Here is a 144179-nt window from a genome sequence, read left to right as displayed (position 1 = left end):
ACATACAGGAAGTCAGCTGACAGAAGGAAGTGGTCATGTGCTCCCTGTTGGACTCCCCAGCACTGGTATATAAGGGGCTCCCCAAGCAGGGAGGGTCATCACATCTGCCTCTCCTCTCCTGATTCCCTCTCCTCACTGCACCTGAGTCCTCTCTACTGACACCATGGGTTGCTGTGGCTGTGGAGGTTGTGGTGGCTGCGGCTGTGGCGGCTGCGGCTGTGGTGGTTGTGGCTGTGGCTGTGGAAGCTGTGGCTGTGGTGGCTGTGGCTGTGGCTGTGGTGGCTGCAGTTGTAGCAGCTGTGGCTGTGGTGGCTGCTGTGGCTGTGGTGGCTGCTGTTGCCGCCGCTGCTGCTGCAGCTCCTGTGGCTGTGGCTGTGGGAAGGGCTGTTGCCAGCAGAAGTGTGGCTGCTGCCAGCAGAAGTGCTGCTGCCAGAAGTGCTGCTGCAAGAAGTGCTGCTGCTAGGAAGACTGCTGGCTACTGGGTTTCTTTTTCAACTATCTCATAGAGGTGAGACTGTCTGTCTGTCTGTCGGTTGGTCTCTCTGTCTATTGGTCTAGCTGTCTAGTCACTTTGGGATTGTGAGTCAGCAGCTTGAACCGAGTTTATTGCCTTTACAAGCTAACTTTTCTGTAGTTGTTATCTCCCTGAGAACAATTGATAGTCACCAAGCAAGTGAATGAATCCAAGGTCTTCTCTGGCAGCTCTCATTCAACCATGACTCTGGCAGACACAATCTGGGTAGCTTATGCTATGAATTCCCACAATGCCTCTAATTCTATGCAAATGTATTGTTTCTCTGTTGCATTGACATATCTGTAATCACAAAGCTATTCTTGCTCAATAAACTTCAATAAATCAACCTCAAACAGTGACTTTGGTGTGTCTCATTTACTTTCCAGTCTCTAAATTATATTTTCATGCTGGGGGAGCAAAGAACAAGTTCCGTCTCACAGACACAATAATGGTGGTAGATGTGCAAAAGCAGCTGAGCCAGAAACAAGATAGGGTGACATACATAGACAGTGGTGATGTTGACCCAAGGGAGGGCTTCTCTTGTTGGCCCTTGCAACAAGTCATGGCCCCATCTCAGAATCCTCCTTTTCACTCCTCCTACTGGCGTTGATCAGGGCAGCCTTGGTCTTTCACAAGATCCCTGCCAGGACATGCTGCCTCTCCATGGCCTGAAGCAGCTCGGACAAAGCACTGTGAGTTTCTTCCCTGGGCCAGCTTCCCTGGGAGAGGAATATGGTAAATCCTAGATAAGTCTTTGTGGATGTTTGCAGCAGATTACCAGAAGCTGTGGGAGAAGAATTACAATAAATGTGAATGGGTGTTGGACAAAGGTCTAACAAAGATGAACAGATGATTGATACAAAGATAGATAGATAGATAGATAGATAGATAGATAGATAGATAGATAGATAGATAGATAGATAGATAGATAGGGCTGGGTGGCTGGGTGGATGAATGGATAGATAGATAGATAGATAGATAGATAGATAGATGGATGGATGGATGGATGGATGGATGGATGGATGGATACATACATACACACGTACAAAAAAGGATAGATAGATAGATAGATAGATAGATAGATAGATAGATAGATAGATAGATAGATAGGGTATATTAGTGCTACCTTTTCCTACCTCTGCTTTGTTGTGGGATACAAATGTCACATCGTGACTGTGACACATGTCTCTTCATCACCATCTTCTGCCAACATATTAGAATGAAACCATTGGCTCCATTTTCTGACTCTGGAATCAAGAGGAAAATCTGTCTTCAGATGGTCCCTGGAAGCTTTTTGTCATGTGACACTTGAATTAGCTAAGGTAACAAATGTGAACAAACATTTTTGAACCTTAGCCATAGTCAACCTTAGCTTCCTCTCTGTACCTAGAATGTCTTGGATTCTCCTGTTACAGGAATAGAAGGCTGGCTCACCCATACCTACCATGGGTATCCTCATGCACAAAACGATGCGTTCCCAAATCTTTGTCCTGTGCTAGTTTCCCACAGTCATTTCCCTGGTCATTTTGGTGTAGACTCCACATTACAGCACAGGTGTACTTCATTTAGCAGCAAAGAAGGCATTAAGGAGAACAGGCATCTAAGCAGTGGGCCAAGCTCCAGGAGTCCTCATGAAGAAAGGGAGGAGGGATTTTATGAGCCAGGGGAGTCAAGGACATGACAGGAAATTCCACGGAGAGAGGTGACCTGTGCTCATGAGGGCACATGGACTCTGAATCAACTGTTAGGGACCTTTCATGGGTCTGACCTAGTCCCTCTATATATGTGACAGTTGTATAGTTTGATCTGTTTGTAAAACTCTTAACAGCGAGATCAAGAGCTCTTTCTAGCATTTAGCTGGCTTTTGGGAACCTTTTCCCCATACTGGATTACCTTTTCCAGTTTCAGTGCAAGGGGAGGAGCTGTGGCCTACACCAACTTAATGTGCCATGCTTCATTCAAGCCGACAAGAGGCTTTCACCTTTCTGAATTGAGATGGAGGTAGAGTGAATGGGAAAGGAACTCGATGGAATTTGGGGGGCATAAGAGGAGAGGAGAGAGGGGAAATTATGTTTGGTGTGTATAATAAATAAAAAATGCTAAAAAAATATTTTTTATAAAAAAGGGCAAGTATCTCAGTTTCGAAATGAGTTTAGACCAGTGTATACCAGTTCCTTGAACATATCTGGGTAGAACAAACTTTTGTTGCCTTCCTGAGATTTTCCTTTGTCCTCTTGTGACCACATCTGACATCTCTTTTAAGAAAAACAATACAGGAAGATGGGGCAGAGCAGGGTAAGGTTATTCAAGGATAAGAGTGTAAATGGAAGCCCTAGGGAAATCTCCTAGCTTGTAAGCTAATCAACCAACCGATGAAGACGGGAATTGTAGTGGAGGTTTCTCCATTGGTGGACAACAGTGCTTTCATGAAACATCAATATTTTTAATATTCTTAGTACCAGGCACGGACTTACCTCCCTATTGGTCAGTGAGGTCCTGGGGAAACCAAAATAATGCAGATATTGCCATTGACCTTGTTTCCCCATCATAAACAAGTTCTGTGCCTTATTGCTGAAGATACCTTCATAACCAAAGTCAACACTATTTTCCTCAAGACACCACCCACTTGATTGTAGAGCATTGAGAAGCCAGTAGCAAGCTGAAACTCTCAAACCAGGAAATTCTTTCCTTACTTGCTAGTTTACGTAGTACTAGAAATTACTAAGCAATGGGATGGGGAGAAAAGAGGTTAACGATCTTGTCCTAAGATAGACAGACTGTACAAGCTTTGATGCCAACTTGACAGGAAAGCTGTGCCCACTAGTGGAATAGTGGCACAATGGTTAGGGAGATAACCAATCACATTCTGATGAATTTGATTTGTCATATTTTATTTATACTCATAGGAGACCTGCCCTTTCCTAGATAAAGATCTAAGAGGAGGGGTTTGGGTGGGGCGGAGTTAGGGAGAGAGCCTGGAAAAGGGGTTAGGGGCAAGACTGTGGTTGACCGTTCATCGCTACACAGACACATAGCCCTAAACTAAGTATCCCTAGGACTGACAGCGACAACAAGCCAGACCAGTACTGCAACCATCTAGCATGCACTGATTGGGTGGTAAAATTAACAAAAGCAGTATTCCAAACCCCTCTCATATGATGGTTGAGTTTCATAACAGGAGCAGAAGCCTGCAATACAGTGCCATGAGTAACACATATAACATGATTAACTGTTGAAAAGTACAAAGATAGTCTACTTGCTCCTGAACCAGAGACATTTGTTTGTTTAAGGTCAATATTCCCAATTGAATATGTCCATTTAGATCATTTTGAATGCCCAAAGCATTGCTGACTCTTTCAGGCAGCTGGTTAACAATCTCAGTCGTCTGCACAGTCTGGGAGAGAGCAATTCCGGCAGCACTTTCTGTGGTGGCAGAGATAGCAGGCAATCACAGCTGCGTGATTCCAAGGTCTCTTTTCTGCCTGTTCTGTCCCTAGAGGACAGGCCTTCGTACCCCCACTTGATGTGTTTTGCACTCTTGTGGTTAGTTGCAAACAGAAACAAAAACAGGAACAATCTGTTGTCTCCAGCAATGTTTCTAAGGATGTTTACCCCTAAGCCATTGAGTTACGGGTGATGAGCTTCCTGCTTTTGCTGGTTTGGCCTCCCCTGCTGAGAGCTATATATACTGTGTGAGAAAGTGGAATAAAGTCTTGTCTGCAGAACCTGAAGTTGTGTTGCGTGTTAATCCCGACGTCCCTCGCTCAGAAGAATGACAGTTGCCATGCTAGCGCAGCAAAGTGGAGGTTCCCACCAAGATCGGAGAAAGAAGGGATAGCAGACAGGGTCGTCCTAGGTCAGTAAGGACAGACTGGGGTAAAAAAAATGGAATCCCCAAGTAGTAAGAGTGACCTAATATATCAGATAGCTAAATTGTTAGAGAAATAAGGAATCGCGGTCAAAGAGAGAACTATAGAGAATTTTCTTAAGAATATAGCGGCAGCAAGCCCATGGATTTTAACAGGTGGAGGTTTGAACATCTCCGATTGGAAACAGGCAAAAACAGATTTGCAGAAACGGCTGCAAAAGGAGGGTGCTAATAGCCTCCCTATATCTACCTTTTCGCTATGGTGCCAGGTTCGCAATGCCCTACTTACTGATAAAGTGAAAGTGAGACTGGAGGTCATCACGGCTAAAGAAATACTTGAAGAAATACAGGAGAAGGAGACTTGCCAGTCCATAGGATCAGCAGAGTCGCATAGGGACCAAAAAGAAATGTCAGAGGTACCAGGGGGAACTTTGGAATCTGGCACAGGACTAAGGCTAACGCCAAAGTCTGCCCGCTTTCTGGTGCAAAATCAGACAGCAATAACCTCCGAGTCAGAAAATGGAAAAGACAGCCTCAGCTCTAGTGCACAGAATAGTTTATCTGATGAGGAAGCAAAGCTAACACAGGAAATTAAGGTACTTCAGAAAAGGCTGAAGCGCTGTAAGGCGAAGGATTCCTTATGCGTGCCGTCAGCCCCACCTGCTTTTAATGCAGATTGGGGAAGGAGGGAGTCCCTTTGGGGACTGACAGATGACAGGGAGGCTGAAGAGGGCTCTGGAAGAAGAGGAGGTGTCTGTTTTCGGCCCCAGCACACAGTTTCTCCGGTTATAGAGGTACCTGATCCTAGAAATCCAGAACAGATGCTGAGACAACATGTGGCCTTGAGCTTTAAGGAGATGAAGCAATGAAAGAGGCTGTGGTGGTATATGACTCTCAGGCCCCATTTACTCTTGCCATGGTAGAGTCTTTTGTGGCATTGAATCTTACACCTAGCGATTGGCAGCAGATATGCCTTGCGGTACTATCAGGAGGAGATTACTTATTGTGGAGGGGAGAATATCAAGAAAATTGTTTACAAATGGCTAGGTTCAATGCGCAAGTGGGACAGGCACAGCACAATCTAGACATGCTAACTGGAGCAGGAGCTTATGCTGACTTGGCCAATCAAATTGTGCTCGATCCTGTTGTATATTTCCAGATGGCAACTGCACTACCAAAGCTTGGAAAGCCCTGCCAAACAAGACCACGGGGGATCAGCTGTCAAAAGTTTTACAAGGGCCTTCAGAACCATTTCAGGACTATGTGAATAGGATATTGCAATTGGCAGGGAGATTATTTGGTGATGTGACCACAGCTATGCCCATAGTTAAGCAGCTGGCATTTGAGAACTCAAATAAACACTGTAAGGGATCCTTGTGGCCACATAAGGCAAAAAGCTTAAATGAATACATCCGGATCTGCCGGGATATTGACGAGCACTTCAATCAGGGCAAGGTGATTGCTGTTTTTGGGCCGTTCCCTAGAGGGACCTTGAGGCTTATCTTAGGAAGAAGCAGTACCATCTTGAGGGGAATTCAAATTCATCCTGGGGTAGTTGATGCAGATTATCAAGGAGAAATAAAAATTATGACATCGGTTACTCAAGGAGTTACAGTAATTCCTCAGGGGATTGTATTGCCCAATTGGTCTTGGTACCCTAAGTTAACATCTCCAACCCCGTGGCCAAGTCCAGTCGGGGTGCTAAGGGTTTTGGGTCATCTGGCACTGCAACCTTTTGGGTAGTTCATATGAAACAAAGGTCATGGTTGGAATTGATTATTGATGGGAAGTCATTTAATGAGATTTTAGACTCTGGAGCTGACGTCTCTGTCCTGTCCTTAAAATTCTGGCCTAAGAAGTGGCCATTAGAATGTAGTACTTCCACCCTACAAGGAATAGGTCAAGCAAGTCCCAAGAAGAGTGCAAAAATAATAAAATGGCAGGATAATGAAAGCCATGAGGGTTACTTTTAGTCATATGTCCTCCCAGGACTAGCTGTTAATTTCTGAGGAAGAGATGTCCTGAGTGAGATGGGAGCTGTCTCGACTACTCAGTCCATACCATCACCACCAGTGTCCCAAATTATGCAGCAACTGGGATGGAGACCAGGACAGGGGTTGGGGTAAAAATCTGCAGGGCCAGTTATAGCCAGTGACACCAGATAAGCAAATTACCAGACTGCTGTGAGACCGAAGAGGTCTAAGCCATTTTTAGTTTGGGTCATTGTTCCCAAGCCTGCCCCAATTCCTATAATTTGGAAATCTGACAACCCAGTTTGGGTGAAGCAGTGGCCCTTGATTCAAGAGAAATTGTAGGCTGCTCATGCCTTGGTCCAAGATCAGCTGCAGGCTGGGCACATTGTCCCCTTCTACTTCCCCTTTGAATACACCCATATTTATCATTAAAAAGAAATCTGCAAAATGGAGACTATTACAGGACCTCAGGGCTGTCAATGAGGTAATGCAGCCTATGGGTCCTCTTCAGCAGGGATTTCCCTTCCCTTCAGCCATACCCCAGGGCTGACATATAATTATAGTAGATTTAAAGGATTGCTTTTATACTATTCCTCTAGCCAAACAGGATTGCTCCCATTTTGCTTTTAGCCTCCCTTCAGTTAATTTTAAGGAACCAGCTCTGCGAGTGCATTGGATTATACTTTCACAGGACATGACAAATAGTCCTACCATATGTCAAACTTATGCCTTGGAGCCTGTAAGCTGTCAGTTTCCACAGTTATATATTGTTCATTATATGGATGATTTATTAATAGCAGAGCCTGATCAAGATCAACTGCTCAAGGCTTATTCTCAAATGCAACAGGATTTAGAGAAGGCGAGGCTGATCATAGCTCCTGAGAAGGTCCAAATGCAAGCCCCATATTCCTACCTTAGGTACCAATTGGTCATGGATGGAATTAAACCAAAAAAATTAACTGTTGATACCTCTCATCTTAAAACCTTACAGGATTGGCAGTAGTTACTGGGAGACATACAGTGGTTATGCCCCTCCCTAGCAATCAAATCAGGCAGGCCTTAAGGCTTCTTCTGGACAACAATGAAAGGGTCCATCTCCAGCAGATTAATTATGACCAATCATTAAATTTTTTAGTTCTTGCTTCCAATTTTGCCTCTACGGGAGTCTTTTGGCAGGATGAACCTATTTTATGGGTGCACATGCCTGCCTCTCCAGCAAGGGTAGTCACCCCATACTATTAAGCTATATTACAATGACTTTGGAAAGCTAAGAAGGTTGCTGCCCAGACATTTGGGAAGTACCCTGACAAGATTATAACATTTTATAGTAAAGACAAGGTAGTACATTTACAGTAGTACCATGATGAGTGGACCCTTTTTCTCACCTCCTTTTCTGGAAGTTTTGATTCTCATTATCCTCAGCATTCACTAATGGTCCTATTCAAAAATCATCCCATTATATTCTCCCGAGTGATTAGAGGATCTCCCATACCTTCAGTTCATGCTGTATTTACAGATGCTTCCCCTAAAGGTAATGCAGTAGTGGTTTATGGAGGAAAAGTATGGAAGCGTCCTGTGGGGGATGTATCAGCCCAAGCTGCAGAGATAACAGCCTGCCTCATTGCACTCCAGCTTTTCCCTGGGGAACCTGTAAATTTGTATACTGGTAGTGTGTATGTGGCCCACATCTTTAAGCCACTGAAGACACCTGCATATATATCACATACCTCTAAGGTCCATCATTTGCTCAGCTGCGTTCAGCATTTGATTTGGCAACAGACTGAGTCTTTGTCAGACATATCCGCAGTCATACTCAGCTGCTTGGGCCATTGTCAGCAAGTGATGATTTAGCTGATAAATATACACATGTTTGCTTTACTTCTGACCACACCCAAGAAATACATGATAATTTTCACCTTAATATTCACTCCCTTCAGCATCATACTTGATGCACACGAGAAGTAACACAAGCTATTACATCTTCTTGTCCTCAGTGTGCTCCTTTCCTAAGCAGCCCCAATTTAGGAGTTAACCCATGAGGGTTACGACCAAACCAATTATGACAGATGGATGTTACACACCTGCCTGCTGTAGGGAAACTTAAGTTTGTCCATGTATCAGTAGATACCTATTCAGGAGTAATTTTCACATCCTTACATTCAGGAGAACGAGCAAAAGATGCCCTTGCACACTGCCTATCTGCTTTTGCCTATATGGGAAAACCCATCATATATCAGCAAAATTTTTTTTAGCCTTTTGTTCATTCTATGAAATTTCCCATAAAACAGGCATCCCATATAACCCAATGGGTCAAGCAATCATGGAAAGAGCCAATTAGACCCTCAAGCAATATTTTCAAAAGATAAAAAGGGAGGAGTTCATATTCTCCCCAGCAACTTAATTATCCACCATTCACTTTATTTTAAATTTTTTGACTGTGAATGCTGAAGGGCACTTGACTATGGAGCGCCATACACAAGTTAGGGCTCAGAGCCTAGGATGGGTTTGTTGGAAAGATTAGCAAATAAGAAGATGGATGGAACCAACCTCCTTGTTGGCAAAGGTGAGGGGGCCTGTATGTGTTTTTCCTCCAAGAGTTGATAAACCAATTTGGGTGCCAGAGCGGTGCATAAGGCCAGTGACCCAGGATGAAGACCACGATGCTCCTTCTGCTTCAGATGATGACTCTGGTGACAACGAAAGAATTATGAGTGATGGGGAGTCTGGTGAGAAACCTCCCACTTCTAATGCCAGTTAGTATTGCATAATACCTATGATCCCAAACCTGCTCCTCGGTGTTGGGATGCTGATAGAGATTTTAATCTCCATCCCACAGTTATGTGGGGAAAATGTATCACTCAAGAGCCTGATTCGTTATACTGCTGGATGCAATATGACTATTAGATCCTCTGCTTGTGTTCCTGCCCCATTTTTCTTTGTATTGTGGAATGGCAATTTGGGATGCAATATTCTTAATTGTTCTTCCAGGATCTGCAAGCTGAGTAATTGCTGGTTCTGATGGAGCTTTGATTGTTCAGGTGCCTGCTGTGATTCCTCTGTCAGTGATGGTGTCTCAAGAACATCAGGAGATCATCCTTTATCAACAGTGGTTGAACAGCTGCAATTGTTGCTGCTATTGCTGTCGCTGCCACTGTGGCTACAGTTGCTGGAGTTGCCATTTCGCAGACAGCTGTGACTACAGAGACTGTGGATCAGCTGTCTGGAAGGGTTAGCGAGTCCCTGCAGACACGGAGTGCTCTGGACTCTCATATTGGACTTGGACTTTTAAATTTAAATCAACAAACTGTGCTTTTGCAAGAACAGGTAGATTCCCTTTGACTCCTGCAACAAGTGTCTTGTATGTTATACCTGCTAATGTTATAAATGCTTCTGATGTGGTTGAACAGTTGAATGCATGTTTGGATGGCCCTTGGAATTCCTTTTTGAATTTCACACTGCAGACAACTTATCATATTGTTAGTATTAATAGCACGTGGATCCCTGCTGTGTCTGGATCCAGTCAGCAGAATGGCATGGCCCAGCTTGGGAGCTGGATCCAGCGATTGTCTGGAATGCTCACTCGTACTGATATAGCTATTGGGGTTATCTGTTTTTGGATTCTCTGCCGCTCTAAGCGGCAATCCCACATACAGCACACTGTCACTCGACGAGTGTTGCTTGGGCTGTCTTCCAGTAATCAGGAAGTGCCTCAAGTCTGGCTGCAGATGTTGCAGAAGTCATGAGGGATCCCTACGACTGGCAACTGTCCTGGTATAGAGAGCTCACCTAAGACAGGGATTAAGGCCTCCCATAGACGGGTAAGAGCCTCTATCTGGGGGAGTCCTAAGACAAGGGCTCTCATGCTTTGAAAATAGAAAGGGGAGAATTGTTGGGTCCCTAGAGGACAGGCCTTCACACCCCCACTTGATCTGTTTTGCACTCTTGCGGTTGGTTGAAAACAGGAACAAAAACAGGAATAATCTGTTGTTTTCAGCAATGTTTCTAAGGATGTTTACCCCTAAGCCATTGAGTTACGGGTGATGAGCTTCCTGCTTTTGCTGTCTTGGCCTCCCCTGCCGAGGGCTATATATACTGTGTGAGAAAGTGGAATAAAGTCTTGTCTGCAGAACCTGAAGTTGTGTTGCGTGTTAATCCCGACATCCCTCGTTCAGAAGAACGACATTTGCCATGCTGGCACGGCACTGCCTATCTTCTATGGTCCAGCACTTGTTGCCATATTTGCTGATACTCCTGACACTGCTGTGGTGTCCCCCAGGCCAGGCACCGACTGGGCCAGGGCAACATGTCTTTCGCCTCAGCCACCTATCAAAGCTCTGCTCCAACTGCCTTCTGGCCCCAGATACACTCTGGGTCCAAACTGCTGCATGGAGTGGAACAGAACTCAGGGAAGCATGCTCACTGCTCCTGCTCCAGAACCATTGAAGGGGCCCCACTTTAATAATCTTTTAGGGAATTTGGGCATCGTCAACCTGTCTGTCTACTTCTTGCTGAGCGGAGGTGCTGCATTCTTGGGGGTATTTTACATCAACATTTCAGGGGGGTCTCGGTGATTCAAACCACATAAATTTGCAATGAATCCACAGGTTCTCATTCTCTGTGGAGACAAAAGCAGAACCTCTTTCAAAGCATCAAATCCTTAGGCCCATATTTGAAAGTCAAAATATCTTTCTTAGCAGTTCCCAGAATCAAATGTCTTTCTCCAGTTCAGAACATAAAAGACAACACAATCAACATAATAACACACATCTGTACATATTCTATCTTTTTGAGGCCCTCAATTCACCCTCCTACCTCCTCTTTATTACTTCTCTACCGGCCAGTCTTCCAGAGGGCATCCCTCGGAGCATCTCTGGGGATAAACGCATACTCCTATTAATCTGACTTGATTTGTTCCCAGTCTGGAACATTTAAACCCCCTCCCGTAATAAACCAGGGGCTAACTTGAGCTATTGTTTGTACAAAATCTTCAGCTGTCTTCTTTGTTACTTCCGTGCCTTGTTGGTTTAAGAGTTTCAGTTACTTTTTGAGGCCTTTCAATTCAGCCTCCGACCTCTTTATACTTGCTAATCTTTTGGAGGGTGTCCCTCAGAGTATCTCTGGGGATGAAAAATAAACACACATTACCTTCCCCAATACACTCCTCAGATGGAGTGACCCCATTCACAAATTCCCACTTTACAAATCACGATGGGAACTCCACTTGCCGCACCCAGCGCAGCCTGGATGCCAAGACTGGCGGAGAGGGGGGGGCAGGATTGAGACAAGGAGGCTTCTTTTCAGGTGAAAGAACAACAACCTTTATTTTGCCCTGAGTTAAAAGCCTTTTATACCTCTACTGCTTCTGTGGAAAACCCACCAGCCAGAAAGAACACAAACATCCTTGTCAATTACAGACCACAAGGAAGTTCCACTGTCTGTCAGAGGAAGTGAGGGCAGCTGGATCACAACAACCTTACATTTTCTCTCTGTCTCTCTGTCTCTGTCTCTGTCTCTGTCTCTCTCTCTCTCTCTCTCTCTCTGTGTGTGTGTGTGTGTGTGTGTGTGTGTGTGTGTGTGTGAATTTGTACTGGTGTGTGCCATGGAAATCATGTTTGTGTGGCGGGCACTTTACAGACTGAGCCAACTCCCCATCCCGCTTCTTTGTTCTTTTCTTCACACATCTGTGACAGCTGAGTGATGACACCAATCAGTCCCTTACAGTCCATGTCTTCTACTGCTATGGACCAAGAGCAAACTTATGTCCAGGGCATGAAACTACGAAAGCAAACACCTAGTAGAAGCTGGGTCTTAGGTCCTATGACAGGTTAGATGTCCCAGAGTCTTCTGTCCAGCAGTCATGATCAAGGGACGGGCACAAGGGTCCTGAGGGAGGAATAGATGAGGAGGTTAGAGCTGAACCCGAGTTCTTCCTCACTGCTCTGTATTCAGACAACAGGAACCACTGGGCTGTCCACTTCCAAATGTAGATATGGGAGGAGGGGATGAGATGAACAGGGAGTTCATGAATCCTAGAGGTTGACCTAAGGAAAGGGCTCTGGATAACCTAAGGCCATCAAAGGCTCAGGGATTCTGCAGAGGGACAAGGCTACATGACTACATGATGCAAAACTAGGTGAAAGGCAAGCTGACTTGACTACATCCCTACTGACGGCTTAGCGACACCACTCCTGTGGCTCATCTCTGGCGTCATAGTCTATGTGTTCTTAGCTGAACTGAACTCATATTTCCTATGGCCAAATCTTTCCAGTGTTTCAGCTATACCTGTTTGGGCTCTTCCTCTGTGACTCACTCTGCTCATGGTGACAAGGAAGCAAATATAATGGATCCAAGGTAGATACGTTCAAGGAACTGATATACATTGGCCCAAACTTATAGCCCAATTGGGATGCAGGCCCTCTTTTTAAAAAATATATTTTATTAACATTTTTTTCATTTATTTTACATACTGAGTAGAGTTTCCCCTCTCTCCTTTACTCCAGTTTCCACCCCACCCCTATATTCAATCTCGCCACATTTCCATCCATTCTTCCTCCATCCCCATTCAGAAAGGGGCAAACCTCCCAGGGGCTTGAATGAAGCATGGCAAATCAAGTTGAGGCAGGACAGAGCTCCTCCCCTTGCATCGAAACAGGACTAGGTACTCCAGCATGGGGAACGATTACCAAATGCCAACTAAATGGTAAGGTTAGGTCTTGCTAATGCTACTAGAAGTCTTACAAACAGATCAAACTATCCAACTGTCATATATATATGTAAAGGAACTAGGTCAGTCCCATGCAGGCTCCCTAACAGTTCATTCAGAGTCCATGTGCCCACACTAGCTCAGGTCAGCTATCTAGGTGGTTTCCCCTGTCATGACCTTGACTCCCCTGACTCATAAAATCCCTCCTCTCTTTCTTCAAAAGGGTTCCCAGAGCTCGCCCAGTGCTTGGATGCCTGCTCTGCTTAATGCCCCCTGTGCTGCTACATGAGGAACACCTATGTTATACTGTGGAGTCTACACCAAAATGACCAGGGAAATGACTGTGGGAAACTAGCAAAGGGCAAAGATTTGGGAACACACCGCTTTGTGCATGAGGATACCCGTGGTAGGTATGGGTGAGCCAGCCTTCCGTTCCTGTAACAGGAGAATCCAAGACATTCATACAGAGAAGGAGTGAAGGTTGATTATGGCTAATGTTCAGAAATCTTTGTTCACACTTGTTACCTTAGCTACTTTAAGTGCCACGTGACAAAGGAGCTTCCAAGGACAATCTGAAGACAGATTTTTTTCTTTTGACTCCTGAGTCAGAGAATGGAGCCAATGGTTTCATTCCAATATGTGGACAGAAGATGGTGATGAAGAGATATGTGTCACAGTCATGATGTGACATTTGTGTCCCACAACAAAGCAGAGGAAGAAATAAGTAGTGCTAAGATGCCTTATTTATCTATCTATCCGTCTATCTATCAATCTATTTATCTTTCTATCTATCTATCTATCTATCTATCTATCTATCTATCTATCCATCTATCTATCCATCTATCTGTTTATCTTTGTTCCATCTGGGTCCAAGTCTTATAGAATGGATCCACTCACATTTAGTGTGATTCTTCTCCCACAGCCCCAGCTAATCCTCTGCAAACATCCCCACAGACATATCCAGGGTTTACCACATCCCTCTCCCAGGCAAGCTGGCCCAGGGAATAATCATCACAGTGCTTTGATACAGCAGCTTCAGGCCATGGAGAGACATGTCCTGGCAAGGATCTTCTGACAGACTAAAGCTGCCCCGAGATGGCCAGTGGGTGGGGTGAAAAGGAGGATCATGAGCTGGGGCCATGACTCACTAAAAACGCCAACAACAGACCTCCTAGGGTCAGCATCACACCTTTCTATGTTCGGGACTCTATCTTGCATCTGACTCTGCTGCTTTTGAACATCTAGCATTTTTGTGACTGCTGAGATGGAACTTGTGCCCCACCCCCCACCATGAAAAGACAGTTTAGAGACTGGAAAAAAAATGAGACACACAAGAGTTGCCTATTGAGATGGATTTACTGAAGTTTATTGAACAAGAATAGCTTTGTGATTACAGATACGTCAATGCAATGGGGAAACAGGACATTGGTGAAGAGTTAGAGGAATTGTAGGAAATCATAGCATAACCTACCCAGACTGCATCTGCCACAGTCATGGTAGAATGGAAAATGACAGAGAAGGTATTGGATTCATTCATTTGCTTGGTGACTATCAAGTGTTCTCAGGGAAATAAGTACAGAAATGTTAGGTTGAAAGGCAATAAACTCAGTTCATGCTGTTGACTCACAATCCCAAAGGGAATAGACAGACAGGCAGACAGATAGACAGACAGACTCACCTCTATCAGGTAGCTGAAGCAAAAGCCCAGTAGCCAGCAGTCATTCTAGCAGCAGCATTTCTTGCAGCAGCACTTCTGGCAGCAGCATTTCTGCTGGCAGCAGCCACACTTCTGCTGGCAACAGCCCTTCCCACAGCCACAGCCACAGGAGCTGCAGCAGCAGCGGCGGCAGCAGCAGCCACCACAGCCACAGCACCCACAACTGCCACAGCCACCACAGCCACAGCCGCCACAACCGCAGCCGCCACAGCCACAGCTACCACAGCCACAGCCACCACAGCCGCAGCCACAGCCACCACAGCCACAGCCACCACAACCTCCACAGCCACAGCAACCCATGGTGTCAGTAGAGAGGACTCAGGTGCAGTGAGGAGAGAGACTCAGGAGAGGAGAGAGAGATATGATGACCCTCCCTGCTGGAGGAGCCCCTTATATACCAGTGCTGGGGAGTCCAGCAGGGAGCATGTGACCACCTCCTTCTGTCAGCTGACTTCCTGTATGTGTGAGAATCTCACTAGATCTTATTTATCTCTCTTCTCAGATATCCTTGACTTCTGCATATTTCTGTTACGTTTACTCTTCCTGAAATACAGTCCAGCATGAATCAAGAGTGCTGAATCTTCCTGAGAATGGAGGCATTTTCTAAATTGAGTTCCCACCATTCAGATGACCACAGTTTGTGTCAAGTTCAAGAAAATTATCCAGCACACTACTGTAGTGACTTAGTGTTGACTAACTGCCTTCAGTAGTTTCTGTAAAGATACTTTCTCCAGATAACACCTACTTCCTGTGGTCTTGGGAGTTATGTCTTCAGTATATGGATGAGTGGGTCCACTTCAGCCCCGTAGCAGAAGAGTAGAAAAATACAGACTACATGTCATCCTGTGTTCAGGTCACTTCCATGGTGTATAGTCTGATATGCCCTTTGCTTTTGCTCATTTTGTTTTTAGAGGCCATTACATATTTCTAATTAAATACTTTTTATCCAATAAAACCATATTCTGTAAGAGGACTCTGCACCATGTCTGATAATTCCCCATTCCGCCTCTAAACCCCTCCTCTTTGGTCTCCATATAGGAAAGTGCAGGTCTCCTATGAGTATCAGTATAATATGACAATCAAGCTGCAGGATGACTAAGCACCTCCCCAGGTATTACACTGTGTTACTTACCTTTTAAAATAAACTTTTATTTTTTTTTGACAATTTCATACATGTATACAAAATACTTTAGTATCATTCCCCACTGCTTCCCTGCAACTACCACAGGACCCATCAATCTGTCTCTATCTGATTCATACCCTCTTTTAAAATGATTATTAGTAATTGCCTCCTAAATTCAATGAGTGCTGACAATATGCAAATGAGTTTGCGGCCATCCATTGGGCAATCTACCATGAGGCCACATCCCCAAAGAAAGTGACTCCCCATCAAAAGTCATCAACAGCCTATAGGTCCTCACCAAGGGTGGGGGCTTAGTAACCCCTTCCCATGTACTGGAAGGATGGATTTTGTACAGGTCTTTTGCAGGCAAGCCTTGCTCCTGTGAGTTAATATGTGTATGAGCCAAGTCCTATCAAGAAGGTAGCATTTTACAGCTCTCCTCCTTATCCTCTGGCTCCTCCATCCTTTTTGCTGGCTCTTGTATGATATTTTCTGAATCTTGGATGGAGCACGGTACCATAGCTGATTGTCCACAGTCTATGATTCTCAGCAATTTGATTAGCTTTGAGTCTTTGCCTTAAACACGACCCACTTCAAAAAAGCTTTTCTCGTCAAGAATGAGAGCAGAATAAATATGTAAGTAGAGATGTAAATATTAAGAAGGTGATTTGACAATATGGCATTTTGTTGAATATCACCAGTGATTTCTACCCTATGGTATATGACTTCCTCTGTTATAAGATTTTTTTTATAAAGGTTTATAGCACCAGATATAAAATCATTCCTGCAAAATAGTCCTCATTTCAAGCAGAATGTGATTGGTTATCTCCTTAACCATTATGCCACTATTCCACTAGTGGGCACAGCTTTCCTGTCAAGTTGGTATTGTAGCATGCACAGTCTGTCTACCTTAGGACAAGATCATTAACGTCTTTTCTCCCCCATCCAATTACTTAGTACTTTCTAGTACTATGTAAACTAGCAACTAGGAAAAAATCTCCTGGTTTGGGAGTTTCAGTGTGCAACTGGCTTCTCAATGTTCTACAACTAAATGGTGAAGAAAATAGTGTTGAATTTGGTTATAAAGGTGTTTTCAGCAGAACGGCACTGAATTTATTTATGATAGTCAACCAATGACAATGGCAATAGTCTGTATCATCTTGGGTTCCCCAGGGGCTCTCTGATCAATAGGGAGGTAAGTTCATGACTAGTACTAAGAATTACTTAAAACAATCAATGTCTTCTGGAAGCACTGTTGTCACCAATGGAGAAACCTCCACTCCCACTCCCGTTTTCATCTGTAGGTTGATTAGCTCTAAGCTAGGAGATTTCCCTAAGGCTTCTATATTCACCCTTAGCTTTAGTTAACCTAGCCCTGCTCTGCCCCGTCTACCCATACTGGTTTATTCTTAAAATAGATGTCAGATGTGGTCACAAGAGGACAAAGGAAAATTTCATGGAAACAACAAAGGTTTGTTTTACCCAGAATTCTGGAGAGATGGAGTGCTTGTACACCTAGAAGACAGAGTGCATACCAGGAAGAGGGTGTGCACACCAGGAAGAGGCTTCCACACCAAGAAGATAGTGTGCACACCAGGAAGAGGGTCACAAGGTAGGGAACAACAGGAGGGAAAGCTCACCAGCCAGGCTGAAGAGAAGATCAAGAGAGTGTGAGGGTGCGGCTTACACACAAAAGGTGGAATCTGTGATTGTCTCTGAGAGCTAGTCTGCAGAGGTGGACAAGGAGAACTGATTTGGCCAATGCTAACTTAACAGAGGGGTATCTGACTACATTGAAGGAATGCTCAACATTTCCAAGTCAGTGTCGTACAGCCATTTAATAAACATGTATTTACCAGACATGGTGTGGGGTCCTCTTGTAGAATATCATTTTAGGGGGAAAAAGTATTTAAGTGTAAATATATAATGGCCTCTAGAAACAAAGTGAAAAAAGCAAAAGGCATGTCAGACTGTACACACATCACCATCAAAGTGACCTGAACACAGGATGACATGTAGTCTCTATTTTTCTACTCTTCTATTACGGGGCTGAACTGGGCCTGCTCAACTATATACTGAAGAAGTAACTCCCAAGACCACAGGAAGTAGGTGTTATCTGGAGAAAGCATCATTATAGGAACAACAAAAGGCAGTTAGTCAACACAAAGTCACTACAGTAGTGTGGTGGATAATCTTAAATGAACTTTCACAAGTTGAAGTCATCTGAGAGGCGGGAACCTCAATTGAGAAAATGCCTCCATTCTCAGAAATATTCAGCACTCTTGATTCATGCTGGACGGTAGTTTCAGGAAGAGTAAACGTAACAGAAATATGCAGAAGTCAAGGATACCTGAGAAGAGAGATAAATAAGATCTGGTGAGAGTCTCACACATACAGGAAGTCAGCTGACAGAAGGAAGAGGTCACATGCTCCCTGCTGGACCAAGCACTGGTATATAAGGGGCTCCTCCAGCAGGGTGGGTCATCACATCTGCCTCTCCTGTCCTGAGTCTTTCTCCTCACTGCACCTGAGTCCTATCTACTGACACCATGGGTTGCTGTGGCTGTGGAGGCTGTGGTGGCTGCGGCTGTGGCAGTTGTGGCTGCGGCTGTGGCAGCTGTGGCTGTGGTTGTGGCAGCTGTGGCTGTGGTGGCTGTGGCTGTGGTGGCTGCGGTTGTGGTGGCTGCGGCTGTTGTGGCTGTGGTGGCTGTGGTAGTTGTGGGTGCTGTGGCTGTGGTGGGTGCTGCTGCCGCCGCTGTTGCTGCAGCTCCTGTGGCTGTGGCTGTGGGAAGGGCTGTTGCCAGCAGAAGTGTGGCTGTTGCCAGCAGAAGTGCTGCTGCCAGAAGTGCTGCTGCAAGAAGTGCTGCTGCAAGAAGTGCTGCTTCTAGGATGACTGCTGGCTACTGAGCTTCTGCTTCAGCAACCTGATAGAGGTGAGTCTGTCTATCTGTCTGTCTGTCTGTCTGTCTGTCTACTCTTGTTGGAATTGTATTCACCAAGCAAATGAAGAATCCCATGCATTCTGTCAGTTGCCGTTCAACCGTGACTGTGGCAGATGCAGTTCGGGTAGGTTACACTATGACTTGCTACAAAGCCTCTAACTCTGCTCCAATGTCCTGTTTCCCCATTGCATTGACATATCTGTGATCATAAAGCTATTCTTCCTTAATAAACTTCAGTAAATCCATCTCAGAGAGCAACTCCTGTGTGTGTCTCATTTCTTTTCCAGTCTCCAAACTATCTCCCCATGGCAGGGAGCAGGGGACATGTTCCATCTCAGCAGACACTACAATTTAAGATGTGCAAAAGCAGCAGATCCAGAGACACGCTATGGTGACATGCATAGACAAGTGTAACGCTGACCCTAGGGAGGTCTTCGGTTGTTGGCCCTTGCAGCGAGTCATGGCCCCAGCTCATTATCCTCCTTTTCACCCCACCTACTGCTCACGATCTGTGCAGCTTGACTCTTTCATGAGACCCCTGCCAGGGCGTGTTGCCTTTCTATGTGTCTGAAGCTGACCGCTCAAAGCACTGTGATAGTTATTCCCTGGGTCAGCTTGCCTGCATTTAGATTGGCCTAGGAGAGAGATGGAGAAACTCTGGATGTGTCTATGGGGATGCTTGCAGAGGATTAGCAGGGGTTGAGGAAGAATCACGTTAAATATGAGTGGAACCATCCCATGGGCCCGGGTCCCAGATGGAATGAAAGGGAAAAAGGGAAAAGCATAGTGCTGCCGTTCTCCCTTCTCTACGTCCATCGTGTACCTGAGAGTGGCTGCTTAAATCAGAGGTGTTTATTTCTCATAATTTTTCATCTAGATGTGCAAGGTCTGGGTGTTAGCAGACCTGGATGCCTCTGTGTCTTCACTGGGTCTGCCTGGTGCTCACGTCTGCACACTCATTTCTTCCTTTGCCAAACACTTCAGTCGTGATGAATTTAAACCCACCTTTCTTAGCTGGGGCTATCACTGCTGTGGTGAAATACCACAGACAAACAGCTTGGGGAGGAGAAGTTATATTCAGTTTGTACTTCCACATCACTGTTCACCACTGAAGGAAGTCAGGACAGATACTCAAATACCACAGAAACCTGGAGTCAAGAGCTGATAAAGCGGCCATGTAGGAGCACTGCTTACTGCCTTCAACGTAACTTGCTGAGCCAGCTTTCTCCTAGCACCCAGGTACACCAGCTCAGGGAGGTCCCACCCGAAATAAGCTGTGCCCTCCCACATCAATTATTACTTAAGACAATACTCTGCATGCTTGCCTACAGCCGGATCTCATGGAGGCATTTTCTCAAAGGAGGTTCCCGCCTCTCAGATGACTCCAGCTTGTGCCAAGTTCAAGTAAAAATATCCAACACACTACCGTGGTGACTTTGTGTTGACTAACTGCCTTTTGTAGTTGCTGTAAAGATGTTTTCTCCAGATAACATCCACTTCCTGTGGCCTTGGGAGTTATGTCTTCAGTATATGGATGAGCGGGCCCAGTTCAGCCCCGTAGCAGAAGAGTAGCAAAATAGAGATTGCATGTCATCCTGTGTTCAGGGCACTTTGATGGTGATCTGTGTACAGTCTGATAAGCCCTCTGTTTTGTTCATTTGTGTTTCTAGAGACCATAATATATTCACACTTAAATACTTTTCTTTCTCAGTAAAATGTTATTCTGTAAGAGGACCTGGCACCATGTCCCATAAAGACATGTTCGTTAAATGGCTGTGCTACACTGTCTTGGAAATTTTGAGCATCCCTTCTAGGCAGTCAGATGACCCACTGTTAAGTTAGCATTGACCACACAGGTTCTCCTAGTTCAGCTCTGTGGAGTAGCTCTTAAGAGACACCCATCGATTCCACCTTTTGTGTGTAAGCTGCTCCCTCATACTCTGCCAGTCTCCTCTTCAACCTGTCTGGTGAGCTTCCTCTCCTGCTGTTCCCCACTTTGTGACCCTCTTCCTGGTGTGCAAGCTTTTTCTTGGTGTGCAAGCCTCTTTCTGGTGTGCATTCCATCTTCCTGGTGTGTACTCTGTCTTTCTGGTGTGGAAGCCTCTTCCCAGTGTGTAAGCACTCCTCTCCAGAATTCTGGGTAAAACAAGCTCTTGTTGTTTCCCTGAGCTTTTCCTTTGTCCTCTTGTGACCACATCTGACATCTATTTTAAGAATAAACCAGTATGTGTTCCACACCTTTATTAACCATTCTTCTATTGAGGGGCACCTAGGTTGTTTCCAGGTTCTGGCTATTACAAATAGTGCTGCTATGAACATAGTTGAACAAATGCTTTTGTAGTATGATAGGGCATCTCCTGGGTATATTCCCAAGAGTGGAATTGCTGGGTCCTGAGGTAGGTTGACTCCCAGTTTCCTGAAAAACCGCCACACTGATTTCCACAGTGGCTGCACAAGTTTGCATTCCCACCAACAATGGATGAGTGTTCCCCTCATTCCACATCCTCTCCAGCATAGGCTATCATTGGTGTTTTTGAGTTTGGCTATTCTGACAGGTGTAAGATGGTATCTCAAAGTAGTTTTGATTTGCATTTCCCTGATCGCTAAGGAGGTTGAGCATGACCTTAAGTGCCTTTTGGCCATTCGGAGTTCATCTGTTGTGAATTCTCTGTTCAGTTCAGTACCCCATTTTTTAATTGGGTTAATTAGAGTTTTAGTGTCTAGTTTCTTGAGTTCTTTGTATATTAGAGTTCTACTCAGCGGTAAAAAACAATGACATCTTGAATTTTGCATGCAAATGGATGGAAATAGAAAACGCTTTACTGAGTGAGGTAAGCCAGACCCAAAAAGAGGAATATGGTATGTATTCACTCATATGTAGATTCTAACCATAATTAAAGGTCTTTGAGCCTATTATTCGTGATCCTAGAGAAGCTAAATAAGAAGGTGAACCTGTTGAAAATCATGTAGCTATCTGTCTGGAGATTGGAAATAGACAAGAGTCCCAGGTAACCTCGGGTGCATGGGGGGGGGGGGGAGGGTTGTTGGAAGGGGAGAGGGTTAGAGAGAAGGGAGTAGGGGAGGAATGGGGAAAGCTAGGTGGACTGGGATGGGGGGAGGGAGGAAGGATGGATATGAGATCAGGGAAGAATATATTTCAACTAAGGGAGTCATTTTAGGGTTTACAGGAGACTTGATTATAAATGGGATCCCAGGTCCAAGGAGAGATCCCCAGACTGTTCTCTAGACAGAGGAGAGGGTGCCTGAACCGGCCTTGGCCTATAACCATACTGATGAAGATTTTGCTTATCACCATAGATCCTTCATCTGACGATGGATGGCGATACAGACGGAGACCCACATTGGAGCACCGGACTGAGCCCCCCATGGTCCAAATGAGGAGCAGAAGGAGGAAGAACATGAAAAAAACTCAGGACCGCGAGGGGTGCGATCACCCACTGATACAAGGGGACTGATCTAATGAGAGCTCACCAAGGCCAGTTGGACTGGGACTGAACGAGCATGTGATCCAACCAGATTATCTGAATGTGGCCGGATTCTCTGAATGTGGCTGGCCTGGAGCCTTTCTGAAAAGCCACTGACAATGACACTGGGACTTGTTTCCTCTGCATATACTGGATTTTTGGGATCCAGTCTGTTCGGATACTCACCTTCCGGGACGTGGAAGGAAGGGGGAGAAACTTGAACTTCCCACAGGGCTGGAAGCCCTAACTGCTCTTAGGGATGGAGAGGGAGGAGGAGGGGGAAGGGGGGAGTGGGAGGGTGTTGGGAGGAGGGGCGGAAATGGAAACTTTCATAATTTAATAAACTTTGAAAAAAAAAGAATAAACCAGTATGGGTAGATGGGGCAGGGAAAGGTAAGGTTAACCAAAGTTAAGGGTGAATATAGAATCCTTAGGGAAATCTCCTAGCTTGTAAGCTAATCAACCTACAGATGAAAATGGGAGTGGTAGTGGAGGTTTCTCCATTGGTGACAACAGTGCTTCCAGGAGACATTGATTTTTTTTTTCAAGTAATTCTTAGCACCAGGCATAGACTTACCTCCCTATTGGTCAGAGAGGCCCTGGAAAACCCGGAATAATACAGACTATTGCCATTGTCCTTGGTTGCCAATCATAACTAAATGGTAAGACCTTAATTCTGAAGATACCACCCACCTTGGTTACATACAGAACATTGAGAAGTCAGTTTCCAACTGACCAGGAAATGTTCTTCCTTTTGGCTAGTTTACATTGTGCTAGAAGGTACTAATCAAACTGAAGGAATGGGTGGGGGTGGCAAAGACAGCAATGGTCTTGCCCCGAGAATACTGTGATGTAAGCAGAGAGGTGTAGGGAAGCCCTCTGGACACCTGTGGGATTTATAGCCACCGTCCATGTTTCCATCTCTCATGATTAACACTTCCCTGACGTATTGCCCACCCTGCCTTAGTGTGTGATTCTTCTTAAGGCCTTAAACAGTTTACATGCCTCTTCAGCTCCAGCTTCTAAAACCAAGCCTTAATATTTCACACAAGACAAGGCTTACATAGAAACAAGCAGAAGGCACAAACAAGCTGGAACCATGGATGACCTGCTTTTTTTTTCTCAGATATTGTGATTTTTCTTGTCATGTCTGTCTTCATTTCCATCTCAGGTGTGTCCCCAAGAAGTTTCAGACTATAGCACTTGGGTATCAAGTGGGGAAAATGTAGTTTCTACAGCTACAGATATTAAGGAAGGGATGGGAAAAAAGAGGAAAAGAGAGAGGAAAGTGTGAATGATAAGGAAATATAATGTACATTGGCTATGAGTATGAGGGATAAGATAAAAAATAGAAATGGGAAAAAGACAGACATAAAAAATATGTTCTGGAAAGATACAAGCTCACACAAAACAAACAATTGAAGTTGAGTACAGATAATATGCAAAAAATAAATGCTAAACTGAAACTAGGAAATAGGAAGAAATGGAAGGTGTTTACAGCCGCAGTCAAATACCTCTTGCTCGGAGGGGTGGGGTGGGGCAGGGTGGGGTGGGCTCCTTGCACAGGGGACTGTGTGGTTGTGACCAGAGAACAACTTCAGGGTTTTAGGTCCTCCCACCATAGAGGTTCCGGGGCTTGAACTCAAGCTGACAGTTTTGGTGGACTCCATACTGCTGAGCCATCCTGCTGACCCAGTTCTTCTTATTTTTTATTATGTAATTTTTTTAATTTAAATATATGTCGATTATATTTTTCTCCTCCTCAAAGTCTTTCCAGATCTCCTCCTCCTCCCTAATGGCCCAACTTTAATTTTTTTTTCTCACAAAAAAACTCTAAAACAAATAAAAAAAAACCAACACAACAACAAAATACCCCAAAGAAAACAAAATAAAACCACTCCCTAAAAGACAAAACACAACACAACACCATCTATAATCAAATAAAAACATATACACAAAAAACTTTCAGAATTCATTATATTTTGGCCAGCTACTCCTGAACATGAAGCTTGTCCTGGAGTAGTTGATATACTCAATGTTACTCTATTGGAGAAAACTGATTTTTCTCCTCCCAGCAGGTATGAGTGACAATTTCATTGTTAACATTTACCCTAGTGGCTAGGTTTTCACTCATGCATTTAAGAAAAAAATATAAAATGTAATATATACAAGTACTGCCTTTTTAGATCCGTGAAGTATGTAAGCCTGTTACAGGTCAGTCCTGTGGGTAACTGTGCGCACTCAGGGATCATCACCGTTAGGAGACTTACGTTTCTTCATGGCTTGTTTCCATTACCTTCACTTGTTCTTCGAACTCATCAGAACTAGAATTTCCAAGTCACTGCTATTCTTGGGGAATTTCCCAACACAGCTTGTTCAGTTGCTAGTATTGATAGTCAATACTGTCAAATTGACGGATCTAGGGTCATTGAAGATGTAAGCCTCTTCGAGCATAATCTGTGATGGATTATCTCTATTGGGTTAGCTGAGGTGAGAAGACTCATCTTCAATGTGGGTAGCACCATCCCCCTGGCTGGGGTAGGATGCTGAATAGGAAATGATCTGGACACCAGGTTTCACTGTCTCAACTTCCCGATCGCAGATGCAATGAGTCCAGCAGCCACTTTCCCCTGCAGCCACGCCTTCTCTCCCATGAGGGAATGTACCTTCCAAAACTGTGAACCAAAACAAATTGAGTTCCTCCCTTAAGTTGCATTTTGTTAGGTATTTTCCTAGCATCCAGAAAGTAACTAATACAGCGGTGATGGCCTATCTGGAGTGCCTGCAACTAGCTGAGCACAGAGACATCTAGCCTGAGGCTGAGGTTTGGTTGTGATTTTTGAATCCTTACTGGCAGAGTTTCTGGGTGTGGCAAGGCACTTCTGGTTGCCCATCTCGAAATCCTTCCCTTTTGTGACTGGAGCTGATGCAACTGGGTTAGAACTTTGTTGACACATCTCTTGGCTCTTGTGGGTGTGGCTCATTGGGACTCTGAGTGGCGGCGGCAAGGCTCTCCACTTCCTTTCGGCACGTGGCTGAGTAGATAATGTATGTGCTTCTCATCAGGAAGACCGCAGCAATGACAGCAAAGTAACTTCCATAGACTAAAAACTGGAAGGAAACGATTAGCTATTTATAAAATCTGGCCGCTCATATCATTGGTAATATATAGCAACCTTCCTTGTTTGATTGAATTATGGGGTAACTGAGACCCAGAACTTAAAATGGGTTATTCTGACTGGACTCTTCTATCTCAAATGAACTAAGGTTAAGAGGGTAAGCATATGGAGCAGTGACTAACGGTCTGCCTTTGCAGCAGGCTGCTGCTTAGGTTCAATCCTAGCAACCTCAGCAGTGATGGAGGGAAACCCCAGCAGCTCCCGGGGTTCTGTCTATGTTCTGTGTCTGAAGGCTGATTCAGTATAATGACTTATAAAAGCTGAGGTTTCTTCTTACCTGCCTTCTTCAGGTAGCTATAAATCTAGTTGCTCTAAACTCAGTTGGTGTTATAATTAAGGGCTGTTAATTTTAAAATTTTCATAGCCAAAGAATTTTTAAAGCCTTCCATGTTGTGAATTTTATGATCTTGGAAGCAACCTAGCTGTTCTATATTCCTAGTTACTATGTCAAGAAGAACCAGGAGTCCTATGCTTACCTGAGTGGTGACTGGCAAGTGGAGCCCTCTTTGATCTGCCACAATCACAGTCATGATAGCCTGCATCACCAAGGCAATAAAAGTGTCTATGCCAAACACCAGGGCATAACATTCTATGCTCAGGTTAGCGGCAATCTGAAATCTGCCATTAAAGGTTGAGTTGGCATTTAGCAACCAAGGCCTAAATAAAATTCTTTTCTTTTTTTAAAAATTATTTTTACTTTTTAAAATTTTTATTTTATTAAAATTTTATTTTAAAAAAATTTATTTGCATTGGTATTTTGTCTGCATGCATGTCTGTATGAGAGTGTCAGATCTCCTGGAGCTGAAGTTATAGACAGTTGTGAGCTGCCATGTAGATGCTGGGAACCCTGGTCCTCTGGAAGAGCAGGTAGTGCTCCTAACCAGTGAGCCATCTCTTCAGCCCTAAATTGGTGTGGGAGAATTGTCTGTAATCTGTTAATCATATTTTAAATAAATGCTGATTGGCCAGGCAGGAAGTATAGTGGGAAAATCAGACAGAAAGTAGAGGTGATGCAATGAGAACAGGAGAATTCTGGGAAGCAGGAAGCTGCCTCTGCCACTCCTGCCCAGATCACTGAAGAAGCAACATGTGAGCTGACAGCTAGAAAAGGTACTGAGCCACATGGCTAACACAGACAAGAATTATGGGTTACTGTAAGATGTAAGAATTAGTTAATAAGAAGACTGAGCTAATGGGCCAATCAGTTTTATAATCTTTTGGAGTCTTGTGTATTATTTTCTTTGGGGTATGCCGGATGTGGGGTGCTGGGTGGGACAGATACCCCAACAAGCCAGCCCTTCATGTTAAACTAAATACATAAAATTTTTGTCTAAAGGATAGAAGCAGAAACTGGGCATGGTGAAGCATTCCTATAATTCTAGCATTCAAAAGGCTGGAAGAATCCAAGATTGTTCTTGCCACATAACAAATTCAAGGCCACTTCAGGGGTACTTAACCCCTGTGTCAAAACCAAACAAAAAAAAACAATAGAACAAAACAAGAGTTGAAAACAATGTTGTTAAGGCATGCCTTACCTAACTTCTCTGACTTTGGAGTCTAAAAGAAAATCTGTGTTCAGGTTGTCCCTGAAAGGTCCTTTGTCACATGACACTTAAAGTAGCTAAGGTAACAGGTGTGAACAAACATTTCTGAACCTTAGCCATAGTCATCCTTAGCTCCTTCTCTGTACCTAGAATATCTTGGATTCTCCTGTTACAGGAGTGGAAGGCTGGCTCACCCATATCTACCATGGGTACCCTCATGCACAAAGTGATGTATTCCTAAATCTTTTCCATTTGCTAGTTTTCCACTGTCATTTCCCTGGTCATTTTGGTGTAGACTCCACATTACAGCACAGGTGTGGCGCGAGAGATTTGTCTGTATTCTGTCAATCATGTTTTAAATAAACGCTGATTGGTCAGGCAGGAAGTATAGGCAGGAAAACCAGACAGGAAGTAGAGATGATGCAATGAGAACAGGAGAATTCTGGGAAAGAGGAAGCTGATTCCTCCCAGTCCTGCGCAGACCACTGAGGAAGCAGGATGTTACCTGCCAGCTGAAGAAGGTACTGAGACATATGGCAAAAATAGGTCAGAATAATGGGTTAATATAAGTTATAATAGCTAATAAGAAGTCTAAGATAATGGGCCAATCAGTTTTATAACTTATGGAGACCTCTGTGTGATTTTCTTTGGGGCTAAACAGCTGTGGGAACTGGGCAGGACAGAAAACCCCAACAAGCAGGCCCCTTCATGTTACATAGGTGTATTTCATTTAGTAGCACAGAGGGCATTAAGGGGAGCAGGGATCCAATCATTGGGCAGAACTCCTGGACTCCTCATGAAGGAAGGGAGGAGGGATTGCATGAGCCAGGGGAGTCAATGTCATAACGGGGAAGCCCACAAAGACAGCTGACCTAACCTAGTGGGGGCATGTAGGGCCCTGTCTTCCCTGTTCCTTGAGGCCAAAGCACAGGATGTTTATGCTAACCAGCTTAGCTTCCCCTGCTCATTCTGCCAGCTGGAGGGAATTAGTTCAAAGTCTTGTTTCTGTCTTTGCTATGATAATTTCACCTGCTAAGGAAGGTCCTCACAGGCGCCCTAAATCTCCTCCCATCTGTCTGTCAGGGTTCCCAGCTTGATACCCCCTACATGGAGGCTCCAGCTGCTGACGCCAAGCGGTCAACACTATGATCTCACTCCCAGGTGGGAGGGGGCTTTCGTCCTCTTGCCTCCCAGTATTTAAGCCGACATGTGCTGAATAAAGTTGTCATTTACCCTTTGGGCAAATGAATCTGGTCTCTCTGTGTGTCTGTTTTCAACTCCTAGGATATTAATCCAGACTCACAGTTCAATATGGGAAGCGTGCCCCGTACTGGAGAGTGAGGTTTCGCAGATAAGCGCGGGACAGGGGCACACAGACATTGAATCAACTATTAGCGGGTCTGCATGGGACTAACCTAGTCTCTCTATATATGTGACAGTTGTGTAATTTGGTCTGTTTGTAAGACTCCTAGCAGCAAGATCAATACCTATCCCTAGCATTTAACTGGAATTTGGGAACCTGTTCCCCATGCTAGATTACCTAGTCCAGTTTCAATACAAGGGGAGGAGCAATGGCCTGCCTCAACTTGATGTGCCATGCTTCATTCAAGCCCAAGGGAGGCTTGCCCCTTTCTAAATGGGGATGGAGGAAGCATGAATGGGAAAGTGGGTAGATGGGATATGAACGTGGGGGGAAATTGGAGGAGAGGAGGGAAGCAAAACTGTGCTCAGTATGTAAAATAAATGAAAAAATATTTTTAAAAAAATAAAGTATTTTTTAAAAGGGGGCAGGCTTCCCAGTTTAGCTATGAATTTGGGCCAGTGTATACCAGTTCCTTGAATATTTCTACCTTGGATCCACTATGCTTGTCTTCTTGTCATTGTGAACAGAGTGAGGCACAGAAGAAGAACCCAAGCAGGTATAGCTGAAATACGGGAAGGATTGAACAATAGGAAATAGGAGTTCAGTTCAGCTAAGAACACATCAACTATGACTCCAAAGATGAGCCAATGGCCAGTTTCCTTCCACTGGGCAGTCAGGAGTGGTGTTGATGGTGCGTGGATAAGACTTCAGAAGGGATGCAATCAAGTTGGTTTGCCTTTCACCAAGTTCTGTCTCTTGTAACTTTGTCCCTCTGCACGATCCCTGAGCCTTTGATGGCCTTAGGTCATCCAGAGACCTTTTGTTACTTCAGCCTCTAGGATTCATGGACCCCCTATTCATCTCATCCCTCTTCCCAATCTGCATTTGGAAGCTGACTCCCCAATGGTTCCCATTCTCTGAATACAGAGCAGTGAGGAAGAGCTCGGTTCATCTTTGACCTCCTCATCTATTTCTTCCTGAAGATCCTTGTGCCCACCCCTTGAGCATGACAGCTTGTCAGAAGACTCTGGGATATCTAGCCTGTCATAGGACCAAAGACTCAGCCTTTCTAGGTGTTAGCTCACCTGGTTTCATGCCCTGGAAATGAGTTTGCTCTTGGTCCATAGCAGTAGAAGACATGGACTGTAAGGGACTCATTGGTGTCATTATCACTCAGCTGACACAGATGTGTGAAGAAAAGAACAAAGAAGGGGGATGGAGAGTGGGCTCAGCCAGTAAAGAGTCCACCACACAAACATGAGATCCTGATTTCAGATCTCTAGCACCCACAGAAGCTTCAAAGCATGGAGCATGTCTTAGGTAGGGTTTCTATTGCTGTGGTAAAACACCATGACTAAAAGCAACTTGGGGAAATAAAGATTTATTTTATCTTCCAACTTGTAGTCTATCATACAGGGAATTGAGGGCAGGAACTCAAGGCAGGCACCTGGAGAAGGAGCTGATATGGAAGCCATGAAGGAACACTGCCTACTGACTTGCTTTTCATGGCTTGCACTGTCTGCTTTCTTATAGGAACTAGGACACCTACAATGGGGTGATCCCACCCGCACTGCACTGGGCCATCCCACATCAGTCAGGAATCAAAAGAATACCCTCTCCGACTTGCCCTCTGACAATCCTGTGGATGCATTATCTCAATTGTGGTTCTTTCTTTTCAGATAACGCTAGGGTATGGTCAAGTTGACATAAAACTCACCAATACAGAGAGTTGTCAAGATGGCCCAGTGTCTAGAGTGCTAGCTGTGTAAATCAAAGACCCAAGTTCAGGTTGCCACATGCCATGTAAAAGGCAGAATCATAATGTGAGTGTCTGTAATCCCAGCATGCCCCTCTGGTCAAAAGGCAGGAGGAGACAGAACAGCCAGAATCCTGCAGGCCAGACACACAGGTAAACACAGCTGTGTATAGGACCTTGCCTCAAACAGAGTGAAAGGCAAGCAATAATACCCAAAGTATTCCTCTCACTACCGTACTGCACCATGGCACACACCAGTACAATTACACACACACACACAGAGAGAGAGAGAGAGAGACAGAGACAGAGAGACAGAGAGAGACAGAGAGAGAAAGAGAGACAGAGACAGAGAGAAAACTTGATGTGGGACTCCCATCTGTGTGTTGTGATTACCATTAATGAATGAAGAAACTGCTTTGAGCCTATGGCAGGACAGTGAAGAACAGAACATTCATGAAAAGTTAGACTGTAGGAAGGCAGAGTCAGAGAGAAGCCATGGATCCTCCGCCTGAGACAGACACTGGGAACATTTCCTGGTAAGCCACTGACACGTGGCGAAACACAAATTAATAGAGATGGGTAAGTTTAGGATATGAAGTAGCCAGAAATATGCTTAAGTTATTGTCCAAACAGTATGGCAAATAATGCAATTTCTATGTGGTTATTTTGTGGCTAGGCAGTGGGAAACAACAAGCAGTGCTCTCCACCAACAGATGGATTTGCAGATTCATTGCCAAATCCATGGGTTCCAACTGCAATGAGAGACCTTGTTTCAAAATCTAGGGTACAGGAATCATGAAAAACACACTGCACTTCTACCACTGACCTTCATATGCATGTATACACAGCCACATGACTATGTACATACCCAGCATGCACACGTACACACATGCACACACAGAGAGAGAAAGAGAGAGCAGAGTGCATGCATTGTTTTACTTACATTTTTTCTTTAATATTTTTTTTATATTTCATCTATTTAATTTATATCCCACCACAATCTTGCCCCATCCTCTTTCCCAGGCTTTCACCCCCAATTCCCCCTCCCACTCCTAAACTGCTTTTCTTTGGTCTTTATCTGGGAAAGTGCAGGTCTCCTTTGAGTATCAATAAAACATGATATATCAAGAGCAGGAAGACTAAGTACCCCCCACATGTAATAAGACTGGGTGACTTAACTTTTAAAATAAACTTTTATTTTTTAGAAAATTTCATACATGTATACAATATACATTAGTATGATCCTCCCCTCATTGCTTCCCTGCAACTCCCCCAGTAGTTTTCTCCATCTGATTCATACCCTCTTTTAAAATGATTATTAGTAATTGCCTCCTGAATTCAATGTGTGCTGATGGGATACAATGGGTGTGGGGACATCCACTTGGGCAACCTACCAAGAGGCCACATACCCAAAGAAAGTGACTAGCCATCAGCAGTCACCAACAGTCCATAGGTCCTCACCAAGGTTGGAAACTTAGGAACCCCTTCCCATCTACTGGAAGGCTTGGTTTTGTACAGGTCTTTTGCAGGCAAGCCTTGCTACTGTGAGTTGATCTATGTGTGAGCCAAGTCCTATGGAGAAGCCAGCATTTTACAGCTCTCCTCCCTATCCCCTGGCTCTTCCATCCTTTCTGCTGGCTCTTGCAAGATGTTCCCTGAACCTTGGATGGGAGGCGGGGGGTTCCACAGTTTAACTACCACAGTATCAGACTCTGCAATTTGACTAGCTTTGAGTCTTTGCTTTAAACACTACCTACTGAAAAATAGCTTCTCTGACCAAGAATGAGAGCAGAATAAATATATGGGTAGAGATATAAATATTACGAAGGTGATTTGACAATATGGCATTTAGCTGAATATCACCAGTGATTTCTACCCTATGGTATATGATCTCCCCAGTTATGAGATATTTTTAACCAGGTTTATAGCACCAGGTATTAAATCTTCCTGTGAAGTAGTCCTCAAATTCAAGCAGAATGTGATTGGTTATCTCTTGAAACACTGTGTCAGTTTTACACTAGTGAGAACAGCTTTCCTGTCAAGCCGGTATTGTAGCATGCAGTCTGTCTATCTTAGAACAAGATCATTAACATCTTTTATCCCTTATACCATTGCTTAGTAATTTCTAGTACTATGTAAACTAGAAACTAAGGAAAGAATTTCTTGGTTTGAGAGTTTCAGTTTGCGACTGGCCCCTAAATGCTCTACAACAAAGTGGGTGGCATCTTCGGGAAAATAGTGTTGACTTTGGTTATGAAGGTATCTTCAGCACTAAGGCTCTGAACTTGTTTATTATGGGGAAACAAGGACAATGGCAATACCTGTATTATTTTGGGTTCCCCAGGGTCTCTCTGACCAATAGGAGGTAAGTCTATGCCTGGAACTAAGAATTAGTTAAGCCATTAATGTCTCTTGCAATCTCTGTTGTCCACCAATGGAGAAACCTCCACAACCACTCCGATTTTCATCTGTAGGTTGATTAGCTTACAAGCTAGAAGATTTCCCTAGGACTTCCATTACACCCTTAGATTTGGTAAACTAACACCTTACCCTGTTTTGCCACATCTATCTATATTATTTTATTTTTAAAATAGATGTCAGATGTGGCCACAAGAGGAAACAGGAAAAGCTCAGGGAAGCAACAAAGGTTTGTTTTACCCAGAATTCTGGAGAGATGGAGTGCTTGCAAACCAGGAAGAGGGGCACATGGTAGGAACAGCAGGAGAGAAAGCTCACCAGGCAGGATGAAGAGAAGATTGAGTGAGTCTGAGGGTGCAGCTTACACACAAATGGTGGATTCTATGGTTGTCTCTAAGAGCTAGTATGCAGAGGTTGACAAGGAAAACGTGTATGGCCAATGCTAACTTAACAGAGGGGCATCTGACCACCTGGAAGGATGCGCAAAATTTCCAAGACAGTGTCACACAGCTATTTAATGAACGTGTCTTTATCTGACATGGTGCAGGGTGCTCTTACATAATACCATTTTACTGGAAAAAAATGTATTTAACTGTAAGTGTATATTGGCAACTAGAAACAAAATAAACAAAAGAAAAGTGCATGTCAGACTATACACACGTCACCATCGAAGTGACTTGAATACAGATTGACATGTAGTCTCTATTTTGCTACTCTTCTCCTACGGAACTGAACTGGGCCCGCTCAACCATATACTGAAAACGTAACTCACAAAACACAGAAAATAGATGTTATTTGCAGAAAGAATCTTTACATGAACTACAAAAGGCAGCTAGTCAACACAAAGCCACTTTGGTGTTGTACTGGATAATTTTAAGTGAACTTGGCACAAGGTGGAGTCATCTGAGAGGCAGGAACCTCGATGGAGAAAATGCCTCCATCTCAGGAAGATTCAGCACTCTTGATTCATGCTGGAGTGTTGTTTCAGGAAGAGTAAATGTAACAGAAATATGCAGAAGTCAAGGATACCTGAGAAGAGAGAAAAATAAGCTCTGGTAAGATTCTCACACATACAGGAAGTCAGATGACAGAAGGAAGAGGTCACATGCTCCCTGCTGGACTCCCCAGCACTGGTATATAAGGGGCTCCTCCAGCAGGGTGGGTCATCACATCTCTTTCTCCTCTCCTGATTCCCTCTCCTCACTGCACCTGAGTCCTCTCTACTGACACCATGGGTTGCTGTGGCTGTGGAGGTTGTGGTGGCTGCGGCTGTGGTGGCTGTGGCTGCGGCTGTGGTAGCTGTGGCTGTGGCGGCTGTGGCTGTGGCAGCTGTGGCTGTGGCAGCTGTGGTTGTGGTGGCTGTGGTGGCTGCTGTGGCTGTGGTGGCTGCTGCTGCCGCCGCTGCTGCTGCAGCTCCTGTGGCTGTGGCTGTGGCTGTGGGAAGGGCTGTTGCCAGCAGAAGTGTGGCTGCTGTCAGCAGAAGTGCTGCTGCCAGAAGTGCTGCTGCAAGAAGTGCTGCTGCTAGGGTGACTGCTTTCCTCTGGGCTTTTGCTTCAGCTCCCTGATAGAGGTGAGACTGTCTGTCTGTCTGTTGGTTTGTCTCTCTGTCTGTCTGTCGGTCTTGCTGTCTAGTCACTTTTGGATTTTGAGTCAGCAGCATGAACCGAGTTTATTGCCTCTGCAACCTTTCTGTAGTTGTTATCTCCCTGAGAACACTTGATAGTCACCAAGGAAATGAATGAATCCAATACCTTCTCTGGCAGCTCTCATTCAACCATGACTGTGGCAGATGCATTCCAGGTAGGTTATGCTATGAATTCCCACAATGCCTCTAACTCTGTGCAAATGTATTGTTTCTCTGTTGCATTGACATATCTCTAATCACAAAGCTATTCTTGCTCAATAAACTTCAATAAATCCATCTAAAACAGCGACTTTTGTGTGTCTAATTTACTTTCCAGTCTCTAAGCTGTATTTTCATGTTGGTGGTGGGAAACAAGTTCCATCTCAGCAGTCACAACAATGCTAGATGTTCAAAAGCAGCAGAGCCAATGACAAGATATGGTGACATACATAGACAGTGGTGATGTTGACCCAAGGGAGGTCTTCTGTTGTTGGCCCTTTTAGCGAGTCATGGCCCCAGCTCAGAAACCTCTTTTCACTCCACCAACTGGCCGTTATAGGGCAACCTTGGTCTTTCAGAAGATCCCTGCCAGGACATGCTGCCTCATTATGGCCTGAAGCTGCTGGGTCAAAGCACTGTGATGATTATTCCCTGGGTCAGCTTGCCTGGGAGAGGGATATGGTAAACCCTGGATATGTCTGTGGGGATGTTTGTAGAGGATTAGCAGGGGCTGTGGGAGAGGAATCAAACTGAATGTGAGTGTGACCATCCTATGGGTGTTGGACCCAGATGAAACAAAGATAAATAGATGATAGATAGATAGATAGATAGATAGATAGATAGATAGATAGATAGATAGATAGATAGATAAGGCATCTTAGCGCTACCTTTTCCTTCCTCTGCTTTGTTGTGGGACACAAATGTTACATCATGACTGTGACACATGTCTCCTCAACACCATCTTCTGTCCACATATTGGAATGAAACCATTGACTCCATTCTCTGACTCTGGAATCAAGAGGAAAATCTGTCTTCAGGTTGTGTCTGGAAGCTCCTTTGTCAGGTGACACTTGAAGTAGCTAATGTAAAATGTGTGAACAAACATTTCTGAACCTTAGCCATAGTCAGCCTTAGCTCCTTCTCTGTACCTAGAATGTGTTGGATTCTCCTGTTACAGGAATGTGATGTGGGAGAATTGTCTGTATTCTGTCAATCATATTTTAATAAAACACTGATTGGCCAGACAGGCAATATAGATGGGAAAACCAGACAGAAAGTAGAGGTGATACAATGAAAACAGGAGAATTCTGGAAAACAAGGAGGTTCCTCTGCCATTCCTGCGCAGACCACCAAAGAGGCAACATGTAAGCTGACAGCTTAAAAAAAGGTACTGAGCCCGTGTGGCTAACATAGATCAGAATAATGGGTTAAGATAAGTCATAAAAACTAATAAGTAGCCTGACCAAATGGGCCAATCAGTTTATAACCTTATGGAGTCCTGTGTGTGATTTTCCCTGGGAGTTGCCGGATGTGGGGTACCGGACGGAACAAAAACCCCAACAAGCCGGCCGTCATGTTACAGGAATGGAAGGTTGGCTCACCCATACCTACCATGGGTATCCTCATGCAGAAACCAATGTGTTCCCAAATCTTTCCCCTTTATTAGTTTTCCAGTCATTTTTGATCATTTTGGTGTAGACTCCACATTACAGCACAGGTTACTTCATTTAGCAGCACAGAGGGCATTAAGGGATCCAAGCACTGGGCAGAGCTCCGGGAGTCCTCATGAACAAAGGGAGGAGGGATTGTATGAGCCAGGGGAGTCAAGGACATGACTGGGAAACCCACAGAGAGAGCTGACCTGATCTACTAGGGGCATATAGACTTTGAATTCACTATTAGGGAGTCTACATGGGACTGACCTAGTCCCTCTATATATGTGACAGTTGGGTAGTTTGATCTGTTTGCGAGAGTCCTAACAGCGATATCAAGACCTGCCCCTACCATTTAGTTGGCATTTAGGAACCTGTTCCCCATGCTGGATTACCTAGTTCTGTTTCGATGCAAGGAAAGGAGCTCTGGCCTATCTCAACTGAATGTGTTATGCTTTGTTCAAGCCCCTGGGAGGATTGCCCCTTTCTGAATGAGGATGAAGAAAGAGTGGATGGGAAGCTGGGTATATGAGATGTGGGGTGGGGTGGAAATTGTAAGAGAGGAGGGAGGGTAAACTGTCCTCGGTATGTAAAATAAATGAAAAAAATGTTAATAAAATATGTTTCAAAAAAGAGGGCAGGCATCTCAGTTGGGCTATGAGTTTGTGCCAGTGTAAACAGTTACTTGAACATATCTACCTTGGATCCATTCTGTTTGTCTTCCTTGTCACCATGAGCAGAGTGAGGCACAGAGGAAGAGCCCAAACAGGTATAGCTGAAACACTGGAAGGATATAGTCACAGGAAATATGAGTTCAGTTTAGCAAAGAACACATACACTATGACTCCAGAGATGAGCCAATGGCCGGTTTCCTTCCTCTGGGCAGTCAGGAATGGTGTTGATGGTGTGTGGATAAGCCTTCAGAAGGGGTGCAGTCAAGTTGGTTTGTCTATCCCCTAGTTATGTATATTGTAGCCTTGTCCCTCTGCAGGATTCCTGAGCCTTTGATGGCCTTAGGTCATTCAGAGCCCTTTCCTTATGTCAGCCTCTAGGATTCATGGACTCCTGTTCATCTCATCTCCTCTTCCCATATCTGCATTTGGAAACTGATTTCCCAGTGGTTCCTGTTGTCTGAATACAGAGGAATGAGGAAGAACTCAGGTTCAGCTCTGATCTCATCTATTCCTCCTTCAGGACCCGTGTGCCCGTCCCTTGATCATGACTGCAGGTCAGAAGACTCTGGGATATCTAGCCTGTCATAGGACCTAAGACCTAGCTTCTTCTAGTTTCTTGCTTTCATAGTTTCATGCCCTGGAAATGAGTTTGCTCTTGGTCCATAGCAGTAGAAGACATGGACTGTAAGGGACTCATTGGTGTCATCACTCAGCTGTCACAGATGTGTGAAGAAAAGAACAAAGAAGCAGGATGGGGAGTTGGCTCAGCCTGTAAAGAGCCCACCACACAAACATGAGATCCTGATTTCAGATCTCCAGCACCCACAGACGCTTCTAAGCATGGAGCGTGTCTTAGGTAGGGTTTCTATTGCTGTGGTAAAACACCATGACTAAAAGCAACTTGGGGAAATAAAGATTTATTTTATCTTCCAGCTTGTAGTCCATCATGCTTAGAATTCAGGGCAGGAATTCAAGGCAAGAAACTGGAGACAGGAGCTGATATGGAGGCCATAAAGGAACACTGCCTACTTCCTTGCTTTTTATGGCTTGTACAGTCTGCTTTCTTACAACAACCAGGACCACCTACCTAGGATGGCTCCACCCACAATGGGCTGGGCCTTCCCACATCAATCAGTAACCAAGACAAACCCTCTCAGACTGAGCAGTCCTATAGAGGCATTTTTCTCAATTGTGGTTTTTTCTTTTCATATAACTCTAGGGTGTGGTCAAGTTGACATAAATCTCAGCAGCACAGAGTGTTTGTGAAGATGGCCCAGTGGCTAAAGTGTTTGCTGTGTAACTCAAAGACCTAAGTTCAGATTGCCACATGCCATGTAAAAGGCAGAATCATAATGTGAGTGTCTGTAATCCCAGCATGCCCCTCTGGTCAAATGGCAGGAGGAGACAGAACAGCCAGAATCTTGCAGGCCAGACAAACAGCTGTGTGTAGGAACTAGTCTCACCAGAGTGGAAAGCAAGTGCCAATACCAAAGGTATTCCTCTGACTTCCATTGTGCACCATGGCACACACCAGTACAAATTACACATACACACACACACACACACACACACACACACACACACACACACACACGCTCGCGCGCACATACAGAGAGAGAGACAGAGAGACAGAGAGACAGAGACAGAGATAGAGGCAGAGAGAAAACTTGATGTGGAACTCCCATCTGTGTGCTGTGATTACCATTAATGAATGAAGAAACTGCTTTGAGCCTATGGCAGGGCAGTGAAGAACAGAACATTTAGGGAAAGTTAGACTGTAGAAAAGAGGAGTCAGAGAGAAGCCATGGATCCTCTGCCTGAGACAGACACTGGGAACATTTCCTGGTAAGCCACTACCACGTGGCAAAACACAAATTAATAGAGATGGGCAAGTTTAGGATATGAATTAGCCAGAAATATGCTTAAGTTATTGTCCAAACAGTATAGCAAATAATGCAATTTCTATGTGGTTATTTTGTGGCTAGGCAGTGGGAAACAACAAGCAGTGCCCTCCACCAACAGATGGATTTGCAGATTCATTGCCAAATCCATGGGTTCCAGCTGCAATGAGAGACCTTGTTTCAAAATTTATGGTAAATAAATCATCAAAAAACACACTGCACTTCTACCACTGACCTTCATATGCATGTATACACACCAACATGAATATGTATATACCAAGCACACACACACACACATACACTCATACACACACAGAAACATGCACACACACATATACACACAGCAGAATGCTTGCCTTGTTTTACTAAATTTTCTCTTTAAATTGTTTTTTTTTAATTTATCTATTTAATTTATATCCCAATCACAGTCTAGCCCCATCCTCTTTTTCCAGGATTTGGTTTTCAATTGTCCCTCCGAACCCTAAATACCTCTTCTTCAGTCTCCATTTTGGAAAGAGCAGGCCTCTGATGAGTATGAATAAAACATGACATATCAAACTACAGTAATACTAAGGACCTGCCTGTGTATTAAGACTGGGTTACTTACCTTTTAAAATAAACTATTATTTCCTAGAATACTTCATACATATATACAATATACGTTAGTATGATCCTCCACTGATTTCCCTGCAACTCCCCCAGGAGCCATCAATCTGTCTTCATCTGATTCATACCCTCTTTTAAAACGGTTATTAGTAATTGCCCCCTGAATCAATGTCTGCTGATGGTATGCAAAGTGGTGTGGGGCCATCCACTTGGGCAATCTAACAGGAGGCCACATCCCCAAAGAAAGTGACTCCCCATCAGCAGTCATCAATAGGTCAGCCAATAGGTCCTCACCAAGGGTGGGGGCGTAAGAGCCACTTCTCATGCACTGGAAGCCTTGGTTTTGTACACTTTTTTTGAGGACAAGCCTTGCTACTGTGAGTTGATCTATGTGTGAGCCAAGTCCTATGGAGAAGGCAGCATTTCACAGCTCTCCTCCCTATCCTCTGGCTCTTCCATCCTTTCTGCTCACTCTTGCATGATGTTCCCTGAACCTTGGATCGGGGAAGGTTCCACAGTTAAACTACCACAGTATCAGACTGCAATTTGATTAGCTTTGAATCTTAGATCTAAACAATACCCACTGCAAAAAAGCTTCTCTGACCAAGAATGCAAGCAGAATAAATATATGGGTAGAGAAGTAAATATTAAGAAGGTGATTTGACAATATGGCATTTAGCTGAATATCACCAGTGGTTTCTAACCTATGGTGTATGATCTCCCAGTTATAAGATATTTTTAACCAAGTTTATAGCACCAGATATTAAATCTTTCTGTGAAGTAGTCCTCAAATTCAAGCAGAATGTGATTGGTTATCTCCTTAACCATTGTGTCAATATTACACTAGTGAGCATAGCTTTCCTGTCAAGTTGGTATTGTAGCATGCACAGTCTTTCTATCTTAGGGCAAGATCATTAATGTCGTCTCCCCCATTCAATTGCTTAATACTTACTAGTACTATGTAAACTAGCAACTAAGGAAAGAATTTCTTGGTTTGAGAGTTTTAATTTGCGACTGCCTTCTCAATGTTTGACAACCGAGTGGGTGGTGTCTTCAGTAAAATAGTGCTGAATTTGGTTATGAAGGTATCCTAAGCACTAAGGCACTGATTGTGTTTTTGATGGTCAACCAAGGGCAATGTGAATGCCTGTGTTATTTTGTGTTCCCCAGGGCTTCTGTTACAAATAGGGATGCAAGTCCATTCCTGGTACTAAGAATTACTTAAAACAATCAATGTCTCCTGGAGTACTGTTGTCACCAATGGAGAAACCTCCACTACCTCTCCCGTTTTCATCTGTAGGTTGATAAGCTTACAAGCTAGGGGATTTCTTTAGGGCTTCCATATACACTCTTAGCTTTAGTTAACTAACACCTTACCCTGCTCTGCCCCAACTACCTATATTGTTTTATTCTTAAAATAGATGTCAGATGTGGTCACAAGAGGAAAAAGGAAAAGCTCAGGGAAACAACAAGAGTTTGTTTTACCCAGAATTCTGGAGAGATGGAGTGCTTGCACACCAAGAAGTGGCTTGCACACCAGGAAGAGACTTGCAACCAGGAATAGAGTCACAAGGTAGAAGCAGCAGGAGAGAAAGCTCACCAGGCAGGCTGAAGAGAAGACTGATTAACTGTATTGGTGCAGCTTACACACAAAAGGGGAATTCCATGGGTGTCTCTAAGAGCTACTCTGCAGAGGTGGACAAAGAGAACCTGTGTGGCCAATGCTAATTTAACAGAGGACCATCGGACTACCTGGAAGGGATGCTCAAAATTTCTGAGACAGTGTAGTATAGCCATTATACTAGATATACAAAAATATCAGATCCTCTCACAGAATACCATTTTACTGGAAAAAAAAAGTATTTACGTGTAAGTATATAATGACCTCTAGAAACAAAATGAACAAAAGCAAAGGGCATGTCAGACTGTGCACAGGTCACCATCAAACTGACCTGAACACAGGATGACTTGTAGTCTCTATTTTGCTACCCTGCTGCTACAGGGCTGAACTGGGTCTGCCCATCCATATACTAAAAAATACTAAAAATGTAACTCCCAAGACCACAGCAAGTAGATGTTATCTGGAGAAAGCATGTTTACAACAACTACAAAAGGCAGTTAGTCAACACAAAGTCACTACAGTAGTGTGTTGGATAATTTTACGTGAACTTGGCACAAGCTGGAGTCATCTGAGAGGCGGGAACCTCCATTGAGAAAATGCCTCCATGAGATCCGGCTGTAGGCAAGCATGCAGAGTATTGGTGTGGGACAATTGTCTATATTTTGTCAATTATGTTTTTAATAAATGCTGATTTGCCAGTAGCCAGGCTGGAAGTATAAGCGGCACAACCAGACAGGAAGTAGAGGTGGGTCAATGAGAACAGGAGAGTCCTGGGAAGGAAGAAGCCCATTGCTCCCCATTCCTGTCCCAACCATAGAAGAGGGAAGATGTAATTGCCCTGCTGAAACAGATACCGAGCCATGTGGCTAACACAGATAAGAATAATGGGTTAATATAAGTTATATGAGTTAATAAGAAGCCTGAGCTAATAGGCCAATCAGTTTATAATTAATGTAGACCTCTGTGTGATTTCTTTAAGGGCTTAATGACTGTGGGAACTGGGCAGGACAGAAATCCCGAAAACAGAGTATTGCCTTAAGTAATAATTGCTGTGGGACAGGACAGCTCATTTCAGGTGGGTCCACCCTGAGCTGTTCCTAGGTGCTAGGAGAAAGCTGGCTCAGCAAGTTATACTGAAGGCAGTAAGCAGTGCTCCTCCATGGTACTTGATGAACATATAGGAGGAAAAATGGTGGTACTCTGATTTTCTACTTTGTCCCTTTTGTTCCATCTGGGCCTCAGGCACATGGGATGGTTCTACTCACATTTACTGTGATTCTTATCCCACGACCCCTGCTAATCCTCTGCTAACATCCCTAAGACATATCCAGGGTTTTTCATATCTCTCTTTCAGGCCAGGCTAAATGCAGGCAAGCTGACCCAGGGCATAGCCATATCATCACTTTGCTCCAACAGCTTTAGGCCAGTGATGAGGTAGGGATCTCATGAAAGACCAAAGCTGCCAAAATCATGGCCAGTAGATGGGGGTGAGAGAGAATATTCTGAGTTGGGGATATGACTCGCTGCAAGGGCCAACAAGAAAAAACCTCCCTATGGTCAGCATCACACCTGTCTATGTATGTCACTCTATCTTGTCTCTGGCTCTGCTGCTTTTTCACATCTAGCATTGTTGTGTCTGTTGAGATGGAACTAGTTCCCCACCCCCCACCATGAAAATACAGTTTAGAGACTGGAAAGCAAATGAGACACACAAGAGTCGCTGTTTGAGATGAATTTATTAAAGTTTATTGAGCAAGAATAGCTTTGTGATTACAGATATGTCGATGCAATGGGGAAACAGGACATTGGTAGAGAGTTAGGCATTGTGGGAAGTCATAGCGTAACCTACCTGGACTGCATCTGCCACAGTCATGGTTGAAAAACAACTGACAGAAAGTCTGGAATTCATTCATTTGCTTAATGAATACAATTTCAACAGGAGTAGACAAACAGACAGACAGACAGACAGACAGACAGACAGACAGACAGACTCACCTCTATCAGGTAGCTGGAGCAGAAGAGCAGTCACCCTAGCAGCAGCACTTCTTGCAGCAGCACTTCTGGCAGCAGCCACACTTCTGCTGGCAACAGCCCTTCCCACAGCCACAGCCACAGGAGCTGCAGCAGCAGCGGCGGCAGCAGCAGCTACCACAGCCACCGCAGCCACAGCAGCCACAGCCACCACAGCTACAGCCGCCACAGCCACAGCTACCACAGCCACAGCCACCACAGCCACAGCTACCACAGCCACAGCCACCACAGCCGCAGCCGCCACAACCGCAGCCACCACAACCTCCACAGCCACAGCAACCCATGGTGTCAGTAGAGAGGACTCAGGTGCAGTGAGGAGAGAGACTCAGGAGAGGAGAGAGAGATGTGATGACCCTCCCAGCTGAGGGAGCACCTTATATACTAGTGCTGGGGAGTCCAGCAGGGAGCATGTGACCACTTCCTCCTGTCAGCTGACTTCCTGTATGTATGTGAATCTCACCAGTTCTTATTTATCACTCTTTTTAGATATTTGACTTCTGCATATTTCTGTTACGTTTACTCTTCCTGAAACAACACTCCAGCATAAATCAAGAGTGCTGAATATTTCTGAGAATGGAGGCATTTTCTCCATCGAGGTTCCCGCCTCTCAAATGACTCCCGCTTGTGCCAAGTTCACTTAAAATTATCCAGCACACTACCAAAGTGACTTTGTGTTGACTAACTGCCTTTTGTAGTTCCTGTAAAAATGTTTTCTCCAGATAACATCTACTTTCTGTGGTCTTGGGAGTTATGTCTTCAGTATATGGATGAGCAGGCCCAGTTCAGCCCTGTAGCAAAAGAATAGCAAAACAGAGACTACCTGTCATCCTGTGTTCAGGTCACTTTGATGGTGACCTGTGTTCAGTCTGATATGCCCTTTCTTTTGTTTATTTTTTTCTAGTAGCCTTTATAAATTTGCACTTAAATCTTTTTTTTCATTCAAAGCAAACTGATATTTTGCAAGAGGACCCAGCACCATGTCTGACAAAGATATATTTATTACATGGTCGTGCTACATTGTCTTGGAAATTTTTCACAGTCTTCCAGGTAGTCAGACATCCCTCTGTTAAGTTAGCTTTGGCCACACCAGTTCTCCTTGTTTACCTCTTTGGACTAGCTCTTAGAGACACCCATGGAATCCACCTTTTGTGTGTAAGCTGTACCTTCACACTCCCTCAGTATCCTCTTTAGCTTGACTGATGAGCTGTCTCTCCTGCTGTTCCCCACTTTGTGACCCTCTTCCTGGTGTGCAAGCTTTTTCTTGGTGTGCAAGCCTCTTCCTGGTGTGCACTCCATCTTCTTGGTGTGCAAGTCTCTTCCCAGTGTACAATCACTCCTTCTCTCCAGAATTCTGGGTAAAACAAACTCTTGTTGCTTCCCTGAGTTTTTCTTTTGTCCTCTTGTGATCACATCTGACATCTATTTTAAGAATAAAATAGTATAGGTAGATGGGGCAGTGCAGGGTAAGGGGTTAGTTAACTAAAGCTAAGGGTGAATATAGAAGCCTTAGAGAAATCTCCTAGCTTGTAAGCTAATCAACCTACAGATGAAAATGGGAGTGGTAGTGGAGGTTTCTACATTGGTGACAACAGTGCTTCTGGGAGACATCAATGTTTTTAAGTAATTCTTAGTACCAGGCATGGACTTACCTCCCTATTGGTCACAGAGGCCCTGGGGAACCCAAAATAATACAGGTATTACCATTGTCCTTGTTTCCCCTTCATAAACCAATTTGGAGAAGAGGATTTGCTTTTGTTTCCACAGAAAATGAGAGGTTTCGGATTCATTCTGAGATAAGAAAAAGCCAGTTTGATCCAGGAAGACCCCCTGAGAAATCTCCAGTAGGAACCGATGGCCCTGAGTGCTACATCCAGAACAGATTTAAGACTGCTGCCTGAGATGATCAAGACTCACAGAATCCTCCAGTCAGGACTTGATTATAACTCTAAATTTTCTTTAGGCTCCCCATGAGATCATCAGCGGCTATTGGCTAAAGGAGCAGAAGGAGCACTCACAGCACAGCATCACACCTGTCTTTGTTGACGGACGTTTCTGTCCCACTCGGCTCTCGTTCAGCACAGTTCCCACAGGCATTAAGTCCCAAAGAAATTACACAGAGGTCTACATGAGTTATAAACTGATAGACCTAGTTGCTCAGACTTCTTATTAACTCTTAGAACTTATATTAGCCCATCATTCTTGTCTATGTTAGCCACGTGGCTCGGTACCTTTTTCGGCAAGGCAGTCATATCTTGCTTGCTCCGTGTCTGGATTACGACTGCAGACTCCAGAATCCTCTTCCCAGAATTCTCCTGTTCTCATTGTCCCACCTCTACTTCCTGCCTGGTTGCCCTGCCTATACTTCTTGCCTGGCTACCAGCCTATCAGCATTTTATTAAACATGTATAAGAAACAAGTGCTTCCAAGCTAGAACCATTGTCCCAGAGCACTTCTTCCCCTTTTTTTTAAAGAACAAGATCTCTGAATCTAATATCCTTTGTTTAGCTTTTCTCCTGGACATTATCCATAACAACTTTGGGTTTTTTTGTTTTGTTTTGTTTCGTTTTTATTTTTGTTTTTTGTTTGTTTGTTTGGTGCGTGCCTTTAGTCCATAACATCTTCTAACCAACATTCTAAACAAGAAAAATATCCATAGTCCATTTTTGGGAAATGTGGGCATAATTTTCCAGGCTATTTGCTGCTTATTGGGGGTGCTGAGAAACTTATGAGGATCTAAAAAAAATTTAGAATTATGATCAAGTCATGACTGGAGTACCCTGTGAGGCTTGATCATCTCAGCCAGCAGTCTTGAGGCTGTTCTGGATGTAGAACTCAGACATCTGGGTCATCTGCTCCTATGGGAGATTTCTCAGGGGGTCTTCCCTGATTAAATCTGATTTTTCTTAGTCCAGAATAAACCCATACCCTCTCATTTCCTGTGGATACAAAAGCAAAACCTCTTTCCCAAAGTAATATATCTTCTGACTTCAGTTTTGAAATCAAGACATTTTGAAAACATTTATATTTTGTTAGTTCAGCAGCATTTATATTCAAATGTCTTTTAGCAGCTGTTACTCCTTCCTCAGTTGTCAAGCAATTCAAAGACAACATAAGTATATGCAGTATCCAGACTCTGTATATTTTCCATCTTTACATGGCTTTACTTTAAATTCTATTTCTTTTATTTTTACTTTCAACTTTTGAGACAGGGTTTCTCTGTGTAACCTTGGCTATCCTGGGATTCACTCTGTAGACCAGATTGACCTTGAATCCACAGAGATCTACCCACCACTGACTCCCAAGTGTTGGGATTAAAGGTGTGTGCCACCACACACAATTATTCTCTTTCTTTCTTTTTTATTTTAAGGACTTTAACCTTTTTTCTTTTCTCTCCCAAAGTCTACATATATTTTTAAACACACTGTAAATTGTTTAGAGGCTTTTTGCCTGAAACTATCTTTACTGTATCTCTCATTTTCTGTCACGTGAGTCTTTAATTTGCTAAGTTATATGCCTAGGATTAAAGCCATGGCTTTGATGGCTGGATCCAGCCCATTTTTTAGCTTTTTGAAATTCCAGCCTCATGGCAGAGGTACTGGCCAGAGCCATGATTATTGCCACAACTCTATGGCATTTCTAGGTCCATGCTACCACCAAGAAGCATGCTATAAGCTATTCATAAATACCATTTAAGTGTTTTGTGGCAGAGTATCTTAAAAGGGCTGCAAAGTTTTTGAGGCTAAAGCTGAGTCAGGAAGCCTCTCTTAAATGAGACACATTTGCTTGGCTCTAGCAAACAGAGCCCACCTGAGAAAGTGCTGCTATCAATAAGCCATATTTAACTCTATTATTTTATGGCTAGAATTACTTCCAAAGCTCTCTCGGGCTTTATGTGGATGTAGCTTGTCCACGTGGTCGCCATTCTGTCAACTGAGGTTTCTGTCCCACTCGGCTCTCGTTCAGCACAGTTCCCACAGGCATTAAGTCCCAAAGAAATTACACAGAGGTCTACATGAGTTATAAACTGATAGACCTAGTTGCTCAGACTTCTTATTAACTCTTACAACTTACATTAGTCCATCATTCTTGTCTATGTTAGCCACGTGGCTCAGTACCTTTTTCGGCAAGGCAGTCATATCTTGCTTGCTCTGTGTCTGGATTACGACTGCAGACTGCAGAATCCTCTTCCCAGAATTCTCCTGTTCTCATTGTCCCACCTCTACTTCCTGTCTGGTTGCTCTGCCTATACTTCCTGCCTGGCTACCAGTCAATCAGCATTTTATTAAACAAGTACAAGAATCAAGAACCATTGTCCCACAGCATATCTTCTCTCTGGCTCTGCTGCTTTTGCACATCTAGCATTGTTGTGTCTGCTGAGATGGAACTAGTTCCCCGCCCTCACCATGAAAAGAGAGTTTAGAGACTGGAAAGCAAATGAGACACACAAGAGTCACTGTTTGAGATGGATTTACTGAAGTTTATTGATCAATAACAGCTTTGTGATTACAGATAAGTCAATACAATGGGGAAACAGGACACTGGCACAGAGTTAGAGGCTTTGTAGGAAGTCATAGTGGAACCTACCCGGACTGCATCTGCCACAGTCATGGTTGAATGGCAACTGACCCAGGAGGCCTTTGCTTGGTGACTATCAAGTACTCTCAATGAGATAACAACTATAGAAATGGCAGGTTGTAAAGGCAACAAACTCGGTTCATGCTGTTGACTCCCAAGCGGAATAGACAGATAGACAGAAAGACAGACAGAGAGATAGACTCACCTCTATCAGTTAGCTAAAGCAGAAGCCCAGAAGACAGCAGTTGTCCTAGCAACAGCACTTCTTGCAGCAGCACTTCTGGCAGCAGCACTTCTGCTGACAACAGCCCTTCCCACAGCCACAGCCACATGAGCTGCAGCAGCAGCGGCGGCAGCAGCAGCCACCACAGCCACAGCCACCACAGCCGCCACAGCCGCAGCCACCACAGCCACCACAGCCACAGCTACCACAGCCACAACAGCCACAGCTGCCACAGCCACAACCACAGCTGCCACAGCCACAACCGCAGCCACCACAGCCACAGCCACAGCCACCACAGCCACAGCTACCACAGCTGCGGCCGCCACAGCCGCAGCCACCACAACCTCCACAGCCACAGCAACCCATGGTGTCAGCAAAGAGGACTCAGGTGCAGTGAGGAGAGAGACTCAGGAGAGGAGAAAGAGATGTGATGACCCTCCCTGCTGAGGAAGCCCCTTATATACCAGTGTTGGGGAGTCCAGTAGGGAGCACGTGACCTCTTCCTTCTGTCAGCTGACTTCCTGTATGTGTGAGAGTCTCACCAGATCTTATTTATCTCTCTTCTCAGATATCCTTGACTTCTGCATATTTCTGTTATGTTTACTCTTCCTGAAAATGTATCAAAAGGTCTAAGCATTCCTGGGAAGAATTCTGGACTCCAGGAACTGGAGAAGGCTGTCCAGGTGATGGATAACCTTCCATTTTCCCTCTCAGTGCTCAGATCACGTCCTTCTGTGAGCTGTGGGCAGGGCTTACAGACCACAGGCCTCCTCAGAAAACCCCTGGGCAGATGGTCTGTGGGCTTCTGAGATGTCCACAAGCCAAGATGAGGCATAGACTTTGCCTTCAGAGGGCTTGCCAAAGAAAGTCTGGGGAGTGGAAAGGAGAAAATGAGATCAAATTCAAAGGTCACTACCAAGTGCAAACACCACTGTCTTCCTTACAGCAATGGAACCGCTGTGCCTGCTATCAACCTCATGACCTCTGCCTATGAAGCATTGCAGTGTTATTTATCTATGGGGCACTCAGATTTAATGACAATTTTCATAACAAGGCCAAATCACTCTGTAATATGCATTTTGATGTCATAATGATTTATTTGGCTTGATTTGGGGAAGGAAGAAGTCTTTTTCCTGTGTTAGGATATTAAATATGTGTGAAAGACACCCTAGGATCCTTGCATGGACTCTTCTGCCATGGACCCTTCTCTTGCTTTTTGTCTCCTTAGAGACATTGAGAGTGGGCCACCAAGTAGGGTATCGTGCAAGGACAATAGGACCAGAGAAGAGCTGATGGAGGCCCGCATAGGAGTGCAAAGGTACTGACTGCTAAGGGGTGAGGGGCATTGCTGCAGACTGTAGTGGGGTTTGAGAGTTAGAACAAGCAAGGTGACCTTAAACATACATAAAAACCTCACAAAATGCAAGTGAATCCTTTTCTCCAGGGAATACGTGGAAGAAGCTATTCAGTGGACCCCTGAGAACTCATGAACAGCAGCAAGAATTAGTGGGGCCACCAAAGATCCTTCCCCTTCTAAGAGAGCATGGTTCACTGCCTACGGTTTGTTTCTTGAACCTGGTTAAGTTGTTCTGTGATGATCTGAACATGAACAGAGCTTGGAAGTCCAGGGGCTCATTGGCTCTGTTTGTTTGCGACGTGGCGTACTTTAGGGAGTTCCTAAAGGTTTGGACTGAGTAGAAGTATAGATGTGTGATCAGGTTTAAAGTTGGTGAAGAGCTCAGACAGCAGGAGCCAGTGGGAGAGTGGACCTGAACGGAAGAGAAAGGAAGATTTCACGCAGGGTTTTTAAGGATTGGCACTTAAGAAGTGTTCAAGTGTCCGGGTGGAGGGCTGGTAATTCGTAGGAACATTTGACTTAAGTGTAAGAGTGGGACCCTGAATATGCGTCAGAGGGCCAAGAAGATGGAGTCCAGAGCAGTAGCTTGATGGATTAGGTGCTGATGTGAGTGTGAACTGACTTACCGTAGAGGACCAACTCAGGAAAGTTCTGTGTGGAAGATAAATCCAGGCTAGAGAGGAGAGTTAGTTCAGCAGCAGAAGCAGGGAGAGAAGAGAAGATTATACCAGGACTTAACACGCAGTTTAATGAGTTAAGAAAAGGAGAATCATGTCAGTTCCTGTCGTCTCTCTCTTTCATAATTAAGTAGGGAGTGCACAAACTCACAAGCTACTAACTGGGCAGTTAATGGTGTGGAAGTCACAGTAATAAAGATGTAACCATTTTTCGGGGAAAAAAATCTATTTGGATGTTGCTAGTTTGCCTTTTCTTTTGAGAGTTCCTATTACAGCAGAGTAAGTTCAAACGGATGATGGAGAAAAGCATTGAGGAGGGATGGGGAAAGACCCGCTGACACCCGAGGGTCCACTGTCCTGCAAATCTGAAAGACACAGTGTGCTGCTGAGAATGAGCGCACCTCCCCCACATCAGCATCTCCTGACTTGCTTCTAACATGACTTTACCAAGGAAAAGTCACTGCTAGCAAGTGTGCTAGGTCATGGGAAGTAAATGGGACATAAACAAGGGAGAACCTTGGATGACCCTGCTGTGAAAACAGCAGTTGCTCCACAAGGAAGTGACCGCAGGTCGTGTCCTCCATTCTTCCCTTTCCTCTTTCTCAAGGTGGCACTTAGGGGCTCCCCTAGCAGAAGGAAGCATCACATCTCCCTTTCCTCTCCTGAGTCTCTCTCCTCACCACATCTGAGTCCTCTCTACTGATAACATGGGTTGCTGTGGCTGTGGTGGCTATGGCTGCTGTGGTCGCTGCTGTGGCTGCTGTGGTCGCTGCTGTGGCTGCTGTGCTGCTGCACCCCTGTGGTCTGCTGCTACTGCCACACCTGTTGCCGCTTCTGTGGCTGTGGCTGTGGGAAGGGCTGTTGCCAGCAGAAGTGTGGCTGCAAAGAGCAGTGTTGCTGCTAGGATGGCTGCTCCAAGCTTCCTGTTTCTGGAACATGGGTACCAGGAAGCCAGGCCCTTTCCTCAACCACACCAGTTTCCCTGTCCTCTGCCTGTCCTGGTATAGCTCCCTGACTGTGGCTTTGCTTCTGGATCCTAGGTTCCTTTCTTTTTTGCTTTCCTGTTTCTACCCTTCCTATCTGAGGTGTAACAAGCTGCCGACTCCTAAAGAAGTCGCCCCACTGCGTTCCATCAGAACATGGTGTCGAGTCCTTTTTGATGTGTACAGTTGTTTCTTTCCCATTCATTTTCTGTCTCTACACCTTTTCTTTATTCATCCTTATCCAGAACTCTGTTTTGTTTCCTAATGAAATACTAATAACCACTGAAAAGTTCTACTTCTTCTTCTTCTTTGGTGTGACCACATCCCCAGTCTCCAAAGTTCTCCAAATCCTTACAAAAGCCTTTGGGGGACATGAATGGTGGCAAAGTAGCAGACAACCTTGAGGCCAGCTTTCTTTCCTCTGTCCTCTGCACAGTCCATGGGTGTCAGTACATAGGCAGGACTCAAAAGTCTGCTTCTCTCTGCCATCAGAGTTCCATTTCCATGTGGTGTTGGTAACAAGTAGTGAATGATTCCATTAGCTTTCTGTCAACTTAAAGGAGGGAAGGTACATTTAAGCTCACGATTTCAGGGCTTTCAGATCCTGCTTGCCTGGTCCCTTCCCAGATGACTTGCACTCAGGTAAAACAGTATGGCAGGAAGTACATGATGGAACAAAGACACAGAGCTCAGGGCAGCTAGGTATAAAGAGGGAGAACAAGCTCTAGGGGACGTAGCTGGGAACAAGGACCCACTCTCTTCAACTGGATCCCACTCAAGTTTCCATTGCCTCTCCGTGGTCCATTAGAGGGTTAACCCATTGATGAAGTCAGAACCCTCAGGAAAAAGTGCATCTCTGAACACTGCTGCGTTGGGGCCTAAGCTTTCATGCACCACCTGAGTCCTTAGAAAACATCTCTGCCCCAGATTGTGAAAGTCAAGTTCCAAGAATACATCCAAAACTTTCTTTCACACACACACACACACACACACACACACACACACACACACATGCACGCACGCACACACGCAGCCACGTGCTCACACGTGCACATTTATGCACCACACAGAAACCATATTATTTTTCAGAGATATTGATTACTGAAATACAAATGATACAATTTTCTTTATTTCTATCTATCGAGAACGTTTGCCATTGACCCAGAGGATAGACAACAGGCTTGTCCTCTTTGGGTGGTTTTATTTCCCATAACTTCAGCTACGATGTGCATTTAAAATTTTGACATTGCTCATTTAGTTTCTCCACCTTTCTAACTACACATTAGCTTTCAAAATCCCCACTGGTAACGAGTGAGCATCAGTAGACCGGACTGACCTTGCTTTTGCCTAGCAGAAACTTTAGGGTCGAATGTCCTGTGGGGAAGAGGCTGGTGTTCTCTAATTATTGCTCAAAACCCTTCAGGGGCTTTTGTTGGTTTTGTTTCAGGTAATGCCTAATTCCAGTCAGAAAAGGGCACAAAAATGGTTTTAAATCAGCAACAGCTCAGCGTGTCATGGGGGTGATCTGGAGTCACCTTGGTTCATCGTAATAGCATTAGAATGCTGAGTTCTCTACTTCAAACCACAGTCTGCTATTTAAAATGATGCAATATATAAAGTATGACCTAACATTTCTGATGCAAGAGACTGTGCCCCAGAATTACAGGTGAGAACAAACCTCTTCAGTATGAAGAGTATGAACCCACCTATGTCTTCCCAGCAAAGCTTCATTGCCTTCTATCCTCGGGGAGGCCACCCTTGGGGATTTTCACCCTGCTCTCCCTTCTTGCTATAAATGAGCCCTCTTCCCCATTCTTTCACCGCTGGCCATGCCTACTGACTTTGCATTCATTCCTGTCTAAAAAACCCTGAAACCCCACTGCCTGTTTTCAGAGAGCTTGTGTTTGCCTTTCATCTACATTCTCACCATAATGAGAGCATTGTTAAGATTTCAAAATCATTTAAGAACTTCCTTAATGATCTGTGACGTGTGTGTGTGTGTGTGTGTGTGTGTGTGTGTGTGTGTGTTTCTCATTTCTTTCTATTGTTTTAGACTTACAAGCTCAAAGACTCCTTGAGGGGTTTGGGCAGTGCTCAAAGCTGTGTCCTGAGAGAAAAACTTCCATCTGGGTAGGCATTAGTCAGGGTTCTCTAGAGGACCAGAGGATGAACACTTACTACAAAGCAGACTTCTAAGACTGGCTTACATGATAGTGATAACAGATTGAATAGTCCAAGGTGGCTGCACACCCGAGAGGCTAGGAACATGGCAGCTTCATCTGAGTGGCCAGATGCCTCATCTATCCCAATGGGCTGCAAAGAGCCTGGAGGATGGAGGATTCCTGGGAAGCCGTTCATCTTCAGTCCATGTTAGAAAGCCAGAGAAGACGGGTTCTGATGTTGGCCAAGGATGGAGGCTACAGAATCAGCAATGGGATAGCTGCATCCTTCAGCAGGGAGTGAGAGCAGATGGACAGAAAGTGCCTGCTTTCTGCTCACACCACTTTAGAGCCGAGCTGCCACTAAAAGGTGCTGCCTCCCCTGGACAAGGCCCTGATCCTTCAGGTAATTCCTCTCAGAGACACGTTCACAGACCGTGAACAGACAGCAGGGACATGTTTCTTACTTAACCCCACATCAAACCAAGGTGACAACCAAGATCACCCAATGCAAGTCAGATCTATGGTCCTGCCACAAAGGAAAGGACCCCAGACTCAAGTCATTTCTAACAACCACAAGTCATTTCTCGTTGACAAACAGTCTTGCCCACACCACGCGTCTTTCGAAGTTTTGAGAACTGCTGAAACGGGTTTTTCTTTCCGTGCCTAAAAATCCAGTGAAAGACTCTCAGCTACGAAGGCAAGCTTAGTGGAGGGCTGGAGAGTAATTTTATTTCAGCCTGTGGTACAACCCCAATTTATGGTGAATCTCTCTACCACAGTTAACCTAATGTAGATAACCCTTATGCACCAGGGCTTGTTTCCCAGGCCTATCAAGTTAACAAACGGAATTAACCATCAAAGCTTCCCAGCCCAAAATCTTTGGCTTCATATACCATATAGCTTTGGCATTGTTTGATCTCCCTGTCACGTGCAGTACAGGTGGATCCGGGGTGCAGACAGAGAACAGAGAGAATCTGGTTGAGCACCAGGTGGAGGAGGCTCTGGCCTACAATGTGAACTCGGCGAACGATACCGTGTCACCCGCGTGTTCTCTCTGTGCTCACAGGTTCTTCCCACAATGCACGTCAGCACCTATTCAGCCACAGGACCAGGACCACCCCCCTCATGACCTCATTTTAACGGAACTACACCTTTAACTATCCCAGCCCAAATACTGCCCCTTCCTGAGGTGTTGGGAATGCTGCTTTCAGCAGACAAGTGGGAGGGCGCTCATTTCAACCCACAACAAAAGAGCAGCAAAACACAGAGACCTTACATGTGTCGCCCTCATTCAGGTCGCTTTGTTGGTATCCTGCACTCACTCAAACTTCGCTCTTGTCTGTTGTCTCACTGACCCCTAGTAACCATCACAGATTTGCATTTATCTTACTTTCCACAGCAAATGGCACCTATGGAGCAGAAAGAATTGTGTCTTGCTATCCCTCTGTCAGTATCATGCCTGAAGAGGATGTCTATCAAATGGCAGTGGTGACTGTCCCGGAAATTTTGAGCATCCCTGCTAGGTAATCAGCATAGTGATCACCCCACCATACTAAAGTTATTTCTGGTCACAAGTTCCTCTTTCTGTCTCCCCCTGGATGATACCTAGCAGCACTCAGAGGCACCAATGAAATCTGCTACAGCAGGTGTTTTAAACTCCTCTACAATAGCTAGGAATGAGTTCATAAGTCCTCCCTCTTTTCTGCTCCTCACGTGAGTGACTGACTTTTCTCCCTTGCTGCTCACTCCAAGGCGACCCCCTTCTCGGCATGGGTGGACTCGTCTCTCCAGGACCTCTGAATATAATAAGCTTTGATACCTGAGCTTTTGTTCTGCCTACTCCTGTGACCGTGACTGAGATATGTTTTAAGAATCAAATAGTCCATGCATTCTTCACAAATCTATACTAACACTGAATGCGGACACCCACCAGCCACTCACTGTACACATCGCCTACTGCCACGGACCAAGAGCAAACTCATTTTCAGGGAGTGGGACAAGAAGAGCAAACATCTAGAAGGAGTTGGGTCTTAGGTCCTAGGAAAGGGTGTGTGCCCCACAGTTCTCATCAGCAATACTGTACAGGTTCAAGGTCTTGTTCTTTAAAAAGATAATAGGTTGGGATGCCCCGGGCGGCCTGCGAGCCAGGCAGAGGCTGCTGCCAGAGCAGTGCAGGGTCTCCGGGCGAGCGGCAGAGTCAGGCGGCTGGATGCGGTGGATGGCAGAGTGAATGAACATAAGGCTATACATGAAGGTGAATATTTATTACTTAAAGAAGAGGGAGACATTTATTACTTAAAAGGAGGGAGACAGAGAGACATGGAGACAGACATAGAGAGAGAGACAGAGACATGTGTGCACATGCCAAGAGACAAAACAAAGAGAGAAGGGAAGATGGCGACAAGGGAGGTCAGAAGTGGCTGGAGAGTGGGCGGGCGTGGTTAGCTCTTAAAGGGACCAGAGCATAAGGAATAACACAAGGGTCCTGAGTGAGAAGCAGCTGCCCTTAGGTTAGAAGAATGAACCTGAATGCCTTCCTTACTCTTCCCTCTCAGAAGACAGCGAGACTGGTGAGAAAGAGAGAAATTGAAGAGTAGATATGGGAGGAGGGTAAGAGACAGACAGTGGAGCCAAGAATGCATCCCAAAGGCTGACAGTAATGAAAGGACTCTGGAAAACCTAAGGCAGTCGGAGGCCCAGGGATCCTGGAGTGCGGTAGTTTGGAAATGCCCAGGGTCTCAGTTCACTTCCTGTCACCTGCAGGTCAAGCTGTAGGTCAGGTCCTGCTCCAGCACCACATCTGTTGGCACGCCACCGTGCCACACCATGATGATAATGAACTAAACCTCTGAAAGTATAAGCCATCCCTCTTAAAAGTTTTCCCTTTATACAAGTTGTCATGGTCACTGTCTCTTCACAAGAAGAAGACATGTAGCTAGGTGGACAAAGCAACAGAGACAAACTCAAGTGAGACACAAATCAGCCTGTGAGCTTTGTCTCAGGAGGCTCATTCATACATCATCAACAACACCCCTACTCCCCCTGGAAATGGCAGCTGGCTTTCCAAGGCCTCTTCTGGAGTCTTATGGCAGGTGTTCATTGACGCATGGAACCCTTGTTTCCTGTTAACTCCATCTAGCGTATCTACCATGTAAGTTTCTGTTCTGTCCTGGGCTCTGCTGAGAAACACAAGGAGGCACTTTATGTGGACACTGAGAGGTGGCAAGAATGTCCTTCTGGGAAGTACACTGAAGCACCCAGCCTTCCTTGGCTCAGCCTGGCCACCCAGTGCTTGTTGGGATTTCCAAACAACTCTTCACTCTCACTCTACTGCTGTATCAACTCCCCCAAAAGCTAGACTCTGGAGTCGACAGAGACCAAGGGGCATGAGGAGAGGTTAGCTAAGGAGACACTTGAGGTCACATGGTATTGTGCTTGTGGACACTCTCTGACAGTGGTTTGAGGTTTGGGTTTTTGTTTTAGGGTTTTTGTTTGTTTGTTTGGTTGGTTTTTGTTTTTTTTTAATGTTGACTTCACATCACAACTGACATTGACCTGTGACTTGGAGAGGCAGCAAGGAGTTCCATGGTACCTGAACTAGCTATAGTCCAACATTATCATCCAGAGCTTGGATAGATGAGTCAGAGGGTGAGAAGGTCCATCAGGAGGATGAAAAGGACTACAGAGATAACGGGCAAGAAAGGCAATGAGACCCAAGGAGCCTTTGGAGTGAGCTCAGCAAGGATGCCATGAACACTGAGATGACACTCGGTAGGAAAGGATTCCAGAAGTAGACAGGGGAGCCTGTAAGATGAGGATCCTCAGAACCAATCAGGCTTCAGACATTCGGGACGTGATCTAAGGTTTTTGCATTAGACTTTGGTTGTCATTGCCTGAGCGGTTTGCAGTACATTCTAGCTGTCAACATGGAATTGCCAAGGTTAAGAGGGTGCCCCACTCCCACGCCCCTCCCTTCTTCAGTCCACAAAGGGCCAATTATCTATAAATCTCTATCTACAGCAAACCATCTATCTCGCGGTTAATTCTTGGCTTCCTACTTACACACTGACCTTATCTGCTGGGATAACACTTATTATCTCCGAGGCAGTTTAGAGAATGGAAAGACGGGAGAAAAAGAAGAGACGAATCTTTGAGGCTGGTTTAGTATAATTTATTAAGACAGGACTGGCTTTGTGTACACAGAGGAGCTTTGCAGAGGTTAAAAATGGACATTGTCAGAAGGTGCATTACTGTGTTGACAGCAGTCTCCCAACACAGCCGGGATAGAATGAGATTAGCGGAGACTGCTGCATGTTTATTCATTTCTATGATTGTTTGTAAATGACGACGAGGCACAAATCTACAAAGGGTGAGGTTCCCACAGGCTGGTGACCGATTGAGGTCACAGTTGTAACCTACAGACCAGCTGGAGCAGACAGACAAAACTCACCTATAATAGTTACCTGTAGGGGAGGTCCAGAGGATGGGTGGCCAGCCTAGCAGCAGCACTTCTGGCAGCAGCACTTCTGCTGACAGCAGCCACACTTCTGCTGGCAACAGCCCTTCCCACAGCCACAGCCACAGGAGCTGCAGCAGCAGCGGCGGCAGCAGCAGCCACCACAGCCACAGCAGCCACAGCCACAGCTGCCACAGCCACAGCCACCACAGCCACAGCCACAGCTGCCACAGCCACAGCCACCACAGCCACAGCCACCACAGCCACAGCCGCCACAGCCACCACAGCCACAGCCGCCACAGCCACAACCACCACAGCCACAGCCGCCACAGCCACAGCCACCACAGCCACAGCTGCCACAGCCACAGCCACCACAGCCGCAGCCACCACAACCTCCACAGCCACAGCAACCCATGGTGTCAGCAGAGAGGACTCAGGTGCAGTGAGGAGAGAGACTCAGGAGAGAAGGAGTAGATGTGATGCCTGCTCCTGCTGGGGAACCCCCTTATGTATCCATTCTGGGGAGGAAGTGAACCTGGAGTCAGTTCCACTTCCTGGTTTTTATGCAAACATCTCTAACAGAACCTCATGTGGACATTTGTGTGCTTCCTTCAAGGATTCTTCCAGCTTGAAAGAACTTGCTATGTTTAGCTTTTATTTTCTGTTTCGAGCTGTCATTAATATAAACCAATAAACAGCCCCCGATTCTCCTCTCTCTCCTCCCTCTCTTCCTCCAACCCCATACTCCCACTGTTGTGAAAGACAAGGTAGAACTGGATTCCTCTCAAGTATCTTTTTCTCCCTGCCATAGCTGTGCAGGGCACCATACACCGATGCCAGTCGATGGTCTGCTGTATTTCTATCCATTAGCTTATAGAACATTCTACTGCCAGGGAACCTTCTTGAAATCGAAAGGAGGAAGCTGTTTGTGGACAATATGATTGCACCCTGCTCAGCTGAGTTCTTGGGGTTTCATGTTCTTGTGATGCGACCCTGGAATCCAGAGGCCTCTGCTACAATCAGCCTGTACTCATGAGGACAACCCTGGAGGTATGACTCAGTTTCCTGAGCGCCTGGGTGATGGTTAACAAACAGATCCCTAATGCCCATGGGTAGATGCTGCGATAAACAGGGCTTGTCTGTGCTAGCTCTTTCTACTTGTTCTGCTATGTGAGAACATCTATTTTTGTCTCTTTCTAAGCTTTTGGTTTTCCACATGTGACGCAGAGGTGTGCCCAGATGCCAGCTGATGGTCTTGGACTTTTCAGAATCAAGGACTATGACTGACTAAATCTTTATTTTTTATTAGTTAGCCAATCTACGTCTCGGGTATTCTGGTATAGTAGCATAATGGACTAAGACAGGCCATCACCCGATCTATTAAGGACCTGAATAAAATAAAAAGACAACTAGCTAATTCTCCCTCTTTTTGAGGTGGGACACCCACCTTCTTCTGCCCTTTGTCACTGTCACAACTGATCCTTAGGTCTTTGAATGCTGGAATTCCTACCATTGGCTCCTTCGATTCTGATGCAGTTTTATTCCAATGCAACCACATCGCCATCTTCTCTGGTTCTCCAGCTTGCAGAAGACAACCACAGTACATGATGGCCTCTACACAATGTTACTCAATTCCCGTAATGAATCTCCCTTTGCATATTACATCCTGTTGGTTCTGTTTCTCTGAAGAACCCAGCCTCGCCCTTAGAACAACGTCTTGATCTGGCTCGTGGCTTTCTTCAGGCAATTTTTCAGCTATTCAGAGAGAGCTCTTAAAGATGATTGCTGTGGATTAGCTGGAGCAGCTCACATCTGTGATCCCGGCGCTCAGAAGCCTAAAACGGAAGGATCACCACAAGTTCTAGACCAGCCTGAGCTACAGAGTAGCTCTAAGTCGGCCGGGGTGGTAGAATACAGCCTGGTCTCAAGGTTTTATAAGGCAGTCACCTGTGGAGCCTCGGCCTTGATCTTCCCACGCTTCTGGGTCCTAGTTCAGAAAAGTGTAGTGTTTCCTTTTGCTCCCTTCTTTCCGATGCTTATTCTTTGGTTCAGCTACTCACAAAGCCCAGGTGTGCTTTCCCGGCTCTCTGGGCTTCTCCACCTTGTCTCAAGTATCCTCACCTTGCTGGATGCTGCTTAACTGCCATGCGCCGCTTGCCAATCTCCAAACCTAACTCAAAAGATCCGGCTTTCTCTTGTATCTCCATCTCCCTCCTCCTCATGACTGCAGAAACTTACAGCTTACTTGTCTCATTTTTCTTGTAAAAGCTAATGAAACTGTCCTTCAGAGAAAGAAAAGAAAAAGGGAGGGAGGGGACAAAGACATCCGTGAGAAGTGACTATCTAAAGCTGCTTTCCAAAACACAACAATAGCAAGGCGGGGTTAGTCCCACTACCCTGGTCGAGCCACCTACATTTGCCCGACTTTAGTCAGTCCGTGTTGTAGATGGCCCCTGGGAAGAACAGTAAGACCATTTCCGTAAGACCATTTCCTGTTGGTGGTGTACCACTTGTATTTTGGGGATATAATAATTTCCTTTGAATCATCGGTAGGTTTTCATTCTTATGTCAGGATAAAGACCATACAGTAAGCACAGGATGCATGAGGTCTCCATCCATACCTTCACCTGCTGTGCATTTCCGCCCAACTCGACACTCCATGATTTATGTTTCTATTCGGGAAGCCACACAAGCATATACAATAATGTTCCTTAATAGTCTCCCACTGTGTAAACTCGGGGGAAGTGTTCAATGTAATAAATAGGCCTTGACTGTCTTCCTCATAGGAGGAAGTGTCTCTGTGAGAACGCAGCGAGATGAACCCCCAGGCTCTTGGTCCGGCAAGAGATGTGTGTAAAGATATTCCAGTACAAAGAGCTGAAGGAAGGACCAGAACAAGCGACACGTGGCTATTGTTAACAGGATGGATGATAAGCCAGGTCTGAGCTTTTAAGGACAAAAGATTAATTGTGAAGACCAGGGTGGGGACTGTCAGGGTTCCCAGGTTACACTGGAGATAGGGAGACGGCTCCTCCCATCTGACCGCAGGGTAGGCACAGAGGAGGCGCGAAGGCCACGCCTGGAAACACAGGGGGAATACAAATTCTTGGCTAGCATGCCGAAGAATCATCAGAAGCTTGGAAGTCAGTGATAATTATGGTTTGAGTCTCAAAAAGACAGTTGAGAAGAGAACCAGGACTTGGGATGTGAGACCACAAAATAAGAATTGGGTTGTTTGGTGGGTTGCTTACAGCCAGGGGCTGTGTTTTGGCCTGGTGGGATACAGAGCTCAGTGGGCTGCTATGTTCACCAATTAGTTGTGGATTAAGTTGCCTGCCTTTATGTACTATAAGCTTCCTCTCTACGATTGCCATTCTGGCCGTTGTGCAGATCGGCCAGAATGATGGCAAACACAGCAGTCTCCACTGCCCTGTGGATTGCCACTCTGCTCACTAATCACTCTACCGTGGCTGCTGTCTTGACACTTCTTAAGCAGGAAAGGGAGCAGAGGCACCTAAGAGAGGACACCTCTTGAGGGTGCTGACTGGAGGTCCCACGCCAAAGTTGTTAGCGATGGAGCCCAACTCAGTCACCAGCCATTATAGTGTTGTATCTGCTGCCATTTTTAACACTCCTGGCCATATCTGTGTCAATGTCACACCACCCTGATATCACTCTCCTGAAATGGAAAGGCCAGCTTTCCTCTTCCTGGTAGCATGTTGTCACTGTCCCAAAATACGACCCTGGAATTATCCCCCCCCCCACATCCTTTAGACACAGGTCTATAATGGGCTACAACTGTTAGAGGTTTCAGCATGAGAGCAGAGCTTATACTATTTATAACAAAATATGTGTTCATAAGAGCATGGACGCTGCTTAAAAATATCTGTAAGAAATGGGGCATTCTCATAAACACCAGTGTTTGAGTGTTTTCTCCTTGAAAGTGGCTTCATCAGTCTTTGCTTCGTTCACATGAGGAAGTCCCTAAGTCTTCAGACTTATATTTATTTGGTGTGTGTGTGTGTGTGTGTGTGTGTGTGTGTGAGAGAGAGAGAGAGAGAGAGAGAGAGAGAGAGAGAGAGAGAGAGAGAGAGAAGGTCATGCCATCGTACACTTGTGGAAATGAGAGGACAGCATTTAAGAGTTGGTTCTCACCTTCCTTCTTGCCGAAGCCATCTCTCCCCATCTCTCCTGCTTCTGTTGCCCTGGAGTATATACTTCAGGCTAGCTTGCCCTAAAGATTCTTGTACCTCTGCCTCCCATTTCACTGTAGGAGTACTGGCGTTATAGGGGCATGGTCAGGCATTAGGGGTTTTATATGCATTCTAGGGATCAAGTTCAGGTCAGCAGGCTGCCAAATTGGGTCATTAGGCTGATATAGTTAGTACCTTATTAGGCTGATATAGTTAGTACCTTATTAGGCTGATATAGTAAGTGGGTAACACTGAGCCATCTACCTTGCCCAGTCTACCTCGTCTTGATCTCAAGAAATTCTGACACGCCCACTTCACTCTGTCCCAAAAGCTAACCAGATGTTGGAGAATCCCCAGACTAGCAGAGTTTAGCCTCAAGGCGGGCCAGTCCCTCCCTAAATGTAAATGACATCATGGAAGAAGGAGCGATAAAATTTGTGGCTAGCCACATGGCTCACAGATTCCTCTTTCTCGTCTAATGTGTCACCTTTATATTTGCTCCTTGTCCATCTGCTACTGACTCTCTTGCCACACCAATTTCCCATACAGTTAGCTGGAAATGTACATGTCTATAGGCTGTGCACATGCTCCAGATAGATTTATGAAAAGCCAAGTTGGAAAAAGCACAGAGAATTAAGTCAGCTGGTTCCCCTCCTCCAAGCCATCTCTGGGTGGTGGAGAAACGGCCATTCAGAGGTTCTGCTTTGGATTAGACTGATAAGGAAACTGAATTATGCTTTTATCTTCAATCAGTGGCTGTGTATTTTTTTTCTATGTTTTGGAAGTGAATGCCTGAAAGAGCTCTTTCATTTTTTTTAAAGTGTTCTGCTTCTGCTTCTCTGACAGGAAAGGGCTGTATGCTAATATGATGTCCAGAAACAAGAAGAGAAGCGGAGTCAATAAATGAGTCATAAACATGTGTGTTAGAGACATTTCATAGAGCTGAGGGGTGATGGAAAGCTAATAAAAGACCAATAGAAAATATAGAAACCAAGATGCCATATATGCTAAGGCCACCCAGAGATCCCAAACTACCATGCTCAGGCCTATTAATAATGCCTTCCCTTGTAGGATGGTATGGTGTCCCTGTAATTAATGTAGAGGATGAAACCAGACTACCACATAAATAGCATTTAAAAGACCTTTGATTCTTTAGCTTTATTTTGCTTTGTTTTTTTTAGACAGGGTATCAGATAGTCCCAGGCTGGCCTCAAACTCACTTTGTAGCTGAGAATGACCTCATTTACTCTCCTATTTCCTGAATATTGAGATTACAAGTGTGAGCCACTATTCCTGGGTTCTCACGCACTGCTGAGGGTCAAACCAAGGGCTTCATGCATGCTGTGGAAAGACTCTACCAACTAACTTATGTCTCAAGCCCTAAGTCGTTTGTTTTTGTTTGGTTTTTGTTTTTTGTTTTTCAAGACAGGGGTTCTCTGTAGCTTTGAAGCCTGTCCTGAAACTAGCTCTTGTAGACCAGACTGGCCTCAAACTCACAGAGATCTGCGTCTCTGCCTCCTGAATGCTGGGATTAAAGGCATGTGCCACCACTGCCCAAATCACCCCTAAATCTTTAATCAAAATTATTTTTTAGAGGAACATTAGACAGTTGGGTGGTGGTGGCACACACCCTTAATCCCAGCACTTGGGAAGCAGAGGCAGGCAGATCTGTGTGACTTCAAGGTTTCCCTGGTTTATAGAGCCAGTTCAAGGACAGCTAAAGCTACACAAAGAAATTCTGTCTCAAAAAAAAAAAATAAAATAAAAATTAATATTAGGCTATGGCAAGAGTTCATTCAAATGTATCTGCACACAGACTTATATCTACCCCTGAACAGTCAGCACATCCTGGTATGACCATAGACCATAATCTCAACCTCCAGTTATATGGTCAAGGTCGTCGGATGTCATTGATTATCTAAATGGACAACCTATTTGTTAATAACAGAAATACTTAAATAAATCATGGCTCGAATGCATCAACATGCCAGTTAAAAGTAACCCAGTGTCCCTACTCTGTGTACATAGGGGACGCTATTTGGGGCCAACTGTCTATTCATTTCCTGCTTACAGTTCTATTTTGAAAGATAAACACCTTGAGCAACACCAAACCAAACCAACAAGCTTTGTCAAAACCTCATTATGTGCAAGGTAATATGGATGGTACAAGGAGTGCGTATTTCAAATATTCTAAACTATAAAAATGCAAAGAAACAGAGAGAAGCAAGAAAGAAAAGACATATAGTCTAAGCCAAACACTGCCTCAAATACTTTATACATATACATATATATATATGTGTGTCTGTGTGTGTGTCCATACTCATATCCATATTATATATATTTATATTTATATATGTGTGTACAGGGTATCTATAAACTTCTATTATTTTTTCATAAGAAATAGTAGTAAAAGAGAACATATGACCTTGTGTGATGGTTACTTTTAGTGTTAATTGTCAACTTGACGCATCTAGACTCATCACCCGGGGAGCATCTCAGCAAAGAATTGTCTAGGCCAAGATGGCCAGTTGAGGTGTCTGTGAAGAATTATCCTGATGGGCCTGGAAAAGATAAACTGAGTAGCAGGTCTGCATGCATCCATCCCCCCTTGCTCTTGACTATGGATGTGATGTAACCAGCGCTGTTAAAGTCCCTGCCACCTTAACTTTCCTGCTATGAGAGGGTGTGTGATGGTTAGAACGAAAATGGCCCCCTAGTTAGGCTCAGAGGGAATGACATGATGAGAAGATGTGGCCTTGTTGGAGGAAGTGCGTCACCGGAGCTTTACGGTTTAAGAAGCCCAAACCAGGCCCAGCAGATCACTTTCTCTTCCTGCTGCCTGCTGATCCAGACGCAGAACTCTCGGCCTCCTCTCCAGCACCGAGTCTGGCTGTACGCTGCCATGCTTCCCTTCATGATCACAATGGACTAACCGCTGAACTGCAAGCCTGCCCCAACTAAATGTTTCCCTTAAAAGAGTTGCTGTGGTCATGGTGTCACTTCACAGCAGTAGGAACCCTAGCTAAGATCGGTTTCAATCTGGAACTGTGAGCCAGAATTACCTTTTCTCCCGTAAGTTGCTTTTTATTATTATATTTTATCACAGCAGCAGAGTTGAAACTAGGACATCTTATTGCTAAGGAACCCAAGTACGAGATCACTTCTCTGGGATAGACTGAATAGAGGAGGTTCAAAAGCGAAGATGAGATGTCAACTTAAATCAGGCCACCTTGAAATGGCCTTGGTACGGTCAGGTGGTATAAGGGATATGACTTGAAAAGCTGCTATCTCAGGAATGTCTCCTATGCAATCTACCCAGGAATCTAGAATAGCAACTCGAAGAAAATTCTTTTGACTAGGGACATAGCTCGGTGCCAGAGCACATGCCTAGCATATGGAAGGTACTAGGTCCCATCCTTAGAGTATGACTTTGAAAGGAAAAGAGGGCTCTTGGAACCATCTGTTGAGAATCTCACTCGGCATGGTGATGTATTCTTGTAATCTTAGTACTTGGGACGTAATGGCAGGAAGATCAGGAGTTTGAGGCCAGCTTCAACCATATAGGGAGCTAGGGGCCAGCCTGGGCTGCCTGAAAATCTGTCTCCAAAAGAAAATGAGAGAAACTCTTCTTTAAGATTAAGCATGACATCTATGAGGTACTGGTAACACAGCTGTAGTGTGCTCGCGTGTACCCAGAACTATCACTGAGAGATGAAAAGGAAGTACTTGCAGTGTGGCTCCTACCACAGTGAGAGACCCACAGGCCACAGGGTAGAGAAGGGAAGGTAATATGCATTCGTGAAACTTCAGTGCGGGGGGGGGGACTAAAAATGGGGAAGAGAAGATGAAGAGTGGAAAGGGTTCTAAGCTCAAACTCTTGATACAATAAAGTGTAGTGTGGGCAGTGTTTGAAGTAAGCGAAACCTGGGATCCAATCAGGCTTTACTAACTGTTTCTTCACTGCCCCAGCCTCGGGCTCTTACGGCTTGTTGGGAGGAACAGAATAATTCACATCCTGAAAGAAGGGACCGAGGAAACCCCACTCCCTGTCTTTTCTGAACTGCACAGTGTAGGGGTGCAAAGGGGCGAGGGGGGCTCCTCTGTCATATGGCTGGTGGGTCAGGCAGCAAATGAGGATTTAAACTGACATCAAAGTGGGGTTCCACTTTCTGGATGACCTCAGAGAGCGGCTGGGTTGGGAAGAAACTTGAGAGAGGTTTGTCTGCAAAGTCGGCAGGAGAGGTGATCCAGACTTCAGTTAGGACTAGAGTCACGTGACCCCCACAGCACCCACACTCCCTGGCTAGCCAAAGTCTCCAGTCTCTGAAGAAACTGTCACATGTTGTAAGGTCAAAGCCATACGTGTCCCCCTTCCTTTCAGCCCCACTCTTCATTTCTTAGGCAAATTAAAAAGCAAAACCCCACCAAGGCCATCCATTCCCATCTCCTTTACCTTGAAAGATTTAGGGGAGGCCCAAGCACACAGCCACTGGAGGGGAAAAGTCATTCCAGGGCAGCATTATGTGGGCTGTTCCTTTCTAATAAATGGTTGTGTCAGGGGCTGGGGGCTGGTCTGAAGAGGGCGTAGGAGTGTGTAAACAGTCATGGGTGTCAGGGGCTAGTGTGAAGAGGGTACAGGGCTATGTAAACAGCTATGGGTGTCAGGGGCTAGTGTGAAGAGGGTGCAGGAGCATGTAAACAGTCATGGGTGTCAGGGGCTAGTGTGAAGAAGATGCAGAGGTGTGTAAACAGGTATGGGTGTCAGGGGCTAGTGTGAAGAAGATGCAAGGGTGTGTAAACAGGTATGGGTGTCAGGGGCTAGTGTGAAGAGAGTACAGAAGTGTAAACAGGTATGGGTGTTGGGGGTTAGTGTGAAGAGGGTGCAGGAGCGTGTAAACAGTCATGGGTGTCAGGGGCTAGTGTGAAGAAGATGCAGGGGTGTGTAAACAGCTATGGGTGTCAGAGGTTAGTGTGAAGAAGATGCAGGGGTGTGTACACAGCTATGGGTGTCAGAAACTAGGGTCTGGAATGGAGAGGCTGCAGGGGTGAGGGAGCCAGAGTGAGACGACCAGTGCACTGGACATAGAGCTGGCAAAGCAGCGGATGAAAACACGACTCGAGAAGAGGATTTCAGTGCATATCAAGTTATTTTAATAAGAAATTTAAGGAGGGAATATAGAAAACATTGAGTACAGGTAGGAAACATCAAAAAGACTAAATATTGCTCTAAATATTTACCAAAGATTGGACACTGAAGGAAACTGCAGTGCATAGGATCAGAGCTCCTGGTTGGCTCTGTACGCAGTCATCTTACCAGCAAGGTTTGTGGCTGCGTATCTGTTTCCTGTGGTTTGGGTAGATGCATGGGGAGCCTGGACAAGGGAAGCTCTCAGAAAGACAAAGCAGGAGGTTCACAGAGCAGAAGGAGATGAGTTGGTGATACATGGGGGAGGGGAAGAGAAGGAGAGAATGGGGTGAAGTCTTACCAGCAGGACACAGTATGATCCCCCATACCTGCTAGGTAGAAGCAGAGGCCAGCAGCTCCCCTAGCAACAGCACTTCTTGCAGCAGCACTTCTGCTGACAGCAGCCACACTTCTGCTGGCAACAGCCTTTCCCACAGCCACAGCCACAGGAGCTGCAGCAGCAGGGGCGGCAGCAGCAGCTACCACAGCCACAGCAGCCACAGCCACCACAGCCGCAGCCGCAGCCACCACAGCCGCCACAGCCGCAGCCACCACAGCCACAGCTTCTACAGCTGCAACCGCCACAGCCGCAGCCACCACAGCCACAGCCGCCACAGCCGCAGCCACCACAGCCACAGCTTCTACAGCTGCAACCGCCACAGCCACAGCAACCCATGGTATCAGCAGAGAGGACTCAGGTGCAGTGAGGAGAGAGACTCAGGAGAGGAGAGGCAGATGTGATGACCCTCCCTCCTGGGGAAGCCCCTTATATACCAGTGCTGGGGAAAGCCGAGGGAACCACATGACCCCTTCGGTGTTACTGTTTATTAGTTTCTACAGGGAAATCTCAGACGCCTCCTATTTATTTCCATATCAGGCAGCCTAGTAATTAACTCAGTTGTTTTCCATTTATTCCGGCCCCTCTCAGCAAGGACACTTAGAGGAAGCTAAGCCTGTTTCTAAGTGCAGCCAGTCTTGGGTTAGCCAAGCCAGGGAGGCACATCCCCCCATACACATTTTCCTCACTCGCTAGTGTTTTCCCAGGGGCATCATATATTTCCTTTGGAGCCTGTAAGGGGAGGTTCCTAGTGGCCAAGTCAATAGAAAAAGATAAGAACCTGTCCTATGTAGGTAGCATCCACAATCTACCATTGGTGTGAATCTCAGTTGAAAGGGACCCTAGGTTTCTAGCTTGGTGGCTATGTCTTCAACCTAAGACAGAGGGATGCTCTGAGCCCAGTGAACCCATCGAGAAAATTATCAAATCACCAACAGGAGAGAGGCCCACCATCCTCAAACCATCTTCTTCCTCATGTCTCTCTCTCCTCACAGGGCTTGAGGCTTGTTGGTCCTTAATGTCAGCAAATGTCACAGCAACCATGAAGTGGGGTCTCAGAGGAAGCTTCATTGTTCCCAAGGACCTCTAACCCAAGCCTGGCTTTGCAGAATTAGCACAGGATTCATGTATATAACTGCCTGTAGAAAGGTGGTAATCACTTAGACCCCCCCCCCAAAATTTGGTTGGCAGAATACTAGACCCACAGGGTATTGAACATATTGTTCAGAAAGGGCCCACATGCTTAAGAAATAACTCCACTTAATGAAATCACACAGGCTTTCTGACTCTGGTTTCAGTTCTCGTTTGCCACGTGTTCTGTGACCCCAGGATAGGATGCTGTGTGCCCAGACTATGTGACTTTGGGACACACCTTCAGTCTAGGTGTTTTCCTCTTAGGGAGGCCCCACATTTAGATTTTAAAGGTGGATTTAGGAAGGCATTTTGCATATTGACCACAGAGCAAAGAGGCTGTAGACAAGCTATCCTCGGATCCCCCAGCTTCAGAGAGAACACTGGGGACCCCAAACAGTATTTGGCTTATGGCTTATACCTATAGTTGTTTACTATGCTAGTGATTAGAACTGAGGGAGTGGTGAGAAGTTTTCCCAGTTAAGAGCACACACGGCTTTTGCTGAAGACCCAAGTTCAGTTCCCAGCACACACAAACATGTGTGCCCTCAGTCCCACCCTTTCCACGGCCATAACCTTTCTCTTATCCACTGAGTCCCACAGTTCCAGGAAGACCACAAGCACTGTTTCTGCTGCCTAGAAACTCAAGCATGCTGTCACTTGTTACCACAAAGTCTGTAAAACTGCCTGCCTTTCTTCCTCTTTGCCAGTGCCCATCAGTGAATGTGTATGAGTGGTCCCCAGCTCCCACCATGGAAGGCTAGCCCTCTACCTGTGTGCCCACAGTCACCTATGGAGGCCTATTAGGTCTTTCTTATGTACCCTTCTTTATTCCATCCCCCCACTGTGCATCTCCCAGGCACTGCCCACAGGGCCACAAATTCCTCAGTCTTCCTAGACTTTTGTCATCAGCAAAGCCTTCGAAAATGTCATTTCTCCTACTTTTAGGAAAACCTGAGCTCAGCCCCCTGCAGCAACTGCCTTCTGTCCTGTTTTCCTTACCAACCACACTGCAGCAGGCATCGTTCATAAAAAAGAAAAACATTCATCCTAGATTGATGTAGGAGGGTCATCTGTCTATGTGTTACTTTCATTGGTTAATAAAGAAACTGCCTTGGCTTTTGATAGGACAGCAGCTTAGATAGGCAGAGTAAACAGAACAGGATGTTGTGAGAAAGAAGCAGAGTCAAGCAGACGCCATGGAACCAGCTGCCAGGTCAGACATGCTGAATCTTTCCCAGTAAGCCACCACCTCGTGGTGGTGCTACACAGATTATTAGAAATGGGTTAATCAAGATGTGAGAATTAGCCAATAAGAAGCTATAACTAACGGGCCAAGCAGTGTTTAAAAGAATATAGTTTCCGTTTAATTATTTTGGGTGTAAACTAGCTGGGGAGCCAGGATCCCGGGAACGCAGCCCGCCACTCCTTTTACAACACTAAATGACAGAAACAAAAATAGTGACCCCTAGAAAATAGGGCGTACACTGGGAAGCATGAATGTGGAAAGGCACAATTAGTAAAGGTACATGTGGTCATATGTAGTAGAAATCCCGTCTATGTTGAAGATACTTGCGACCCACATGTAAGGGAATGAATTAGAGAACCCGTCTCCTCACCACTTACAAAAATGACACAAATCTACTAGTCTTGAAGCTAAAACTTGAAACTGAGTCCACTGGAAGAAAACAGGAGAGTGTTTACATATGTCAGCATTTTAGAAATAGCTGTTGTGTCTTTAAAAGAAAGAAAACAGCTGAGTGGTGGTGGCTCACGCCTCTAATCCCAGCAATAGGAGGCAGAGACAGGTGGGGGTGGCGAATAAATATCCTGGTGCTCTCAATTCATTAGAGCTATAGCATCAGCAGTTTTGGGAAAGGCAAAGATGGTGCAGACAATGGGACTTCCCATATATAAAACTAGCGCATTTCATGATTTATTCTTGAATGCCTTTCAATGCAATATAATACTCTTCTCCATATATATCTAGCAAGTATTTTGATCTTTAAATTGCTAAAATTTTGTTCCTTTTCTTTTTGCATGCTTACGTGAGATATTTGTACGTGTGGAGGTGTCTGTGAGTGCACATGTGTGTACGAGCATGTGGAGGCCAGTGTTTGACGTTTGATTTCTCAAGGTACTGTTGTGAGAAAAACAGAATCAACTTGAGGAGTTTATTTCATCTTACAACTTCTAGTCCACTTATCAGTGAAATAAAGGCAAGAATTCAAGGCAGGAACTGATGCAAAGGCCTTGAAAGAACGTTGCTGACTGGCTTGCTCCTCAATGGCTTGCCCACTCTACTTTCTCACAGTATCCAGGACCACCAATACACAGGTGGCACTGCGCACAGGAAGCTGGGCTCTCCCACACCAATCACCAATCAAGAAAATGCCCAAGAGCCTTGCACACAGCCAATTTGGAGAGGAGCAACATTTTCTCATTTGAGGGTTCTTCTTTTCAGATGACCAGAGCTTGTGTCAAGTTTACATACAAACTAGCCAGCACATGCGGTATCTTCCTAAATAGTTCTCTACCTTATATATCAAGGTAGAGTCTCTCATGTGAACCCAGCAGGCCTCACTAATTCAGTTTAGCTAGGCAGCTTGGTTAGCAGAGAAGCACCTATATCCTATTATGTGCTAGGATTATAGGTACACCACCACACCCACCCAGCTTCTATGTGGGTGTTGGGGATCCAAACCTGATCTATTGCTCTACCCTCAAATGGCTTCTTTTTAAAATAAATTTTTCTATTTAATATGCAGAATGTCTTTGTCGATGAATATTGACTTTAAGGCTTTCTTTCCTCTCCAAGACTTACTACCATTAATATGTCAGTTTCCCAAATAAAGATGTAATTTACAACATTTCCTACACTTTTTTAAAACCTCATTTTGATAGATTTCCTATACAAAATTATAGTTTAAGGCATTTGTGTGTGTGTGATATGAGTATAAAAAAGTTTGGCACCTTCCACCTGGGGTGCCAGCCCTGATTGGTAAGGAAGGGGGAAAATGGACTCTTCAGCTGAGCTCACAGACCATCAATCAAAGAAATTTCACTCTTGAGCAGGCAGAACACAATGTCTATTAAATATCAGGCAGTTCACATTCCATTGTTGAAAAGGAAGTGAATCTCCCTAAAACCGAAATTCAAATGAAGCTGTGTGCCATCATGAGGTGAGGAAGTAGCCCACAGGAAATGTGTTTACCACAGAGACCACAGCAACAACAAGGAAGTGACAGAAGCTTGTGCCAAGTCTCTAGCAGGAGTATTTAAGGGCCGTTGGCAGAGGCAAGCACTCAGACCTGCTCCCCTCACTCCACCTGAGTCCTCTCTGGTGGCTGTGGTGGTTATGGCAGCTGCACCACCTGCAGGTGCTACCAGGTTGGCTGCTGTGGCTGCTGCTACTGCCGCACCTGCTGCCGCTCCTGTGGCTGTGGCTGTGGAAAGGGCTGTTGCCAGCAGAAGTGTGGCTGCTGCCAGAAGCAGTGATGCTCCTAGGCTGACCAGTCTGTCTCTGGCGGTCTTCGCTGAGATGTTTCTATCTGGCTGGTAAGCCTTTCCTCATGCTTGCCTACTCCCTTCCCACAAGCCAGAAGTCATTCACATGTATTCACATGCTATAGATTTGTTATTCTCCTGTCATATCATAGATTAATCATTTAAAAATATGAAGGAGATCTCTCTGAACATCTGGACAATAAAAAACAGAGGCAGTGGAGCTGAGGGAGCCACATCACATTTTTGACAAATAGGAAATGGAATCATAGTTACTGTTAAGTGTTTTAGGAGCCTTTTCAGGTTTAGGGACCACCACGACCGTGCCTCTTTCTCTGGTTATATACTTCACACGTCTCTACCATATTCTTAAAACCACAACTCCTCTAATCCTGAAAACTAGATGTATAGAAGGTACCATACTCAAAGGCATGCGCCACCACTGCCCGGCCAGTGATAAGTATTTCTTACCCTGGTACAAAAAGGGCTAGAGAAAAATGTCTCAGTGGTTTAGAGTGTTTGCTGTACAACTCTGAGAACCTGAGTTCAGATTCTAGCAACTATGTAACAAGTCAGGTTTGGCTGTGGCATGCCTATAACCCCAGCACTGAGAGGAACACAGAGGACCCCTGAGGGCCCCTAGCTACCAGCTAGGGGGAAGTTTTTGGTTCAGAGAGAGATTCAAGGGAATGAGGTAGGGAATGATAGAGGAGGGTACCCAACACTTTCCTCTGGCCTCTGGACACAATGTGCACAGGAGCAAACATACCCCACCACCATACCCACATATACCATACATACACACAATAATAAATAAAAACAACTTAAAGAGTTTTTAAACTGCACATAAATCTGTAATGGGTCAAAATTAAAGGTTAAAAATAGCTTCAGGGAATGTTAAAGTGTTCATGAATACAGCATGTAGATAAAGATGCCCGGATCTATCTCACCACCCTCTCAGTTCGCCCAACTTGCTGTCAGCTCTGACTACGACGTTCCTGCACCCACTCCTCTGCCCTCCACCTGTGTGCGTGTGAATTCCTCTCACAAATGCCTCCTTTTCCCCTACTACCATCAATTCCTGACATTGCCCAGTATGTCCCGAGGGCTTAGTGGCAACTAAGCAGAGAAACTTGCCTCTTGATCAGCCTACGTGAGCAGACAATGGATGGCCATGCATTATCACCCAGGCCATTCACCTACACTAAACCCAAGAGAATCTTCTTTGTTCAACTGAACCACTAGACTCTTGATGCTGCAGTAGGAAGTTTTACCAGAGGGACCAAAGCAAGAACAAGGAAATATACCATTTTTCTCAAACCAAAGGTCTTCAAGATGGTTTCTGACTATCTTTCCAAGAAGGATGTTAATAGACTATCCTTTTCTCTTTGGGTTATTCTGACACAGAGTAGAATAGAGACTTTGAAAATAAGAGCCATTGAAGGGACCATAAAAAGGTATATGGACAACATTGCTAACAGAGCTGGTAGGATCAAAACCTTCATCAAACAATTCTCCACAAGAGCCAGAGGACATAGGGATGAACTTTTACCCAGAAATAATCAGTTGGTAATTGTAAGACTTTGGGGATAGTGTGTGGGAGACCTTAATTACCAGTGAGAGTTCTAAGAAGCCCTTTGAACCTGGGGTAACTAAACAGGCTGAATATTATCAGGTGAACAGACTAGAATGAGCTGGGAGACTATTTCACAGGGGCAGTACACTGGAAAAGGCAATCACCCCACTGAAGGCATGACATAAAGCACCTAGGATCCATCTCATTATTCATCTTTTCAACACTGGAGCTCAACGGTGCCTTGGAGGGAGCCTTCATGAGGACAGGGGACAGGGCCATACGGCGTGCTGAGGACACTGGGGTAGATGTCTGCTCATCAATGGTTCCTTCAAGTTCCATGAGCCTGAATCTTCCCCTGGAAACACTGGAGGTCAGATTTTTTTTAAGGGTCCCTCCCATCTAGCTTTTAAATTTCAAAGTGAGTTCAATGATACACGGAATGACCCATTTGAACTAAAAATGTGGTTCCTGATGTACACTCATTAAGTGAATTATCTGCTTGACTAAAAAGAACCGAAGTGGTTTAACTTGGTTTGAAGATTGCATTTTCACTAGATTGATGAACTAATGCGTGATTTCAGGGAAATCTAGTTTCTTCATGAAGAGTAGAGCAGAGAATGTTAGAATTCTAAAAGTGAATTAATGAAAACAGACTCTTAAATGTATGGATTTCAACCTATTTAAATGTGGGATGCCCTTCTGTACACTGTGAATAGGCAGGCAGAATAGGGCAGGTGGGAAATTCAAACAGAGAGACATGGAGACAGACGGTGGAGTCAGGGAGACATCAGCAGTCATAAAGAAGCAAGAGGTGAGGGAAAGCGCCCATGAGACAATACACAGATTAATACAAATGGGTTAACTTAAGATGTAAGAGCTAGTTAACAATAAGCATGAACTAATAGACCAAAAAAGTTAGTCTTAAGCCTCAGAAAAGATATTCAGGAACTCGAGGGCCAGAGAGAAACCTCCAGTTACAGTATTTCCCAAGGAAAACTTGAAAACAAAACCTACATTAACCATTTAAACTAGTTAAGTGGCAAAATAACAGTTCTTAGATTGTAGTTATCTGTAGTGGAAGACATCCATCAGTTCACCTAAATTAATTCTGACAGCCATTAAAGAGTGATATCACAATCTACATCTTACAAATAGAAAAAACTACAGGCTTCAAAGGCTTAAGTCTCCTGATGTGCACAGCTGGAATATAAATCCAGAATTAAGGAGTTCAGCAGTTAACATTAGTAACTGCACCAAAAATACCAACAGAGCCATAGGACTAGTGGGTCCTTTATGAACCATAGTCAACGACCAAGAAAGATGACTAGACATCATCACATATTTTAAGTGACTAACAAAATTGCTCATTCTTTCTGGGTAAGGAGAAACATCCCTGGGAAATACATCGAAGACAACTACATCCTTGGCAGGGTCAGATTACTCAGCCAAAAAAGTAGCAAAGTATTTCAGATACCAGGTTCTAAGTTGGAACAGAATGTTTTTACAAATAATCTTTGGGTAGTCTCCTATCTCTTTATCCTCACTGCCATTTATATCTCTGCTTCCTTCTCCTACTCAGAACTGAAATGGGAAGAGCAGTTCGTTTCTATCATTCTGACAACACAAAGTCCCATGTAGCTTATGTCATCCACATTATCATATAGGATACTTCCTACATGATATCCCAAACAGATCACCAGCCAAGTGTTGGAATGCAATCATTGCTGGCTAAGTTGCCCCCTCATTATTTATGGACATGGGTCATGATGGGCAAGTGACTGACCAAAAGGGCTCTTGTGATGGAAAACAGAAGAATCATTTGCAAGGATGGCAGCACATCACAACTGGGAACTGAGTCGCAGTGACCCAGTTTCCCCATCTCTCATTATCCCAGAAAATAAGATAAAGGAATTTTGTTTAGATTATTTGCACATAGCTTCTCAGCCAATCTGTTGTTCAGCTGCTTAAAAAATATTAAAGAATGCCTATCAGTTGCTATGCACTGACTTTATGCCAGAGATTCAAATGAAGTTTGAATGCTTCAGCACAGTATAAATATTAAGTGTTCTATTCATACAGTTATCTTACTTTTGCATTTAAAAGTGAGACATAGAGCCTGTCATGGCTCAATGGATAAAGGTGTTTGCTGCTAAGTTTAATGGAAGTCATATGGTTAAAGGAAATAGGCCACTTCTGCAGACTGTCCCGACTCCCCTATGTGTGCACCATGGCGAGTATGCACTTACCTACCCCACATGCAAACAGATAAATGTAACAAAGTGAGATATACTTCGTGTACTTTAAACATTGCAATTATAATTAAAATGTTTATAGTACATGAAATATATCTCAATTTCTGTCTATTCACAAAATGTATTTTTATTTTAGCACCCCCCATAAAAATAACCATAACCATTAGCGACCATATATTTCTTTCTCTTCACCTACTTCATTCTTCTTTGGTGCCCCATTCTAGCTAGCTTCCTATTGCTATGACAACACGTAATCAAAAGCAACCTGGGAAGGAACGTCTATTTGTCTTACTCATCTCCATCACAGTCCATTACAAAGGAAAGTCAGGGCAGAAACTGGGAGGCAGGATCATAGAAATGCTGTTACTTGGCAGTATGACTACGAACTCCTTAGTTGATACAATGGGCACTTGTTACATTTCACTGATCATTTAGTTTTATTTTGGGGGTAATACAGTTGACTGCGCCTGCTTCCATCTTCGAAGATGGAATAGAATTCCTCAAGTTAATTTCTGGACCAACTCTTCAGCCACGCCTGTTACTCAGTGTTGTTCTTAAACAGCCCTCTGCTCATCTGCTCACTTTCACACCCTACTTTTCTGAGGCCTAGAAGATATTCTTTCACAAGTTTACCTTTCCGGTCTCTATAAATTCCTTCCCAAAGATCTGTTTCGCATCAGTCTTCAGTCTTTCTAGCTGTGATTGTTTGGAGGCAACACATTCTTTGCCTTCACTTATTTAAGTCTATCTTTATCTCTGTGTTCCCGAAAAATAGAGATGCTGTATATTGGCCACCATGTATGTGGTATTTGTTAGAATCAATGAGCAATGACAAATCCTTATCCCCTATAATGCTCACAATTCACATTAGTTTCAGCCTTTAGTGTGGCAGGAATGTACAATACACAAGACTCATGAGGTAACTTGTCTACGTCCTGTGATGGGCCAGCAGGATGACTCAACAAGTCCAAGTGCTTGCTGCCAAAGCCAAACCTGACAACCTGTTCAATCCCTGCGATTCACATGATAGAATAGACTCCCAAAAGTTGTCTTCTGACCTCTAAATCAGACACACACACACACACACACAATTGTAAAAGTCCAGTGTCCCCCCCCTGCTCATTCTTGGGCACGAGCAAGACACACATCTGGGTATACCTGTTGAGTGTCTCCGGAGACAGCAGACTAAAGTGAGGAAAATTGTACCATTAGCTGAGTTGAATAGAGGAGCAAAAGGCATCTGCGTTATGGAAAAATTAAAAATGCTGTAGGATCCCCGGTGGCAGTAGGCAGCAGAAATGCTGTAGGCCCCCAAGCGGTGGTAGTGGACCATGTGGCGGCAGGCAGCGGGCCCTGAGAGCAGTCAGTCCCAGGCAGAGATGGCTGCCGATCTCCGAGTGGTGGCTGGTCCCAGGCAGGGAGACACATAGCGGGCAGGCAAGAGAGAGACATGCAGAGTGAGGTTGAATATTTATACAGGGGGTTATAGAGGGGGAAGGGAAAAGGGGAGAAGAGCAAAGAGAGAGAGAGAGAGACAGACAGACAGACAGACAGACAGACAGGAGAGAGACAGAAAAGGGGTGGGAAGTGGAGGAGTAGGGAGAGAGGCAGAAGCAAAGCTGCCTCCCCTAGAGGAAGATGAAATAAAGAGAGAGCTCAGGTTGGAAACTGAAGATCAGCCTGCCTCAGTGGATGGGGAAGGGAATGGGTGTGGCTTGTCTCTTAAAGAGCCAGCACAATCATTACATTCTGCATGATTTTCTCCATTTCCTAGTCCTGACAAGTAAGCAAACAGCCTCCTACTGCCACAGACAGGCCTGTGCCCTTCTCCATTCTTCCCCACCTTGAATGGCTATACCCCTTGAACTGGAACCAACACACATATACAGATATACCTTGCTCCTCCATCTTGAAGGGCTGTACCCCGAGTTGTGAACCAAAACACACACATACACACACACACACACACACACACACACACACACACACACACACACACCTTGCTCCTCCACCACCAGCTTCTTGCCAGGAACCCGTGACAGTCCTAAGCATGTCACACACCACACCCCCACTACCAGTCTTTTACATCATTCAGTTCTTGTTTTTGGAGACAAGGGTCTCTCTATAGTTTTGGAGCCCATTTTGGAACTTGCTCTGTAGACCAGGCTGGCTGGAACTCACAGAGATCCACCTATCTCTGCCTCCCGAGTACTGGGATTAAAGGCATGTACCCTCACTGCCCAGTTATATCATTTAATTTTTATCAAAAAATTTTTAATTTACCTTTTTGGAGAGGAAATTCTCCAAGACTATCCTCATCTATCGAGGGCTTTCAGCAAATTTTCTCATTAGTTCCTCAAAATTTAATTTTTCTTCTTTGGAACTCAATTACTTATAAATTCAATCTTTAGATATTTTCTGATGGGTAACTTAGTGTTTCTTATCTGTGAATAACTTACACTGTGGCGCCTTCAACATTACAGACCTTTGTCATCTCCAATCTGCTATGGAATTCACCAGATTTTAAAGTCCATTCTTGAGCTCAACTATGCCTTTGGTAATTTCTTTCTCTCTCTAACATATAAAATAGGGTCCAGTCATTCTTTATTCTAGTCTAACCACAATCTCATGGAAATTCTGCCCAGCTTGGCCTCTCAAATGCTGGGACTACAGGCATGTGTCACCACACCTAATTACTCCATACTAATGACCTCAGACCTCACTCAAATCTCATCTGCTGATGATCATGATCTACACATGACTGCTGTGACGTATCTTAAAGCTGAGCTTGACGTCTTCTCACCACCCGGCCACTTCCATAAGCCAAGAGAGCACTCTTCATCCAACTCTCCTAGCTAGTTGCCTGAGAACAGACTGTTCCCACCTGTACAGTCTCATTATGCAGATTCAAGATGCCAAGAAGTTTTCCAAGTTAACACAGTCCCATTGTGTTCCTTCTTAAATCCCAGCCATATCTCAAAATTGCCAATCTGGTTATATTCAAACAACTCTTATAATTCAGAAGTCCAACACAACATAGGAAGATCTATCCTGTTTTTCACCAGTCCAGCCTGGCCTCATAATGTTGCCGCCAGTGTGCATTTTCTCCACTATATAAAGTTTCTGCAAGCCCTGTATTTTTGAGCTACCTGACCTCCATGCTTGCACTGCTCGACTTTGAACTACAACACTCTTTCTTGACTTTAAATCTCAGCTGGGTATTTCTTTTTATAGAAGCCCTTTGCCAGTCTCTGCTTTGGTTTAGCAGCTCCTCTCTGTACTCACGGCACCTCACCATCCATCACTGCTTTCATTTCCTGATGATTTGTCTATGTCCCTCACTATACTAAAACTTGAACATAATTCCATGTTCGCCACTAGATTTTTGGGCCAGCACTCTATATTAGCTACAGTTAAGTCCTAATATCAAACTAGTACCTGGTTCATGGTACATTTTTAGATAGTTGTACAGATGAAGATAATATGTTCAGAAGGTATGAAGTGATTATTTTCAAAGACTGCTACTGTTGAATGTTAGTTCTTATTTTTTTGCATCAGTGAATCCAAAAGAACACACATCTACCTAAGCAACACTGAGTATTAGACGCATGTAGCCGTGGGGATGCCACAACAGTAATTTAGTCAATTATTGAAGAGTTACTGTTATGGAAGATGTCACTGCCCAGTGGGCATATGCAATGACTTATAAAACTATGCTACACGACTGGACATCATTGGACATAAATATCCCAGCACTCAAAAGACAAAAGTTAAGAAGCTAGCTAGTCAGAGCCTGGTCTAGGCTACATGATAAATCCAGGAACAAAATAATTTAGGCTAATCTAGAAGCATGCACGAAGATATCAGAATGTAAGTAACAAGCACCTGTATTTCAGGTGCTCACAGGCTGAGGTGGGATCACCTAAGTCCAGGAGTCTGGGCCCTGTCTGTGTTAAGTGATCTAGGGAGGGAGGTAAGAGAAGAAGAGATAACAAACATATCAGACTTAATTGACAGAAATAGTCTATACTTCCAGTGTTGTTTTCCATAAGTCATGAAGAAACCCGATAAGGTTGGGATTAAGCAAATAAAACCGAAAAGAACTAGATCAAAATTTAGAAAAAATAACCTAGGGCCACTTAAAACAAAAACAAACAAACAAAAAAAAACCTTACAATGGTACAAGGAAGGGTGAATGTGAACCCAGCAAATAACTTTGTAGTTAACCAGGCCTTACAGAAAGGCTAGATAACAAGTAAGGCCTAAAGAGGGATGCATGGATGGGAAGGAGGAAATAGAAGTAGAGATCTGGGTAAACTGGAGGCGCAGAGGGAGAGATGAAGGGATGGGATCTTGAGGGAGCCGGCTGGAGGCAGGACGGAGGGGGAGATGTCTAAATGGTGCATTTTGGGGTTAGGGTGCATTTTGGGGTTAGGGAGAAACCAGCAGCAGGAAAATTCCCAGGAATCCACAAGGATTACCCCAGCTAAGACTCCCAGCAATAGTGAAGAGGGTGTCATCATCTATTGTAATCAGATTGGTGACTTCCCTAATTGTCATCAGAGGTACTCTATCTAGTAACTGATGGAAGCAGACCCACAGTCAGGCTCTGGGTTCCTGGAATCTTACTCAAGAAAGGAATGACTTAATGAGTCGGGGTTATTTCAAGGGGAAGCCACAAAGACAGCTGTCCTGAACTTGTGGGAGCTCATGGATTCTGAACCAACAGTTCAGGAGCCTGCATGGGACCAACCTAGGCCCTCTGCATGTGTGTGGCAGTTGTGTAGCTTGGTCTCTTTGTAAGGCTCCTAGCAGTAAGATCAGGACCTGTCCCTGGAGCTTAGCTGGCTTCTGGGAACCTGGCCCCAGTGCTGGATTAGCAAGGGCAGCTGATGTGCATCTAGAGGGCCAGCACTAAGAATGTGAGGACACTGGCTGGAATTTTTAAGAGTCTGACTGCCCACACGCAGCATATAGAAAAAACTACTACTGCATGGCCTACATCCTCCCATCCATGCTGTCTTTCCTCTTCTGGCAGCTCTTTACATCTGCTTTGGGTTTTCGAGCTTGGAAGCTGGACTCATTATATGCATCACAGCAGTGCTGCTGGGTGGACTTCTAACAGCTTCACAGCCTTGTGCTGTACATTTCCATGAGAACTGATATTAATTATACAGTCAACACAAGATTTTTCTCTCCAGCATCTTAAGATTTATCAACTCTGAATTATTCAACCTAACACTAGCCACAGAAACACAGGAGAATTAAGTGAATGGTTGTATGCCAATGGTTTCATAAAGGGTTTCTAGCATAAAGTTATAAAGTCAAAATTACAGAGAACACCGAGAAATACGACTTTACAAAGACACAAAACATCTACGAAGACCAGAAACAGAAAATACTTATAAAACACAACTCTACGTGACTTTACAAATGTTAGCACACAAAAAGGCCCAAAGTCTGTGCAACAAGGCTTGAATCCAGATCCTTGCACACAATAGACAACTGCTGTGCCACTGAGCTACATCCTCAGGCTTATAAACCAAACTACAATAGCGTCATACTAAAAAGTCGGACAAAATCCCAAGAGAAGCAATCTGCAAAACAAGGGTGGCCAGTCTCACGTTGTAATTCACAAAAATATAAATCAGTTAACACCATCAAACCATCAATTTGACAAGTATTTACGCTCAAAACTGATAAGGCATAGGATTCCAAAAGCATCCAGTCTTGTTATTCCAGTAACTGACTATCTAGACAACTCTGTCCAAACATGAGAGAACTGGCAGCCTTCCAGGAACGAGCCAGGCTAGAAACTGGCTGAGACCTGCACATTCTAGTGGGCTCATCCAAGCCTTCTAATATTTCTTTCCTATTTAGGAAGACTATTTGAAAAAATACAAACACTGGAGGGTGGTTCAGTGTTGGAGGGCTTGCTGAGAAGGCACAAAACCCTGGGTTCAATTCCAAGCATTGTAGTCAAAGAGTACATTTTGTTATGTATGTTTGAAAGACTTGACAGCATTTTAAAAAAGAACTGGATGGGTGTGTGTCAATATCGAAAATGCAATTTATACAGGTGTAAACTCGCCAAGATTGAATTACAAAAGTCATACTTAGCATCCACGTGCCATTACTCGAACTGCTCCCATTGTTTTATCTGTGTACCCTGTAATCCTCCTGAGAAAATTTTATGGAAGGCCGGGAGCCATCACCGATGGTAGTGGACAGGTCCCAGCAGAGGATGTAAGGGAGGTAGTGAGCTAGGCCACTGTTGGCTGTGCACCAACAGTGAAAACCACAAACATTTTAAATTGTAGAAATCCTGTAAAGATTCCAATTAGTCCTTTCAAATCTTTTTGGGGGCTTGGTGAGGAACAGTCTTATTATGTAGCCAGCCTCCGCACCGCTAGAATTATGGGTGTATACCACCACACCTGGTATTTTACAACTTCCACAGATCTCAAAAGAGAACAGGATAAAAACTAGGATTTTCATTTTGCTTTTTAAAGCAACAGACTCAATGAAGCTACTAGATTCCATCAAACAAACATTCCAATCCAGACACATGGTGAAACTAAGGCCAGAAAAAGCCATTTCTGTAGGAAGCAGGTACGGGAGAGCCTCTGACTGTGTCACCAGTCACCGAACTATCCTTCAGTACTAGCAAAACCACTTAACCTCTAGCCTACATGTTCTCTAACTGCATATGCGGTACAGGAATATGTGCACAACAGAGGGGCTGCTTTCAATTTCCCGGGCACTGTTATATGAAGACACAATTGAAGAGGCCATCCCAAATGGTATGCAAAGTCATGTCTTTATTTTTTTTGGCAGTATTTCACAATGAACAAGAAATTAGCTATGAACAAGAAATTAGCTAGACTTATCTGTAGAGCATTTGCCTAGCATGTGCAAGATCAAAGGTTCAATCTTCAGAATCTCCAAAAAAGGAATGATACAATTATCAAAATCAGTGTTTTAAATACCTAAAACCAATTCCCGCACTCAGACTGAGCTTTAAAAACCTTAGCATGAGCATTTTCCAAACATACATAGCCCATGGCCAGACAGCCCCTTTCCACTGTCCTTTGAGTGTCCCCTTCAAATAGAGTAAGTTATTTAATCAGTTATTGCTATTTTATCCATTATTCCATAGTGTTCCTCATTAAAAACAAACTTTTCTAGGAAGCAAATCCTGTGCATAACTATACTAAACGCATATTAATTTCTGTAAGAAATCAGAATCCAAACTTTTGGACTTCTTCCCCAATGCTTTCCACAGCAAAAGGTAACTTGGTTTTGAAGACAAGGAGTGAACTCTAGTTGTGAACAAGCAGACTGTACTTTCTTTTTACTAACACAAGATTCATTCTCCAAGCTGAGGTGGATGAGGCAGAGTACAGAACACTGGCAAACTATAAAGCAGACTTCAGGCCATTCTTTCAGAAACAGCAGGAGTCACAGGTGTGTGTGTGTGTGGGGGGGGGGGGTGATAGAAAGAGTAAGGTGTAAAATAAGAGCTTCCACAAGTCTCTCAGTCAGAGCACACGGAATGGCCTTGTGGCTTAATTTAAAAGCTGGGATTTTCCACGTAGTTTAAGAAAGAATTGGGAGATCCGAAATTTTTCTCGGGTGGAAATACAAAAACAAATTTAAAAAGCTGGCGAGTTGCAAAATAAAATTCTGTTTTATGGAAAGTTTCCTATCAGACAAAATCAAGAATTTTCGCCCAAGCATATGTATCCTAAAAAGTGTTCCTCCAAAAGGCCATCCGTTTCTGGATCCTGACGCCGTGTACAGGATAGGGCAGTGCTGCGAGTGGTAAACAGAAAGACGTCCAAGTTAACACAAAGGCAGAACCATGAAAGGCACGCATAGACAGACATAATGAAAGACAGCATGCTGAAGACTACGATGACAATAAAAACTGTGTGAGAGAGGGTGACAGTCTGTGATCACAAAATACCGTGTACACTGCACAACTGTAAAAATCCTACGCACGTCATTTAGAACATATAAGAACATCTAAGCCTTTAAAAGCCTGGCTCTCCTCACCACATTCTAGGAACACTGACTATCATTAGTTTACAACTTTTGCTGCCTCAAGCCACGGACTCAACAGTCATAGTCACAAGGCTCCTTGAGTATTTGTTTAGACTGTAACTTACATAACAAGTGATCAAGATTTTGGAGAACATATCAATTTAAAATTTGATCAAATGGCAATGTTTATCAGCAAATAAAATGTTCTGTCTGGGATTCTTTCTTCCTTTTTACAAAATTCTGAATCATAACATTCTGTTTTCATTGCTGGACAAGTACAGATTTCAAAACAATGAAACTAGAGACAGAAAATATGGATAGGACACCAGGTGTACCATGTTGGCAGAAGTCTTCATTGGAAAAAAGTAAATCAAGTCCTAAGTCAAAAGAAAAGGTGTCAGAGACCTATTCAAGGTATACCTTTTTAAAGGCTTAGTGAAGCATTGGAATGTATAACCAATAACACTCAGGTGCGCGTGTTCTTCAGGATCCCTTCAAGTCATGCTCCACCCATGGGATTCAAGGTCTTGAGAACCACTATGCTCGAACACACATCAGGAGAAAGTACAGCACCTATATAGCCTTATACCAGAAAAGATTATCATCTTCTTCAAATCTTTCACAGCACTTGGACATTTCCAAATGTCCTTTCAAGAATGTTAAACTAGTGTCCAGACTCTTACAGAATAAACCACTAGTAATATCAAACTAAAGGTTTTTGAAGCCTGTATGCAATCATCAAAGGGCCGATAGATCTAGTGAGTGAGTTGTGGGATCACACATCAGGGCTGAGCTGTAGTGGTCTAATTGCAGCTAAGGACACCTACTCACGCTTCTTTCAAACTGCATTTCATGACATCAGACTGCTAGTCAAACAAGTCTGGTGCTACAAAGCAGGTTCCTGTTCTTTTCTTCAGAGACAGCTGTGAAACATCAGCAACATCCAAGGTACACGCTAGTCACTCATTCCATTTGTTCAAATACAACCACATGAAAAGCAAATTAATGATACTGCTTTAGAATAGACAAAGTTCAACTGTCTTGAGGATAAATTCAATACAATAAGCTAATTTATACAATTTTAAAATTTCCCTTAAAAAGTAATTTTAAAACCATAAGGGGAAAAGATTACATAAATAAAGGAAAGTTGCCCCACACAAAGAATCACTGTCAACTTGAGGTAAAAGGCTGTCCCATCACTTACTCCACCACTCTAAAGGTTATTAAGACTCTGGGGTGGGGGGTGGCAATGCACACTTTTAATCCCAGCACTTGGGAGGCAGAGGTAGCTCTCTGTGAGTTCCAAGGACAGTGAGGACCATGTAGAGACCCTGTCAGAAAAGAAGAAAGAAAACAAAAACAAACAAACAAAACAGACTCTACAGAGCAAATGGTACTTAGTTTATCAAAGTATAAAAAAATTCATGTTAAATGATTTAAACACTTTGAGAAATACAGGAAGTTACTTAAATTTCAAAATAAAGAGAATCTAGCCACACCTAAATAAGAAAACACAATTTAATCCAACAGTACCTTCTCCCAAGAATAAGAACTGTAACTAGCTTACCTGTTCTGTCTTGTAGATTCCATTACATGAGTTGAGAGAAGGAAACTACTCAGTGAACACCTGATATATGAAAGGGTGTTAAAAACTCCACACCCACAGTATCACAGCTATTTAGTTAAAATAGTTAATAATGTTAAAAAGTTTAAGATTTCAACTGGAATTTCATTTTTTCCCAAACAACCCCTTGAAGTTCAGAAGGGGCAAGGTCTCCCCACAGGTAAATATACCAGAAACACACATTAAAGTGCTGTGTTCTCAAAATGTTATCTGCGGCCCGAGAAGAGCTGCCCCAGGTCTCACTGCGTCTCCTCTAGTTCTAAGATGGCGTGCGCCTTTCTCACCACCTGGCTTTAACACGCATAGTGCAGCTTCCAGTTCTTTTCTGCCGTGAGATGCAAAGTCTAAATAGAAACGGCATGAGGATCTCAGCTTCTACTAAGCACGACACTGAAAAGGTGGCAAAACAATGTTTGTTTTCACTTTGGAAAAGTTATTTTACGCCAAATACCTAGGTTCACAAGCAACAGGACTATTACAACTATATTTAAAAGTTATGTTTGAGAAATTCCTCTGTACTGATTTGCAATATAACTCATGAAAAATTCAAGTTTCATAAACAAAAGTTCTTTGGGGGATTTTAACAGTTATAAAAACTATGAACATAAAATATGTTTCAGAAATGTTCCCAACTTTGTGACTGGCAAGAACGACTAGTAACAAAGCACCTCCCAGTAAGAGGTATCCTGTTTACGAAACACATTATTTTATGGAAGAAAATGACAACCTGTCCTCTGTTTTCAAAAGAATCTAAAATAAAACATTTCCTATTCATAAAAACGTTTTTAAACTCAACACAGTTTTTGCCACCCTAAAAGACAAATTCATTTCTGATCAAAGACAGAACAGGAAACGTGTTTCAAGCAGAAGGGTAAAGATCCTGGGCCCCGTCACTCCAAGCTCTGATCTTCACATGCTCAAGACAGTAACTAAACTAGAAGCAAAACAACTTAAGTCTAAAAGATTTGTAAGAGAAAGATCACGAGAGAGCTCACTTTAACACTGGAGCTATTCTGAATCTAAGTTTTTATATTCTGTTTATGAGCACTCACTAAAAGTCAGTAATACAGGTTTCCCCATTTAATTACAAATCTCAAGATCTACTAGAAAAAAAATAGTCTTTAAAACTATATTGATAACAACTGTTTAATTTCCTTAACAGATGTGAAGCCTGACGGACTGTTTGGGTAATGGCCTACAATTATATAGTCTAACTTTTGTACATATGAATTGATTTGAATCTAATACAATTTCAAACAGAAGTTAAAGACATTCAGATTCTCCTTCCGTGAAAGTATGTGAAGCCCCAAAATGTACAAAGAACTCAAGACTACGCCCAAGTGCTGCTGAGCCTGAGCAGTGGTAACCAGAGTCTCAGGGGCAGGGTGCTCAGAAAGGGCTGAGACTCGGGCATGTCATTTGTCAACTACATATAAATCACACCTTCTGCTAAGGAGGGCAGCAGACTGCAGCCCAAGTAAACACCCAGACTTAAGCATGACAGTAACAGCCACCACTGCAAATGCATCCAATATGAATAAAATGTCTGAGCAGACTGATGCTTACATCACCTAAAACATTCCTACAGGCATTACATACTGTGTATGCAATTTTAGCTTTTTGGAGGGCACAGAGTCATTACCAGATGTACTAATATCGCTGTCCTCTGGACTGGGCTGGCTATCCCAACAGCCCTTGGCAGTGCATGCTCTCCATCATCGCTTTGAACTCCTTTCTTTCATCAACACAAATATGCTATTGGCCAGTACATCCAATTATTAAACTCTTACATTCAAAGAAACATGTATGTTCTACATACAGAATCATGACTTAGGGGTGTTTTCAAAGCACTTTTTTAATGATTTCAGTTCTCTTAGTTGTGTTTCGTTTTGATGAGAGGGCCAGATTATCTTGGGATGAACAAGGCATTACTACATATAAATAATTAAACAAGTTCATTTGAATATTAACAAAAAGATAAACTAAACTTAGTATTGCTACCTTTTTACACAAAGTATTTCATCACTTTAAGGTAACATTGGGTTCCTGTTGCTTTACCCCAAAACAAACAAACGTTCTATAGATAGTTATCAGTCTGTCTAGAAAATGGGGGAGCAGGGAGAGGAGCTCAGGTGCCATCATGTCACAGTCAATGCATGTCTGCTTCCAATACATTCAACGACAATTAAAATGGAGAACAGAAAAAAAATAGTTAAAATAGGCCTTTTGCAGTCTGAGAATTCAAGATCTTTAAAAAATATTTGTAAATACACATACATGCAAATTCTCCATATTTACAAATTTCACAAAATTAAGAAGTTGCAGAGAAATCCCAAGTAGCATGGTGAATCTGACAAGCTACATTTAAATGCTTTTCTACTGTCACAGTCCTGAATATAGCAGTCCTAGTAGTTTTAATAAATTTTCTAAATGGCCTTTTAAAAAAAGTTAGTCACTAGAAGTCTTTAAGAATTCAAGATGTTCTCAATTCACTACTCATTATTTAAGGCCACTTTGGTAAAGGCATTGCAGCAAGAACACAAAAACAATAGCATATTTTCTAATATTTATTTTGTTCACCTGCAAACTGTAGCAAACATGATCAGCTTTATTCTGCAGACAGGTGTCCTCCACATCTTTAAAGAATTTAGCCGTGTATAAATAGAAGAGCTCTTCAGAAGGAAAAATTCAAGAATGAATAAAACCTTCCAATTTTGACTTTGAACTTTCCAGAAGCGATGCTTCAAATGATTTTAGTCATTCATTCCAAGATATATGACAGCACCTTAAAAGTGGCTGATCTATTTCCTCAGTAACATTTCTCACATAACAATGTGTTAAAGTTACAAATACTGATATGCACAAATAGCTAATTTCTAAGAAAAATATGTACAGTACTGCAGCATAATGAATGTGGGATCTGCAATAACTTAATATTTGCCAATTTTTAACATACATGATGCCGCTACCTTTTCCTGCCAATTCACAAGTGAAAAGTTGTTACTGAGCCCTCTGTTTTGCACGTATTACCTGGTGTTTAATACACAATGCAGGCTTTTGAAAGACTTCTCTCGTGTTTAAAGCTAAGATCAGTGAAACAAGACAACAGGGCAAGAGGCGGAGAGATGTAATATGATCACATAAAAGTTCGTTCCAGTACAGTGTCTATATAAGGCTATAAGAAAGGATTGGTTGATGAGCTTCCTGTTGGAAATTGTCCTGTTGGTGCACCAGTCTATTGGAAAAAACACACGGACAAAATAAACAGAAATGATGTTTGTAGAAGAGGAAAGCATTAAAATGTACTTAAATTTATAACTTCATTCAAACTTATATTACGAATTTTTTATTGACATCACTTATTCATCATTGTTGCTGTCAACAAAGTATAAATCACCTGCCACTTGTTACAGATACACTGTTTTTTCATATGGGCTCACTTCACATATGCAGAGCTTCAACAGTGCCTAAAAGGAGTACTTCTAAGTTCAAATTAAAAAACATCTTGTTCTTAAGACTCTTTTCCCTGAAATCCAATGGATTCTCCAAGTGTAATTCTGACTAGAGTGCATGCATTTCACATTATAAAATAGCTGATCTGCTGTCCATAAGTTCTTAGAGACATTCCAAGGGCCATACATAATCTATAACACCATATTAACAGAATACTAAGTTGTATGTAGGAATAGTCATATTGTTTTCTCTAGTTTAAACATAAAATATAACTTATTTTTAATGTATTTTAAAGCTGAAATTCACTCACCATAAAAGGATTACTAGACACTCCAGCAGCTGCAACTTGACCAAAAGGGGTTACCACAGGTTTTGTCTGTCCAAATGTTGCAAAACCTGCACCTTATTTAAAAAACAAAACAAAAACCCATCAGTTATAAGCTACATTGCCACCAAGAGACAGTCCTAGTTTTAGAAGTTTTATATAAATTCTTCCCAGATGGCAAACCGAAATGCAAAATTAGGTCTCATATCTTTTTGAACACCAAAGACAAGCATTCTATGGCATGTATCAAGAGCCTCAGAGCTCTGAGAACAATCTAACTCAGCTCAGAGTAGGTCACTGATCTTCAAGGAGTTAGCTGATTGATGATGGTATAAATATGAGAGGGGACATGTACACAAGTCAATGGATTCTACACAACACCACATGTATATCTTATGAAACAAGTTATCACTTATGACCATTCTATGCACTGTATTTCCTAACTACTATACAATGTCTGAGATCTGAGGACATTCTTGAAATGTATGGATTTCAAACTTCAGCAAGTAAGAAACTAGATAAGAATAAAGGCTGAAATCATCTCCTAGCCAGTTACAAAAAGAAGCTGCAAGGGCACCACTGTCACCGACTAAAGAGTGCTCATCTACAGCACATACCTACTAAAGAGTGCTCATCTACAGCACATACCTACTAAAGAGTGCTCATCTACAGCACATACCTACTAAAGAGTGCTCATCTACAGCACATACCTACTAAAGAGTGCTCATCTACAGCACATACCTACTAAAGAGTGCTCATCTACAGCACATACCTACTAAAGAGTGCTCATCTACAGCACATACCTACTAAAGAGTGCTCATCTACAGCACATACCTACACCAAAAAGGCACAGCAGCAACCATTTTTCACAAAAATATAATCTCCATTACAAATCAAGAAATACATGAGAACACAAGATGGACTTATAAGACAAAGACATAGGTGACTCTGAGGAGAGCTTTACAGTCACTGATGTTTCCTAACATATGGTCAAGGAAATTTACAAAACCACAATAAAAACCTTCATCTGTGTGGCCTGAACTCCAAAAGGCTCTCTTCTGTAGTTAACACTCAGAGCCTAAGACTACGGTCATCACAGGACAGTCTCGAGCACTTAACATCACACTATGTAAAGGGCACTGACATCCTGTAGACAGCAAACATTCAAGCTTACCATTGGGCTGTTGAGAGAAAGCTGTTTGCTGAGGGAAAGCTGCTTGGGCTGGGAAGGTGGGCTGCTGGAAACTGCCACTAAAGCTGGTAGGGAGACTGTACTGAGCAGGAGTGCCAAATCCTGCTGGCATACTCATGGATGCGGTGCCAAAGGTAGCCGCTGACAAAAGAAAAGGGCAGGTCAGAGACACACACAGCAGTTAACAGCATGGAACACGCAAGACTTACCTAGAAAACACTAAGACACACACTGAGGGCATCTGAAAGCCCCAAATCCCGACACAGTAAGTACAGAATAACACTGTCTACCTCAACTGTTCTGAAATGCAGTGACCAGGAAGAAACTACAAACGTTATCATTTGAAATCCATCCCCCACCCAAAACAACTTCCCTAAGCAATTACTTAAAGCCAAACAATAGCCTGCCTTCAGAAGTCAGTCATACTGTGATGTATATAGGAGTATATCCTGGGTTTGAGGCTGTTCTCCTATGTCTAATTTTAAAAAAACAACCAAACATTAATTACTAAGTTTCATGTTTCTGTAGAAAAAAAAATTAAGACCTCTTCAAAAGAGTTCATTAAAAATAGACAATTTATAGGACAACTAGGGTAAAAGGCAGGGCATTCAAAACTAGTTTTATAACTACAGCCAAAGACAAAAAAAGAAATTCTATTTAAAACATTAATGTTATTATAGTGAGTTCCTACTAATTATATATGTGCCTATATACAGTCTTATATATGTACACATACATATAAACATTCCCATTTCATGACTCTGGAAGAGATTGGAGGATATCTGGGATTACTGAGCTGCAGAAGTTGGTGTAAATGTATGAAGATTGGAAAAGAAGTGCAAAGAGCACTTTTAGAAGAGATGGAAGACTATCGGGCACGTGGTCCCGTGTCCACGTTACTAGCTCTCCTTGGCTCGCTGTGCTGGTGAGTAGAGCATGAGCTGGAATCTATGTGGGAATCATCAATGTTTATGTGGCATGCCTACATCATGCCTTATTTACATAAGCAAGCACATTTATGAACAAACTCTCACTTTAAAGATGCGCAACAGCAGGACACTATGTGAGTAACTGGCAGAAAATACATAAAACAGCACCTTCCCATGAGCCGATGATATGCTCGATACAGGGAGGGACTCAGTGAAATACGTGACAACCAATGTTGCTTTAACTGTACACTACTGCTTAAGGATACAATGAAATACTGTAAAAGCCTATCAATTTATTGAATTTCCTGATTTCAAAGGTGACTGATTCAAGATGAAGAAATTAAATACTAAAAGCACTCCACAAGATGTTCTTAACAAAAACACAAACACACTGAAAATTTGTTACTCACAGCACTACTGTTTGACAATGTGAATTAGTTCAAGAGACCTAATTAGACTATAGACAGTTTCTTTTCTTCTTTAATTTCTTTACTACTTGGCAGGGAGGGAGGAAAAGAAAAGAAAGGGGGAAGAACAGGCTATTGGGAAGCAAGTGAACGAAGGAAAGTCTGAGCACACTGCGGGGAGACAAGAGGTTTCACTGCAGACAGAATGCACTGATACAACTGACAAGTCACTGCTGAAAGCACTCAAAGCAAAGCTTGGACAGTTAGGCAAAACCAAGTCCAGGAGATAAAGCAGGAAAATGATTTGATACATCAAAAGGTATCACTTAAAGTACTAAGAATTTTAACGAAAGAAAAATAATCAAAATAGCTATTAACATTCTAGTGTGACCATGGAGGTTAAGCAATAATGCTTTTCAGTATTAAAATATAAATCATTAGATAGGATTTTCATGTTACTTTTAATACAACACAACCTTGATGCCACACATCCATGCCCACTCCATATTAAAACATGGAAATAACTTAATTTCACATGCAAGGATCCAGAACACTAGCAGAAGCTTCTACAAGCAGCTAGACAAATTGCCACAAAAATCTAGTTGTGGCCACCTACCAAAATGAGCGTGAGGGAACACTTGAGAATGCATTGCTCCAGAAAGGCCTTATGGGAAGCCATAAAGAGATCAAGGTCAATTAAGTTATGTGCAGTTACTGTTAAAGTAAAAGTTAACTAGTTTCATTAAAGAGCTCTAGAGTTAGAACAGTGTTGCCTACTGGGTGTCACAGGAATATAACAACAGAAACTCACTCATTCAATTATATTCATAATATTGTAATATGTCACTTTTAATAGTTTAGAACAATAAATACCAAGTGAAGAAAAACTGATAAAATATATTCTTAAAAATAATCCTTCACAGCTGAGTACAGCAGTACATACTTTTAATTCCAGCATGGGGAGGGGGAATTATCTCTGAATATGAGGCCAGCCTTATGCTATATAATGAATTCCAGACCTACCAGGCCTGCACAGTGAGACTGTGTCAAAACAAAAGTAATTTTAGCTCTGTTTTATTATGTGAAGATATAACTATACTGTACAGTGAGATGTAACTGTGAAGATATAACTATACTTACTGTACAGTGAGATGTAACTGTGAAGATATAACTATACGGTACAGTGAGGTTTAACTGTGAAGATATAACTATATGGTACAGTGAGATGTACCTGTGAAGATATAACTATACTATACAGTGAGATATAACTGTGAAGATATAACTATACGGTACAGTGAGATATAACTGTGAAGATATAACTATACGGTACAGTGAGATGTAACTGTGAAGATATAACTATACGGTACAGTGAGATGTACCTGTGAAGATATAACTATATGGTACAGTGAGATGTAACTGTGAAGATATAACTATACTGTACAGTGAGATATAACTGTGAAGATATAACTATACGGTACAATAAGAGGCAGGCATGAGGGTATACACTTGAAATCCTGCCAACAGTTCAGAGGTGGAAGCAGGAAAATGAGTAGCTCAAAGGACACCCTCAGCTACAAAGTAAGTTCAGGGCCAGCCTAGGCTACACGAAACCTTATTACAACACACATATACACACACACACACATACACACACACACACACACACCATGAGACACATCCAAAAACCTTTTCTTTACCAAATGAAAATCCAAGTCTTGGACACAATAACACAAGAATGTTTTCTTTACAAATGAAGATATTACCTAGAAGTACCTAAAAATAACTTAAATGAGTTAAGAATTATAAGGAGAAAAATCATTAAACATACAAAATGAGAAAGTGAGTCTAGCACCTTTGGTCTTCTTAAAGCATCATGACTGACTGATTGATGAAACACAAGCTGTGTACAACTCACCTGGTGAGCTGGAGGGCAGAGCTACATGTATATGTGAAACTAACACAAGAGACTCAGCTTACTCAATACTAAAGCTCTGTTCTGTTGTTTAATAGTGTGGATTAGGGTTATTTCTAAAATATATTTCTATGTATGCTAGACTGGAACACTTTTTAGAGTACCCAAATCTGAGGCACAGGGTGACACAAGAGAACAGCTCTTGAGTTTTGGTTCTGCAACTTTCTTCCGCTATTCTGTTTGAATTAATATAAATGTCGGTATACTCGTCTGCAAAGGGGACGATGGGAGGATAGACAATAGGACCCATGTCCTTCACAACGCTGCTATCAGAGTAAACCACAGCAGTGAATTAATACATGGAAAGCAAGAAAAATTTTTTCTTGCCAATTGAAACAGATGTTATTATGGGGCTGCAGGTATGGTACAACTGGTAAAGCTCCTACAAGCATGAAGTCCCAAATTCAATCCTAGAATCCATAATAAAATCCATGTAGATATTATCAGATATTACAGGCCTATAATCCCAGACGAGGAAAGCAGAAACACAAGAATCCCTATGGTTTGTAGGTTAGAGAGTTAGCCTAACTGGTGAACTCCAGGCCATTGGGAAACTCTGTCTCCAAGGATATTCTTCTAGTGCTGTTCTCTCGCTTTCTGAACATACCCATGTGAGTATGGATGCACGTACACACGTGTATGTACATACACACACACACACACACACACACATCTTTAAAGTCAAAAAAAAAGAAGTGTTCTGTGATAAAGTTTGGACAATGCATTTAACTCTCTTCTTAGAAATCTAAAGGCTTCAACTAATCTTGCCTCAAAAATGCTTGCTAAACTCTGCTTTATCCAGAGCATTTCTCCTATGCACTTATTACTAAGACACAGAACTCGTGTTCATTGAATACTGTTTTTAAAACTTCTCAAGAAGTTTTAAATGGCTCAGCAGATAAAAGTGTTCACTGCATAAGCCTGAAGCTTGAGTTTAATCCCTAGGCCCTGCAATGAAAGAACTGATCCCCAAAGCTGTTTTCTGACCTCCAGACAAGTGCTATAGGATAGTCACAGTGCCCTACCCTCACCTCTACTCCAATTTCTCTCTAAAAAAACTATCTTAAAAATTCTCAGTCAATGATGACAGTTAACCAGTATTAACCACTACCATACTTTAGTCTGAAACAGAGTTGGCAGTGTATGTTGGTACTTAATCTTCAAGAGCATAGAACTGTCACACACTGCTCTTTCAAAGCTATCTCAGAAGAGTATTTCACAGGGTTAACACAGTTGAGAGGAAGAAAGAGCCCTCGGGGAGTTCAAGTGATGCAAAGGCCTGGGAATTCCTAGGGATGGTATATCTCCAGAGCAGTGCAGATACTGACTCAACTGAGTAATGACCTAAGGAGGATAGGCCATGTGATATATTCAAAACACCTCATAATGCAAACATTACTTTGAAATAGTCAGAAATGGTGGCAAATGCCTTTAATCCCAGAATTCAGAAGGCAAAGGCAGGCAGAGTTCTTTGAGTTCAAGTTCTAGGATAGTCAGGGATCAAAGTAAAAACTTATCTTAAAAAAAAAAGGCAAGGAAACAAAACAAAAACAAACAAACAAAAATTATTCTGAAATAAAAATTTGTAGAGATAGTATTTTCTTTCTGATAAACTTCAAAATTAAATAAATATTACTTCTATTCCTTGTAGATTTTATATATATTTATATATAATCTTACCATTTAAAATACTTTCATATTCAAAGGTAGTAGGGGGTTCTCCTAACTTTTAAGTACACACAGAACACACACATACAAACACAATGATTTACAGCATCTGACTTTAAACAGCCTGGCCGTCCAGGAAGCACTGCTCACACTGCAGAGTTAAGCACAGCATTTAACTGGAGCTAAGTTAGTATACACTCACACAAGATGCAATCAGCGTCTCCTCTTTGGCACCTTTATAAACTACACAATGTATTGTGGCAACTTTAACACAGCACACATTAGGAGAGTTGGTTCTCCTTCCACCATGTGAGCTCCAGGTCATGAGGGATGATGGAGAGATACCTTTACACATCTAGCCACTGCAACAGTCCCTGAACAAGCCATTTTTTTTAAATTAAATCTGATAAGAATTTCAAGTACTTAAATTATGACTAAGGAGTTTGTGTAAAAGAAAACTTCTGGTATCAAAATTTCTAATTTTTGCTTCTTTGTATAGATAGGTTCTCCCTGTGGTGGTCCAGACTGGCCTCTAACTCCTGATCTCCCTCTGCCCATCACTGCTGGGCTACAGACAAACACCACCATGCTAGTTCAACTTTAATAATTCTTAGTCTTGAGAACAATAAAAATATCATAATTATTTATTCTTAATGGTTAGGTAAGTTATACTGATATACTCTTAAAACTTCAACATTTGCTGTAATTAATCGGTGTTAAAGCTCTGGTTCCAATCCCGCTCTGAAACACACAGAAACAAAGCTATGGATAGAGTAAATGACAGCTAGTCACACCATTACACCTCCTCACGTGCTTTGCCAGGCCATGGCAGTAAGACAGCACTGGAAGAAATGCAAGAATGATGTGACTGGCTTGGGTGTGAAACAAGTGTAGAAAAAAAGGTGAGAGGATAAACAAAGTCGGGAAGAATAAAATGTTCAAGCACTGAACTCTAAAATGAAGAGAGGTATGGTTTAGCTGGAAGAGTTCACGTCTAGGATACAGCGAGATGTTAGCATGATCTTATAAAACACAAAAAGCAAAGAAACATAAAATAGGAACCCTGAAAAGAGGCAAGATATTAAATTAGAATTAATATAACAAAATTTACTCATCTGATATAATCTAGGGTTTTAATAAAATGTTTTATTTATACTGAATGACTGATAGACATTCTGGCACCATACAAGCTGGACTACTATTATCAATCAAGTTCTTCTGCCCCCATTTGACCTTTCTTATATGAAAAACCAAAATTTAGACCAGAAGGGTTGAAACCTAACTTCTCAGGCCCCCTGGGACTGTTAAATTCCTAAATTTTATAAACTTTCAGTAGCATTTGTCTTTGTTTCTTTAGAGCAGGTCTTTTTTTTTTTTTATTCTTTCATTTTCTGAGACAGGGTTTCTTTGTGTAACTCTAGCTGACCTGGAACTAGCTCTGTAGACTATGCTGGCCTTGGACTCACAGAGATCCACCTTTCTTGGCCTCCCGAGTGCTGGGATTAAAGGTGTGTGCCACGATCGCCCATTAAACAATGTGTTTGCATGTGGCTCAGGCTGGCCTCACACTCACTATTCTCCTGCCTCAGTCTTCTAAGTACTGGGATAAAAGATACATGCCACCAGACCCAGCTGCCTGCCATCTTGTGTTTCTAAAGACATGCACCTACCCTTTCTTGCACTGTGCCTCAGTAGAAAGAGGCCTTTTGTTTAGGTATGCTTTATAATAAACAAATAAATAATAAACTCCTTCCCCCATGGCTATGGTTCCTTGATCTGTCTTTTTTTCTCACCTGTTGCTCCTCTGGCATTGGTCTGAAATGGGTTTGTAGACGATGCCGCAGAAGGACCAGTAGCAGCAACAAATGGATTCGTAGACGGAGTAGCTTTTAAAAAAGTATAAAATATGCTATAAAATCCTGATACTTCATACTCAAGATTTTAAAACTTTCTTCACTATATTTTTCAAGACAGAAATGTGAACATTTTGATAATAAAATGCTGCTCTCTTACTATCTTCCCAGTACCCCTAAAAACATTCTCTATGAAAAGCACATACCCCCAAATGGAGCAGGCCCACTTGAAGCAGGTTGTGTCTGAGCAGAAGCACCCACAGGCACGGTTCCAAAAACACTGCTGAAAAGAAGATCAAGAGTCAGCATTCAGTAAGGACGTAAAGTCATCTACCTACAAGGTGGACTCAAGATGTGGAAACAGGTAAAATTAACTGTTCTAAATATCCCTGTTCTTTTCATTTGTAACTCAAGATGAGTTTACATTACGAAAACTACTGAAATTTCAGTAACAAAAATGTTTACATACGCCGTCTCTGCCAATCAGTAGTATAGAGAAAGGGATAATTTAAAAAAATACGCATCTAAGATTGGATTCAATTATATGACAGCCTAAGTATTTTTATAACTGCAATTTCAAAGCAAAAAGAACGTTTTTGTATACTTCTACTAATCCAAGCATATATTTCCATCTGTTTGAAGTATAGAATGAACATGTATTTTATACACATACTTAACAAGTAATAGCATTTAATATTCTTTGCAATGACATCAAAACTGGCAGTTTCCTAAAGGCTAGCCTGAAATGGGGAACTTGGAACCTATCCACCCCACAAAGTCAATGTTCACTGAAACTTCACTTTCACGTTTATGGTAGAATACACAAATTCCCCAAAATTCTAATATTTAATTTCAACAAATTTTGTTTCCTTTATGAGACAAGGTTTCATATAACACAGGCCACCCAGAAATCTGTTATGCAGGATGACCTTGAACTTCTGATCTTTCTGTCTCTACTTCCAGGTACTGGCAATAAAGGTATGCACCTTTGTGCCCATTCATGGTGCTAGGAATCAAATCCAGAGCCACCTGCATGCTGAGAAGCACTATCCTTGAGCACTATCCCCAGCAAGAAGGGGCAGTCTTTACAGTGATTACAATGTGTATAAAAATATCTGACAAATATTCAAATCCAAGCCACCATAAACTGAGTAGCTGGTTTATCCCAAAACTTAAAAATAGTAAATTTCTTTCAAGATGACCATATGTTTACTATGTATCCAAACTACTTGATAACTTACAGAAAATTGATTTAATAGAAAACTAGTAAGCTGAAAACGCTACAATTTTATCAAGTACAGTAGTTAGAAAAACTAATCAACACTATTCCTAAGGCGAGGAGAACTGGTGTCACGTGTTACACAGAGGATGAGGAAGAAGCACGAGTACAACACCGGCCCAGGAACAGAAAGAAACACATTCTTTATAAATGTGGAAATAAAACCATGCTACGTGTAGAAACACATGTCTACTCTGGTGTGATCTGATGACACGAACTTAATTTCTGCAGCAAGGCTTTTTCCTGCCAAATTTTATTTTGTGTACCATCAATATAAATGTTAATCACTGAAAAATCAACTTAGCATCTCAGAATTATGAAAAAGAGGTCTGAACTCAGAGATACCTTAAAGAGTCTAACGTAAGTAACTCCAACACTTAACACACCACATTCATAAACCACAAATCCATCACAATACAGTGTCAACAATCCTTTTATCACATGGATTTTATCTGTTTCCAGGCCTTATGGTTACCTTATTACTATTATCAAAAATATAACAGACAACATTAGTGAAACAAACTAAAATAATGACAAATTTTATTATTTGGATTCAATTTGTCCCATCTCAAATAGTTAGAATTTCCCTCTAGGAAAGATGTCAAAGGGAAATAAACTAAATAGTAATAGTAATAAAGCAGATATATCTACAAATATGGAACAAAAGAAATAACTAGAATGCTGTACACTCTCAATAAATTTTAACAGTTGTTAAAAATCAAATGTTCCTCCGGGTTTGGAAGCACATGCCTGTAAGCACTCTGGAGACAAAGGACCATGAACTCATAACCAACCTGGACTTCACAAGACCTTATTTAACACAAGGGAGAAATTTTAAGCATGTAGTCTTCCTGTTCTTTGGAACTCCTTTCCACAAGGCCTGTGTGAGCACAGCAGTACGGGTGCAGACTATAATCCTAAATGACAATAAGGAGCTGGAGAACTGAGAGCAGCAGTGGGGTCTGATGCAAACAGACTACAAACTAAGACTGCAAACATGACCCTTTTCCTGCTTAGTCTTTATGACTAAAAACTATGCCCTGACACATGCATGACTGCTAACTGACTATCTGCTGAGTACAACCCATATGTAATCGTCCACTTAGAAATTTGTGTTCTCCCAAGTTCATTTAGTATCCAGGAATGAAAAGAAGTTAAAATTTTCTAAGACTTGATATAAGAATATGGCAAAAGCTCAAAAATTACATTTTAAACAGCAAGTTACATTCAATTTCAACTTAAGAACTATTTAAGTCTAAAAACTACTCAATTATTTTTAAGCTACAACCCTACAAAAGTCACTATTAACTATGTTATTCAGACACGGAAACCAAGGTCAAAGCCAGGGGTGCTGACTAAGGCAAGCTGTACCTGCTAGCATTACTCGTGGACGTGTACGCGTTACTGGAGGTGGCTGCAGAACTGAACACGCTGTCTAACTCTGCTAGTGCTGCGTACTTGTCTGAAGATGCACTTGAGTGACTGGGAACTGAAACCACAGAACCAACAGGAGCTTTACCCGTGGTCCCAAAACCACTCCCTTGATCACCTCCTGGAGGCAAACAAACAAAAGAGTTACACCAAAACTTTAATATTATATTGTCAGTTCATCAACCATATTTGCCATGAAACACAGGTAACCCCAATATGGATGTGATCTAAACATTAAACAGGATTTAAAGAACTCTGAGACAGATGGTTTTGTTTAAATTAACACATAAATTTATATGATGGATCTAATGTATATAATCTATTAATAGTACCATTCTTCCAGGATTTTTCATGAAAAAAAAAGATATTTACTAAGTGCTTCCTGTGCTAGGCAGTACTCTAAATGCCTTGTGTACAACAATTCATAGAATCTAACTCCCAGAATTGAACTCTAGGATCTCTCTCAGTTTAGAGATCAGATGCAGAGCCCAGTGTAGGTCAGATCCCCACGGTTCTCACTGAGCTTTACATTTTCAGAGGGGAAATACTGGCCTTAAGGCCAAAACTAAGTACAAAAATATATTTAAAAATGGGAAGTTCTGTAAGTTCAAGGCCAGCCTGGTCTACAGAGTGAGTTCCAGGACAGCCAGGGCTACACAGAGAAACCCTGCTCAAAGGAAAAAAAAAAAAACAAAAACGAGTTGGGACATCAAAATGCCAAAATGTTAATAAAAATAGTTCAAAATGCATATATGATTGAAATTATAAAATAGCACTATAGCTCTAAAGATGAAAAATTTTGGTCCTTTGTAGTCATAGAATAGTAAAGCGTGTTTTTGAAAATAAAAATACATTATTTTCAATTATTCTTTTGAAAATACTTGTTTAAGTTAACTTCTATATTTTTTCAGTCTTCTGGTATTTTACATGCAAAAGTGCCAACAACCCTACTCAAAACATTCACTGTGCACATAACTTCTATACAAGTGAGAAAAGCATTGTCTCCTCAGGTTTTAACATAAGTAATTTAGAGAAATTAGCATCTGCTTTGTTTACACACGGATACCTTGCCCAGCACTGAAGATATTGTCTAAATTAGCAAGTGCCGCGTATTTGTCTGCTGTCTGTAAACCAGCTTTGTTTGTTGAAACTTTACTAACAGTTGATGCTGTCTGATGACTCTGGGATGTACTGAAGGTTCCAAAATCAGCACTGGAGGATTTGGGGAAGTTATCAAAATGAGCAAAATTAGCATTTACTGATCCAGCACTTCCACCTGTAACAGAATAAACAAAACATGAAATTTCTAGGCTTCTCTCAGTCCCACTCGTAGATTACTTGTGATCATTTCTGTTTAAGGTAGGTGTCCTATAAAAAACACTGAAAATCATGTGACTTTTAAAAATTATAAAACTTGACTTTATAAGGCTCTGACAGCGTCTGCTCTGGAATACACAGCAGACTCTACCTATGGAGGCGGAGCAGTGGAGTGACAGTGTAGCATCACATGAGAGGTCTTCAACAGACTCCGAGTGATGTTCACAAACAATATGCTGCTGATAAAGTTTCTAAAATCTGTGACTTTTTCACGTGAAGAGCCATTACATAACTCTACACAGCAACCAATGTGTATTCAGTAGCCTGATGCTCACAGTAAAACTAAATCCTACTATGTAGTTCAAAGTATAAAAATTAAAGTTTATAACAGTAAGTTTTTGCATCATAAAGCACAATTCACCTAACAGTCAATAGTAAAATGTTTGCTCAATCTTAAAGTATGTTCTCAGTCCTGGAGACTTTTCTAAACACTCATCAAAGACTACAGCAGTGCCTTTCATCCTTTGCTTTGAATATTACAGAGATATTAGTTCTTATTTCCTAAACTGTCAAAATATCATCAGACATACTAAGGGAAGGCACAATTCACAGATATTCTTTTTAAACACAACAGGTCGTTACCCAAATGCAAAAGACCTACCATCATGAGTTCTTTCACATTCTTAAACAAAACAAACTGATCTTCTTCAAGAATTAGACTCTGGCTGTTTCAAAGAAAACGGGGCAGGATGACGCATGCCTATAATCTGACTTACTCAGGAGTCTGAGGCAGGAGGATTGCCAGTTCAACGTCAACCTGATCAGCACAGCAAGTCTCCATTTTAAAATTAAATTTTAAAGAAAAATCAGCTAAAACTAGCATAGATGTTACAAGACAATGATCTATTATGAGTAGCTAGCAAACAAAATATTAAACTTTTAATTTTTATGAAAAATTTTATTTCAAATTATTAGATCAACTTTCATAAAAAAACTGTACCTTTAACTCTAAGTTTAGTAAAAGAGAGGGTAAAACAAATTTACAAAGGCTTATCATTAAAAATGGTGATAATTTCATAACTGAAAAAACATGACACAACACAAAAAAGATATAAATTAGTAAGATGCCTACTGGACGACAGAACTTACTGTGGGCAGCCTGGAGAGGAAAAGCTGAAGTAAAGTCACCAGAACTGCAGCTAGATGAAGGTACTCTAAATGCTGGACAGCCAGAAATTATGTAAATGATCAAAGTTAAAGGGGAAAGGGAAGAAAAGAAAATTGAAAGAAAAGACTTTAAAACAACTCATACACAGAGTTAAAACTTGAAAGAAAAATAGTCAGTCAAAAAGCTAAATAAGGGGTTCAATGAATTTCTGAAAACAGTACACTTTATGGAAGAATTTGCTTGAAAACCAATTCCTGCACAAAACTATTTCCATATTTAATTAAAGTGATCATTAATAATTTATACTTGAATAAATAACATTAAAATGTTTTTCTTAAGTTTGCTGCCCTATAAAATAACTTATTTTTATTTCTATGGAAGCTATCAACTAGCTTCCTTATCACAAGATACGGTATCAGCCTTTATCACCGTGTTTCACATATTTAAAAAGTTCTATTGCTTTACAACCTCAGTGGATGGAAAGAACCATGTGCAGGAAGAGGAGGGTGGGTGCTGAACAACAGACAATGACCAAAGAGTTCAGAGAAACAAAGATTTCAGGTTTCCCCAGAGCTTTGTAAAATAGAACTACTTTAAAATTAGGTCATCAGAGAATTTAGTTTTTTAAAGTGGTATTTGGAAAGTTCTGTTTTTTAAAGCAAACACTTAAGCACAATGCTGGAGAGGCTCTACCTGTAGTTTGGGGCTGAAAAGGAGAGTGACTTGCTGTGGGGAAACCTCCAAAATTACTCGAACCACTAGACTGTCCAAATGCATCAAAGTTTGCAAAATCTGCATTTGCAGAATTCTGAGCTGTAAATGGCAAGGACAACATATGTTAATGAATATGAAAACGACAACTGAAAAGACATGACAAATGAATTTAAGAATTTTATGAAAATGTCAATGCAATACAACTCACTTTAAAGAGAATTCATTTAAAAATTAATATTTTTAACCCAATTAGTAGCATATGCTAAACAGTAGCCAAAATTTCCAAAAGCACTTTGTAAAGCCATAGGTCTGGTCACAGTACTATTTTAAAGACTCTAGTAATAAAAAAAAAAAAGCTAATTCAGAACATTAAGTACATTTGTTTTAGTATCTAAAACTAGATACATTCTAGGAAATCCATTCTGATTTTTTATTGTATGTATCTATGTGTACATGAACAGAGGACAGAGGCTGATTTCAGGTGTCTTCCCCAGTGGCTCTCCACCTTTATTCTCCTAAGCAGGGTTTCTCACTAGCAGAGGCTCCCTAGCTCCACTGCTGGACACTGAGTCACAGGAACCACCAGTCTGCCCCGAATGCTGGGCTCTGTGCCCAGCTTCTGTATGTGTGCTAAGAATCTAAAATGAGATCATTATGCTTACACAGCGAACAATTCACTCAGCCCCCTTTCCAGCCCCGTAACTCACTGTAAAATGATAACGAGCTTGGCACATCTGAAAAGTTATCTAAATGCCTAAGGTAATGATACAGACATAGTTTAATCACATAAATAAAATACTTTTTGTTTTGCTTTTAGTTTTGAGAAATAGGCTCTTCACTATGTAGCTTGGGCTGGCCTCTTGATCTCCTGAGTCAGTTACCCAAGTGCTGGGATTATAGGTGTGTACAATTAGGCCCTTTTTTCTGGCTTATCTAACTTTCATAAGTATGTTCACCATGAGCACATAAAAGTGGGAAAAATATATATGGACACAATCACCAAAAAGCTAGTTATTTACATTTTAGAAGCTATTTAAAATTCATAAAAATCTAGGAAATAAAAGATAGCTGCAATTAAAACACAAACCAAAAATCAAAATTCTAGAGTTCACTAATCCTTATATATGTAAATAAGATAATTTAAAAGTATTTTGAAAATGGAGATAAAGTCATAATAAACTCACAGGGGCCAGAAGGATGGCTCAGTAGTTAACATTCACTGCTCTTGCAAAGACCCAGGCTGAGTTTCCAGCACCCACACAGTGGCTCACAACTGTCTGTTGACTCCTGTTCTAGGGGTTCAACACCCTCTCGGGTACTACATATGTGGTGCACAACATACATACAGGCGAAATACCCATACACACAGACTGAAAGTAAATCACATGCATGTATGGATAGATATACAGGTTATGAGGCAGGAAGCAAGACTTTGGTCTCTGTTTGGTGAAAGGGGCATTTTGATACATTGGTTACCTAAAGGGGAAGGGAAAAATTCTCCTTATTTGGAAAATTTTGGTAGATAGGTTAGCACAGGAAAAGGGAACCTGTCATATATTTCAACAACTTGAAGTTGGAGATTTCTAGCCCTTCTCAAGATCTCAATATGTAGCCTTGGCCGGCCATGTAGATCAGGCTAGTCTCAAACTCAAGAGACTCAACAGCTCTATCTTCCTTTAAAAAGTCAAGTGGGGCTAGAGACTCAGCTCAGTGGGTAGAAGCATTTGATACTCTTGCAGAGGACCCAGGTTCAATTGTATTATGCACATGATGACTTAACAATCTAGAATCCCAGTTTCAGGGAGCCTACCACCCGCTTCTGACCTCTGTATATATCAGACACACACGAGGCCCACTTTCATATATGCAAACAAGACACAAATACATATCAAATAAATATTAAGTTTTAAACTTGTGTGTCTTGTAAGTCCTAAGTAATACCCTAGCCACACCCCCCAACATACACACAAAAGCCTCTAATTTGCCCAGCAGTCCCCATCCCTGCTAAGAAAGACACATCCTCAACTGACAGAGCCTCCAGATCCAACTACTAACTTATAATTATAAGCAATACAGGAAAGAATTTTTAAAGGTACCACAGGAGGGCAGTTAACAAGTTCAGACTACCACAGAATCCACAAGACAAATAACCTACTTTCTCTAACAAATCACAAAGAAAAGGGATGATGGGACAACCATAAAAACCTAACCAAAATAGAGTTCAATTACAAAGGATAGCTTTTTAAAAAAAACTGATTCCAACAAACCACAGACACACTGTGTGTGAGAATAAGTGAATATATTTATACATATACATCACACATACTATATATACAAACACAAATTTGAACTGGAATGAAAATTTGAATACTCACTAATGAACTTTTACCATTATTTAGAATGATTCTACTACATACTGTGATATTTAACAATGAAAACGCTAGGGTCTGGGCAATGACTCTCATTCAACAAAGTAGCTACTATGAAAGTATGAGAACCTGAATCAGATCCCCTCCTGGGTTCAGTAGTATGCATCTGTTACCCATTGAATAGGTAGATGGAGCTCGCTGGCCAGATAAACTAGCCAACTGAGTAAGTTTAAGTTCAGTGAGAGTGGTAAAAATAAGTGAAGAGAGAATGAAGACAACTGATACTGACCTAGAAGGTACGTGCAGATATGAACAAACAGACAAAACACACATGAGGGAGGGGCACACAGACACAAAATATTTATGTCTAAAATTTGTATTAAAATCTATTAAATAGTACTAGTGACATGAGATTAATACCTAAGTTACATTACACATTTACATCTGGTATTTGTAATTTTCCATAATAAAAAGGTAGTATATACAAACACATTAACATCTCTCAGGCCACACTGCTGGTAGGGCTCCGTAGGTAAAGGCACCTGCTACCAAGCCTACAGACCTGAGTTTAATCCCCAGGATCCACATGATGAAAAAGGAGAAAACACTAATTCTTACAAGTTGTCCTCTGACTTCCACATATTCACCATGTAGTGTGCACACTCTTATACACACACACACATAATATAAAGAAGTATAAAAATAAAAACAAAAATCTCTTCCTTTTTTTCTTTTTTCATGAAAAGAAGTCACATCCTGTGTTATATAAACTAAAGTTCTTTCTGTGGCCAGCCTGATCTACACAGAGTTGGGGGAGATGCACAGTTGAGTTTACATCCTTAATCTCAGCACTCAGGAGGTGGGGTGGGACGATGAGTTTACAGCCATCTTTAACATAGAGCAAATCAAGGCCAGCTTGGGCTACATACAACCCTATCTAAAAAGTTCCCCTAGGACGGAGGGGAAGGAGGGGGGGAGTGGGGGGAGTGGGAGGGTGTTGGGAGGGGGGGCGGAAATGGAAACTTTTATAATTTAATAAAATTTACTAAAAAAAAATATGAAACCAATGTAAATATAAAATTAATTGAATTGCAAAAAAAATAAAAATAAAAAGTTCCCCTAAAAGTACCATGGTTATATGTCTATATGGTATGATGTTCATAGGTGACCAATGATAATAAATAATGTTTCTGGGTGATCTATACATATCCTGGGCAAAGTTATCAGTAAAAGACATACCTGCATGACTGTTAAAATGTGCAAAATTAGCAAAATTGGCTGTAGCTGTTGACTGAGGAGGTGGAGCAGCAAAGATGTCTGAGCCAATTTCACGCAAAAGGTCAAACTGCTTCTTTTCCTGTTGCTGCCCTTGAGAGCGACCTACAACTGGGGACTACAAGCACTTTAGTTACTCATGGTGTTTCTAAAATAAACATTTATGCATTCACTATAAAGACTTTTCAGTTAGATCTGCTGAAGTTTTACATACAACTATCTTCAATTCACTATACTAAGAAAGCATTTCTACACCGGAAGGGTTACTTCACTCAGTTCTTCACTGTTTCCACTCTAAGTCTTATGAAAACAGATGGATTTATTCAGAAGCACAGAATTTAATCTGCAGCACTTTGTTTCGAAACCATTCACATACAGTATGGTGTAACAAGCTGCACAGTAACACAGTCCTAATGTTATCTACAACAAAATAAACATGTAGGTATCAACATATAAATGTTTTCAGTCTGTTCAGTTTGGGGAGTAAGGTACACTGTAAAGCCATGTGCATTTCAATGATAATAAGCATGCTACATAATCAGGTATATAGAAATCCTACTATTTTCTGTTAAAGCACCACAGAGACTAACTATTCTTCTGACTCTGCTGGTCACCAGACCAGACTTGGACACTCAAGACAGACAAACTAAGCATCTTTACAAAGTGATGGCAAAACCACGCATTCCTATCACATGTCACAATCTGCACGTATTTGACATCACACAGACCCACTATTAAAGGTTCTTAGCACTCAGACTTCTGTATATCTTTAAGAGTTATCAACCCTCACCTGACTAGGTGTGCCCTTATTTAAGTGCAGTGCTGGTGCAGAATCTCCCAGCAGAGATTTCAGGGGCTTAACCTCGGGCGTGCTGCTTGTGCTGCTGGCAGAAGACCCTGAAATAGATGCGTGAACCGATGCCACCACTTTGGCTTGCTCTGGTGGAACATACCTTTAATGTGAAAATTAGAACAGACCGCTAAGAAAAATTTGAAGAATTCGCATTTAAAATATTAAATTTAAATTTTATACAACACTCTTACAACAATAACCTTACTTGAAAAGGTGGCACTTAGAATTGACAGCTTAAGACTATTAATTACCTGAAATTACTCAAAGAATACACTATAGCAACTGCTGTTTTAAAGACAGAAGACCTACAATTAATCACCATAACAAACAGCTAACACTGTAAATTTTAAAGTGAGAAAGCTTTAAGATCATAAATATCGAGATAAATGAAATGGTGAGGAAACACATAATTAATGGCCCAAAATGCATATTATTAAAAATAAGAACTTCACTTTAAAATGGACAAAAGCAAGTCATAAAAGAATATGAAAACTAAAACCAAATAAAAATGTGTATCAATGCATAATTCACCTCTGATCTATATGAACTATGAATTTTTAGTTGCTATTTAACGGAAATACATATGTAGGTATGCTCTATACTTCATATTACTCCTAGAGATCTATCCTTAGCAAGCAGTTAACACATATATAGATATACATATTACTCTTGCCATCTTAGTTTTTAAAAACTGTAAAACAAGGTTCACAAATATCTGTAATGCAAAAAATATTTATATATATTATACTAAAATGTATATAATTCTGCATAGCTTATCCCCTTCTTTAGCAGGTATAGATATCCAAGTGACAAGTCTTTCAGGTCTGATCTCTGTCACATAAATAGGACATGGGGGAGGGAATGAAGGAAGGAGAAAAAGAATGCAAGATGCAGAAATATGATGCCTGAACAACAGCAATGCTCATCTCTAGGGAAAGGATTACTTGGCAACTTTTGTTCTCTATAATTTCAGGTGTATTCCCACCTTCCTCCAATTTACCATCTCAAGAAGGTGTGAAAAAAATAAAACTTTAAGCGAAAAGCATTTATCCCAGAGACAAAGGTCAAACCCCAGCTTCACCACTCAATAGCTGTGAAACCCCTGGGTAAACTAACTTCAATTCCATGCTTCCATTTTTTCACATATAAAGCTGCTGTGGGGATTAAACACATTTGGAGTGTGGTCAGAACTAGCTGCCAATGTATTAGCTATTATTCAACCATAAAACAATCACAAACAATTAAACTAGCTGTATCAGGTAAATACAGGATATGATCTAATAATGAAACACTCTCTTATGCTTTTCAGTAACGTGGCACTGCACTGAAAATATGAACTCTTGGGTATGGACAACTCTGATCACAAAATATGGCAAGTAATAGCTTATGAATACAATGATTGGGCCCACTTGAAGAACGTATATCTAAGTGAAAAGAAACATCCCAAAACTTCATACAACTTTATCCCTGCTGCGCTGCTTCCTACAACAAACGTTCTTAGGGAAGCTGCCTCAGTGGCCGCTGGGCACAGATTCTGGTTCATGAGGATAATGGCCAACACCACTACAATCATCACTTTTCTAGTCTTTTCTTTTGTGTAGCCCTGGCTGTCCTAAATACACTCTGTAGACCAGGCTGGCCTCAGACTCACAGAGACCCACTTGCTTCTGCCTCCCAAGTGCTGGGATTGAATGCATGCACCACCACTGCCCAGACCAACCCATCACTTTCAGAAAGCTTTTATCTATAATAGTCTTACTTATGACTACTGTGTTTCTTAGAAAAGGGGAAAAATTTAATACAAACTATTATTTGAGATTTTCAGGATTTTAGACTGTGGCTTGAAGAAAAAACTTCTTTCTCACAGTTCTGCTTCTCTTTGCAGGTAAAACTAAGGTCACTAAAATTGCAGCTAGCTAACTCCTAACTGACTTTCTGAACTGCTGAAAATGAGCACTGTTGCAAAACAGCCAAGGTGGAACTACTCAAGGAGAACAGTTTTTTCTATAGGCTGGAAAACCTAGAAACTAAAGAACAAGAACGATAAAAAGATGATGGCTTTTGTTTAAAAAAAATTTTTTTTTTTGTTCTCTTTCAGTTCAAGGCCAGCCTGATCTACAGAGTGGATTCCAGGACACTCAGGCTGGCTACAGAGAAACCCTGTCTACAAGAAAAGGGGAGAGGGGGAGTTAAGTAAAATTACATAAATGGGGGTTTAAATAAAATTACATAAATAAACAAACTGTTTAGCTGGGCTTAGTAGCAGCACATGCCTTAGGAGAAAAAGGCAGGAGGATCTCTGTAAGTTCCAGGACAGCCAGGGCTGTTACACAGAGAAACCCTGTCTTGAAAAACTAAAATAGAAAAAAATCATTTGTGTACCATATTTAACTATCACCCTTGGGACCTTCTAATATCTTCTTTCTGAACTAAAATTTTACTGGTATATTTCTACCTTGTCATACCTAATGCATCCAGTTCTAGTAAATCTAGTCCTAGTTAATCTAAACTTGTACGACAAGGTCAAGAAATACAGCGTACACAGAAGTGTAACTCAGAGCAAATGTGCTTACTGCTCACAGTCATCTGTTTCATAAGCCACAGGAAACTCTCCCCCACCAATACTACCTTTGACTACATCACTCCTTGGGTCAAAATACTCTTCCTCAGGGAAACAAGAAGCCTTCTGCTTCCCAATTATCCTTTGATCCTCAACTCTCTCCCCTTCTTAGTCCCTCAAGAAGAAATATGTACTGTTAGGTACTTACTAAAAAGAGATCACAATGAATCAGTCAGTACTGTACTTAGTTATCTTATGAAGCTAAAGACGAGGAGCCCCGAATACTGAGTATTAGCTCTATAGTTACAACTCATACTTTTAGTGTAGTTTAGAGGGAGTAAAAAATTCCCTTCTTGCCCAACCAGCAAGCTAATTTCTTGGGTGGGAAGAGATATTTAGAGCAAAGACTTCCAGCAAACTGGACAGACTACTACTACACAAGAGTTGTGTTAATAGTGCCTGAAAATTCTACCCAATAAACACTAAAAAATAAAGATTGTAAGGAAAGAAGCATTACAGGATAAACATCTGAAGAAATTAGTAGAGATCATGGGCTTTCCTTGGCAGAAGTCTTGACATGGTAATGAAAGGCTGTTTGGTACTAGACATAGATACACGGAGATAAAAGTACAAGCAAAGGTTTCTGGAAACCATATCTAATAAAACGTCAAAAAGTAATGAGGCTATACCCACCAACCATCAATTAACTCCTTCTGTTCCACCTGTCTATCTTAACAGAGTCAATCATATCTCACCCATACTTGTAGTCTGGAAGGTTTTAACAATTTACTCACCACCTTTTCTTTTCGTATTTCTCTTGTAGAAACTCTTTCACTTTTTGTGGATCCCTGAAGTCTGGAATTGCTGAAGATCTATCATCAAATAATCCTAGCCAAATCTGTTTACAGACCTTAGGAAAGAAGGAAAAAAAGTATGAAATCCAGTCTCTTCATTTAATAAAATTTAAAGGGAAAATTCTGCTTCTTTTAGAAAGCTTCTAACAATGCTGCTTTCCATGAGGATATTCCCTGCAATCTTAACTCACTTGCATATGCTGCAGGACAGTGAAATTTCAGAAACAGCCTATGAAGAGAATTTCCTAGGGAAACAAGCAGTGAATTGGATCTGAGAGCACTGGGGCTCTTCTGGTCTCTGCATGATCACTAGCTGTCAACCACAACAGTCAAATAATCTATGGGAACCTTGGTTCCTTTACCCATAAAACAGTAACTTCATCAACAGCAATTTTAGGGGTCTTTTAGCAAGCTAAAAACCAACCAAAAAAAAAAAACCATACAATTACCAAAATCCTGAACAGTCTGCTAATAAAGTATAACAACAATATAAATACAAACAGAACAATTTCAGCCTTATAACTGGAGTCCATGCTTTTCTTAACCAGATGAGAGTATGAGACATTTAACTCTTTTGAATAAAAATGAAATGAGTCATTACTCAAATAAGACACAAAAAAGAACTATAAAAGAGAAAAATCATAAAGTTGGTTTCAAAAAAATGTAAAATTGTTTTTGAAAAAACTTAAAAAGGAAAAAAAAGACAAGAACCAAGTAATACAATGTTAAAGAGCTATGAAAGTCCTCAAATCCAGAATGTAAGAAACTAAGAATACAACTGCTGAGAATAAAACCTGAGCCTGGAGAGATGGCTCAGAATTTAAGAGCTGCTCTTCCGAGGGACCTGAGTTCAAGTCAGGTGAGATCTGTAATCACCTGAGTCAAGTAATGAGATCTGGTGCCCTCTGGCCTGCAGACAGAACACTGCATACAAAAATAGTAAACAAACAAACAAACAAACAAATCCAGAGGGCAGGGCAATAGTGGCACACGCCTTTAATCCCAGCACTTGTGAGGCAAAGGCAGGTAGATTTCCGTGAGTTTGAAGTCTTCCTGATCAACACGAGTTCCAGGACAGTCAAGGCTACACAGAAACACCCTGTTTGGTGAAAAAAACAAAACAAAACAAACAAAACTATAAATTTAAAAAAAAACCAACACACAACGTGGGTGCTCTAAACAATCACTTCACCAAAGATGGTCACACTGCAAGTAAGTTGTGTAACACCACATGCCACCGAGATCCAATGGCAGAAACACTCACAGGATACAGACACATAATTTCAAAAAAAATGTAAAACTGGGCACCAGATCTCATTACAGATGGTTGTGAGCCACAATGTAGTTGCTAGAACTTGAACTCAAGTTCCTCAGAAGAGCAGTTCTTGAATTCTGAGCCATCTCTCCAGGCTCAGGAAGTTGCTGACTATACTTGTTATGCTAAGCAACTGAAACTCTCCCAAATGTAAAATGATGCCAACACCTATAGAAGGCAGTAGAGCTACCCTACGATAAGGCCATTTTTGGAGGTATCTGCCCCCGAAATAAGAAAGCACATTCACAGTTCTTCACAGCAGCTTCACTGAAAAGTCCAAATTGGAAAGAATAAATCTTGTACAAGAGGTGACATAAGAGGTAAAAGATAAACAACCTGCAAAAATCACTGGGGGAAGGGAAGGGGTGTGTGCACACCTTTAATCTCAGCACTAGGGAGGCAGAAGCAGGTAAATCTGAGTTCAAGGCTAGCCTGGTCTACAGAGTGAGTTCCAGGACAGACAGGGCTACACTAAGAAACCCCATCTCAAAAAACAAAATAGCAATAGCGTAAGCAGAATAGTAGACAGCAAATAAAAGGAACAATGTGGTGATAGAGAAACTTCAAGACAATTATGCTGGTGGAGAGAAATCACCAAAGATCAAGGAGAGCGGCCCAGCCCACCAGTAAAAATGCCTGGGGCCAGCCTAAATCAATCCCTAAAACCACAGTCTTTAAAGCCTGTGAAAGTTCTTTCTTCAGAAAGTTTCTTTCTTCAGAAAGCTCCTGAAAGTTGTCCTCTGACCTCAATCTGTCTCGCAGGTGACATATGTAAAATGACCTCTACTGTGCTACTGGCATGTGATGTCACATCGTCTATGTGGTACTCTTTCTACCAGTAAAGAAACAAGTATTTGTCAAATTTAGTCAGAAAACGTGTCACTAAGCTTTCCCAACACATCAAAAAACTCCCCACTTTGCTTCCTGGTGATTTACCCTCATATTCTGGTCCTGAAAATTCAATCTTTTCCTCATTACTATATTAAAACTCTCTCTATAAGCCATCGCTGATAGCAGTGTCTTTTCTGTTTGTTCTGTTTTAATAAAAATAAACTGAAAAAAAAAGATTTTTTTTTCCCCTCTAGGGAAGAGAAGAAACAGAGAGCCGATTACAACTGCAGGAAGTGCTGTGTGCTGGTGACTGCAGGGGAAAGCGGCCTCAGTACACTGGTTTAAGAACACAATAAGCACAGTGTTGATTTTGGCTAAGTACAAAGGGGCTGGGGTAGAAGACCATAGACTCTAAGCTAGGCCAAGAAAAAGAGGAAGATGAAGTGTTCAGTAGAATAAAGGTTCTAATAATTACTGTAGAAAAAGACTGGGAATAAAGGATGCGGGGGGTGTCCACACAGCAAAATCCTTAAATTCCTAATCTGGGAGGTGATAGAGTTATCGATGGAAATATAACATGGAATGCAGGACTACTGGAGACAAGGTGGAGGACTCAAAGGCTGTGTGAATGACCCCTGTGGACACTGGTGGGAGTTCAGAGACAGCAAGAAAAGCGTAAGGAGTTATTGTGTGACAAGAAGACACATGAAGCAGTAACATCTGTTAACATGAGGAACATGGGGTGTGGGCTAGAAGTAGTACTAAGGAATAATAATGGTCCCTAGAAGCTATCATTTGTAAGGACTCAACACATAATGAGATCAGTTCTGATGATCTTTGTGGAAAGGAAGTGGACAACCATACTAATTATGTGTTAACTTGGCTGTGAGTCTGAACTAACTTAGCCAACTCTTACTGTCTGATATGTCTTCTTATGTAAAATGTAAATAATAATGGAACTTCCTTACTATGGATATTGGCATGTTCCATGAGTTAACACACCTGACAATGAAGTATGTACTATAGTACTACTATAAGACTATATTAATTATGTACTAAGAGTATTAGTGTTAGTTGTGCAATCTTTGAGAAATCTTCAGTGGTGGGTGATTAGATAAGCATCAGCTAATAAGGGAAAGTCTTATCAGGAATGCAAGAAATTAGGTCCACCTTTAGTCCTGCTGCTGTAGACAGAATCTAAGTGGCCTTCAATATTCAACCTCTGCTGAACGCAAACTGCTCAGTACAAACTGTCACGTTAGATTTGCTCTTAAGTATGTGCCTCATGAAATACTTCTTAACCTTTAAAATGCTTATAAGTTGAGCCATAAGTTTTCAATAAACACAATGACTCAAAAGGGAAGAATCAAAAATAAAATCTAGAAAAAATGAACTGATACTAGCCAACAAAGAAGTTCATAAAGCTTTGAGCTATTTTTCTTCCCTCTAGTGCTAACTCATTTTAGAATTGCCATCATGACCACCAATAACAGAGTGTAAAGTATACTTCATCAGTCAGTTTCTTGGTAAATGGACATTCAATGTGGATTGAAGTTAATCAAGGCTCTACTGCAAAGCACAGACTGGCTGTAAGAAAGTCTCAAGTTAAGCAGTGGCTCTCAACCTTCCTAATACGATGACCCTTTAATACAGTTCCTCATGCTTTGATGAACCCCAACCATAAAACCAGCTACTTCATAACTGCAATTTTGCTGCTGTTATGAACTGCAATATAGGTATCTTTATTTTCTGATGGTGTTAGGTGATCTGTGAAAAAGGTGATTTGACGGCCCCCCCAAGGGATCACAACCCATAGGTCGAAAACATAGCATTCCAGCATTCCACCAGTCACTGCAATAAAATATATGATAAAGCCTCAAAAACCAGACCACCTTAGGGAGCTGTGAGCTTTGAAAGATTCAACCAGGCTGCAGAAATCCAATCATCCCAAGAGCAGAACCCAGTCAGAGACCAGAAACAAAGGATTCCTTCCTTGTGTATGTTCAGGCAGGCTTGCCACCTAAACTAAAGTAAAGGCCAAAGCTCCAAGAGCAGGAGTGACAGTTGTTGATATAGAAAAAAAAAAAAAGAAAAAGAAAAACATGACAACAAACATACAGGTCCATGTCATAAATGCCCAAACACTTGTAAAAAAAGGGGGAAAGCAGGAAACAGCTACAAGCTTTAGATGGAGGTCCACAAGGGCAGGATCACTCATTACTGCTTTTAATCCTCAAGGAAAGTAAAATGTACAGAAATGCCAACATACATATTCCCCTTTATCAAAATAAGTATTTATTGTTAATAAAAGGAAAGAATAAACAATGTGGCATGATTCTGCTCACTTCTAGATGAGAAAAGAACAGGAGGAGTTGAAACATCTTTTTTTTCAATAAGCCATCTCTACAAATAACATTCTCAAAATGTCTTTTGTCTGCTGTCTTCTAGATAGAGATGAAGTACTATCTCCTTCCAATGGTAATACATAATATCAGGGTGATGTTCATAGTCTAGGCTGATTTCTAACCAGCAATCCTCCTGTTTCAGTCTGGCATACAGCACTACAGATGTTAACTACCACATCCAGTTCTACTACCAACCCTCATCCCCATGAGGCTAGGAAATCAAATTCAGGGTCCTGTGCACAGGGACAAACCCTCTATCTCTCAGATACATTCCAGCCTACCATCAACATATTACTTTGCCCATCCCTTTCCCAAAAAAAAAAAACCTAAGGTAAACTGATGTGGTAGCATGCACCTTTAATTCCAGCACTTGGAAGGCACAGACAAGTGAATCCTCTAGGTTTGAAGCCAGCCTAGCATACATATTAAGTTCCAGAGCATGTAGGACTAAATAGTGAAACCCTGTTTCAAATACAAAACAAATGAAAACACAAGAAAGAAGGAGTCTCTAAGGAGAAAAATTCCAAGTATGTCAGGGTCCAAGAAATACAATAGCAAAGCAAATACAATATAAACACTTCCATACTCAGTAAGCTTAACTCACATGACTATGCTAGTATTTTACTCTACCAGCTAAAATACACACACATATTCCTCAGCGATAGAGTGTTCAAAGGATATATACACTGAACAATGCTTGCAGAGACAAAAAAGAAAAAAAAAATCACCATATGACCCACGTCTCATGAAAAAGAAATAAACAGTTCTACATTTATATACATTTTAGAAAACACTGTTTTGGTTTTTTATAATGTGCTATGCTAGCAAGAATTAATGCATACACAACTGAGTGAAAAAAAGCAGAAACAGTTTGTGCAGACCAGGGACACGGATTTATAATCCAGCCGTATAATCATGTGAGAGAACATGAGGCTTCAGAGAGACAAATCTAACTTCCTTATTTTATCCTTGGGTTTTGTTTTCATTTTTAGTTTATAGCACAGAATTCCTTACCTTATAATGACCTCACTGAAAAAAAAACACCTAAGTATTTAATCCTGATTAATCAGACCCAACACATCTAGGCCCTTAGATAACTCTTCAAAGATAATCTGGTAGAACTGTTTGCTCCTTCCAGACACACTGCTCAGCAAGTCCTCCCTGCTCATCTAATCCAAATGGAAAATGAAATCCCAGATGGGATACACACTGTAGGACACGTAGCTTACTCATGGCCTCTATGTGACAGTTCTTAAGTGTATATTTCATGATGCAAGAACCTTGTGTCTAATGCACTATTATTCCTCTGCCACCTTGAGGACCAGCAGGCACAAGACACTTGAGCAAAAGCACTAAAAAGCTACCTCCCTGAAGCATCTGTAAAGTGAAGTTTTTCTCCTTTGTACCACCTGAAACATGTATACTGACCTAGAACATTTAGCTTCCCAACTTATTTAGGCAGAAATAAATTCAGTGATCCAAATTCTAAATATAAATAGGCCATACAAGTCAGCAAATCACATCCTGTGAATTAAATCTAGTTTATGGTCTTCTTTATAGACCAAGTGTTATTGAAATAGCGATGCCTACTTGCTTTTCTAGGGTCCGACTAGTTTCTGCTATAATATATGTATTGATCAGTTCCACAAAGACCTTAAAATATTTACATCTCATGCTTCATAGAAAACATCTGCTGGTTCCTGCTGATTCCTGACATGAGAGCAGCAATGATGACACCACTGAAGCATCCAAGAATAACATTTAGAGAGAGGAACTGAAGTACACAGGAAGCAATGCTAGAAGATGAAGGAAGTCTTTCACTGGAGGCAAACAGACATCATTGCATGGTGCTGTCAAGGGGGAAATGGGGCAGTTTTAAATGACAGTCTCTTACAGTAATTCCTGTTTGCCTTCAGTGAAAGATTTCTGCAAAATTCCCTGTATACTATATTCTACTCAAAGCACACCATGTTCCTTTGTGATAATTATTTTCTAAACTTAGGAATCAATCAGAGAAGTATCTTCCCACATAAAAGTGCCAGCTTACAGAATCATAATGTATCAATTTTTAAAATACAGTTCTTCTAGCCTCAGGCAATAAATAATACAGAATTCATTATAGATTACAAAGGAAAATGATGCTCAAGAGAAAAAAATGTCACAAACTTCTTAAATTAGTGGCAATGAAATAAAAACTGAAGATTTCTTTTTCTAGTCTCAATGTGGAACCTTTAGCTACTAGTTTTTTCAAATGGGTTCTAGTTATAAAAATACAGATGAAGTAGGCAGTCATGGAGACACATGCCTATAATTCCAGCACTCAAAATGCAGAGACGAGAGAGAATCATTGTGGTTTCTGAGGCCAACCTGAGCTAAACAGGAACTGGAGTTATATCTGGGCTATATAGTGCGATCGTCTCAAAAATATAAAGTAAAGAAAGTGAGTTTGGAGACAAGAACCCACTCTAATCATCCCTAGTGGTTATGTATCGCTTCCATTTATTAGATAAGTCAGTTCATTACAATCAAGAATTTCTTACACACTCTAAATTTACTTTGCTACCTCCTTAAAACATATTTTTTCAAAAATTCTGCTCTATGTAACAAGGATGAATCTTGAAAACAATAGCTAAAATAAATTGTCTAAGACAGACAAACACTATATGATTCCCCTTATATAAGGTACCTAAACCAGAATGGTGGCCACTAGGAGCTGAGGAGGAAACCAGAAAGGCTAAATCAAAGCCATCTGCTGAATAACATTGTGCCTGTGCCTAGGGTTAGCGATAACGCATTGCACAACTAAAAGTTTATCAGAGTATGTCTCATGTAAGTGGACTTATCAAAATTAAAGACATAATCTTCATGCTCAGTATTTGGGGGACAAGCTTTGCTCACAGTAACATCAGCACTCAATAACAGCTCCTTGAATAAAGGAGGTGATTAATAAGTCACTTTCAAAAATGAAGAATGGAAGGGGCTGGGCATAACTTAGTTGGTAGACTGTCCAGCATGTATGAAGCCCTGGGTCCATCACAAGCAACACATGCAACACACACACACACACACACACACACACACACACACACACACACACAGAGAGGAAGGAAGAAAGGAAGATGATGAATCAAACACACAAAGGATGTACTTTATCTGTGAGTTCAAGGCCATCCTGATCTACAGATTAGAAAGGAAGATGATGAATCAAACACACAAAGGATGTACTTTATCTGTGAGTTCAAGGCCATCCTGATCTACAGACTGAGTTCCAGGACAGCGAAGGCTATACAAAGAATCTTTCTCAAAAACCCAAATTTAATAAAAAAAAAAGATAAATACATAAATACAAAAACAAATTTAAAAGTCAAAGTAAATATTTACTCTTCACAAGTTTCTCAGGTAATTATTACAGTGTCAAAAAGTTGACTGAGCTTCAGAATAAGGTGTGGAAAAAGTATGTGAAGTAATTTGTTGGCCAAAAACACAGCAAACAGACACAGTGGAGTCATGTATAGCCTCACCATCTGGCATCTCATGGCCTAAGACTATGATTTATATACTCCACTACATCTGCTCCTCTTCTGTGAGAGTCTAAACACACTTAAAAGCTGAATAATTTATAAAGCCTATCTATAGAAACTAAAGACATAATCTGTCCATGCTGTATATTTAAAGTACCAGTATTGCTTATCATAGCCGCCAGCAGCCCAATACAGAGGTATCTCACTTATGACCATAACCAGTAGTTTTCTCATTTTCAAAACAGTTCTGAAACATATCTCCCTAGATGGATACATGAGGTAAGTCAATGAATTGAGGGTTTCATGCTTCCATGCCTTTTGCCTTGAATCTTAGTAATCTTTCCCATTGGTTCTGGGTGGGGCACATAGTTTTCTTTAGTAGTTAACATGTACACAACTGTAATACATGTAACACAGGAATAAATTATATGTGCATATGGTTGTATACACATGCTTCCTATTATTCGTTTGTTTGTTTGTTTGTTTTTCGAGACAGGGTTTCTCTGTAGCTTTGGAGCCTGTCCTAGAACTAGCTCTTGTAGATCAGGATGGCCTTGAGTATTGGGATTAAACGTGTGTGCGACCACCACCCGGCTCACACTTCCCATTATATAAACAGCACATGGCATATAGGTGAGTTCTGTTCAATACATTATTACAAGTTATACATCTCTCATCCATGGTGTTTTCCAGATTAAATTGACAATGTTTTCCAAAAGTAACAACAATCAAACACACTCTCTCCAGCACACTGAAACTCAAGCATGGTGATCAGAGGGAGAGGACCTAGGAACATTACAAAAAACAATATACTTTCTAATCTCCTAATTCAGAATCACTCATCTCCAGGCATAAATTCATTCATGTTCAAAATGTATGACACTGCCATTTTAAGACTAAATATATGTGTTTAAGTACATCACCTTTTTTTAAAAAAGATTGAGGGGCGGGGATAATCAGGCAAACTGACAAGATAGAGCACAGCGCTCTGGTGATCAGAAGAAGGCACCTCATCTTCTGGAGCTGGAGCTCTAGGCAGTTGTGAACTACCTGTCTTGGGTGACAGGAACTGAACACAAGTCCCTGTAAGAGCAGTATGTACTCTTAACTGGTGAGCCATGTCATCCAGCTTTGTAGTTTTCAATATGGTACTCAAATCATCTACTAACTCAAAATATTTCATCACTAGCCAAACTGAGAAACTTTAAAGTGTGGTCTATTCTCTAAATATGTATTTTAGAATAGTTCACAACTATGAATTCACTCTTCAACATTTTAGAAACAAAACACATGTGTATCACAGTAGGCAAATAATTCTATTCCATTTTGGTTTTAGACAGGAGTCTCATGCAGACTAGGCTGGTCCAGAATTTGGTATGCATCCAACGGTAACCTTAAGTTTCTGATCCTCTTGCCTCTATCTCTGAGTGCTAGGTTTACGTCTGTACAACACAATGCTTGGCTGATTAGTTAAAAAAAAAAATTCAAGTAATCATCCTAAAGCATTTGAGAAGAAAGAGAATACTCTTGCATACATTTTCTAAGAATGAACTAAGAGGTGACTAAAACCAATAAAATCTTAATACTCAACCTTTTTGTATCTAAGGTTACAGACACGCAACCAGCAACCAGAATGGTACACCAGACCTTACCAAGATTTAAGAAGCATTTCCTCCAGGCATAGTGGTGCACACTTCTGGTCCCTGAGGCAGAGAAGGTGGATGTCTGTGGTTTACAGAGAGAGTTCAGGACAGCTAAAGCTATACAGATAGCTAGACTCTGTCTTGAAACCTTCCCTCAAAAACAAAACAAAGCAATTCCATGCTCTATTAACGTCACCCATTTTACAATAGATCACTACTTTTATTAGTAACAAAACTCAAATCAAAAAAGAAGTAAGCCAACAGCACAGCATTACTGAGAGCCCATTAGAGGTCACAGGAACCAGTTCCCTAGGACACTATGCTGCCTTTCACAACTAGCTAAGCATGAGACATCACAAAAACCTAATTAAAATGTTAGTTAGAAAGGATGGGAAAGGTCTTGAGAGCTCATCACATAACTAGCTCACGTGACAGAGCTGGCACTTCTCTTTCCCTCCTTCCCCTCAAACTGCCTTCTACAGCCAACACTGCTAAGTTTCAAATACCCATGTCTTACCTCTAAGTAAAGTTATAAGTACCTAGGTTTACGGTAAAACACTCAGGCATTAGTTCGAAATGCATTATCAAATAGGAACTTTCTGAAATATCTAAATACAGAATACAAAAATAACACTGAGACAAGGAAACATCATTTTAAGCAACTTATTAAATCATATTAAAATGACCACAATCAAGTTAAAAATTGCAAAATACTTACTTCATTTCCATGTTTTTGCAAGAATTCAATTTCCTGTTGTGTAAATGTTGTCATGGAGATAGATTTCACCCTGTGAGGTGGATTTAATCCTCTCCTAAAAGATAAAATATTTTACAAAATTACTACTGCATATTTCTAAATTATTCAAAACATTTTAGTATACTTAAACTTATAAGTATTTTCATTCCATAAACATATTTAATATTAAACAATTGCTTATCATACAGATAAAGTGAATTTAATTAGAATTCACAGCATTAGCACTCAAACAGACACAACATGCCTTTGATTTACATTTAGTTTTGATTTTTATTTAAAATTATATCGTGAGCAGGTGCACATGCTGTCCCCACAGAGCAACATGTGTGGAGGTCAGGACAATCTGCAGTAGTCAGTTCTCTCCTCCAAAATTTTGGTGCAAAACGGAACTCGGGTCATCAGGCCTGGCAGCAAGCATCTTTACTCACTGCTCTATGTAGCTGGCCCAGATAAACTCTTTTTAAAAGTTTTTTTTACAAGGAATATAGAAAAGTAAAAGCTTTTCTGAAATAAGGAGAGGCAAAGCAGCAAAGTGAGAGGAAGTAAGCTCTGGGCAGGGGATTTTTTTAAGGTTAAAAATGTGAGTTGACTCAGCAGGGCAGGACCCCGGTGACCAGAGCTCCACCTCTGGAACTCACATCATGAGAACACACACATGACCTCTGACCCCAACACATGCTGCAGCACACACACACATACACGCATACCCAAAATAAATGTTAAAAAATTTAAAGAATAAAAAACAGTATCAGCAACAAATATCTAAGAATGAACTATATTATGCAAAGCAACTGGCCAGAAAAATGTAAGTTCATTTTTGTAAAATAAAATACTTACAAAGCACTTACACAGGTACTTAGTATTTCTAACAGTATGACAGACAAGACACTCTTTCAGTTTCATTGCTTAATTTTATTTGTAATAATGTGTGTATGTGTGGGACTGGGAGGTGTGTAGATGCCAGTGCAGGTGCCAGAGGCCAGAAGAGGACATAGGAATCCCTAGAGCTGGAGCTGTAGGCCAGTGTGAGGGGCTGGAAACCAAACTCAGGCCCTCTGCAAGAATAGTACATTCTTCTAGCTGCTGAGCCATCTCTCCAGGAGTGGGAAAAGGTAAGGAGGGAGATGTGACACCTTTCAAACCCCAATTTTCTGAAATGAAAACTTACAAATGTAAAGGTTAAATTTTCAGCAAACCTGTTTAAAAAGCAGATTAAACAAAACTGAACAAAAGCCTGGGCATGGTGGCGCACGCCTTTAATCCCAGCACTCAGGAGGCAGGGGCAGGTGGATCTCTAAAAATTTGAGACCAGCCTGGTCTACAAAGCAAGTTCCAAGACAGCCTAGACTACATAATGAGACCCCCGCTTCAAAAAAAAAATAAAAAATAAACATATCTGAGCATAAAATTACTGAGCTAGAAGATAGAAAGCCAAAAAGGATAACTAAGCCAGAAGGTAACATAAAGACAAAGGAAAACTATAACTAACAGACATCTAAAATCAGTTCTACAGCTACAGAGCTGAAGGAATGAAGATACATCTGAAAAGATAAATTAGTTTAATGGAACTGTAAAAAATAAAATCTACAGTTAGAAACAGTCAAAGATTTTAAATTAAATTATAGCCACTTTCCATAGGGAATGAGAATATTTTCTTCATGTGGAAATGAAATAAATGCTGTGATCCAGAAAAGCAAAGAAAAAAAAAATGGCAGTAATTTCAGACTTTAAAAAAAAAAAATTTTACCAGGAGACTTTTTAGTAAAGAAACTTACATCATACATACTTTAAAAAGCAAAACTATAGGCTGAGTATTGATGTCGCACACCTTTAATCCCAGGACTTGGGGGCCAGAGGCAGGCAGATCTCTGTGAGTTCGAGGCCAACCTGGTCTATAAGAGCTAGTTCCAGGACAGCAAGGGCTACACAGAGAAACTCTGACTGGGAATAAAAGAAAAAAATACAAAGAAAGGAAGGGACGGACAGACAGACAGACGGAGGAAGGGAGGGAGGGAGAGAGAAAGGGAGGAAGGAAGGAAGGAAGGAAGGAAGGAAGGAAGGAAGGAAGGAAGGAAGGAAGGAAAAGAAACTATACAAAGTTTGTGAGATGCAAAGGAATAAATACAGGCCCCAACAGACAGGCAAATCTAAATACACAAGGTCAATCTGTAAGAGTAAAGGGGGACACATTTAAATGTTTTAGCACTAACAATACTTGAGAAAGCATTTTGTATTTCCAACAGCTAAATAGTATCAAAGTAAAAATACGGATCAATCACAGAATGTTTAGTATGAACAAGAGTCTCAACAGTGACTACTAAGTATGGAATTTGTAGTTTCCAAAAACAGTGGAAAGAAAACATCAGGACAAGCCTGTTACTTCTCAATAAGATAAAACATACATACACTTGCTACTTGACCTTGTAGTAAAGATCACAAGTGAGATATAAATCTACTTTTGTCCCCAAACTTGTCTACTTATGTGATACGGTAAAATAAAAAACAGAAAGGGGCCAGCTACTGCAGGCAAGTCTGGCTTAACTATACATAAAGTGAGCAATCAGAAAGCCTGGTTCCATCATGCTATTCTCGGAAAGAACCAAGGACCTTAGCCAGGGGAAGCAAAAAAGCCTACTAGTTTAGAGTGTGGTAGTCGGCAGTTACAATAAAAAACAAACAAACAAAATAACAGTGTGTTGGGGGTGGGGTGGTTCACAGCTCTATGTCTGAAGAAGTTACAATGTTGTGGGCAATGTTTTCCAACAATGCCCAACACGGCCTACACCTCAGTCTGTATGTAGCCTGCTGGCTTTAACTCCCGGATCCTTTTGCCTCCATTTCCCAAGTGCTGGGATGACAGGTGTGCACCACCATGCCCAGCTAGCAGCCTGTCTTTTCTACCTACCAAATCTCTTAAAAACAGAATCCTGGTCTGGGCAGTGGTAGCGCACGCCTTTGATCCCAGCACTTGGGAGGCAGAGGCAGGTGGATCTCTTTGAGTTCGAGGCCAGCCTGGTCTATATAGAGTGGGTTCCTACACAGAGAAAGCCTGCCCCAAAAAGCTTAAAAAAAAAAAAAAAAGAAGAAGAAGAAGAAGAAGAAGAAGAAGAAGAAGAAGAAGGGAGGGAAGGAAGGAAGGAAGGAAGGAAAGAAAGAGAAGGAGGGAGGGAGGGAAGGAAGGAGGGAAGAAGGAAGGAGGGAGGGAGGGGGGAAGGAGGGAAGAAGGAAGGAGGGAGGGAGGGAGAAAGGAGGGAGGGAGGAGAAATGGATCAAAACCGACATATTCTTAACATGTACTCCTGGCAGCTGATGCCACTTCTCCTCATGCTCGTCATCAGATGAATACAGTCAGTACAAAACAGCTCATTGTGACATGACTCATATATTTGATGAAAGTATTGGGCAAAAAAATATCATTTTTTCAGAGCTAGTATTAATAGCAATGCCCACCCTGAACTCTAAAAACACACATTTTTAAGTCTCCAAATTTGGGCCAACATTTTTAGACTCATTTAGTAAGTGCAACATTGATGTTTTGAAAGCATGTATGCCAGTTAATTGGCCTTAAGTTCCAAAGTAACCTGCCAGTACAACCCAATATGTTTCTGCAGTATAATTAAGTCACATACAGATCCCCAGGAGTTGTTTTAATGACCACCACCCAGGTATGACTGTAACCAGATGGTGTGACTCACTGAATATGTCTGCCAGTATGGTCCTAACTATGCCTCAATCTTGCAAATAGTCATTTGTTCAATTCAAATGCCAATCTGTGCTAGATGAGTAAGAAAGCTCATTTGGATGATTTATTAATTGTTTTTCCCCTGCTGAGAGAGAAGCTGCTTAAAATACTTTAATAAGCTATGGAAATGTATATGGTTGTTAATACTACTGTCAGAAAGTAATAAAGTTAAATTAACATTAGGTATATCCTAAGCCTAGTTATTTACTAAAAAAATCTCATATTTCATATTATAAAAATTACACATTTAAAATCTAAAACAGAAGATGCTTTTAGTAAGTTAAGATTCTTTTAACTGTTGGCTCTTGGACACCTATGTACAAGATTGTTCATTTATCCAGAGTGCAAAGTCAGCTTGCCTCTCCCTTCCCCTTCCCTCTCTCTGTAAATAAATGACACAATAGTTATTTTGTTCGTTTGTTTGTTTGTTTTCTTAGAAATCCACAATCCCAAGATTCTTATACTACTCAGGGCAGTCATCTAGAAACCAATATTCAAGTAATGAACCGATGCACAGTGGAACCGTGAGGAACAAAACTAACAGCATAAGATCTGCACTGCCCCACTGGAAGGACAGCAGAATAAAAAGATTAGCCCACAAGAAACAAGGAATGAAAAACACGGCAGAGACCGTACAAACAATGTTGTTCTTGAATAGCAAACATGCCAAACCAGGGCCTAAAGTTACAGCCTCTAAGGAAACTAAGGCAGGAAGGTCACCTGAGGGCAGATGTTCAAGACCAGCCTGGACAATACAATATGAACATTCTGGACTCTCCCAGATGTCTCTGCCTCTGGTTGTGCTCTCCCTCACATCTACAGTAAACCATCTCCTCCACCACACCTAGGAGCCATGTCCTTCCTTATTTATTTCCTTTTCTTAATTCAATAGCAAAGCTGCTGACAAACCAAGACCCTTCAGCAAAAGTCTCCACAGTCAAGAGTGAATGAAATGGGAGTATTCCGATGGATGACCGAAACAAATACAAATTCTAACAAGACTAACTTGTCCAGAAGAAGTAGCTCAATAACTACTGCCACTGTTTTCTGGTTTGTGTGTGAAAGAGAGAGAGAGAGAGACTAATCTGGGTCATGAAATAGTAACTATACCTATCAAGTGTAGGATATTGAACCTGTAAGTACTGACAGCTGTTCAGATTTTTTTCTTTGTTTTTGTTTTGCATCAAAAACATCAGTTAAGGGTAAACTAAATGAAAGCTTTCAGGAGATGCCTCTTTTAGCAAAATCAAATTATCTGATGAAATGATGTAGTCCCCATACTGCGGAGCAGCATTCACTAGATGCTGGGGAAATCTCCCAGTCATTACTCAATTAAAACTTAATTTTTAACTGTTCTACAGAAGGACCATTCTGGTAGTTTTTGTTTGTCTAGAAATATAAAATACTTATGTAAGGAAATATTTTAAAAATATTCACCAGCCTATAGTGGCACAAGCCTTTAACCCCAGTACTAAAGAGAGAAAGACAGATGAATCTTCGTGAGCTAGAAATCAATGTGGTCTACACAGCAAGTTCCAAACCAGCTGGGTTATATATGAGACTATGCCTAAAAAAAACTAAACAAATAAACGGGGCCGAAGACATGGCTCAGCAGTTAAGTCTCAAGTGTTAAGAGAACATACTGTTCTTGTTGAGGACCAAGTTCAATTCCCAGCACCCATGTCAAACAGTTACAACACTCCACCTCCAAGGGGATCTGCTATCTCCGGCCTCCAATAGGACCCCACTCCCATGTGTACACACACACATACCCCACACTCACCCAATTAAAATTTAAAATAATCTTTTAATAAATGGTACTTCACCAAAACAAAGACCATGGTTCAGAGTCCACATCCATGAGAATCCATCATTCTGAGATACCTAAGAAACTGTCATAAAGAAAGGCCCATTAAGAGAAATTCCTCTGGCCCAGGGAATAAAATTTCTTGCCTATGTGAAGACCTAACATTCCACTTGAGCCAGGTCAATCCCCCAGATCAAAGAACCATTCCTAGCAGGCTCACCTTAAGCCAGGCTAAAGAGATAGGTGGAATTAGTACTTTAATTGGAGACTGTACTTTTCCTCCCTAGAATCCCATCCCTACTGCAGCATCTTACCAGGCTATAGCCACTAGCCATGCGGCTTCCTAAGTCCACCCACTTTTCTGAATCATTGAGAAACAGTGAGACTTCTCCCCTATTCTTTCTCTTTCATAACCAAGCTTCCCCTAAGACCAGGTATGCCCCAATACTCTAGGCCTCCTCACTCCTGAGTCCTCCTCCCCACCATGACTGCTTTTCTACCACATGTCTGGCCTCCATGCCAGTTAAAGGGCGTGATTTTCTCTCCTCCTTCACAGCTTGCCTGCCTGGAGTTTTTCTTTTAAACTCTAATCAAATTTTCTTTGAGCTTCCATGTGAGCCCATTTTTAAATTCTTTTATGAGATTAAGAGTGCCATAAAGGGACCCTGATTTCCTCTGTATCAAATTCATTTATGTTAAGCTTAATTTTTCTAAAGCCATAACACTTGATATTAAATGATTCTTATAAGTTGGGCGAGATAGTTTAAAAGCAGTCTCACCAGAATTCATTTTTCTATCATCACATAAATGCAATAACTTATTTGCAAAATGTTATCACTACCAAACTGCCATCAGACAAAAAAAGGTAGATATATCCTCATTTAGGCTGTTGTATTTAGCTAAGTGAGCTTTAATAGGAATTGTAGGTAAAACATTTCTTTATACAAAGCTGAAATTTGTGTTTTAAAAGGCTATGACTTAGTAACTATCTAAGAGTGCTTATGGAAATTCAAGCACATGGATGGAAGGTTAGCAAGTAGAGCCTGCTACCATGCTGACGTAAATGGCTAAACATTTTACAATATAAGTAATTGATCTGAAAAACAAACAAATCATTGAACTGCTTGCTTTTTTTCTTTACCAACTCATTCTTTATATGTAGGCTTCATCTTTTCAGTATCTGGGTTAGTATTCAGAAGAGTAACTTTATGTTAGAATGATTTAACAGTGTAATTAACTTTACTGTAAGTAACGGTGAATGGACACTGACCAGAGGTCTCAGATTTGTATATATGTATTTCTCACGTGGTAGCAGAAGACAACTACTTCTCAGTTCTCCCTTACCATGTGGGCCTCAGGTAGGCTATCAGTCCTCCTAACAAGTGCCTCTCTCTACCCACTGAGCCTCATTATTTTTGCTTTTGAAAAGGAAAGAAGAAAAGGCCTACCACAAATGAACAAAAGACCTACATCAATAGTCAACACTTCAAAACACAGTTCAGAACAGCAGAGATTAAGAACAAAAATACCTAGATAGTGGTGTCGCACACCTTTAATCCCAGCACTCAGAAGGCAGAGGAAGGTGGACTTTGTTGAGTTCAAGGCCAGCCTAGTCACCAATGCAAGCTGCAGAACATCCAAAGAAATTCTGCCTCGAAAAACCAAAATAAATAATAAATAAATGTTTGTTCCGAAAAGGGAAGAAAACATGACATAAAGAATCAGTAATAAGAATGGTTATCACCGAGCCAGATGGTGGTGGCACACGCCTTTAACCCCACCACTCAGAAGGCAGAGGTAGGCAGATCTCTGTGAGTTTGAGGCCAGAGAGAGTTCTAGGACAGCCAAGGCTATACAAAGAAATCCTGTCTCAAACTAAAAAGTGCGGGGGGAGGTACCACCTGAGACCCCTACGCTGAAGAAAAGAAGAGATTTTTCAGCCACCTCATTTGTAACAATAATTCCCCATTCATCCTTAATCAGGGAAATACTAGAGGGCCCAGAAAATAGTTCAGAGCTATAGAGAACACACAGAATGAAACATCCCTAGACAGTAGCTGTACAGAGGCCTACAAAGCAGCACTGCCAAAGCAGATTACAAACCTTACCCAGAAATGTTTATCAAAAAACGGTAATGTAATTGATACAGGCCGGGGAAAGATGACTCAGTAAGAACACTTGCCGGCACAGCACCCACTTTAATCTCCACCCTCCAGTCACTTCAGAAGCTGGGGTGCTAACAGAGGCCTGGAGCCCCAGGGCTGAGGGATGGAGGTGGTAAGTGGCTGTCTGGGGATTGGTAAATGCAAGCCTGGCTCTGGGTTCAGAAAAATGAGGTGAGAGCGAGAGAGCAGGCATCCCAATGTCCTATTGCCTCCAAACAGGAGCACTCACCCATTCAGAAGCAAACTAATGTGTCTTATCACATTGAAAGAAGCTTTATAGCTCAGTCACAGATAATATCTAAAAGCTGAGTCATTATCCATCCACTAAAGCAAAACAATTCCAAAGGAAGAAAACTAGACAATTACAAATGTGAGGAGAGGATTAGCTGTATAGGCAAGGATGGTGAGAACAGGAAGGCCAAATCCTACCTTTCTCCTACAGTAAAAAATTGGGAAGAAGCCAGGCGGCAGTGGTACATGCCTTTGACACCAGCCTGGTCTACAGAGCTAGCTAGTTCCAGGACAGGCTCCAAAGTTACAGAGAAAGAAGCTACAAAGAAACCTTGTGTGTGTGTGTGGGGGGGGGGGGGGGGGGGGAGTTAGGAAGAGTCAAAACTGGGGGAAAAGAGAATAGGAATATTATGTTAGCTAAAACCAATAAATATGGAAGGAGCCGAAAGGGTTTAAAATATCTTTTATGGTCATCAGAAATTAGGGTCAGGGCTGGTTAAGAGCTCTTGTTGCTCTGATAAGACTATTGTTCACAGTCCTTACTTTTCAAACTTGTGTGTAGTGTTCTTTAAATAAGAGTAAATTCTATTTAAAAGAGAGAATAAATTCTGTAAAATAATACAAATTCAAATTACTCTTCAAATTTAAGCTTAACTAGCATATACTTATAGATTATTTTCTTCAGCTGGTAGGAAAAATAGTCCTATAAAATTTAAGACCTTTTACAAAATTCAAGAATTTTAAGATTCTTGACTGTACAAGTTGAGTAGCAACCTTTAAGAAACCAGTACTGAGCCAGGTGGTGGTGGTACATGCCTTTAATCCCCGCACTTGGGAGGCAGAGACAGGCAGATCTCTGTGAGTTCGAGGCCAGCCTGGTCAACAAGAGCTACTTCCAGGACAGGCTCCAAAGCTACAGAGCAACCGTCTCGAAAAACAAAAACAACAGCAAAAACAACAAAAAAAAAAAAAAGAAAAAAGAAAACACTATTGAACATGTGTTTAAAGACAGAACTAACAAAATTAAAAGCTTGGAAAGAAAAATGAAAAAAAAAAAAGATTTCACATATTCCTACATTATTAGCCCCACTAATTTTCATTCTAATCCACCAAAGGGCTTTCAGAATTCAACAAAAAGTGAATTAAAGACAAGAAGCTCTAGACATGACAATTCTAAGAACGCTTCCTTTTCTTCCACAGGTGTACGGTATTTCCCCAGAAGAAACTCATCACTCCTTCACTGCAACAAGCCTACATTATCTTCACAGTGACAATCCAGTGTTTCCATCCTCTCCTCTTGAAGATAACAGCATCAGATTCCTGCTGAGTTCATCCCGCTCTCCTGGAAACCTGTCTTCATCACATTCCTTAGTGCATGCTCCAGGCTGTTAAGCAACCTTCACGGAAGGGTATAATTACAACCTCTATTTCTTCAAACTATTTATGAAATTAATCAAAAGGATTAATACTTCACTGAGAAGTCTTAAACGAATTACCTTCCTACTTTGTTTTTCAAGGCAGGGTTTCTGTGTGCCCTGGCTGTCCTTGAATTTACAGTGATCGGCCTGCCTCTGCCTCCCAAGTGCTAGGATTGAAGGTCTGGACCACCACCACCCAGCACCTTCAAACTTTTAAAATACACATCATCCCCTGTGTTTTGAACAATTCAAATGCCCTTCCTATCACCACAATAAAGTAATGCATTTTCTTCTCATCATGTAAAGTCAGCCCTATTCTCAAATACAATGTATTCAATAACTTATACAGTACACTTAACAACCATGAGCACACACAATATGTTGTCATCACAAATTTAAAATCTGAAGCCAAGGGGATGAATCCAAGCCAACATGTACATTATATACTATATCATCTACATAAGAAATACATAATTATTATTCCATTCTTCCTGAGTTGTTTCTCCAGCATTATGGCTTTTCAAAGACAAATATCCTCAGGAGTTAGTTTCTCCAAATGCTACAGCAAACATTCCATGGCCACAAGTGCAGCATCACTTTTTCTTGGCAAGAATCTGAGGATGGAGCATGCAGAGGGCACTGGCTCAGGGCAGCCAGTGACTGGCAGTCCAACTAGGCTCAAGTGCAGTTTGTGGCTCCAGGAGCTGGGGGCAACCATCTTTTCAGATGAGAGGAATGAAATATCATTTAAACCCATCAGCAAATTGCCTTCATATTTTTGAGTCAGGTTTCAGGTTACAGCCCAAAACTTGGGACCGACAGACTCTGATGAAAGTGCTTCTCATACCAGTGTCAAACTTTCTGTTCCCAATCCCTGGGAAAGATACCTACTGGGCATCTATCGTATTCCAGACATTGTATGAGGTTCTCTTCAGTATGGAAAACAAATTTGAAATAGAAACTTATTCTTCATATATGAGAAACTGCTAAGAGGATATTTTCAATATTAATAATGCAGCTTTTTAGAGGCAAAATGAAAAGCACTGTCACCTAGCTCCTAAGTACGCCATTCTTCTACTACATGAAGCTGTTGCTACCTGAAGAGCTTTGAAGATCTTTCCTCAGACATCAACTCCTCTGTAAAGTCTCCAAGCCAACCTTCAAATTCCAAGGATAGCACAAACATAAAGGGAAAAAATATTCCTTAAAATAAAAAATTATACTGGGAGTCCAGAGAGAGCTCAGTGGCACCTGCCACAAAGCCAAACAACCTAGTTCAATCTCCAGGATCCACATGGGGAAAGCAGAGAGCCGAGTCCCTCAAGACATCCTTGTACAGGCACCCAAGCCACACAAGTGCTATAGTGCATACAAATGCATGCACGCACATGTGCACAAAAAATAAATGTATGTGCGTGCAAACAATAAAAACAAGGATAACTTTAAAAATTATACCAATAAAACTGGCGGTGGTGACAAACACCTTTAATTCAAGCATTTAGGAGGCAGAGGCAGGCAGATCCCTGTGAGTTTAAGGCAATCCAGGTCTACAGAGCAATTCCAGGACAGCCAGGGCTACAGAGAAACCCTGTAAGGACAAAAAAAAAATTTCACTGATAGATCCCATATGTCTCAAGTTTCTATTTTCTTCACATTACACACTTGCTGCAAGGAATCACTTTGTGCTTATAAAGAGCTCTAAAGACTTGAAATTTAGAACAATAACATACATACAGCTGGATGGTGGTGGCTCACACCTTTAATTCCAGCACTGAGACAGAGGCAGGTGGATCCCTGTGAGTTCAAGGTCAGCCTGGTCTACAGAGCAAGTTCCAAGGCAACCAGGGTACAAACAGGAATTCTATCCAAAAAACAAAAAAACTGTAAATAAATCATACAAACGTAAATATGTATTCCAACCCAAAGGCTCAAATGCATCAAAGAACCTCATGTTTGGCAGAAATAGGACATACTTCTTAAACACACATCAAAATACACTTAGAGTGCATGACTTTAATCCCAACATTCTGTGAGATCGAGGCCAATCGAGGCCAGCCTGGTCTACAAGAAGTTCCAGGACAGGCTCCAAAGCTACAGAGAAACCCTGTCTTGAAAAATAAACGACAAAAAAAAGTACACTTAGAAATTAGATTATTAACTTAATTTTGGAACTGAAGTTGCCTAGCTTAAGTGACTGTAATGTACTAATTTTATTTCATTTATAAATAAAAATCATGAGCCACACATACTATCTTCTATTTGCCATGCAGTTGTGGCAAATTTGAGTTGTTTCCCTACCTACAAACCTGAAAGAAACCTTTTGGACTCCCTTACTACACTACTCCCAGGTTCACCACAGAACCCTGTCCTTTTTCTTTTCTTTTTGTTTGTTTTATTTTGTTTTGTTTTTTCAGGACCACGTTCCTTTGTAGCTTTAGAGCCTGTCCTGAACTTGCTCTGTAGATCAGGCTGCCCTCAAACTCACAGAAATCCTCCTGTCTCTGCCTCCCAGAGCTGGGATTAAAGGCATTAAAGGCAAGTGCCAAAACCTCAGGGCTCCCTGTCACTTTTCCTACTGCTTTTTCATTTTCCCCATTAGAATGTAAATGCCAAGGGACCACCACGGCCATTGAAGCATTTATCACCACACCCTAAGCTTCCTGGAAAACCTAATAGATACCACCCAAAATACTGAGAAGCTCCCGGAGAACCAAGGACACCTCCTTGTCCAAATTTAAAACTGGGGAAAGAAGAGCCAGTACTGGCCTTTTGGCCACATCCAACACTTGCAACTGGAAGTTTTTTAGAAATTCGTTTTCCCACGTGTTATGTACTTTGTTATTAATCTCCTAACAAAACTGTGAGGAGGAAAAAGGCTCAGCCGGTCAAAGTGAACCCAAATATACAAATCATGCACCCATGGCCACAGACAGACAGACAGACAGACACCCATGGCCACAGACAGACAGACAGACAGACACACACACACACACACACGGTAAGATTTTTGTTTAAAGACCCAAGGAATATTAACTACAAGCTCATTAGTAACTTATATTGAATTCACAATCACCTGCAATCTTTCCAAATGAAATTTCACAGGAACAAAAGTTCCCAGCAAAACACAGCTTAAACAGAGAAGCCCAGACATAAGCTACCTGAGTAATTTCAGGCGGCCATCTCCAGCTCCTTCTTTCTCAATATTGTCTCCCCTGTCCCCATTTCTCCATACAGTCAGGACACTTGGCTACTGATCCAGAAAACTCATCAACCTCCATCCTTATTTTGAACCACACAACTCCTGATACCCCACTCCCAGTAAAACTTTCCCCAACTTGGGACACTTGGAGCCATGCAGTCACAACCCTCGTGCTTTTGCTGCCTACCCCCTCAGGCAGTTAGTCCTCTCAGGAGAACTTTTCCCCTGGGAGTCACATCTCAGCCACCGAGACGTTTAAATGCGGCTCCTCGCCCCCTCCACCCCACCACAACCCCCCCTCTACACGTCCCAGTTACCTAGGTGCCGTGGACCAGAGAAAGATCCCTAGTCTCGGCGTCCTTACTCTCTCCCTTCCCACCGGCTCCGCGGCGCCGGGCAGATGCCGGGTTCCAAACCGCAAAGCTGCAGGACGCACAAAGGCCCTCCAGGGGCTTCTCCGGGCCTGCGCCCCCCGAGGCCGGGCGACGCCCGCTGAGCGGCGGGAAGCCGGGATGCTCAGCCAGGCCGGTCGCTCGCTGACCCCGACCCCACCCACGCCCCACCCACGCCGGTCACCCCACGGCCCGGCCAAAGCGAAAAGAGCATCCTGAACCCCGAGGCCCAGGCCGGCCGTATCCTAACCGGCCCCGCCGCCCCGGTTCAGTACCCCCCGGGCCCCCGACCGCACTCACAAGCTGCCCGAGCAGGAGGTGCACACGAACGAGCCGACCGTCATGTTCACGTAGGTGGGGCCGCGCTGATCACAGTCGAAGCACTTGCGGTTGTGCGGCAGCCCCGTCATGTCCCGCAGCATCTTCAGGTGCTTCTCCTCCTGCTTCCGCTTCGCGCTGGCCGCCATGGCCGCGGCTCCGACCGACGAGGCCGGCAGGGCCAGGAGCCGGCGGCAATGCCGGGGCCCCGCGCTCCCTCCCACGGGCCGCCCTGGTCGCCGCCGCCGCCGCCTCCGCCCTCCTCCGCCCGCGCGGGCTCCGGCCTCGGCCTCCGCTCGGTTCCGCCCGGCTGGACGAAGCGTGGACGCTGCGCAGCGCGCGCCGACCGGTCACACCAACCGGCCGGCCGGGACAACTGCCACCGCCACCGCCACCGCCGCCACCACCGTCCGCCGCCACCTTCCCGACTTCTCCTAAGGGGGAAAAGACAAGGGAGGGGGGAGGAGCGGCAAGAGGAGGCCCGCCTCGGGCGGCCAGCGGCCAAGTGCGGGCCGGCGCCCTCTGCTGGCCGGGAGGAGTCACTGCCGCCACGCTGCGGCAGGGGTCGGAGCTGGGCGGGGTAGGGAAGACACATTGGTGACAATAAATAACAGACCTTATCCACTGGGCGCCTGGACGTGCGTGCTAAGCGCTTCGCACCCTCCCGGCAGAAACGTTTCCGGAAGCTTCTCGCTGCTTTAGGGGCAACCCCAAATTCCTCACTAGCAAGAGTCTAGCCTCCTTCCACTTCATTCCCATTTACTCAGCCACTCTAGACTTTGGTTTGCGCTCTTCACGCAGCAAGCGCAGCTTCTTTTTCATTTCTCACCTTACTGTTTTCTGTGTAGCAAGCAAAGCTTATCAATATCATCGCTCCTGACATTTTGGAAGAGTTTAATTTTGGCGTCGGGGCTGTCCTAGATAAGGCATAGTTTTGAGGGAAGCTTGCCTGGCCTCTACCCACTAAATGCCGTGACCAAATCCCTCTCTTTCCAAGGTACGGCAACCAAAAATCCTTCCTTACATATTGCCAGACGTCCAGGGAGGTTGAGTGGAGTGGGAGCAGCTCCTACTTGGGCAAGGCCAGATGACCCCTAGCAAGCTAAGTCACATTGGTCATATGAGATTCAACCGCTCTCTAGCCAGACTGACCCAGATCTGTCCCTAAGGTTGCAGCTCGGCTCTCTGGGAACTGCTCTCTGTCAAGCTACTATGTTTACTGCTTCCCACCTGCTCTGGACTCTCCTTTCAGGCTCCAAATGGTCTACCCCTTGTATTTTCTTGGCTGCTCCACCCAATATGCCTTTCAGAACTGATGGCTCGGAGCTCCTTGTTTGTGGAATGAATGCATAGCACGTAACGGACGATCTTCATGGTTGAGCTTTGAGCTAAGCATGATTGGTATTTCCATGCCACCAACTGGGAGTATGGGACGCTAGGCTATATTTACTTGGGTAATCACCTACCGAAGCTGGAGTTCCACCCCTGTCCAACTGCGACACCTACACCTACCTCTTGGTCTCTGCAGGAAATCAAAATCACTGCCAGCTCCTAAGGCAGTGAGTGATTGATTCTCAACCCAAGGCTCGCCACCTCTGTGGGGGTTCGAATGACCCTATCAAAGGGGTCACCTAACACCATCGAAACACATATTCACATTGCTATTCATAACAGTAGCAAAAATTACAATTATGAAGTAGCAACGAAAATAATTTATGGTTGGGGTGTCACCACAATATGAAGAATTGTATTAAAGGGTCACAGAATCAAGAAGGTTAAGAACCACCATCTCTGCCCTCATTTCTTAAAGGAGTACGGGAAGAGTCAGAGAGCTGAGTTACAGAATGCCATCCCTGCCCCCACCACAGATGGTCTGGTTTTCATAAGAGGAGAATTCAAATTTATAAAGCTTGAAATGCTGAGTCAGCCCAGGGAGCTAGCAGGTTAGCGTCACGTTATTAATAACAGTAAATGCCTTTAGTATTAAAAGAAGGGGGCAGAGAGGTTGACTAATAGGTTTCTGAACTGTTTCTTTTATGAAAAATATTAGACAATCCAGAAGTCCTGTTCACCCTCAACAACTATCGACTCATGCCTCATCTTGCTTTATTGACACCTTGTCCACTCTCCTAATTTAAACTGTAGCTATTGAATCATTTATCTTAAAATGCATCCACTTACAGAGCTTCATACTTTCCCTGGCTGCTAAATGTACAATTGTAGTTAGGTGGGTATCAGAGCAGGGTCCAAGAATGGAATCCTATGAGGAGATTTCAGAGAGCTTGTGGGAAAACTTCAAGAAGCCAAGAGTCCGGGGACTTGTGTTTCTTTCAAACCACAAGATGGTTCTTGGAATGTGTTTTGTGCTCCTCCCGGGTGTAGCTTACAGGAGTGAATTTACTTCTGGGTTTTGTTACTTACTCAGTACAGCCGGCTAGTGTTTTCATGTTCACGTTTTCACCACCGGAGGCTTGTCTGCCACGTGCTGCTTGCCCATGTGATTGGACACTTTTCTCGTGTGACTCTTCTTAACCCACAGAGTATAAACTGTCTGGTGCTCTGAATAAAGCCGGCTAATGCGTGAGACTTCAGTCGGCCTCACTTATCAGCTCCATTCTCCTGGATGCCACCACCTCTAGAGAGGTAAACAGGTAGCATACGTCATAGAGTCTCTCTCTGCTCACTCTCTCTCTTTTCTCTAGTCTCTCACGGTCTGTGTCGTTTAACAAATCCTATTCTCTCTTTCCTGTAGCCTCTCACTGTGTCATTAACATACCCCCAGTCTCTCTTTTGTACAAATAGGAGGTTAGATCTGTGTATTTGTACCTGGTTCAGTGTAGGCGAGAGCACTGTTTTCCCATTAGGAGGTACATAACAGGGCTATCTTTTCCCATTAGGAGGCACATAACAGGGGCATCTTCCCATGACATTAGCAGTCCCTGAGAGCTAATGTCTACAACCACTGACAATTACAAAAGAGTGATATTCTGACTCTGTCCTTCCCATGTCTTCATTTTTTTTAGCTGAAATATTTCTGTTAAAATGGTCAAAAACCAAAGTCAGGCCCTGGGACACGTCCCTTTAATTCTAGCGCTCAGGAGGCTGAAGCAGCTGGGTCTCTGTAAAGTCAAGGCCAGCCCAGTCTTCACAGCAAGTTCCAGGCCAGCTAAAACGGCCTGGTGGGAGGTGTTGCCTCAGTTCATCAAACAATAAGAAAAATCTTCCCCATATCTACTAATTACATATCAGAGAGGCAAGATAAATGTTTGACTCCTTGCCTTTACTCTCAGGTATCCAAGGTCCTCTGTTGGCCTCATTTCACCTACTTGCAGTGATGACTGTTCTTAAGTATAAGGCAAGAATCTAGATGGATATATGTGACCCATTACACATTGTCGTTGCTGGCATCATCTCGTCATTGGCCAGTAGAAGACTCTGAGTAGGCTCTTGTGTATTCTGACCACACTTAGACTTAAGAGCCACTGAATTGTATTCTGGCAGGACCCCGGGCTGACACAGACATAAGTACATGCAGAACACAGGGCTATAACAGAATAAAAATGCTAACCCCACTCTAACGAGAGGACGCCACCATAGTCGCTTACTCATTACCAGTAAATCTCCCACGCCTCCCCCCCCCCCACACACCCCTTCCCACAGCCCTCGGCTTCTATCCATGCGCTTGTCATTTGTCTGCCTCCTGGCTGCTCATCTCTGCATCTGACAAAGACCATGATAGGAAGGGTGGATAGCCACAGCTTATACGGCCAACTAAATGAGTGGCTGTGTTTGTCGTGCATTTGTCATTGAAGAGGCAGGAGTGATGATTTCCAAATGATGGATGTAGAGCCAACTGAAATTCATGTGAAGTCCAAGGTGTCTCATCTGAGAATAACTGGCTGGATGTTAGGTAATACATAAGATCAGCACCAGTTTCTACTTCAGAGAATAACTTATAGGAAGACTTTATTTATTTATTTATTTATTGTCATTCCTTTAACCCTCTCAAGAGCACCAGAGATATTAGTATCCCATTTTATAGACAAGGAAACTGAGGCTTTGAAAGGCCATCTTGTCTGAGGTCATACAGTCAGGACTCAAACCCAGATCTGGCTGCGAACCGGCTTCTACTTCCCCTGGCACCGCCACACTGCCTTTATTGGTTTTGCTGAACAGAACTTACCTTAAAAGAGGTTAGTTCTGCAGCCAGAATAATCTTTTCAAAATGGAAATGTAATGCAGGCATTTCCCACGGAAAGTCCACCCCCTCCCATGTGAATGAACCTTTCAGTGACTTCCTGTTTCTTTTAAGATGAAAGGCCAGGGGTCTTCTTCTTCTCTGTAGCCCAAACTGGCCTGAAACTCACTGTGTGGTCTAGGATGACCGTAATTCTGGTCCCTCCACCTCCACCTGCCCAATGTGGGATTACGAACTTGTTCCACAATGCTCAGTTTTATGCTGTATTGGGAACTGAACCCAGTGCCTTCTGCATGCAAGACAAGTACTATACTAACTGAGCTCCAACACCAGCCTCCCAAGAGGCTCCTTACCTACCAAATTTCTCCCTGGCCCAGCACCATGTGCTCTGGGTACCACCTTAAGTCTCCATCATTGCTCTCCAGCTCTATGTCTCACTTTTCTGTGCCCGCCCTCCCCACAAAGGGCCTTTGCACACATGATGGTTTCACATCCAAAAGTGACTAAGACCTCTCTGTCCTGTCATATCCATCATGGCCAGCTAAGATCTTGTTTTGTTTTTAAGACACACACACACCCAAACACACACACACACACACACACACACACACACACACACACACACACACTATGTAGGCTTTATTCAGAAAGAGTCCAGGTCCCAGGTCCCAGAGGTGCATTATTTCTCCAGCACCTAGCATGGCCCTGGCACTTAGAAAGGGCTCAATATATTCGTTGAGGGAATAAGTAAAGGCAACTACTGACTGCCAAACAGTAAAGCTCTTCTCAGAGGCAGCAGGGCTCCGCATTCTGTTTGTTGTTCGGCATTCTCTGCTGTTTTGGCTCCTAGGATGGGGACAGTTCAGCTAAACCTTCAGAGGTTTTATTAAGGAGCTTGCAAATTCTGAAATCAAACCCCCAATGGGCGGGGGGAAAAAAAGAAAGAAAAAAAAGAAAACCACTAAATCTTGAATGCTGACTGGCTTGCTTCAAGGCCCTTTCCTGTCTTATCACCAAGGGTGAGTCAGAGAAAATGTCCTGAGCAAACCCTGCTGTTTGGAGAGGCCTCAGGGAGCCAGAAGTCAGCTGCCAACTCATCCTCCTCTGCCCCGCCCTCCATGCTGTAGGCCGGGCCCAGAGGTGGCGCTTGGAGAGCCACACAGGATAAGCAATAGCAAATCTTACCCTGTGTCTGGTGGAGGTTTCAGCCCTTGCAGCTTTTGAGTGGAAAAAAGAGGGCTTCCCCTCCATGGAGAACCATGCTTCAGACTTCTGACAATGTCTGTTTCCACAGTGACACAGAGATCCACTGATAAAACACAAAGATGCTGTCAGGCACAAACCTCTCCCCTTGGCCCTCCTTGCTATCTACAGTATTTTCTGAGTTAACATTTTTAGTAGCTTGGACTTAGGTAGTGAATAGTGCGGTTGCCTCATTTTGCTTTCTTGGGTCTTCAAGGTCTAAGTTTTATGTTACTTAGTGTTGATTAATGTGACTATATATGTATACATATAAATACACATATGTATATATACCTGTACATATATATACATGTACACATGTGTGTATATATATATGTGTGTGTGTATGTATATATATTTATATATTTATTTTGGCACATGGTTATGAGGGTATGCTGATCTAACATGGCAGGGGAGGCATGGGTTCATGGGACGAGGAGTGTTTAGTAGAGGTTTGTTCGCACGGCACAAATCAGGGAAGAGAACAACAGGCTGGAAACTGGGCCAGATACTGAGAAGCCTGCCCCTAGAGACCAAGTTCTGCCCACCATATCCCACCCCAACCCTGGGGAAGGACTCCAGAGCCTTCAACATAATGCCATGGATGCTTCTGCATCACCTCTTCTAACCTCGGAATGGTATTGTGGTCCTCACGAGCATGGTGTTAAAGCCTTGCATCCCCAACCACTCTGGAAACTGAGGCAGGAGGATGGTAATTTCAAGTCCTGCTTTGGCAATTTATTGAGCAGCTATCTCAAAGGTTTTTGTTTGTTTGTTTCATCTTGGGTTTGGTTTGTTTCTTTGATGACAGGTCCTGCACTTGCCAAATACACGCAAGGTCCTAGGTTCAACCCTGGTGTGTCGGTTTAAGTGAGAGCGCCCTGCAGAGGCTTGGATATCTGAACACTTGATCCCCATTTGGTGGTACCATTTAGGAGTTTGTGGAAACTTTGGCACAGGGAGCCTTGCTGGAGGAAATCCATCTCTAGAGGTGGACTTTAGGTGTTTATAGACTCACCACACTTCCGGTTTGCTCTCTTGGCCTCTGGCTCGTAGTAAGGTTTGTGTGAGCACTCAGCATCCCGCTCTGCCACCTTGCCTGTCACTTGCTGCCCTGCCTCCCTGCCGTCCTGGACTCTTACCCCTCTGGAACCGTGAGGCCAAACAAACCGTTTCTTGGTAAATTGCCTTGGTCATGGTGTTTTAGCAACTGAAAAGGAACAGATGTGCCTAGGTACCACAGAAAAATAAATTTATCAATAAATACGCTGCCTGCTGAGCACATATCATCCAAAAATATGAGTCTATGGGGGGCATTTTAGATTAAAAGCTTGACAGTATAATTGCTTTTTAAAAGATATCTTCATTTTGAGGCTCCACTTTGACTTTTTTTTTCTTAGAACCTCAAAAAAACAAAAGTCAAGTAAGCATAAATTCTCTATGGGGTTAGCTCCCCTCACCCTATCACTTCCAAGTCTGACTGTCTCGCCTAGCCCCAGAATTTATAGCCCAGATCCTCTAAGAGGCCTCCAAATTCTTTTCCCACGCACTCGTTTGGGCTGGATGTTGGAGAGCTTCCGTCTCTTAGATTTCAGATATTCCTTCACCTCATTCTCGGGCGATTATCCGGTGACCGAAGCTGGCTTTGCAAATAGGCAGGTGTCAACTGGCAGCAAGAAGAGTTTATGGGGTAGGGAAGCCAGAGTTGTGGGGTTTCCCCTCTGATGACCATTTTTCCCTCCCCGTTGCTTGACTTTTTCCTGCTTTTGGCTAAGGAACCAATACCCATCTCTATGGCCCATAACGCAAGGGAAATGTTAATGCTGGTCCCTCCTGGCCCCACAAACTCCTCCAGCCCCACCCCCGCAGATTCTGCATGGCGAATAGTCGCTCATGCTTCATGCACCATGAAAGAAGAGTCAACGTGATATTTTCCCCTCCTCTTCTGAGAGTGCCTCTCTTCGGTTGTGGTCTGATTATTTTTTTTTTAGCATCGCTTCCTGGCTTACTCTTTCTTCTATTTTCGAAAAGCAGTGTGCTAGAAACGGGGAGAGGGGGGACGAGGGCAGAAATGACTAAGAATCAGCAGTCGCGTGCACTTCCTGGAAAGACAGGGTGCTTTCTGGGTGCCGTGTGTCAAAACCAGACACCCGAAAGGTGTGAGCTCCTCACCACCAAAGCTGACAGGTGGTCAGCGGGCTGCTGCCTCTCTGTCGCAGGTGTCTCTCTCTCTGCAAGGCCTGCACACTAAGCTCTTCCTGTCCTTGTTGCTTCTCCTTGAATTCTCTTTTCTCAGAGACTTCAGGGACCTGGTCATAACCTTTGTGTTTCTTAATTTGCTGGGCCATAAAAGATACTCCAGTTGGTTAACAGACCCCACCGAAGGTCATTCCCCTTAGCAGAAAAACAGGTCCTAGACCTTCAAGGGAAGCCAGAAGAGGCTTCTAGTCTTCAGCCAGCGCCTATGTACTGAGCAGCGGCTATCTGCCAGACAGGAAAGGAGACACAGTGTCTCATCTAAGCAGGAGGCTTGTGCCCCATGTATAGTGTAACGGGCCAGATAGCTCAGATGCCAAATGAAGCAGGGTAATGGAATGTACAGTGAAGGAAGTGGGTTGCACGGGCTGGTCAGATCAGTCCCGAGCAGGTGAAGAAGGGACACTCCTCAGAGTTTCCCATCTGAGAAATGACGAGCCAGCCTGGAGACTCTGCGCCCAGCAGCCTTCCTTCTCTGCCGGTCTCTGCCAGAACCAAGACTCCCAGGCTGCCCTGCTGGCCCGTACGGAACTTGAATCACAGTCTGTGGCAGCCAAGGAAAAGAGAAAAAGCCTCTGCCTCTGCAACAGGAAGAGTCTGGGGTAAGAAACGCTCCATTCACGCTGTCAATGGAACGTTGTTCTTGCCCAGGACTGAAAAGAGAAAGGGGAGCTTCCCTTCTGGCTCAGGGGAAAGAAAGATGCCTCTGTGGGCAAAAAAAAAAAAAAAACCTGCTCTAGTTGTCAGAAAAGAAAACCCCTTAGGGCTTTCTGGTCCCACTGAGAAAGGCAAATGGACCCTTCCCGTAGCTCCTCCATTTTAAAGGGAACACAGAGAGTGATGTTTTATCATTACATTTTGTGTATACATGTGTGCACATGTGTGTGTGTGCATGTACACACACACAAGTGCCATGGAACCATGTGGGGTACTATGTGGGGCTCTGGACTCTTTTCCTCTGTGTAAGTAAGGCACAGGGGTTAAACTCAACTTTTCAAGTTTGAGGCAAAGCGATCGCTGGCCCAGATAGACGTATCTTAAAAACGGGTCTCTGAAACACACATCGTTTTTCTCACCAAATCCCAGTGATGGGCAGTGGCTCTTGATACAACTTTGGGGGACCTGAGCATAAAGCACGTCTTCCGTTGAGCCGCTCATGTTGCCATCACTGCTAAGATGAGATTTGATTTGATTTGCCCAGAACTGCATACCTGACCCCTCAATAATAATGTCCGACACTTCCGGCTTCAGCAGTCTTTGCAGGTCGATTTTATTGCTATGATCATTTTATAGATAAGAAACTAAGGCTACAAATGAACTGATCTCTGTGTGGAGGTCCTGGAGCTGGGAAGCTATGGAGCTGGGGTTAGAAGGAAGGAAGTTCTGCTATGGAGGCCATAATTTAACCACTGTATCCACGATGGTCAATCTGGCAGGATCTAGAGTCACCTAAGAGACAAGCCTCTAGGCATCTCTGAGAGGTGTTTTCTACACTATGATAATTGGTGTGTGAATGTCCACCCAAACGTGGGTAGCGCCGTTCTGTGGACTGAGATCCCAGACGAAATAAAAAGCAAAAAGTGATCCGAGTACCTCTCTCTCTCTCTCTCTCTCTCTCTCTCTCTCTCTCTCTCTCTCTCTCTCTCGCTCTGATTGTACAAGGTAAGCAACTGCCTCACACTCCTCCTGCTTTCCTCCCCCACCACGATGGGCTGGACTTTTAAACCCAAGCCAAGATAAACTCTCCCTTCCTTAAGTGACGTTTGGCAGTACTTTGTCACGGCCATAAGAAGTAAAGTCCGCAGACAGACTGGTCTCTGTTGAAACCTCTTCTTAGGAATTCAACCCTATTCTGCGTCAGACCAGGAAAAGGCTGGTGATGAAGTCCAAAGGCAAGTGTCCCTCTTCCCAGTTCAATCTGGGGACAACTCTGAACTGGGCGTGTTTGACCGGAACTGCTGTTCTGGAAGATGCTGCCCCTCTCCCAAAGCCTTAGACTGCTCACGGGAAAGAGTTTTCACTTGACGACTTATTCAAATCAGGGAAGTTACCTGAAATTCACACACAGACACACACACACCCCAGAAACCCCATGGGGAAAATCCTCTGAATAGCCACTCTGGTGATTGCTCCCATTCAGATCTG

At 42.7% G+C, this 144179-nt stretch overlaps 1 protein-coding gene across 11 annotated transcripts; it reads right to left on the bottom strand.

Annotated features, from left to right (window-relative positions):
- Positions 1 to 86103: 86103 nt before the first annotated feature.
- Agfg1 (ArfGAP with FG repeats 1) lies at positions 86104 to 134748 on the bottom strand. Of its 11 annotated transcripts, none has more exons than XM_085697583.2 (15): positions 134321 to 134748; positions 121028 to 121121; positions 110535 to 110650; positions 107118 to 107280; positions 106292 to 106445; positions 102663 to 102782; positions 101951 to 102022; positions 100551 to 100760; positions 99425 to 99542; positions 96981 to 97054; positions 96715 to 96807; positions 91898 to 91945; positions 89928 to 90086; positions 88739 to 88830; positions 86104 to 88210 (listed from the first exon to the last, which is right to left on the bottom strand). In XM_085697583.2, the coding sequence occupies exons 1-15, from the start codon at positions 134485 to 134487 to the stop codon at positions 88151 to 88153; spliced, it is 1740 nt and encodes a 579-aa protein (XP_085553709.1). In that variant the 5' UTR covers positions 134488 to 134748; the 3' UTR covers positions 86104 to 88150. The 11 variants fall into 11 exon arrangements, with proteins under 11 accessions (XP_085553709.1, XP_085553707.1, XP_085553699.1 ...); XM_085697581.2 differs by having other exon boundaries at positions 96981 to 97057; positions 134321 to 134746; XM_085697573.2 differs by having other exon boundaries at positions 99425 to 99605; positions 134321 to 134744.
- Positions 134749 to 144179: the final 9431 nt, after the last annotated feature.

Source organism: Myodes glareolus, chromosome 1, assembly GCF_982192425.1.
Source record: "Myodes glareolus chromosome 1, mMyoGla1.1, whole genome shotgun sequence".
NCBI classification, from domain to species: domain Eukaryota; kingdom Metazoa; phylum Chordata; class Mammalia; order Rodentia; family Cricetidae; genus Myodes; species Myodes glareolus.
The sequence above is the reverse complement of the archived record's forward strand: the minus strand, read 5'-3'. Positions and strand labels throughout refer to the sequence as shown.

Bases quoted from the DNA above. Each gene is read 5' to 3' on its own strand.
- Agfg1 (XM_085697569.2), bottom strand. From the start codon at position 134,487: ATGGCGGCCAGCGCGAAGCGGAAGCAGGAGGAGAAGCACCTGAAGATG. The intron at 106,446-107,117 runs GTGAGGGTTGAT...AAGTGCTTGTAG, and splicing joins ATAAGGGCACACCTAGTCAG to TCCCCAGTTGTAGGTCGCTC. The intron at 96,808-96,980 runs GTATGTGCTTTT...CTTTTTTAAAAG, and splicing joins TGGGCCTGCTCCATTTGGGG to CTACTCCGTCTACGAATCCA.